The 141,680-nt window shown below is 47.8% G+C and overlaps 4 protein-coding genes across 7 annotated transcripts; 3 read left to right on the top strand and 1 right to left on the bottom strand.

Moving 5' to 3' along the window:
* The first annotated feature begins 3,375 nt into the window (after positions 1–3,375).
* Positions 3,376–26,186, top strand: LOXL1 (lysyl oxidase like 1). Of its 2 annotated transcripts, XM_087824381.1 has the most exons (7): positions 3,376–4,811; positions 17,611–17,719; positions 20,862–20,999; positions 21,647–21,803; positions 22,402–22,497; positions 24,095–24,210; positions 25,847–26,186. In XM_087824381.1, exons 1-7 carry the CDS (start codon positions 3,689–3,691, stop codon positions 25,851–25,853), a joined length of 1,746 nt encoding a protein of 581 aa, XP_087680507.1. In that variant the 5' UTR covers positions 3,376–3,688; the 3' UTR covers positions 25,854–26,186. The 2 variants fall into 2 exon arrangements, with proteins under 2 accessions (XP_087680507.1, XP_087680510.1); XM_087824384.1 differs by lacking the exon at positions 25,847–26,186 and having other exon boundaries at positions 24,095–24,214.
* An 18,298-nt stretch (positions 26,187–44,484) lies between these two features.
* Positions 44,485–77,472, bottom strand: STOML1 (stomatin like 1). Its single transcript, XM_087815599.1, is given in 11 exon segments — positions 44,485–44,678; positions 45,205–45,327; positions 45,330–45,413; positions 45,897–45,915; positions 45,917–45,984; positions 45,987–46,092; positions 75,460–75,482; positions 75,485–75,622; positions 75,625–75,661; positions 75,977–76,126; positions 77,362–77,472. Coding segments are annotated over 10 exon segments (921 nt in total). The 5' UTR covers positions 76,106–76,126; positions 77,362–77,472.
* Positions 77,473–82,228: 4,756 nt separating this feature from the next.
* PML (PML nuclear body scaffold) lies at positions 82,229–124,285 on the top strand. Of its 2 annotated transcripts, XM_016201687.2 has the most exons (10): positions 82,229–82,450; positions 84,072–84,538; positions 101,719–102,299; positions 103,800–103,870; positions 109,498–109,635; positions 109,992–110,250; positions 111,284–111,336; positions 119,387–119,540; positions 120,562–121,803; positions 123,309–124,285. In XM_016201687.2, exons 1-9 carry the CDS (start codon positions 82,304–82,306, stop codon positions 121,338–121,340), a joined length of 2,649 nt encoding a protein of 882 aa, XP_016057173.2. In that variant the 5' UTR covers positions 82,229–82,303; the 3' UTR covers positions 121,341–121,803; positions 123,309–124,285. The 2 variants fall into 2 exon arrangements, with proteins under 2 accessions (XP_016057173.2, XP_016057196.2); XM_016201710.2 differs by lacking the exons at positions 119,387–119,540; positions 120,562–121,803; positions 123,309–124,285 and adding an exon at positions 111,957–113,135 and having other exon boundaries at positions 82,230–82,450.
* Positions 124,286–135,962: 11,677 nt separating this feature from the next.
* Positions 135,963–141,306, top strand: ISLR2 (immunoglobulin superfamily containing leucine rich repeat 2). Of its 2 annotated transcripts, XM_016201896.2 has the most exons (3): positions 135,963–136,133; positions 136,673–136,783; positions 138,166–141,306. In XM_016201896.2, the coding sequence occupies exon 3, from the start codon at positions 138,174–138,176 to the stop codon at positions 140,394–140,396; it is 2,223 nt and encodes a 740-aa protein (XP_016057382.2). In that variant the 5' UTR covers positions 135,963–136,133; positions 136,673–136,783; positions 138,166–138,173; the 3' UTR covers positions 140,397–141,306. The 2 variants fall into 2 exon arrangements, with proteins under 2 accessions (XP_016057382.2, XP_016057390.2); XM_016201904.2 differs by lacking the exon at positions 135,963–136,133 and having other exon boundaries at positions 136,632–136,783.
* Positions 141,307–141,680: the final 374 nt, after the last annotated feature.

Here is a 141,680-nt window from a genome sequence, read left to right as displayed (position 1 = left end):
CGCACCTCCCCCACTTCCTGGCTTCTCCTAAGTTCCAACCCTAAAGAGAGACATTTCCAAGCCATGGGGCCCCAACCCCCTCTACGGCCCCTCCAGTCTGCCTGGGCTCCAGGGAGACAGAAGCCCCCCTGCCTCCTCCACCATTGCGCCAGATGTGGCTGCAAGGGAGGGGTGGGCACAGGGCCCAGCTGGCAGTGGTCACTTGGTGGTCCTTTTGCTGCCGAGTCAGCAGATTCTGTTCCAGCTGCCAGGCCTTCTCACTCAGCACTTCCTCCAGCCCACTTTCCAGAGTGGCTGGGGCTTCCAGTCCCAATTCAGCACAAAAACTATCCACGACCTTTCCTGGGCTTCCCACCCAGATGCCAGGGCCTGGGCTCAGCAGTCAGTGATCATGGGAGGAGGAAGATGCCCAGCCCTGCCCAGTGTGAGAGACACAGGGCAGGGGCACCAGAGCCTGCCTCACCCCTTCCCAAGCACAGAAGCATTCTGACCCACAGTGGGTCTCCTTGTCCTTTGCAAAGCAGTGAGGCATGCCATGGGCTCCTATCCCTTCTCTGCTCCCCAAAGTCTCTGCTGATCAGGCCTAATGCCTCCTTGCTCCCCACAGATTTTCCATCACAGGGGCAAGAGACACTGGCCACTCCATGGGAGCCCCAGCAACAACAGAGCAGCCCAGTCCAGAATTAAAAACACAGCAGGTGCTTAAAAGTCATGCACACTCAACAAGCTCTTTCAGCCCCGTATCACTGTCCCTCCAAGGTCCCTTGGGACTGATTCCTAATTCCAGGAACTGACAACAAGCCTTAACCCCATGGCTGGGTCTTAAAAATGTGGGTATGAATCCTGGCCTGTAGGGACAAGGCCTCCAGACAGCTCAGGCCCAGCCCAGCCTGGGGGCTTGAAGCCCTCATTTGACCCAAGCTCTGTACCCTATACAGCCTACCCGGGTCTCTCTCGGTTCCCCACGCTGCAAGCCTCAGTGAAACGATGCCAGGACATCTCCAGCCACTGAAGCAGGGTGTTGCCCTTTGTGGAGAGGTGGAATTACAAAGGCTCCCCTGAGCTCATAGAGCTGCTGAGCTGCCACACCACCCCTACAGTGGGAGACCCAGCCTGAATGAAGAAGGGAGTCAGAGGGAGGGAATGGAGAGGAGGGAAGAGGACAGTCCTCAAGGGAGGTGCCTGCCTTGCACAAGTTTCACACTGGGCAAGACAGAGTGCTGAAGACAGGTAAAAACAGGAAAGAGACAGGGAAAATTGGGGGGGGGGGGGCTTGAGAAATGATCCCCTCCCTTCTCTCACAGTCCAAGGGAAAGAGAGAAAATAGTGGCCATATGCCTGGTACTATGCTGGGTACTTCTCATAATCTTCTCGTTTATTCTCCCAGATAAACCATAAAAATGGTATTACCCTCAGGCTATAAATGAAGATTCTGAAGCTCTGACAGCTTAATTGGCTTCCCAGGGCAGAGGCCTGGCCAAGCCAGGACCCCAGCTCCGTTATACTGGGGACCCCAGGTCTCCAGGCTTGGCAGGGGCCTGGCAGAGCTGCAGCCCTGGCCCTGGGAGCCTGTGCAGAGGCCCAAGCTGTGTTCAGAGCAGTTTATTCAAACAGAGCCTAACAGGAAATTTGGCTTCTCTGACTCACTCTGATTTGACCTTATTAAGAAAAAACAAAGAGGCGCAGGAGCCAGCATAGGATAGGGTTTCATGCCAAGAGCTGGCTCAGAGTTAGAGGCCTGCAGAGCACAATGGCCCATGCCCTGATCTCCCCACTGCTGGAAAGCTTGAGGCAGCCCCTGCCTCCTGCCTGACTTGCAAAGAGGGGTTCTGCCTTCTCCACTCTAGGCCTGTGAGGCTTCTCTATCTATGTGCTCCCTCCATTCCTCCTCTTCCCTTCCCCGCCTGCCTGGGGGTACCCTGAGGCCTGTTTCCACTTCACCTCCTCCTCTCCTGGCGTTGCTGCCCATCTGGCTGGCAGGAGGGCCCTATAGGACCCCAGGGATTCCAAGCAGCTGAGGCCAGCACTGCAGGGGGCAGGCAGGAGGGAGGGAAGGCTTAACCCTCCAGGTCCCGGTGATCCACTGTAAGATGGTTTTGCCTTTGGCTTGATGTCCTGAGCCAAACCAGTTGCTCCTTGCAGGAGTCCTGTCTGGAGTCTAAAACCAAACTCCACACTACGAAGCTGAGGGACCAGTACTGAATGGTTGCTGGCTAGGTTAAAGGATTTAAAGGATAGACAGATACCCCGAGTCACCTGAACCAGGCCTCATCCTAAAGTATAGTGTGATAGGTAAACAAGTGCTGGCTGGGGGACAAAGGTTCAGGATTCCTAAGGAATGTCCATTCTGGCTGTATCCTCCAACGGTGGACCCCAGGAGCTCCCAAAGTAGAAGGACAATCTGCAGGGGCCAGGTTAAAGGCAGGGTCTTCCTACCTGGTTTATAAGCACCAGAATGGGATTTCTACTCTCCAGTTCCCAGGAGCAAGGTTGGAAGGCAGAAGGCAGCCCAGAGGAGACATTCAGAATGTGATTTCTTGGACACCAAAATGTTCAAACGGGACTAGGCCCATTCTCCTGAATTGTCCATTCTGCTGTTGTATTGTTATAGCATACAATGCTCTGAATGATCCCCATCCCATATCAGACAGCCCTGGGTTTCATTTTATGCACTCGGGATATTTCTAGGCTATTTAACTCAAGAGATACAGAACAGAAACCACATATAATGTGTAGGAAGTTGATCTCTCTTATGATTTCACAAGTTCTATTCAAAACAGGGGCATATGTCCTTTCTATAGACCAGGAGGGTAAGAGAGAAAAAAGCTGAAGCTCCAGCCCCTTTGTATTCAGGCCCAAGGAACTGAGGTGTATGTGGGGTCCAGCATTAGAGGGTGGTTCAGCTAGGGATTAGCATCTCCCCAAGAAGGCCCATCAACAAGGAGGGTGTATCTTAGCTTTGGGGAATGGGAGCCCAGGGATCCTGGTGAGAAGCTGGAGTGGACAGGAGTCAGGGGCTCATTCAAGCCCACACAAGAAGCAGTAAGTATGGTGGAGACCAGGGAGTCTGGGTCCAAAGCAGAGAGAAATGGCCAGGGTGCTGCTGACCCCTCCAGCCCTGTTCTGCTTGCCTGGGCGCCCCTTGCCAGGCCTGAGTCCCCATAGGCCCCCTCCTACTCCAGGCTTCATTCCCTTTCTCAGAGGCAGGTCTGTGGCTTGGCTGGGAGATCCAGGAACTGAGGGAGCACAGCAGCTGTGGGACAAGCCGCATAGCTAAAACCCGGCGGGCCATAGGGCCCTGCGGAGGAGACCCCAGCAGGCGGACTAGGCTGTCCAAAACCTCCTAACACTCCCAGCCTGTTGCTTATTCATTCAGAGTGGGAAAGCGCCAGCCCCAAGACCAGTCTGTGCAGGGCTGCCCAAGTGAGGCCCCCAGGCGGTCTTGCCCGGTGCCCGGCAGAGAGCCTCGTGCAACCCTGGGCACCGCCCCTGCCCTGCCCTGACCCCTTGGCCTCAAAATGCTGTCATCGGAGGAGCCGTCCCGCTCGGACCAAGGCCAGGATGGACAAAGCTAGAGCTGAGGCAGGCAAGGAGCCATCCTGTCCTCGAGGCCGTGGGAAGAGAAGCACGCATAGGGGGCCACTCCTGACAGCCTCTCCGTCCACCAGGCCTCTGCAGAGGGGCCACCATGGCTCTGGCCTCAGCCGGCTGGGAGGTGGGGGCGCTGGTGTGGGGCGCCTGCCTCTGCGTCCTGGTGCGCGGGCAACAGGCCCAGCCAGGGCAGGGCGCAGACCCCGGGCGCTGGCGGCAGCTGATTCAGTGGGAGAACAACGGGCAGGTGTACAGCCTGCTCAACTCGGGCTCCGAGTACGTTCCCGCCCGAGCTCAGCGCGCCGAGAGTAGCTCCCGGGTGCTGCTGGCTGGCGCTCCTCAGATCCCGCAGCGGCGCAGCCCAGGAGGCCCCCGGCGACGGCAGGCCCCGTCCCTGCCCCTGCCCGGGCGCGTGGGCTCGGACACTGTGCGCGGCCAAGCGCGGCACCCATTCGGCTTCGGCCAGGTGCCCGACAACTGGCGCGAGGTGGCCGTCGGGGACAGCACGGGCGTGGCGCGGGCTCGCACCTCGGTCTCCCAGCACAGGGGCTCCGCCTCCTCGGTCTCAGCCTCGGCCTTCGCCACCACGTACCGCCAGCAGCCCTCCTTCCCGCAGCAGTTCCCCTACCCGCAGGCGCCCTTCGTCAGCCAGTACGAGGCCTACGACCCGGTGGCGCGGACCTACGACCAGGGCTACGTGTACTACCGCGGCGCGGGTGGCGCCGGCGCAGCGGCCATGGCCTCGGCGGGGGTCGTCTACCCCTTCCAGCCGCCCGCGCGCTACGAGGAGTACGGCGGCGGCGGCGAGGAGCAGCCCGAGTACTCGCCGCAGGGCTTCTACCCCCCGGAGAGGCCCTACGCGCAGCCGCCCGCGCCCGCCGACGGCCTAGACCGCCGCTACTCGCACAGCCTGTACCACGAGGGCGCCGCGGGCTCGGAGCAGGGCCCCCCTGACCCCGGCCCCGACGCGGCGCAGGCCACGGGCGGCGCCTACGGCGGCGACCCCCGCCTCGGCTGGTACCCGACCTATGCCAACGTTCCTCCCGAGGCCTACGTCCCGCCGAGGGCCGTGGAGCCGCAGCCCCCGTTCCGCGCGCCCGAGCCGCCCTACCTGCCCGTGCGCAGCTCCGACGCGCCCCCGCCGGTGGCCGAGCGCGGCGGCTCCCAGCAAGGCCGCCTCAGCGTGGGCAGCGTGTACCGGCCCACCCAAAACGGCCGCGGTGAGTATGGTCCCCGTTTCCCAGCCCTGCGCTTTGTCCTCCTGGTCTCTGGTGCGCTGCTCCGTGTGCCTAGACCCTCCTCCGTCCGTTACCAAAGGCCCTCCCTGAGCAGCTAAGTAAGGGCCCCCCAACCCCCAATCAACAGCCCCAGTGCGCCCCACCTCCCGGCTTCCGCATCCATACATCATCAGTGCCAGCATTAGGCCGGCGGGGCTGGGCTCAGACCCTGGCTGGAGGGGCAGGGGGTGGAGGAGGAGGCACCTCTCAGACCTGGCTTGGGTCATTTGGGGACAAAGGGCAGGAGCCCTTCTCGGTGCCTCTTCCTCATTCTAATCAGGGCAAGTCCTCCACCCTTGAAGATGCCCCTATGTCAGCCTCACCGGGTGAAGTAGGGAACAAAGGGTCAGGAAGACCTCTGGAGGTGTGGCAAGTTCACAGTCACTGGACTATGTGAGCTTGGCCCCAGTGAGCAGGAGGTTAGAGGGGAAGCTCTTGTCCCAATCAGGAATCCAGTCTATATGACAAGAGTTCCCGCAGGGACACTAGAGAGGCACAAAATTGAAGGGACTGCCAAAAACTCAGTAATTGAGATAAGTAATATTTAATGCATTTTTTATATCAAAACAGTGCAAAAATTTCACGATGAACAAAATATCCCGATTTTATACAGTACCTATAATGGTATCATGCCAAGCCATATAGGAGCCTAAGGCAAACTGAAAAATCAGGAATCCTTATACTGTCTTTATTTGAAATTTTTATATTTTGTTCATCACACAGATTTTTTGCATTGATTTTGATTTTTTTAAATATTGCATCAAATATTACTTCTCTTGATTACTGAGTTTCGTACTCCAGCCCAGCCCATCCTAGTCCTGGCCCTGAGGGAGAGTCTTAGGAGGCCACTGTGGATGGGCTTCCCTCTGTCTTTTTGGGGGTGGAGGGATGAAGATATGACTTGGGAAGGCCCAAGCCATCTGCACACAAGGACACAGTGCAGGGGGCAGCCTTCCTTCTTCAGATGGACAACTCCTCATGTGCTATTAGCATGTGGGCTACTGTGCCAAGGACCTGCTAGTAGTCTGGCCAGGGCTAGCCAGCTATTGGTCCATCCTCTACTGTCTTAGAATTCCACTTCCTGCTTCTGTCTTGGTCAAGGTTTTCCATTCAGTCTCCAATGCATATGTGGTCCACTCCTGCCATGCCTCTTTCAGGCTACAATCAGTGCCCTGCTTCTCTGCTGCACACTGAGGTTGGTGTGCCAGCCTGCCAGACGAGGGCTAAAGCCTTTGGGCCCAGAGGCTCAGTTGCTGCTCCCCCAGCCTTTGCTCTGCTGCCTCTGTCAGCACAGGGACTGCTGCTGTGTCTTCAGCCATACTGACCTTGGGTGAGAGGCTGCTGCTGAGGCAGGGGTTGGGGTGAGGGTGGTGCTCTTGTCTCCCTAGGGGCTACTGGAACCCAAGGCTAGGTCTCTCGAGAAGAGTGTCCCCACTGGTAGCACATCCAAGGCATAGAACTCAAGTTGGGTGCTGATTCCCAGCGTGAGAATCTGCAGGAGCTAGGAAAGGACCGAGATGGAGGGCCCTCTGTGATGTGATGAAGGGTGCATCTTTGTGATCCTCACTGTGACTTGTAGCACCTGAGCATCAGCTGTTCCTAGAGTTCCTTGGAGAAGAGGATGTTTTGCTATAAGGTGCTAAGTTTTTGTGGTGGCTTTCCTTAGAATGCAAGACCACAGAGTGGGGCTCAGCCAAAAAGCACCCCACCTCTGGGCAGAGGAGAAAACTGAGACCTCAAATTCCATAGCACTGCTGATAGAGCCAAGCATGGGACTGGATGTATGTACTCCAAACCAGTGAGTGTTCTAGGGCCCCTTTTTGGCCTGTCAGTTTTTAAGGTTCAGAAGGGGACCTGCGAGGATAAGGCCATGTCTGGAGTGGAGGTGCTTGCTACTTAACAGGGCCTCTGGCCATTGCCCCTGAGCCCCACTGTTCATTTGGATTAAAGACATTTCTCCTCTAAAGGTAGCATGCTAGAGGCCAGGCAGAGTGTGCTGGTATGCACCAAATTTAGGCCTTGCTCTGGGAGGCACAGCAAAGAGGGCATCTCAGTACTGTGATTGGGCAGGCATTGGTAGATGGACTAGGGGAGGTCAGAGGAGGAGTCTGACCTGCACTGTTGCAAGGAATGGCCATCAGCACCCTCCCCTGGTCATGAAGGGGATGGTGTGTGGGGTGGGACTGTGGGGAGCGCAGGGTAGTTTGGGGCTCAGAGAGGGAGCACTACCTTCTCTCCCATCATTGGTTCTTCCTTCTTACCCTGCTAGGCCAGGACCATGGAAAATCCCAGTTCAGGGAAGGCCAAGTCTTGTTCTTTAACTCAGACCCCCAGGCTTGGTGTGGGAGTCCAGGGCAGATTCTCCAAAGCTGACCTCATTCCTCCTGGCCACACACCCAGGGGTCTGAGGCCCGGTGCTGGCAGCCTGAGTGTGTGGGCGTGGATGTGTCCTCACAACACTAAACACATGTGCACACCACCCTCGTCCCTCTGTGTCTGGGTGGTTTCCAAATGCCTGTCCAGAACCCAGTTTCTTCCTGGTGTGCCTTGACCCTCTCCCTCCCACCCAGGGCAGGGGTGCCCAAGGACATCCGACTCTGAAATGTGTAACTGGATGGAAGACTAGGAAACAGAGGCTCAGAGAGGGTGACATACTTTTTCTGGCTCTCCACAAATCCATGCAGAGTTCTGGAGGGTGGCCACCTGCTTCCCAGGCCCAGTTGCGTCCCCTTCACTGTGTCTCTCTCCCACTGCCAGGGCCTCCTCTCCCAGCCTCCTTGCCCCCACTTCTGCCTCCCCACAGCCTCAGCTTCTCTGAGCTGGTGGTCTTAGTGCTGACTCCAGAAGACCACAGCTCTTCTCCTAGGCCCCCCCTCCACACACACCCTTTGCCTGATTCATCAGCTCTGACAATCCTATGAAAGTAACATGGAGCAGGCTGCCCAGGCCGTCCTCCCAGGACATCTCTCAGGACCTCACCAGCCTAACCTGACATAGGTCTTTCAGCCCTGTCTTCACACAGCCAGTCAGAGGTTAGGAGAGAGTTGTGGTTGCCTCCTCCCTGGTCCCCTGATCCCCGCCTCTCTCTCACCAGTCCATCCTACACATGGGACAGATAAATCTTTGCATTGCTAACCATGCTACTCTCCTGCTCAACAAGGCCCTTTGGCTCCCAAAGCCTTCAGGACAAAATCTAATGCCTTGGTCTGTGGCTCCAGAACCTTGAGGTACCTCCTTCCTCTCCCCTCCTCCTCCTCCCTCTCTCAGGCCTCTGAAGCCCCCATGGGGACTCTGCTACAACTAGGCCTAGAGGTTTCCTCTCCCTCCACACCTGGGTGTTTCTGGGGTACTCACCTCTCCATCCAGTGCCCTGCACTCAAGAGGCCATACAGGGTTCCTTAGTCCCTAAGAGCAGCCCTAGCTCCCTGCCCACACACCTACTGTCTGCCCCTCCAGGTCACCTGCCCACCTCCTCAGGACTTGAAGTAGATGCAGGGAAGGACAGAAGCAGTCTCCCCAGGCAAGCATCCAGAGTTAGAGTCCCAAGGCAGAGATGACGGTAATAACGTGGCCATTTGCTGAAGAACACCTACTGAACTTAGTGGTTTCAATGTTTAATTTTCATTCACCCTCACAGCCTCCCAGAGAGGTGGAGATGATGGTCCTCTGGTACAGATGAGAAAACTGAGATTTAGGGAGGTCTCACTGCTAGATGCAGCTGAGCCAGAGTTCAAACTGAGCCTGTCACCTCTGCATTGCACAGAGATGAGCCAGGAAGAGCCCCCCCCCCCCCCCCGCAAACCAGGCAGGCAATGAGAGAGCCTGGGCCTCCACCACCAACCTCCCCTCTCTGGGCCTCAGTTCCCCCAGCTGCAGCAGGGGAGGGGGATATTAGCATCTGTTCGGTACTTTACATAGCACCCTTTTTAATTCCTGCAGCAATAATGAGTCAGGTACTGTCATTCATCCTATTTCACAGATAAGATGATAGACTCACTTGCTGATTTTCACACAGCCTCTTAGTAGTGAAACCAGGATTCGAGTCTGTGTGACTTCAAATATCATACATTATTGTTTAATTTTTGTGTATTCTTGCTTACCCTGCACACTTTATCTATTTGCTCATTTATTTGGTCATTCAACAGATATTTGATTGTCAACTGTGTTCCAGGCAGTGGTTGTGGCAGGATGAGATGGGTCAGTGAGTGCACAAGGCTTTGGAAGTGAAGAGTCCCTCAGCAGTGTGGTGCTAGAGCCTTGTCATCCTCACTCCAGACTCTAGACCTTGATTTAACAAACACTTATCTAGTGCTTCCTTAGTGCCTAAACTGTTCTGGGAGCTTTACAATTAGAGCCGCTTAACTCTCATAACAACCCAAGGTACTATTATTATTATCCCCGTTTTGCAAATGAGGAAACGGAGGCCCTCAGAGATTGACTTGCCCAAGATCATATAACTGGCGACTAGTAGAGCCAGAATCGCAGTTCAGCACTCCTTCCTCCTTCCCTGAAGTTGTCTCAGTGCTCCTTCAGAAAGAAATGGAGTCTTCAGGCCAGGAAGCTGTCATAAAGGGTCAGATGGGCTGTGGAGACAGGGACCTGGGTCCTCCTTCTAATTACTTTTGACAGTTAAATGCCACTAGTGTGGGAACAAACAAGTGGTGTCCTGGCAGCCTCATCTTAGGCAGACTTCCTGTCTCTCTTCTCATCCATTTGAGGGGTCACATCGTCTCTCCCCTGGTATCAAAATGGACCATCCCTGCAAGAAGAAACAGCTTCTATTTTAAATAATAATAATAGCAGCTGATCTTTACTGAACACTTACCATGTACCAGACACTATGCCAAGTAGTTTATTTTTATTTTCTCATTTAATTCCCCCAGCAACCTTGTGACATAGATAGTTTTATCACCCCCATTTTACAGACCAGAAAAGAGACTAGAAGTTCAGTAACTCATCCAAGGTCTCAGAGCTCATCAGTGGCCAAGCTTGGACCCAGGCTGACTCTACCCCACTGAACTCCCCATATGGGAAGGATATGTCTTCGTGTTCATTGTTTCTCTCAGGTCTAGATTCCCTGAAAAACCAACTTTTGGATTTTTACCTTGAATCCACAGGTGCCACAGAGCCTTTTTGGGGTGATGGCCAAGCAGGGTGGAGAGTCGTTAGGACCTACAGGCACCAGGCTACTGCCGCACTTGACCTGGGAGCTCTGGCCTTTTGTCCCCCTCCTCCCTCTCTCCTAACCCTAGAGGCCCCTATTTCAATGTCCTCTCAGCTCTGAAGGGGCACCTCTCCCCAGCAGTCCCAGCCTGATCCCACCCTACTCCTGTCCAAGCCAAGAACACACGGAAAGCTCTTCAGGGCAGTGGCTGGAATGGCAGGAGAGGAAGAGCTGGGATAGCTGGAGATGAGTGGTCGGCCCAGGCAGCCCACACCTGCTTTCAATTCCCATACAAGCATTCTTGCTAAGCAGCTGTCAGAAGGGCTACGGAGGGAGCCTGGAAGGAGAGGTTAGGTCTTGTCCCGTCCTCTGCCCTGACCTAATGGCCTCCTTGCTGCAGGCAGCTGGACCTAGAGGGCCTTTATTTCTGGATTTAGAATTATAGGGCCAGGATTGGGCCGGGGTTCCTCTTCCCCTTGCTGATGGCACTTAGAAATCAGACATTTCAGTATCACCTGGAAATGGGTGATACTGGTGTCAGAACTCCAGAGCAGAAGGGACTCGGGTGGAGAAGACATGGCTGGAGAGGCCTGTGCCATCAGGAGACAACCCACCCTTCTTCCTGCTTGTGAGCCAACTAGTACCATGACCTTTTGCCAAAGAAAGGACTTTTGGAGTCAGTCCCAGCCTTTGCTTGATAATGAAGTCTGTGCTTCCACTGGCAGGTGCCACCAGACCCTTTGTGGGGGGCAGGTGTTTGTGCACATGCTCACCAAGGGTGTATGGCTACCAGGCCCTGAGCTGAGTACAGGGAACCCATCCCTATCCTCACCGAGGTCTCAGCCCAGCAGCAAGAAACCAGGCACACAGGATGCAGTGACCCAAGGCCACCTCCATCTTGCCTGTCTCTCTAGTTCCCAGACCTGCTGTGCACTGAGACCTGGGCCCACAGCTGGGCTGCAGGCAAAGCAGAGCCCCACCCACTCCCAGGTGCTCTGTCTGGCTGATCATTTCATGAGGACATTCAGCCATTCAACAATATTATTAGCACCTTACTATGTTCTGGGCAGTGGTCTAGAGCTCGGTATTCATTAGAGCAAAGAAAGATAAAATTTTTGTCCTTGTGGATCTTATATTTTCATGCGTAAGCATAATAAATAGGTAAATAATAGAAAGTGGTAAGTACTGTGGAAAAAATATAGATACATAAGGGACATCTGGAGCTTGGGGGAGTAGGTTGCAAAGGTGGTAAGAGTAGGTCTCATGAGGTGACATATGAGCAGAGACTTTGACGGGAATGAGCGAGCTATGCAGCTCTCTGTGGGAAGAATATTCTAGATAGAGGAAACAGCCAGTGCAGAGGCCCTGAGGCAGGAGTTCCCTGGGGTTTTCAAGTATGTGCCAATGGGGTTAGAGCAGAGTGAAATGGGAGTGGGGGCATAATAGGAGACAGGCCAAAGAGGTATCAGGCCCAGACCATGGAGGGATTTGTAGGCCATTGTTAGAACTTTGGCTTTTATTCTTCATGCATGGGGGAGCTACTGCAGGGTTTGAGCTGAGCAGTGACATTGAAACAGAGCCCTGACTGCTATGCTGGGAATGGACAGTGGGAAGGTAGGCAGGAGACTGAGAGGAGGCTGGTACTGAGATCCAAGCAGAGATGATGGCAACTGGGCAGGGTGGCAGCAATAGAGATTATAGGAAGTCAGATTCGGGATGTATTCTGGAGATAGAGCTGATGGGATTTCCTGATGGACTAGATGTGTGGTGTAAGAGAAAGAGAGGAGTCAGGTATAACATGAAGGTTTATGGCCTGTGCAGCTGGAAGGATGGAGTTGTTAGAAGCTGAGATGGTAAGGCTATGGGCTGAGTGGGTTTTGTAAGAAAGGTAAAAAGTTCAGGTCACTGTGAAGCATCCCAGGGGCAGAGAGGGAACTCAGGGGACTGCAGCATCCAGGAAGACTTCTGGAGGTGTGGCCAGGGGCACTGAGCAGGGCCTGCAAAGGTGGGAGGGTGGGAGGGCAATGAGGTGTGCAAGGAGGAGGCTAAAGGTTTGGCCAGAGGGGTAGGTAGCTGACCTCCCTAAGGTTAGCCTCCTCCCAGCTCAGCCCCATCTGCTTCCTGGGCAGTTTGCTCAATTAAACAAACACTCACAGATCCCCTTCTCTGAGTCGGGCCTGCCACACAGAGGAGTGAGGTTGTCACTGCTACTGGACTGTGTCTCCCAGTTGGGAGGGGGCAGCAGACATGTGCTGGAAAGGGGGCACAGGGTGATGGCAGAGGGGTGGTCAAAACTGACAAGGCAGGCTTTGGCCTAAAGACTGTGAGGTCATAGCTGGCCTGTGCATGTCTGTATGTGTGTGTGTGTGTGTGTGTGTGTGTGTGTGTGTGTGTGTGTGTGTGTGTGTGTGTGTGTAGTAGAGAATTCCAAGACAAGGCACCGTGGTGTCAGAGGCCAGGGCAGAAAAGGTCAGCTGTGCTAAGTAGATGTCTACGGGTCCTTAGGGTTAAGAGATCTGAAAGGTTGGGTTAAGTAAGGCTAGAGCAACAGAGGCCTTAGCTGCCACTTTGAGAAGTTTGGGCTTGATTCCGTAGGCAGTGCGGAGCCATTGAAAGTTCTGGGCTTGATTTTATGGCTATCATAGCTCCTTTGCCTGGGCTGCAATTGACCCTTCATGGTGGGGCACAGTGGACCCTGCAGCTACCTTGCCTGGTGTGGCACTGCCAGGCCGGTGATGACAATTTAATGTTCTCATTTTTAGATGATAATTTCATAGGGCACAGAGCTGTCAGCTCCCACCCTGGAGGCCCTCTTGGCTCATCTTTATTCAAGGCTGTGCTTTGTGAGCATTCTGCTTTCCTTTAGGGGCTCCTCTGGAGCCTAGCTGCATGAGCCAGTACATCCCACTGCACACATATTTCAGAGCCCACTGCCCCATTCCTGCTGGACATTGTCTATCCTCCAGCCTGGGCTCAGGAGATTAGAGCTATTTGGCATTCCAGTCTCTCTCATCTGTTTCTCATGAGCAGGAGGCCTGGGGAGGAAAGATTTCCAAGGAGGTGGGTTTATGGAACCCATAGAAAAGGGAAGTCACCAGGGAAACAGGTGAGGTGTGGGGAAGCAGCAGGAATGTAATCACAGGCCCTCTGCTCTGGGCAGCCTTCAGGAACCACTGAGCAGGAGGGAACAGATCTCTCATGAAGCAGGAAGGATTTAGGTCAGACGTGGGCGAATTTCTTGGCTGCTAAATAATCGCCTGTAGAGGTTGTGAGAGGTCTTAGGCTCTTGCCCAAGGCTGGGGAGTAGACTGAATAGATCCTGAAAAGTATTTTAGTCTCCAAATATTTATGGAATTATCAAATTATGTCAAGGACTGGTTAGTCCAATCTCCCCGTCGTCCACATGGGGAAACTGAGCCTATGAAAAGGGAAGGGACTTGGACAATAGGGGATTGGGGCAGACTGGTCCTGAGCACATTGTGAAGGGGCTTTGGCTCCCCCCACAGAGGAGGCTCTGGGGACAGAGCCAGAATGCAAAAGCTGGTCCTTGTCCTTGGCTCTGTCTTTGCTGCCCTGGAGGGTCTGACGGGCCCTCCTAGGCTGAATGACTTCCCAGACCAGCAGCTGCCTATGGAATGGCCTTGTTACCCAATTCAGTTACACCCAGCCCCTGCCTAGCCAAGCAGCCTGGCTCATCCCACAGGCCTTTGCTACCCTTTGACTCAGTGTTCCCCACCCTGGCCCAGGCTCTAAGCAGCCTGAATCCCTAAGTGCAAGACCCCATGGTCAGCATGGAAGAGTGTCCATGGCTCCAGGCCATGAGTAGAATAGAGGACAATTAGATCTGAAGAAATGGTTAGGCCTGGAGAGGGCCCAGGCCTGCCCAGGGTCACACAGAATGTCTGTGACAGAGTAGAGTAGAATCCAGGCTCTTGTCTGCCTTGTGGGAGCAGAAGGCCGGAAGCTGATGGTGACCAGGGCCTCCCTGGGTAGCCTGAGCAAGACCATCCTTCAGGTGGTTAGCCCCACCCCTGGGGGTCTATCCCAGGAGACCATATAGACTGGCCATGGGTCAGAGGGTGCACACTATTTAACAGTGACAAGCAATGAACTAAATAGATCTTAAAAGTTTACATTGACTGAAAACTCAAGAATCAGAATGATATTATAAGACAATATCAATTATATACTTCAAAATGCATAAGCACTGCAGATTTTATAGAGACACAAATGGTCAAGGGCCTATCTAAGGGTCAGGGGTGAGGATGAAGGTTAAAAAATTTTATTACAAGAGAGGAGCCTTGCATCGGCCAGTGATAATGGTTAATTTGCTCTGAAATGGGAATTATGATTAATTCCATTTTCCGCATTCATAAAAACGAGAGTCTCCAGGAAAAGTTCTCATTGGAACCCACTTAATATAGTGTCCAGTGCCACATCCAAGGGCTGGATTACTCCATACATTCTGAATAAGAGATCCCAGCCCCTCTTCAAATCCATAGCTTGACTGTGGTGATATACACTTGTTAAAACTTGTCAGGCTGTACACCTAAAATCTGTACATTTGAATGTGTGTAGATTAAATTTCAAAAGCGTTCATTTTTATTAAAAAAAGAATGGCCCTAGCTGATTTGGCTCAGTGGTTAGGCCTGCAGACTGAAGTGTCTCGGGTTTGGTTCTGGCCAAGGGCACTTACCTCCTCAGTTGCAGGCTCAGTCTGGGTGCATTTGGGAGGCAACCAATCGATGTGTCTCTCTCACATTGATGTTTCTCTCTCCTCTCTCTCTCCTCTCTCTCTCTCCCCCCCACCCCCCACACACTCTCTCTGAAAAAAATATCCTCGGGTAAGGATTTAAAAAAAATTTTTTTTAAAAGAATGACAAGAGGAGTTCTGGGAGGGGTTCAGGACCTGGGATCTCCTGGAGCTGCCCCAACTCCCTGTGTGACTATGGTAAATTCATTGCCTTTTTAGAGCCTCAGTTCCCTCTAGCACCTCCATGTGCCCTAGTGTCCTGTGGGGTACAGGGTGAGGAACATGCTTGTGGATGATGGAACAGTAAAGTATAGTGGGCCCTCCATATCCAGAGATGGGGCTGGCAGATAAAGAGGGCTGACTAAGGGACCTGAGCATCTGTAGATTTTGGTATCCTTGTGGGGTGGTCCTGGAACCAATCCTCCTTGGATACTGAGGGATGACTATATTACTCTGCTAATCATTAAAGAAGCTTACCTGACAGAGTCCCTTGGGATTGGCAGTCCGTCAACCCCTGCAACATGGGGATGGGAGATGGGGGGGCCTTCTCTGCCAATGGAAGTGAGGGCACCTGCCTGGACCTGAGATTTCTCAACAATAAGAGGAAGAAGACCACCTGTGGCCAGGGTCAGGGCTCATTGTAACCAGCAGCTCAGAGGTGTCTGCACACATGTAGTACTCCACAACCACCACCACCACCCACCACCCCGCCATGGCTCTGGGGTTATTTAAAAAACTGACCACACTCAGTTACAATAAAAAAGGATTGATGATATCAAAGCAACTCCTTTTAAGGTGTTTTTTTTCTCTTAAGTACCACATTTTAGTCTATAATCTGGGGACAAACTGTAATGAGTCTGGGGTTCAGAGCTGTTGATAGGTGTTAGACCTCAGTGTGTGGCTAGGATTAGGGCTTAGTATAGGACCAGGGTCACAGATCAGTGAGAGGTCTGGAGTGGCATTAACCCTCGCTGGCCCTGAATACCCCTGGCCTCTTACCCAGCAGGCTCTTCTACTTCCCCAGACTGCACAGTTAGCTCATGAACTGGCCTAGAGAGGAAGGGTCAGGCCAGAAAAGCTTTGTGGAGCCATCTGTTCAGTGTTTATTAAAACCAGGCCTGGGATGGGGGTGGCAGCTTCTAGGGCCAAATGCTGGGTCTCATGAGGCTTCAAGCCCAACTGACCCACCCTCACATGTTGCTGAAGGACGGGGGATGATTCCTGTCTTCCTCACCTCTCCCCCAGAAGCTTTTAGGAACCAGTGGGTGAGAACCAGCTGGACACCAAGGTGGCCTCTTGCTTCGAGGGCATGAGGATCCCTGGAAAATGACTGCAGGCATTCCTGGGGGCTTGAGTAATGGGACCTAGGCTGGCCAAGATGGCCCCACCAGCCAGGAGCCGCTTCATCCTCACCCACCCTTGTGCTCCAAGCTTCCTCTTCATTCCAAGGCCATGAGGTCACACTGGCTGCCTGGACCCAGTCCCCACATAAGGCTGGGGCCCCAGGGTGAGCCGAGGTACAGTCTGGAAGCCCAAGGGATGTGTGCAAGGGATGGTATGCAGGCAGACACCTCTGTGAACGGCTTAGAAGCCAGAGTCCCCCTCCTCTGCCTCATCTTCTGGACCTAAAAGCTGACAAGAGGGTTTTGGCAGCCAGAAGGGGGAGCTGGAAGCCTGTACACATGACAGAAGTCCCCCTGCCTTGCTTATCCCCCGAGAATAGACGGCTTAAAAGAAGCTAAGAGGAACTTATGGCCTTGTTTCATCTTTATCTGTCAGAATCCCTGAAGCCTGAGAGGGGAGGGGATATGGAGGACCCAGCCTTGCTCCCCTTTAAGTCAGTGGCCCAGCAGGACCCCATGCAGAGGGGTCTGGACACCTGAACTCGGTTTCTGCTAATTCCTGAAAGCTTCAATGGGAATAACTTATGTCTGAGGAGAGGGGAGAGGAGGAAGGAAGGTAGGATGGACTTGGCTCTAGCATATCCTGGGAACAAGTGATCACAGGGGCTGGAGCAGACTCCATACTTCCCCTGGGCCCTGCAGGGGAAGGAGCCAGGTGCCCTCAGGTTGGAAGCCAGAAGCTGCAGACAGGGGAGGGCGTGGTTCTGTCTGGGGGCAGATGACAGGAAGAAAGGAATAGGGCTAGGTGCCCAGGCTGAGAATCCTGCCTAGTCAGCAGCCTGCTCTGGGGACGTGTTTTCCTTCTAGCCCATCCCTTCCTGCCCACCCCCACTTCTGCCTGCCAACATTCACCTGGCTCTTCCCACGAGCCTGCTGGGACCCAATTAGGGGCAGAAGCCCAGCACTGTCTTGGTGGTTTATGAGAAATGCTGGGTGAGGGGTGCAGAGGGTATCTGGAGGCTAACGCAGAGGCCTGGGGAATAGGACATGGAGGAAAGCGTCTCTGTCGAGAAATTACTTGGTTCATTCAGTGTTGCCTCCAGGCCCTTGTCCATGCTGTTTCCCCTATCAAGAATACCCTTCCCTCTTTGGCTTTCCACATTCTGCCCTGTCTCCCAGCTCTTATTCATGTTCCAGCTCTGCCAGGAGGTCTCAGCACTCCCACAGCACGGAGTTTGAGAGGTGAACTCCTGCTCCCTGACCTCCCTGACCCCACACCTGAACCTAGGGAGAGGGGATCACATCCCACACCTGGCTCCAGCTGGGAAGCTTCCTGAAGGAGATGACAGCCTGTGTAAAGGAAGGAGAATGGCAAAGGGTGTTTGGGGCTGGGGAGGTCTCTGGGTATTAACCATAGCCAACCTGACTCTCCTCAATGTCACACTTCCTCCCTCCTCCCTTTCTCCCACTGCCCATTCCCAGGTCTCCCTGACTTAGTCCCAGACCCCAACTATGTGCAAGCATCCACCTATGTCCAGAGAGCTCACCTGTACTCCCTGCGCTGTGCAGCAGAGGAGAAGTGCCTGGCCAGGTAAGGAGCTGAGGATGAAGCTTGGCGCATTGGGACAGTCTCTAGGAGTCACTCAGAACCTACTGGCATGCCAGCCAGGCGGCCAGGATGCCTGCAAGCCATTCGACCCTGGCCAAGTGTTTGAGCCTCTCAGGTCCTGGCCTTCCTCATCTATGAGCCTTGCCTGCCCCGAGGAAGTTGGGAGGGAAAGGGAGCAAGCTGTTATCCAACATTTGTCACTACACAAAAAAGCTGACTTTTACTGTGGCTTTTAATCTTCACATCAGCCCTGAAGGTACGTGGTGCCAGCAGGGCAGGAAACAGAGGTGCAGTGACAGGAACTAAAACTTTTCCTCTCCGAGCTGCCTATGAGAAGGTTCTTTGCCCAGCTGGCGTGGTTCAGTGGTTGAGCATCAACCTAGGATCCAGGTTTGATTCCTGGTCAGGGCACATGCCCGGGTTGAGGGCTTCATCCCCAGTCAGGGGCATGCAGGAAGCAGCCGATCAATGACTCTCTCATCATTGATGTTTCTATCTCTCTCTCCTCCCTTCCTCTCTCTGAAGTCAATAAAGACATATTTTTTAAAAAGAAGAAAAAAAAAGGTTCCTTGTGGAGGGCCCAGGTTCCCAGTGGAGGGCCCAGGTTCCCAGTGTTCCTACGAGGACCACAGAGTACAGGTGTGGCTGTGGCTGGCCCAGGCTGTCTGCCTGGATCACAGCAGGGACAGTGGGCATGGGTGACAAAGAGGCCTCAGTTATGTGTGGCACCAGAGAGGGAAAAGAGACTATTTACATGACCCCAAAGGTGAGTACAGCCAACTCTCCATTATTCCTGGGCGATTCTGCCTCCTGCAGAGCTGGCTTCTAACTTTATTAACAGTGAATATCCTGTTCAAATGTGTATGCTTTGGGAACATCTCCCTGTGCTAAAGAATTAGTTAAATATTACATTGACCTACTTCTTTTGTTGACATTTCTCTATGCTGGAAACACCTGGTTTTCTTAATTACTTGCTTTTTTTGACATTTGAACTCTTTATTTATTTTTATTTTTTTAGTATCTGGAAAGCCCTTTGGAATATAAATATTTTCTCACTTAAGGAATTTCTAGTCCACTGCCACTCAGAGGAGCTGACCACAACTGTTATCTCTCTGTAACAAGATAAGGAGCTTGCACCAAGATGTAGCTCAACTCACTGCTTCCTTCATCAAGAAAATCTGGCTTTAAAAAATGAAGTGTCACACTCAATAGTGTGATTAGTAATGCAGTTGATTTACATGCTGATGCAAGTTCCTTATCTCATTATAGACTGGCAACAAAAAGTGTGTGAACTGGCAACAGTCCTGGGACCACACCTTGAGTCCGCTCAGTTGTTCATGGAAAGAGAACACAGTGATAATGCTCCTGCTGATTCCTCCAACAGTAAGGAACTCGCAGCCTCCATGGCAATCCATTAAGGCTGAGTTTTGAAGAGTTTGAGTCAAAACCCAACTATCTCTCCATCTTCATGGAGCATTCCTTGTGTCCAGACCTGAGCTCCTGGATGGGCTGAGGAGGAGACAACCAGGCACTGTCCTGAGGGGATGTCCTGGTCCTGTCAGAGGGACCAAGTAACTGAGAGTGGGAGGAGAGCTAGCATGAACAATTTGCAGGCTAGAGCTAACTTTGTGAGTTCAGAGAAGGAGAGGTCGGCAAGGGTTGAGGCATCAGAGGAGGCTGGATGCAGAGTACAGACCTAGAAAACCCAGCAAAACTGAAGCGCTGGAGCACAAGGGCCCTTAGGAATCATCGGAGGTGTTGGTTGCAGGCTGGTGCCAAAGCACAAATGGCCAGCAGGACCTAGACAAGGGAAGGGACTTATTCCAAGTCTCATCATGAGTTTGTGGCCAAGCTGGGCCTAGAATCTTGATGGTTTCCCACAGAAGGGCAGCATTAAACTCACGGGGAAGGAGGACATTTGTTCCAACCTAGACACAGATGGATTCCAAGTCTCTTCCAGACAAGGCCAAGGGTCTTATGTCCTGGCAGAGAGGAGTCTGCAGTGCCTATTGTCCAGACATCTTCTCAGAGCAAGCTAATTCCCACAAATGGCCACCTTCTGCCTCTGGCTTTAGGACCCAGACCTTAATGAGTTTCAGGGACGTGCCCCTGAGGCCAGCCAGGACAGCCCATCTCAGTTGGGAATTGGGGGTCAGTAAGTGAATTGGGAACAGGCAGTCTGCACCAGACCCATACCTCCTGAACAGAAAAGGGCAGGACGCTGGCCCTGAAGCCAGGTAATCAGGTAGAGGTGACCTAGTGACATGGACCCAGCTTGGGGAGTATGTGGAATCACTGTTAGAGCTCACAAGCAGTCAAGATTTCTTTAAGTAGAGCAATCAGGTCAGACTTCCTTAAGGAGGGGACCTGAGTTGGCATAGGAGGCTATGAGTTCTGGGTCAAGCAATCAGCATGGACAAAAGTATCGATTAGCAAAAGAATTAAGTCTGTTTGAGAAACAGAGTTTGAAGCCGGAACCCAGAGAGTGTGGGGAGTGGAAGACAGGACCAGGAAAGTGACGAGGCTTTGACACTGAAAAGCCTGAACCTGTTTCTTAGGCCCACACCTGAGACATGACATACTTTAGTCACCAATTAGGGCTTTGTCTGGAGGAGGGAAGACTCAGCAGAATCTCCTGGATAGGCACATATTTATTGTGTGTGTTTTTAAAATATGTTTTTATTGATTTCAGAGAGAGGAAGGGAGAGGGAGAGAAACATCGATTGGCTGGCTCTTGCACGCCCCCTACTGGGGATGGAGCCTGCATGTGCCCTGACCAGGAATCAAACTGGTGACCCACTGGTGCATGGGATGATGCTCAACCAACTGAGCCACACTGGCAGCGCAAGATAGGTCCATTTTTAAAAAAGATCTCTAAAGATTTTTATATGACCCCACCCCCAGCGGTTTTCCCCAGCTAAGAGTCTCCTGCAGGCACCAGGAACCCTCAGAGGCTCACTGTCAGACGCGATGCTGCCAGCCTTATGGAGGGAGGGGGAGAGGCCTGAGCCTTCACCGAAGCACAGGGGTCAGATGTCAGGGTCTTCAGGGACAAGTTGGCCCATTCTGGGTTTCGATATCATGGTTCCCAGTCCCACTCCGGTCTTCCCACCTGTCCCTGCAGCACAGCCTATGCCCCGGAGGCCACCGACTATGACGTGCGGGTGTTGCTGCGCTTCCCCCAGCGGGTGAAGAACCAAGGCACCGCCGACTTCCTCCCAAACCGTCCTCGGCACACCTGGGAGTGGCACAGCTGCCACCAGTGAGTGGAGCCAGTGGCCTCTCCCACCCTTCCTCTGGGCTGGAGGACTTGTGCCCCAGCTCCCCTCCCCCATTAGTGCTCCTGGTGGGGGCAGGTGCTGGTGGGAGGGCCCTATGAGGTGTTTTCTGCCAAGGATCCATCACTGGGGCAAGAGTTTCTCAGAGGAGCCTTAGTAAAAGCAGGGCTGGGAGAGGGGACATGGAAGAATCAATCTTTAAGGGATGGAAATGTCTAGAATAAAGGGCACTGCCCAAGGGAGGCCAGTGCAAGTAGTTGCCCAAAAGGAAGTGAGGAGTCCTGAGGGGGTGCTCTCCTCGGGTGAACTGGCTGGTTGGGGACAGGAAAAATGCTGCCCTGTGGGACACAGGAGACCCAGGAGCCCAGACTGGTCAGGAGGCTGTGTCACAGCAGGGTCACAGGGGCCCATATCAGAAGGAGGATGGCATGGGATGGGATGGGATGGGATGGGATGGGGTGGGGTGGGGTGGGGTGGGGTGGGGTGGGGTGGGGTGGGATGGGATGGGATGGGATGGGGTGGGATGGGATGGGATGGGATGGGATGGGATGGGATGGGATGGGATGGGATGGGATGGGAAGCCCTAGGGTGACCAGGCCTTCTTCTCTCTCCTCCTGCCTTATGCCTCCAGACATTATCACAGCATGGACGAGTTCAGCCACTACGACCTGTTGGATGCAGCCACAGGCATGAAGGTAGCTGAGGGCCACAAGGCCAGCTTCTGCCTGGAGGACAGCACCTGCGACTTCGGCAACCTCAAGCGCTACGCATGCACCTCACACACACAGGTTGGGCTAGAGAAGCAGGGCAGGGGCATAGGGTGCAGGATGCTGCCCACCCTGGGAGCTGGAGGAGCAGACAGCAATGTAGTCTGGGCCAAGCTGAAGGGCCAGTGCCAAGACCCATGGCCACTCAGCTCAACCAGAATGGTAGTCTTCTTGCCAGTCCTCGGGCCACCACAGGGCCCCTTTGGACTCTCCCCTCCAACCAGGCCCCTTCCTACGTCATTCCCAAGGTGTTTGCTCATGGAAAGAAAGAAACATTCCAACAGAGTTGAATGGCATGATGTTCCAATCGACTATTTTTCTATCCAGATCTTTCTGTCCATCTGTCTAAGCATCATAGAGTGGCCATCTATCCTCTGTCCATTTCTCCCAGGCATGCCCCTTCTTCATTTGATCCCCCTAATCTGGAAATTATATCTATCATCTCTCTGGTCCATTCCCCCTGTGGGTTTAGGGAGGGGCAGTCCCACTCTGAGCAGCTGCCCTAGACCAGGGTCAGGGCAAAGCACAGAGGAAGGAGGGCCCTTGGCTGCTGGACTAAGCATGAGGGGTGCTGAGGAGTATGTAGCACCCTACCCTCTACTCTTGTCCCTGTTCTCAGGGCCTGAGCCCAGGCTGCTATGACACTTACAACGCGGACATCGACTGCCAGTGGATTGACATAACTGATGTGCAGCCCGGGAACTACATCCTCAAGGTGGGCCTCCCAGTCTGGGGCACCCCCTCCAGCCTGATGCTCACATCAGTGTCCCCACCTCTGAGATATGCTTCAGCTCCTGGGCACGTTCCCCTCTTCCCAGCAGCTGAGCAGAGGCAGCACCTTCGGGTATCTTGCAGAGGGCTGCACTTCCCACCTGAAGGTCCTTAGCCTAGGGCAGACACAGCCTCGTTCCATAAAGACACCAAGGAACCCTGGGCCAGGTGTGGTGGGGTTAGAAGAGGGGATGAATCAGCCATGTGGTCCATCCTCCTGTCTGTGGGCAGTGAAGGGTATCTAGGAGAGGACACCACCCTCTGAGAGAGACCTTCAGCTCTTCACAGTGACCCCTGCAAAGCCAGGGGCTCCTGTGACCAAAAGTCCCTTCCAGCCTAAACTCCACGTCCAATGCTCGCTTGCTTAAATGCCCCTTCCCTTGGTGGGGGGCAAGTAGAAAAGCATATTAAGGACCCACTACCCAGTGTGATATATCCCTGCACAGGCTGGGCAGGGCTGAGTTGTCATGACCTCAGCTGGGGAAGGCAAATCTCAGCCTCCTCCACACAGGTGTGAAGTGAAGGCGGGGTCATTGTGCCAGGTCCCCCGGACCCACTGTTCCACACAGAAGTTCAGAGGAAGAGCAGTGAAGACAGGCTTGGGAGGCGGCTTTAACCTGCATGAAGACGGCTACTAGGGCGCTGCGGTCAGAACATAGCAACCTATCCTGAGTGCCTCTCGGCAGGCTCCATGGGCCTCTCTTCACCTCACCCAAGAGCAAGGGTTGTCAAGGGTATTCTGTCCTTCCTTCCTTCATCCACTCACCAAACATGTACAAAGGATCCTCTGAATTCTGGGTGCTGGGGATTCAACTCACATTAGCTATACACAGTTCCCACCCTTAAGGAATGTACGAGGACTTAAAAGTAATATCCTTCCATCTGATCCTAAATGCTCTGCTGTATTTGCTGGATGCAGTCTACCCCAGTGAACCACCCCACCCGCACAATAATTCAATATTTGAAAGGCTTCCTTGTGTCTGGACAGCTCTCCTTCAGACAAAAAGTACAGGTTATGCTTGGGCCATCATCTCAGTGAGTGTTGGGCACCCTGGGCTCCAGGGCAGGGGATGCCACCTGGCATCAGACAAGCCTTCAACAGGTCATATAGATGGGCATGGTGGTGAAAGGGTGTGAGCCTCAGAGTCCAGAGACCAGGCGTAGGATCTCTGCTTGGCCCCTCATCCCTGCTGTGTTCCCGGTGGCAGTCACTCAGCCTCTGTGACCCCCAATGCCCCGTGCTGAGGGGCCCATCTGCCTGGGCTCTGGCTCTGGGGAAGTTCACATCTTCTAATAAGGGTGATCTGATGTGTTCTTTGACTGTCTCTTCTCTCCTCCCTCTGTCTCTCTGCATCTCCCCATGTCTCTCCATCAGTGTATCTTTGTCTCTGTGTCTCTTCGTCTCATGTGGTCTTTCTCCAACTCCCTGTCTTCCTCTCCTTGTCTCTTCTGTGTCTATCTGTCTGCCTCTCCACCATCTTCCCTGGTGACCAAGTGAAGCACAGCCCCCTGACCAGACCTTTACTCTGCCCCCACTTCAGGTGCACGTGAACCCTAAGTACATTGTTTTGGAGTCTGACTTCACCAACAACGTGGTGAGATGCAACATCCACTATACAGGTCGCTATGTTTCTACGACAAACTGCAAAATTGTCCAGTAAGTGCTCCCCCGCCGCCTCCCTGCCCCAGCCCCTTTCCTACATGGGGAGCAGGCTGGCCACACGAAACATAAGATACCTGCACTTTGGGTCACATCAATCACCAAACTCGGTTGCGATTGGGCCCAGCCCACAGGCTGAGATGGAGGAGCCTTGTCTGTGCCAGCCCCAAGCTGAGTTCCCACGGTGGGGCTCAGGCTGCACTGCTGATCTGTGATGCAGCTCCCTACGATTTCTCAAGTGGGAACCAGCAGGAGGCAGCATTGTTGGATGGATGTGCACAGGCTCTGCAATCCTACTTCTGTGACTTCCTCGCTCTGTGACACTGAACAGTTCACCTCACTTCTCTGAGCTACTTTTCTCAACTGGGAAATATAAAATAGGCATTTTTTATATTCCAGTAGGCTTCTGAGGAAATTTAAAGGCCTTATGTCTGAATATTCGGGAACCTTTCACAGTAGCACTCAGTGAATGGTATCTATGATGATCAGTGTCCTTATCAAGTAGATTGAATTAAACAGTCCCAGATTAGAAGTGATTGTGGTTGGAACGAGCCATCGTCAATCCCCTGGCCCCACCGTTGAGTTGATAAACTCTGAGCTCAGGCCTTTGGCACATGGCTCTTGGGCAGGGTCCTCAGCTGTTGCTGCCCGACGCTGGCTGTCCTCAGCCTCTCTCCTGATTCCCCACATGAAGTACTTTGCAGAGGAGGCCTTTACTTACAAGTTTGCAAAGAAACCTCACCCCCCTCCATGTGAATTTAAAATATTTGATCAGGTCAAAGCAACTCTTTTCCATTAAAAGGGTGAGAGAGAGAGAGCAATCCCAGAGTTTTCATCCGTCACCTGGGGGATGAATGGGAGTGAGTCCAAGGCCCAGAGAGGCCTCTTTACCCAAAAGTGAATGCTTATTAATACTTGACAGGTATGAGAGGTGGAACCTGGAACCAGGATCAGGGCTCAGTGTGTGAGCAGAGTCAGGGCTCATTTAGAGAAAGCTTTCATCCTTGGCTGCTACCACTAGACTAACTGTTTAGAGACTAACCACCCCCCCACACACACACACAATAATACCATGTGCAGTGATTAAGTTCCTCATAAGCAGAATTAGATCAGAATTATCCAGGTCACAGAGTGTGTTTGAAACAACTGAGTCTTGCCCCATCCCTAGCAACGTGGCTCTTTGGCAGGCCTGGATTTCCAGCACTTTTTCACTCCTCAGGGCCTGTCTCAGCCATTTATACTGAGGGGTCACCTAAATGGCAGAGGTTTTCTGGGAAGCAATTCTATGAAAGGAAAAGGAGGAAGGAAGAAAGGAAGGAAGGGAAGGAGGAGGAGGAGGAGGAGGGGAGGGAGGGAGGGAGGGAGGAAGAGAGGGAGGGAGGAAGAGAGGGAGGGAGGGAGGGAAAGAAAACAGGCTGGGGTATGGGGAAGGGGTGGTGCTGAGACCCTGCCCTGGGTTGGAGTCCATGAAACGCCTCTTCTTGGACCTGGGCTTAGGGGGCCCTTTCCCCAAACCCTCCCATGTGGGATCTGGCCTGTGGAGGGGAAGCCCTCAGCAGGGGAGGCAGTGGGGACCTTGCCAACAGTGGAATGAGGGGCCTACCCAGAAGCCTACCTCTCTTTCTTCCCTTAGATCCTGATCTCCAAGAAGGTGGACAGACGGCCAACCGCCCCGCTTCCCAAAGCAGGTCCTGCTTACCAGGCAGTGTCCCACCAGGACAAACCTGGTCCAAGGGGTGCAACCTCTTACCCACAGGCAGGGGCAGCTGAACACAGGGGCATCCCTCTCTGCCGGCCTCAGGGAGTGAACCTGGACCAAAACCACAGGGATTCCGGGTGCCAGGCCCAATTTCATACTTAAGTTTTCTCTACAACATTATTTTGTTGGTTGTTGGTTATTATTTTTTATATTTTGACTATACCACAGAGCAAGATTGCCCAGACCTGAGCTGAATAAAACAAGGTTTTTCTACTCTCTGGCTCTGCATATGGCCTGCCTGATGGGCCTGCCAGAGCTAGGTTGGGCTCTGGGGACAACATGGGACTTCTTTCTCCCAGCAGAACTCAGAAAGAGCAGCCACAGCCCCATCAGGACTACAGCTTGATCAAGAGGGCATCGAGCCCACTGTGGAAACCCTGAGAAGTTTACCCCCAAGCCAAGCCCTCTGTGTGGGAAGAGGATCCCCCCGGGGTGAGGGTCTCTGGTCAGTCTCCCACCCCTTCACCATTTGCCTCCTGCAGCCTCACTCTCCCACCCTCCTCACTCTCATATGAAGGCACTCACTCTACCAGCCACTTATCCGCATATTGAACACACACTAAAGAATCAGACAGTCCCTACTCTCAGAGCTCACAGGGAACGAAGTCAGGTGCACGCCACACCTAGTGAGACAACCCCTGGGGGGACATGGAGTCTTCACATAGGAGGTGGTGTGAAGGGAAGGGATGGGGGTATACTTGGCAGAGGCTGATGGAGGTGGGAGTTGGAGGTGGAGGGAAGCCCTTGGCTGCCGTAGCCCTCACTCTCCAGCCCTGGCTGTGGTGTCCTTGAGGTCCTAGATACTGGGTCATGGCAGGAAGAAGCGGAATGGTGTGCCTCCCCTCTTCCATCCCCTCCCATGAGCCCTCAGGATACCTCTGCACCTACCTGCCCCCTGCCAGCTCCCTGCCTCCCCAGGGGAGTAACACTAGTGGAAAAGGGCAAGAGATGTCCAAAAACCAGGGCTTGGCTCCAGGGCCCGTTCTCCTGCTCACTGGCTGTGTGACTTTGGACAAGTCATGCTACACCTTGGGGCCTTGGTTTCCTCAGCATCAAGTGGGAATGCTCCCCCGCCAGGCTTGCACGCAGAAATGGAGAGCCAGCATGCTCCGGCTACAGGGACAGGCACTGTGTGAGCTGCAGGGGCTTGGACCTACCCTCCAGATCACTGTGGACCCCCGCTTGTTTGCACCCAGAGTTCCCAAAGGAGAAAGGAGCCCCCCTTTTGGCTCTCATGCAATTTATACCTCAGGGTCCTTGGTAGCAACTAAGTCTTCTGGCAGGGTGGGGAGGGAGGGCTTCTAGGAGCCATGCTGTGCTTCCAGAGGGCCCTGGCCCCAGCCCCCTGAGCCTTGGGCCACTCCCAGCCAAGGCAGCAGGATGGAGTGGAGCTTGCTAGGATCAGCTCTTTCCTGGCACAGAGAGTGCGCTTCAGCCCTTCCACCCTCCCTCCAGGCTGGGCCATGAGGCCCGAAGAGAGTAGACAAAAGCCTGTCGTCCAAGGGCTGTCCTGCTGCACTCACGCCCTCCTGTGCCTCCGAGATGCTGTCTTGATTCCAGCCCCACCCCTCCATTCTAAGCACCCCCAAGACTGAGCAAGGGAGGGCTCAGACACGGTCACCCTATTCTGGACTATCAGAGGGCCCTTGAGGTGGAGTCAAAAGTCCCCAATTCCCGTATCAGAAAGGAAGCCCAGAATGGGAGCCTGTCTGAGGCCACAGGCTCAGCCAGTGCTCAAGGGAGGCTCCTGGGGATTCATGGTGCTCCTGGAGGGAGGGGTAGCCTGCCTGGCTCTGGGCAGACTAGAGGGCTGGGGGAGGAGGAGAGGAGGAGCAGGACCAGCTTCCCTGGCTGAACCAAGAAAGGGTTATTTCTTTTTTCTTTTTAATATATCTTTATTGATTTCCAGAGAGAGAGGAAGGGGGGGGAGAGAGAGAGAGAGAGAGAAAGAGAGAGAGAGAGAGAGAGAGAGAGAGAGAGAGAGAGAGAAAGAGAGAGAGAGAGAGAGAAACATCAATGATGAGAGAGTCGTCATTGATCAGCTGCCTCCTGCACGCCCCCGACTGGGGATCAAGCGGGGTTATTTCTTGAAAGTGGATTTCTAAGAAAGCCAGTTGGTGAGGGCCTTGGCACCAACCAGGGTCCCCCTTGGTCCCTGGCAGTACCTGTGTGCCCACCTGAGCTTGGCACTCAGCACCACACAGGGCCTTCCAGGAAAAGGAGGAAGGCATGGTAGGGGGGTCATCTCCATTCCTGACCCCCCAGCTAAGGGGAGTCCTGCTTGCCTTGCTGGTTCCAGACTAACTGAGGTAACAACGCCTGCCCCTCTAGGTGGGGGGCTACTTCCCAGATCCGCCTGGCATCTCCTCCCCTCATGGTCAAGACAAGAAGCCAAGGCACCTTGGCTACCCATGCACAGCCCCTGAGGCCTGCTGGTCATGCACAAGACGGCTCCTCACTATGGCTGCATCCGAGCACACACCACAGCCACAGCTCCTATTGGAAATCTGCACAGCTCTCTGCAACCCCCACAGGCATCCCCCAGGTTGAGTCATGCAGGAGGTGCCTGTGGGTGGGCCTGGCCAGGGCCAATGAGAAGCGCTGCCCACACCCCAGGAGCCTCACTGAAGCCTGTGTGGATACAGCTGTGGAGAACAGCCACAACCTGGGGCCCAAGGGTGCACATGACACATGTATATTCTGGAATTTGCAGAACTTTCTGAGAATGAGAAGTTCTCAAAAAACCTTTAATGCTGAAACTCAAAATACAGAAGGCAAGGGAGCAGCTGGGGCCTTTGCACTTGCGTGTCCTGACTGCATGAAACCATCTCTTCTTTTTTCCTTTTTCAAAACCAAATGTAACCTGCTTTGAGTCCCTGGCTACCAAGTGGAAAATTCAATGTCCTGAATCATTTTACTCCCACCTGAGAAGCTTTAAAAGCCCGGAACATCAGCGAGGGGTCTTCAGTTCCCTCTAGTTATCTCACATAGGCTTGTTGACCTCCGAGAGCAGGCCTCTCCAATTTCTGCATAGCTTGGGCACAAGACACCAGTTAGCCTTACATCCCTCAAGGTTCACCACAGCCCCAGGGTGATGTCAGGTGAAGACACAGCCCTTGCTACCTAGCAGAGCCTCAGCTCCCAGTCCCCAGCTTTCCCAGCCTCTTTCCTCTGCCTGCTTCCACCACGTCCCCCTTAACTCCTCACTCTGTTTGCGGCAGCCCTCCACCACCCCGCAGTGCGCCTCGATTCACAGAAGCTGCTTTAGCTATGTGCCAGGCTCTGCCCTAAACGCTCTACAAAGGTTAGCCCATTTAATACTCATAATGACGCTGAGAAGGACACACTGTCAGTGTAGCCATTCTGCAGATGGGGAAGCAGAGGCATAAAGAGGTCATGTGATTTGCTTCGGTTTCCTCAGCTTAATATATGGGAGAGCTGGGATTCAAACCAAAGCACATTCTGGAAACAGGGTGTGGTTTCCACCAGATCCTCAAAGGCAGTCTGGAAGCAGACAAAAAGCCATATGCCTGTGCTTTGAAGTTTAGCCAGAGTGCCGTTCAAACCTTTATCTCTTTCCTCCACAGCTCTCTGGGATCATGACTCCTGGAAACAGCAGCTCAAACACAGGCTGGGGGAGGAGAAGCAGAATTCCTCCTAGAAGCAGTGTGATTCATACTTAGATTCTTCTTTATGGACAAAGGAAGGGAGGAGCAAATTAAAACTGACCGGCCAGTCAATGAAAAATACAGCCCTGGCCGGGTGGCTCAGTTGGTTTGAGTGTCCTCCCATACACCAAAAGGTTGCAGGTTCAATTCCAATCAGGGCACATGGCCAGGTTGCAGGTTTCATCCCCAGTCTGGGCACATGCGGAAGGAGACCGATCAATGTTTCTCTCTCACATCAATGTTTCTCTCTCTCTCAAATAAATAAACATATTCTTGGGTGAGGATAAAAAAGATCAGATGAGAAAGGAAATACTAACATAACCATGGAGATGACTTTTGAAATTTTAGAGAATAGTATATACAACTCCATGTTTATGAATCAGTGTTTCAGCATTAAATAATAATATTCTAGGCATATATTTGTAAATTGCTAAAACTGACTTGATGAGTGAAAGACCAATAACTATGGAAGAAAGTTTAAAAGTTGTCATCTCTAAAAAAGACACCAGGTGTAGAGTTTGAGTGTGAGTTCCTTTAAACAGGAGGAACAGGTCATTTCCATGTTATTTAAATTCTTCCAGAGCATATGGGGGAAAGGATGGATTGATTTCATGCTCCTGAGTGAATCTGAAGCCAACATCACCCTGATACCCAAATCTGACAAAGATAGCCATCCTACCCCACCCACCTTCCTGATGATAACCACAGACCAATTTTACTCTTGGCAATGGAGACAAAAACCTCAGGTGAAAGGTTCCCAAAGGAATCTATTATTGCATTGTCTAACGCAGTCAGCAGTCAGCATTGCCCACAACTGTCCAACCTCTGGTTTGGCATGCTTTCCTGTACCCTAGATCATGCTGGGGCAAAAATGGAACCCAATATCTGGCCCAGGCAATTTGGGCAAAATATTCACTCTGTAGGGTCCTAAGTGTTCTTCCCAGGAAGCAGAGACAATAAATTGGAGTGGGAGTGCAAAGCTTGCAAAAACACAAAAGGCAACAGCTCGAATTTCTGTTGGAAACTTGTGGTCAGCTAGAATACCCTGTTGAGTTGATAATTTGTCATTTCTTTTCCTTTTTGAGAAGTCCTTAAGTGTTTGTTTCTTTGTTTTTAAATAAGTTATATTCTCTGCATCTCCCTGCTGGGCTTGGTAGTATCTGACTAAATAATCAAGTCTTGATGGAATTCCCTCTTTTGCTGTATCAATGTGCATATCCCCAAAACTTTGGAACAGTGCTTGCCTGCGGTCACCTGGGCAACTGAATGCTGGGCCCAAGGGACTTGATCCGGCTAGCAGAGCACTTATGTCAGACAAGAGATGGGGCCTTGACCTCTGTTTGGGGTCCCAGGGGCCTGGGAGCTCCTCAGCCAGGAAGCAGACTGTCATTGCACCTGGAGGACACCATAGGGTGCAGGACTCTATGTCCAGAATATGTGACATCAAAGTCCATCTCATTTCTGACTCACAGCTATTGTCTCTTTCATTTTTTAAATATAATTCAAATATATTAAGGAATAATTTGAATACAGTGAGATTCACCCATTTTAGGTATACAGTTTGATGAGTTTTGACAGTTATGTGCAGTTGTAGACTAAAACCCACAATCAAGATGTAAAATATCTTCATCACCCTGAAAAGTTCTCTAATGCTTCTTTATAGTAGATTTTCTACCCCTACCCCTAGCCTCTGGCAACCACTAATCTGCTTTCTGTCCCTAGTTTTCTCCAGAATCTCATATAAATGGCCTTTTGTATCTGTCTTCTTTCACTTAGCATAATGCTTTTCTTCTGAAATTCATCTATGTTGTCATGTGTATCAATAGCTTGCCTTTGTATTGCTAAGTAGTATTCCATTGTGTGGCCCACAATTTATTTTTCCATATACCAAAGAAGAAATATTTGGGTGTTTCCAGTTTGGGGCCATTATGAAAAAAAAAAATGCTATAAACATCCACCTACAGGCCTTTGAATGGGCCTGTGTTTTAATTTTTCTTAGTTATATACCTAGGAATCAGGTTACTGGGTCACATGAGAGTATGTTCAACTGTACAAGAAACTGCCAAACTGTTTTCCAAAGTGGTTATTGCTCCACGAAGTGGCTATTGTCACTTTGTATTGTCTTTTTTTTTTTTTTTAAGCCATTCTAGGAGGTATATAGTGGTGTTTCATTGTGGGGGTTTTTGTTTTGTTGGTTGGATTTTTTTGTGGTGTTTTTTTTCCTCACCCAAGGATATTTTTTCCATTGCTTTTCAGAGAGAGTGAAAGGGGGAGAGAGAGAGAAACACTGATGTGAGAGAGACAGATCGACTGGTTGCCTCCCACATGAGCCCCAACCGGGGTCAGAGCCTACAACCGAGGTACGTGCCCTTGGCCATAATGGAACCCGGGACCCTTCAGTCCAAGGGCCAATGCTCTAACCACTAAACAAACTTGCTAGGGCTCATTGTGGTTTTAATTTTCATTTCCCTGGTGACTAATAATGTCAAGCATCTGTTCATGTATATATTTTCCACCATATCTCATCTTTGAGGATGTTTCTGTTTAAATCCTTTGCCCATTTTCAATTGGCCTGTCTGTCTTATTACTGAGTTGGAAAGGTTCCTTATCTATTCTGGATTCAAGTCCTTTATCGGTTATGTGTTTTGCAAATATTTTCTAGCAACCTGTAGTTTGTATTCTCCTTTTCTTTTTAAATTTGGTGAAAGCCAATATAATTATGTTTTCTTTTGTATGGATTGTACTGTTTGTCTTATCTAAGAAATCTCTACCTAAACTAGGTGACAAAGATCTCCTATATTTTTGAATATAAACATGTAATACTATAATTTCCATTTAAATCGTGCCCTATAAATTTTGACATGTTGTGTTTTCATTTTCATTTAATTAAAAATATTTCTAGTTATTCTAATGGTTTCTCCTTTCAATCATGAGTTATTTTAAAGTGTGTTGTTTAATTTCCAAATATTTGGGGATTTTCCAGATACCTTTCAGTTATTGATTTATAGTTTAATTTCATTATGATGCGAGAATATATTTGTATGATTTTAATTCTTTTTAAATTTATTTGAAATTTGTTTTATGGCTCAGAATATGGTCTATCTTGGTGCTGTTCCATATGCCTTGAAAAGAAGCTATATATAGCTGCAGTTGGGTGGAGTGTCCTATAAATGTCAATCAGGTCAAGTTGGTTAGTACTGTTGTTTAAGCCATATGGACTGATTTTCTGTCTACTCAAGTATTGAGAGAGAAGTGGATTTGTCTATTTCTCCTTTCAGTTCCATCAATTGTAACTGTATGTATCCTGAGGGTCTGTTCCCAGTGCATACACATTGAGGATGAATTTGACCTCTTTATCACTATGTATTGTCCCTCTTTATTACTGGAAATACTCTGTACTCTGAAGTCTACTTTGCCTCATGTTCCTATAGACACTCCAGCTTTCTTTGGATTAGCGTCGGCATGGCATGTCTTTTTGTCATTCTTTTACTATTAACCTACGTAGGTCTTCACGTTCAGGCTTCTCATAGACAGCCTGGGTGGGGCTGCAGAGGGCTTTTCTCACTGTTGCTGTTCCCCCCTCAACTTCAGAGGCCCTTGGGCCGCCACCAGAGGCGGGCCCTCCGCTGCTCTTGCCCTCCCCCTAGTGGTGGACTGCTGCTCCTGTCTCTCGGTTCCCCGGGCTCAGCTTCCCCGAGCCCGCGAGCCTTAGCAGTGTTCCTGACCTTGTATCTCTGGTGGGATTTGGACCCGCCAGCCTCTCCTGCCCGTCCCATAGGGGTTGGCTTTTATCCTTTCCCCCAGAAGCAGAGGGTCTTAATTTCTGCTTCTCATCAACCCCAATGGCTTTATTTGAAAGTCCCTCCTCCCAAAGCAGATGAAGTTGCATGCCTGTACTCCAGCAGCAGCAGATGGCTTCTTGTATGTCTGTGCCACCAAGTGTGTGAAGGGGCTTCTCCCCTCTGCTGTTCCTGCTGATCCCCCTCCAATCCTCCTCTTGGGAAATGGTGGGGAGAGACAAACTCCCTCCTGCCTCCCGCATGTTCTCTCAAGGCAAAGCCGTTTGTCCCATCTTTCCTCAGAGGAGCCTGTCACTCTTTGGGAGTCAGGTCTCCAGGTTACCTATGACAACCTCAGCTCTCTGATAGGTTTTAAATTCATACTTTTTGCAGATTATCTGGCTTTTTCTTGTTGTTAGATTGAGAGTGACATTCTCTGTGGCTTTCTACATCCTAACAGGAAGTGGAAATCAAAGGAGTTTCTGTACACCAAGTGCCTTCTGAGTGACTCTTACTGCCTCTGAGGCGACATGCACGATGTACAGTGTCTCATGGATTTTTCCATTGCCCCATAGTTTGGGTTGTGTTAGCTGTCACTTGTGTAGCTGACATTCACTGAGCACCTATTCTGTTCCAGCTCTGTTCTGAGTGTATTAGTTCATTACAAGCCATCCCTAACTCCTCTCTTTCCTCTCACACCCACATCCAGTCTCCAGGTGACCCTTGGCTTTATCTTCAAAATATAACCAGTTCCTTTCAAAGCAAAACAATGGACTCACGAAGGGCCCCACAAACACATTTATCCCAGAGAAATTAAGACGTATTTTCATAGAGGAACTTGTACACAAACATTCACACCAGCTTTATTGGTAATAGCCTAAGCCTGAAAACTATCCAGATGTCTTCCAAGGGTGGATGGTTAAGCAAACTGATACATCCATACCATAGAACACTGCTCAGCAATGAAAAGGAATGAACTACTGATACAAGCAACAGCTTGTACGACTCTCCAGAGAATTATGCTGAATGAAAAAGCCAGCCTCAAAAGGATGCATCCTGCACGATTTCACTCATAGATGAGTGGTTGTCGGGGACTAGGAATGAAAGGGGTGGGGTGTGGCTAAAAAGGGGTGACATGAGGGATCTCATGATGATGGTACACAACATCCTTATTGTTGTGGTGGTTACTCCAGGCTATAGATGTGACAGGATTTCATAGACACACACACACACACACACATGAGTGCACACACAGCTGGTGAAATCTGAATAAACTGTGGAGTGTGCCAATGTCGGTGTCTTTGTTTTGATACTGTGCTCTGGTTATAGATGTTGAAGGAACATGGCTGGGGGAGGGGTACATGGGACTTCTCTGTACATTTCTTTGTAACTGCTTGTGAATCTTTAATAAAAATAGGAAAATTAAAATATGTGTAACTAGAATCCAACCCCTTCTGATCACCTGCCTGGTACCACCCTGGTCTAAGTCACTCTCGTATATTACCTGGATTATTGCAACAGCCCCTTAATGGGTCTCCTTACTTACCATTTGTGGAAATAAAGACCAGCCAAATGAGAAAAGCAAAGGCTATTTATTCAGAGCTGGTTCCAGCAAGGGAGGCAGCCTCATCACTTTGTGTTGGCAGAGACTCAGAGGAGGAAGAGAAGTGGGAAAGCTTTATAGTGGAAAAAAGGAAGGCTGGTGGCTTGGGGAAGCTGTTGTTGGGCTCACTAGAAGCAGGGCAACCTCTGTGATTGGTTAGGGTGCATGTTTGGCTTTTTCTAGCTGGTTCTAAGTTGGAAACAGGGACAAAAGTTAGGGAAGCTGTCAGTTCTGAACCGAGTGCTGATCACTTGGGAACTATTGTTACAGAGGTCACTGTTTAGTTTTCTGGATTGTCACTAGAGATAGCTGTCTGACCTCCAACAGGTGGCTTCCTGGGCTGGTTATTGTATGAGAGGCTGATTTCCTGGGCAGGTTGCAGTTTCGGGTCAGAGTTCTATTTTTATACATGATCTGGCCATTGGCCATTTGTATATTTGGACTCTTGCACTCCTCTGCTAAGACTCTCCAGTGGTGTCCCATTAATGGCCTACAAGGCCCTCCATGAACTGGCCCCATCTTCACTGCTAGCCCCATCTCCTCCCACTCGTCCCCATTTCCACTCCAGCCACATTGGCCCCCTTGCTGTTTTAGAACATGCCAGGCCCTCTCCCAAGGTACTAATGGCCTTCTAACACAGTGTACAACTTTCTTATTTTTAATGCTTATTGTTTAAGTCTAACTCCCAACTAGAATGCAAATTCCACAAGGAGTCTTAGTTGATTTGTTCACTACTACGCCAGCACCTAGAACACTGCCTTGTCTAGCTCAGTACAATTTTTGAATGAATATGTGAGTATGTGTGTGTGCAGATAGAACACTACTACTTTTTATTGGATTCTTGGACTGTGCTGGGCACTGTGCTAAGTGCTTTCATATATTATCCAATTTTTATTCTTAATAGCTTTTCTATAGGGTAGGTATTATTAGAGCTACTTATTTTTCAGGTAAGATAATCCTTTGTCTCTCCTTGTTCACAGTGCCTGGAGTCCTAGAGCTTCTCAGGGACCTACATAAATGTTTAAAAATGAAAAAACACTGGCTGCAAAATGCAGAATAACCCAAATAAATCAAATATCTACAAAATGTCATCAGTTGTTAACTTATGTCACTAGTTCTGTGTCAATTATTTAATTATTAAATGTAGTGTTCATAAGAATTTCATTATGTTTGGAAATAATTTTTAAATTGGATTTTTTAAAACTCTGCAAGTCCTTCAAAAATGCAAATGAATGCTGGGGCACTGAGGACTTGCAGATAATTATGTTGTAAGTGAATTGCTCTTAGCCAAATAATTTCCAAGGTAAGCTTACAAAAAATCACTTCATATCATTTTACAGTAATATGTTATATTTAATGTAGCAATTCTGTGTGTTTCAATAATTGATTTGGGGAAGAACCTCCAAAAGTAATAGCACCTCATCCTAGGAAAGTCTTAAAATGTCCTTTGATATAATTAGCCCCAATTTATAGATTTAACTCCATGAGCTGCAGTTTCCGGGTCACACTAGTCAACCTTCCCGTTTCTTCTAGCTAAACCCTCCCAAGGTCCTATTCCCCAATTCTCTCCCTAACCCCCATCACCACCAAGTTCAGCCTGGGCCTGGATACACATAGGGAGATGTTTGTGTGAATGTATATGGGAAGGGTCAGGCAAGGTAACATTTCCTCTCTTCACTTTCTCTCCACTGCCTGCTTCACTTCTTCAGATCCATGACAGCTTCATCTGGAATAAGAAAACCCGCTATCCCCCAAATCACCACAAGATGGCGCCACAAGCCCATAACTGACACCCCCTCCTCCCCTTTGGCTTCAAGGAGACCAGATTCAGAAGCTGAGCCCAGGGGACCTGCCCTATCAGGTGACTCTAGCCCCTCCAAGTGACCAACATGGCTCTTTTTGCACCACTGTGGCAGACACAGGGGTTTGGTTCCTACTCCCTTTCTCTGTTCCTGCCTCCCTGTGGTTTTGTCTCTCCTTGTTCACCTTCTAGTCTCCCTCGGTCTCTATTTCTCTCTCTCCCTATCCCTATCCCTCTTTCCCTGTCTGCCTGCCTCTACCTCCATCTTCCTCAACAAACCTAATATTCCCTCTATTCACCAAGTTAGTTTTAGTAACCAGTTGCTAATGTCTAGTGTATGGCAGACACTGCCAGGCTCTGGAAAGTCAATGAAAGCAAGCTGGAGTCCCAGTCCAGGAGAGCTAGCTCCCAGCAGAAGGCCCTTTTATCTTCAACTCCTCCTTGTCTCCTCCCCTCCCCTCACTTTCCTCAGTCTCTCCTGGCTGAGTGGCAGATAATCTAGAGCAGCAGGGATGGCAGCTGTGTCCCCTTGTCCCACCCCCATACAGTGGAGTCAGGCTTGGCAGAGCAACAGGAAGCCCCAGGATCCTGAGAACCTCTTTATTCTAAGCCAATCCCTCTACCTCATGATCTGCACTGATGCAGTGAACATTGGTTCTGGCCCAGCTCTGTCCCAAATCCCTCTGGGAAGGTTGTCTCTGGGCCTGTGGGCCTGGGTCTTCCCACCTGTGACATGAGATGGGTGGGTCAATCATTTTCTCCCTTCCAGCTAGGGACCCTGAGGTTCTCCAGGAACACCCCCCCCACCCCCCCCAAAACACACACCTGGCCTTGGCTTCGCAGGCTCACCTGGCATTCCTAGCTTCTCATCAGTATTGAAGCATTGGCCTCAGTTAAAGATTCGCTGTCCTTGCTGGTCAGATGGATGCCACTTAGCTTAGGATGGGAATCAAGAATCATTCACCAGAAAAAGCCAGAAATGTTTCCCAGCCTGCAATACATAAACAAATCTTCCAGAAGCCCCACCTCCTTATCACTCTCAGCTCATGGTTTTCAGTTTAGAGGCCACTGAGGTTTAGAGGCCACTGAGGGGCTAACCAGGAAGGCCTGTGTGAGTGACCCAGTGACTAAGATTTTATCACCAGCTCTTTTTTCCCTTGACTTTGTTACAGTTAGTAAACATCCCAGAGCCACATCCCACCCTGTCCCACACCTTATGCTAGGCTTTGTGTGGGGGGGTGCATGTTTACCCCTTATTCCCTCCCTTCTTTCTCCAGCCTCTCCCTCCCCCAACTCTCTCTTTCTTTTTCTCACTTAAATTCCAAATGGGTCAAAATTTTACATTAAAAAATAGAATTACAAGAGTACTTTATGATCTCAGAATTAAGGATTTTTAAACTTGATTCAAAATCTAAGATCCATAAAATATCTATCAATTAAAATACATTTTTTAAATTTCATGGGAAAATATCATAAGTAAAGTCAAAATACAAACAAATTGGGTTTTAAAAAAGAACTTTATAACTCATAGCAAAAAAAGCTCACCTTCTATGTATTTAAGGAGCTCCTAGATGAAAAAAACAAAAATAGAAACAACTAATGCTAGAAAAATGGACAAAGTCAATGAAATGACAGTTCACAGAAAGGAAACACAATGATTCTTAAATATAATACAAAATGTTCAACTTCACACAAAATAAGGAGAAACAATTGAAAGGCTTCAAGGTAATTCAATGAGGAAAAGATATCTTTTCAACAAAAAAAAAAATGCTGGAATAATTGGATATCTATGTGGGGAGGAAAAGAACCTCAATCTTTTATCTCACACCTTACACAAAAAGTAACTCAAAATGGACCTAATAGCTAAATCTATAAACTTTTATAAGAAAACATAGGAGAAAATCTTTTAGACCTTGGAATGAGCAAAGACTTTGAAGACAGGACACAGATCAGAGACAAAAAGATGGTGGCGTAGGTAACCGCAGGTCCGCCCCCCCAACCTCCCACAACCACATCAAAATTACAACTAAAATACAGAACCACCATCACTCAGAGCCTCCTGAAATCTGGCTGAACAGAAGCCCTGCAGCCAGGAAGCTGAAGAAGCTATGAAACCGGTAGGAGGGGTGGAGATGCGGGCGGATTGGGGCTGAATCCCAGAGACACAGCCACAGGTCCACACCGGGTGCTGCGCTTTAAACCCGGGAGGGATATCTTGGGGGTGGAGGTTTCCTGGAGGGTTGAGGGGTCCCAGTGCCACAACAGGCCCCCAGCTCAGGGCTACAGGGCTGGGAAGAGAAATCCCCACAACTTCAGGCTGTAAAAACCAGTGGGGATTTTTGCAGAGGCTGCAGGAGCCCCAGGCAGCTCCTCTTAAAGGACCCGCACATGGACTCACCAAGACACGCTCCCTTTGAGCTCCAGGGCTGGGTAGCAGCTTGAAAGGAACCTGGGACATTTGCGGAGGAACTAACTTGCTTGGATTCAGGGTGAGAGCTGGAGGGGCAGCTTTCTCCCAGACAGAAGAGCTGGCAGAGGCCACTGCTCCTGTGGCGAGTCCTCCCCACCCCCCACCCTCCCGGCAGGCAGGCACTGTATTTGAATCTCCAGCACCTGACTCACACCTTTGGCCCTGCCCCTTCCTACTTGCAGGCTCATCCAAGCCCTTTCCAGTGGCTTTTCTATGCAAGTGGCCTCTCTAGCCTCAGGCTTAGGAATTTCCTAAAATCTCTCAAACAAGCAGCAGCATGCCCCATACCTCTTGATAAATAGCCCAAGGCCTGGTGCTAGCAGCAGCCTGCATTGGTTCATAGCTTGGCCTCTCCTGGACACCTCCAAGCCCAGCACAAGTAGCAGCCAACTGCCGTTTGCTATGTAGCTCATGCTCAGTGGCCCTGGGCAGAGGCTGACTTTGCACCTCCCAGAAGGCCCCAGAGACAGTGCACCTAGTGGTCAGAGTGGACCACGCTGGATTACAACCCTACCACATCCACGAGTGGCACACTGAAGGGGTGCACTTAGTGACCACCAAAGCTCCACTGAAGTAGATTCTGCTCCATAGGGGTGTCTCCAGCACAGCAACTCTTTTAGCTGTAATTGCAGCTGGTCTTCACAGTCAATTTGCCTGGGGGTCAGTTCCTCCCAGTAACACCAATAGCAACCAAGGCTTGACCACAACAGGACAGAGCACACAGCCTACACAGGGGAGCACCTAGAAGGCCCAGCTCAGGTGACTGGGGAGGCTGAGCCACTGGACCATGCAGGACACCTACTACACAAAGCGACTCTACAAATTCCAAGAGACATAGCAGCTCTAGTTAATACATAGAAACAAACACCTGGAAGCCGCCAAAATGTAGAGGCAAAGAAACATGTCACAAAGGAAAGAACAGAAGAAATCTCCAGTAAAGGAACTATATGAAATGGAGCCAAGCAAGCTACTAGATACAGAGTTCAGAATAGTGGTTATAAGGATGCTCAAGGATCTTAGTAAGACTATGAAGGAAACTAGTGAGATCATCAATGACATAATAAAGAACCAGTCAGAAATGAAGGCTACAGGAGCTGAAATGAAGAAGAATTTACAGGGAATCAACAGTAGAGTAGAGGACACTGAGAATCAAATCAGCAATTTGGAACATGAGGAAACAAAAAACACGCAACCAGAAGAGCAAAAAGAAAAAAGAATCCAGAAATATGAAGATAGTATAAGGAGCCTCTGGGACAACTTCAAGAGGCCCCACATTCATATTATTGGGGAAGAAAGAGACCAAGAAATTGAAAACCTATTTGAAAAAATAACTACAGAAAAGTTCCCCTACCTGGGGAAAGAAACAGACTTACCAGTCCAGGAAAAACAGAGGGTCCTAAACAAAAGGAACCCAAAGAGGCCCACAGCAAGACACATCATAATTAAAATGCCAAAGGTTAAAGACAAAGAGAGAATCTTAAAAGCAGCAAGAGAAAAACAGTTAGTTACCTACAAGGGAGCACCCATACGACTGTCAGCTGATTTCTCAAAAGAAACCTTGCAGGCCAGAAGGGAGTGGCAAGACATATTCAAAGTGATGAAAAGCAAGAACCTGCAACCAAGATTACTCTACCCAACAAAACTATCATTTAGAACTGAAGGTCAGATAAAGAGCTTCACAGACAAGGAAAAGCTAGGCCAGTACCACCAGACCAGTACTACATGAAATGTTGAAGGATCTTCTTTAAGAAGAAGCTAATGAACAAAAGAAACTGACAAACTAAATAGACCCAGAGACACTGACGCATGTAACAGAGGGTTGTATCTCAGAGGGAAGAGGGAAAGGGGGTGGAGGGTGGGAAGAGATTAACCAAAGAACTTATATTCATATATGTATAACCCATGGACACAGACAATAATGGGGTGAAGGCCTGGAGATGGGGTAGTAGCGAGGTGGAGGGGGTCAATGGGGGGGGGGGGAAATGGGATACCTGTAATACTTTCAACAATAAAGATAAATTTTTTTAAAAAAATTTGGGCAACATTTATTAAATTACAAATGCTTTGACCTAGTAATTTCCCTTTTAGGATTTTATCCTACTCATAAACTCAACCACAGTTTGAATAGCATATTTAAAAGTTATTACTGCAATATTGTTTGAAATAGCAAAATTCAAAACATAATCTAAATGCAAGACAGGTTAAATAAATAGTGATACATCCATACAATGGAATCATATGTAACTACAAAAAGGACCGGGGAAGGTCTGTGTGTGCTAATATGGAAAAAAGGGGCAAGGTTTAGTGTGAACAAAGCAACATGCGTTCGTTATGTTGTAGTAACTTGTGTAAAAAAACCCAGAGGATACATATTTGGATTTTCTTGCATATACATTAAAAAATAACAAACTTCTGGAAGAATAACCAAGAAGCTAATACTAGGGGATACCTATTAGGAGGAAGATGTAGGAAAAATGGATGGAGTCAGGAGTATGAAAGACGATATTCATAGTGTGCCTTTCTAATCTTTTAAAATTTTTTAACCATGTGACTATACTAGCTATCCAAAGTTTAAATATTTAAAAAGTAACATCAAAATAATACATTATATATTAATATATAAATACAGCATAACTGTTGTAATATATAGGCAGTGTCTAGTCCACTACAGGGATATTCTTGGCACACAGTGACAGCTACCGTATTTATCCGCACTCAGACTTCAGGTTTCAGTCCCCCAAATCGAAGGTGCCCAGCTGCTTTTTGCATCCATGCCCTCACAGGGGCTTTCCCTTCTGCCCAGTGTTTCTCCCCCATTTCTCCTCTTCTCACCCACGTAGTTGCAAGTCTCAGGCATCACCTCCTCAGGAACCCTTCTCTGATTGATACCCCCTCTCTCCCCACATCCTGACCCTGTTAGGAGCTCCTCACCCTCTGTGGGGACTGCCAGGTCTGTTCAGTCCTCTGAAAGCCAGGGACTCTCAAGCCTGTGGGCTCCCTTTCCTGGAGTGCTGGCCTCACCAGGGTGGCAAATAGTTCCAAGATGGGGTATTACTGGCTGGCAGAGCACTTGCTCTCTACCACACAGACATTCACAACTTTCAATTTCCCCTAAATGATATGTTGATCCTCCCACGCCCAGAGACTCTGAGGAGTTTCGGTTTCCTTTAAGCTTTCACAGGAAAGTGCCTGGGCTGCCCCATTTAACACTTGGTGAGCCATGTGCTGTAGCTAGGAAGGGGACAGAGGCCAATCCCTCACACAGGAAGCTCGTGGTTCTACCAGGAGGGCAGGCACTTGTGCAAGAAACAGTGACTCAGACCACGGGGAATGGGCATAATGACAGCCCCAAAGTGAAGGGGGAACCCAGGCGAGAGTGAGGACAATGGCCCAGTAGGTCTCAGAGTGGCGGAAGTACAGTGGGTTAGGATGAGTGAGAAGGCTTCTGAGTAGACAGCCTGGCTGGCAGCCTCCAAGTGAATGGAGAGTGGCAGAGCTGGGGCAGCAGGCTGAGGCTCTGGCCTCTGGGGCAGGGCCCCGGAGCTGCAGCCTGAGCCCGGTGGGTGTGCAGTCTGTGCTGGAAGGACATACAGCAAGGACAAAGCCTGATGCCAAGGAGGCTGGAGAGGGTCCTGAGGGAGCTCTGGTGCCAGAGGCTGATCCTCAAAGGGAGGGCTCAGATTTCTGTGGAGGTTTTTACCCACACCTCTTCAGGAAATGAGATTCATTTCTTTCCTTTCTCTCTCTCTCTCTCTCTCTCTCTCTCTCTCTCTCTCTCTCTCTCTCTCTCTCCTTTCTTTGTTCTTTCTTTCCCTTTCTTTCTTCTTTCTTTCCCTTCCTTCCTTCCTCCCTCTCTCCCTCCCTCCCTCTTTCTTTCTTTCTTTCTTTCTTTCTTTCTTTCTTTCTTTCTTTCTTTCTTTCTTTCTTTCTTTCTTTCTTTCTTTCTTTCTTTCTTTCTTTCTTTCTTTCTTCTTTCCTTCCTTCCTTCCTTCTTTCTTCTTTCCTCTCTCTTGAGATTCATTTCTGAGGAATGGAGAAGTCAAAGGCCCCTCCTCTGGGGTCCCTGGGGTTTGGCCTGGAACATTGAAGCAGAAAGCCAGGCCAGGCCTCAGCCCATGGAAAAAGTGACCCTAGGTGTAGCTGGAGGGGAAGCTGAGAGCAGCCCCCAACTCCTCTCCTGAATGTGGTGCCTTGCATTAGGTTTGTTTCGGGACAAGCTCTTTCAGAGGCATACTCCTCTTTCCTGGCATACCTCCTGACTCTCAAGAGGAACAAAGTGCCCGCTTCTGCCCTAGGGGCCTGGAGATCCCTTGGCAGAACGGGGATCTCTGGGTGATTCAAGAGCATCCTGAGGGGTTGTGTCAGCCTTCAGGGCCTGGAGCCCTGGTTGCAGACACTGGGACATAGCCTGGGGACCATCCACCCCCACACCCCACTGCTCTGCAGTACATTGTAAACACATTTAGTTGAGTTTTCAACTTCTGGTAAGAAGCACAGGAAGGTCAGGGCTCCCCTTCATGTTGCCGTAGACTCCAGCCTGGCCCATCAGGCATGCAAGACGGAGTTGTTGGACAAGTCAAGAGGCCTTCATGCCTGGCTGGCCAGGGAAGAACAGGCCCCACTCTTTCCCACCCCCCCACCCCTAACCTGGATCTAACTTGAAATCTGGAAGGTGGGCCCTACCTAATCCCCAGATCCCTCTGGCAATGACATCTCTTTGATGGTCACCTCCCTCTACATCCCCCAACCTCTCTAATCCCCACACCCAGCCCCAAACACACATATACACACTCTGGAGCTGGGAGCCTGAGCCACATGCTTTGTTCCCTCATACTAGGACCAAACCAGATATTGTCAGGCTGTTTCTTTAGGCTCTGCCTCTCCAGCCAACTAGCCAGCATCACAGAGCAGGCATGGGTCTGCTATCACGGTGCTCTGTACCCACTTTAGGGGATTGGGATGGGCAAAGGTTTGTCCAGAGAACCACTGTAGGTCAGAAGGGCAGGGCAGACTGACTCAGCCTGGCCCAGCCTCCAGTGTCGCCCAGACTCTATTCACTGGCTGCTGGCTGGGCCTGAAACTTCTCAGGGCCTCAATAATATAAGGTGTAGCACCAATGCTTCTTCCTCCAAGATGACCTCCTGGCTTGGTGCCAGGCTTGGGCTGGGCTGTGGATGGTCAGCCAAGACTACTACTTCAGGGCCCTGAGGACAGCCTCCAGCTTCATGGCCATTGCTAGGTTGCCCATCACCTTCATCTGCCCGCTCATGTAGGTTCCCAGGGGCTGCAGTTCCTTGCACAACAGGGCCTGTAGGTCTGCCTCGGTCATCTCCACCACCAAGTCAGGGATGCCATCAGACACCCCACGTCCCGCCCTCCCCTGCCCTGTGAGGAGAAAGAAAACCAAGCATGAGTAGGGGGATAACTATGCGGTGGGGGAAAAGGGGATTAGCATGTTCCACTGGGAGGAGTAGAGTAGTGGTTAAGCATTCAGACTCTAATATCCTGGGCTGAAGTCGTATTGGCTATGTAACTTCTCAGAGCCTCAGTTTCCAAACTGGGGAAATGGGGATGTGATATTCCCTAAATCATAGATTCATGGTGAAAAGTAGGTGAGATAATGCCTGAAAAGTGCTCAGCACAGAGCCTGGCACACAGTAAGCCTGCAGTGTGTGCAGGGTTCTTGGTACAGGAAGCTTGGCTATCTGAGTCATCCTGGTGATGAGGACAGGACAAGAAGACAAAGGCTTAGATAATCACTCTCTGCAAATGGTATATGAGTCCCCGACTGCTATGGATTCACTCTAAACTCTTGGCAGGAGCAGGGGTAGTCTAAAAGAGGACCTGGGGTGGGGGGCAGGAGCTACAAGCAACCTTGGTGGGAAAGAGAGGGCAAGGAGGGCAGTTGCGCCTGTAGTGAGGTCCTAGAAGTAGATGCTCTGGGTGTCACTGGGCAGGACGACTCTGAACTGGTAGCAGACCCCTACTTGGCTGACCAGGGTCTCAGACAGGTAGAGCTGCAGAGCAGTCAGCACCCCTCTGCCACAGGCTGCTTCAAGCTGGGCCCATCACCAACATGAGGGGCAGGCAGCTTGACTTTGCTCACCATCTCCAAGGTGTCTGATGGTGGGGTGGAGGTAGCCCACAGGGTTGGGGAGGGAGGCAGAGAGGGAAGGTCAATATGCTGCCAAGGTCAGGGTCACTGTGGCCTCCATACCTTGGCAGCAATTCCATCTTACATCCCATTCAGGTCTGTGTTCAACTTCCTACTCTGCTAAGAAGCTACTCTTGAGTTTTCATCCTTAACTCCCAAACCCCATTTCTAAGCTACTCCAGCCTTGAATGTAAATCTCTTTTCTGGATGCTGTTGCTTCCCACCATGGAGGTTCCCAAAGCCTCCCTGCACTTAGAGACACCTGGGCTCTTCCCACTAGCTTAGTTCTAATCAGCTTTGGAATCAGAGTGACCTGAAAGACGGGCAGGGTATGGACTGCACAAAGGTGCTTTGGTTAAGGGAGCAAGTAGCAAAGCTCAGCCTGTGCTGGACACCAAGCTGAGTGCTCTGCTGAGCCTTCCCCCCACTATTTTCTGGAAGTTCCTCACCTAGCCCTGGGGGCAGGGTTACCTTCTGCCATTGAGGACATGCCCCTCCCCAGGAAGTGGAGAACCAGCTGCTGGAGGGGACTGTCCTGGCCGGGCCCGCGGGGCTGTTCTGGGGTGGCTGCAGCATGGACTCCACTGCCAGCTCCACACAGTCCACCTTGAGCCCCCAGAGCCTGGTCACATCATTGATCTCCAGCTGGAGGAGTGTGGGGAGAAATGAAACTCATTCAGCACACCTTCTTGGAGCGCCTTCTTTGGGTAGGCTGGTATAGCCACACATAAACATGGTGGCACAGGAGGCACCATACCCACCCTTGACAAGTTTCCCCCTGGGAATGTGGGCATTGGACAATACAACAATGCTGTGGGCTGCTGGCAGTAAGCAACCAGGAGAGAACCAGGGAGGACATGGGGCATTGAATTATCCAGGTTAAGAGGCATCAAGGAAAGGAGCACCCTTCCAGGAAATGGGAACAGCATGTGCACAAGCCCAGACAGAACCTGAAATGTTCTGGAATTGCAAGTAACCACAGTTCCCTTTAGTTAGACACCAAGTATGGCCTGGGAGACTAGAGACAGCTGAGGGTCAGAGGTGGTTGCTCCTGCTCACCTGGATTTATTCTGAGGCACAAGGAGCCCCAGAGAGGAGTTTAGCAGGGATTTGACAGCAGACTTGCTTGTTGGAAAGAGTCTCTTGGCTGCCATATGGACAGTGGGGGGGGGGGGGGGGGGCTGAGGGTGGAGGCACAGAGACCAAGTAGGATGTTGTTTCAAATTGCCAACAGAAATTATGTGGATCTGGTGTCAGGCAGACAGGCGGCCATGGAGCCAAGTGAGAATCACAATTCTGTAAACTATATGAAGCTACAGCAAGACACTAGAGAAAGAGAACCACTAGGCTAGTCAGCTGCTCAGATGTGTGATGACAGAGAAGGCAGTGAGGAGAAGTCAGATAGCCAGGTTTCTGGTGTGGATCATGGGTGTGGGTGTTCACCTAGAAGGGCACACAGCAGACAATGCAGAATTGGGGGTGATAGGGGAGAGATGATAACTTCTTTTTAATACATTAAGATTGAGGTGTGTATGGTACAGCCAAATGTCCAATATGCAGTTGGATAAATGGGTCCAGGGTGCAGGAGAGAGTGGGGCTGGAGTAGAGTGGTGTAAATAATTAGTGTCCAGAGGTAGCAAAAGCCCCAGGTAAATGAGCTCTACCAAGGAGTTCATAGATGAAAAGAGGCCATTGACAGAAACCTGGAAACTGAAGTGCAGTACAATAAGGGGTAACAAGGGTGACAAGGAAGGAAAAAAGAAAGCCGGAGTGCAGAGTAATGGAATCCCAGGGAAGCAACGATTGATCTAGAGTAGGAGAAAGATGTGTGCACAAAGTCAAAAGCTGCCACCAGGTGAAGTAGGGGAAGGACTGAAAAGTAGCCTCTGCATTAGCAAGAGGGATTTCACTGTGATGTCTTAGGAGCCTGTGGGAAACCTAGACTAAGGACAGGAGGAAAGGAAGGAAAGGGGAGAGAGGCAGAAAGGCAAGAAGAGAGGATGGCCCGGCCAGGCGTGGCTCAGCGGTTGAGCGTTGACCTAGGATCCAGGCAATCGAGGTTCGATTCCTGGTCAGGGCACATGCCCAGGTTGCGGGTTCAATCGATGGCTTTCTCATCATTGATGTTTCTATCTCTCTCTCTCTCTCCTTTCCTCTCTCTGAAATCAATAAAGATATTAAAAAAAAAAAAAAGATCTAAGAAGAGAGGATGGTTGGATAAAGGGAGCCAGGTCCTGGGCCCAGAGCACTGTTGGTACAAGAATGGGTCTCAGACAGAGGAAGGGGATGCTTCCAATGAGGCAGGAAAAATAGCATAGCCCAGGCCAGTATGGCTCAGCTTGGTTGGAGCATCATCCCATACACCGAAATCGAATCGTGGGTTTGATTCCCAGTCAGGAAACATACCAAGATTTCAGGTTCGATCCCCAGTCGTGATGTGTACGGGAGGCAACTGATCAATGTTTCTCTCACACATCTCTCTCCTCTCTCTCTCTTTCTCCTTTCCTCCCTCCCACCCTCTCTCTTCCTCTCTCTAAAATCAATGGAAACATCCTCAAGTGAGGATTTAAATAAAAAATAGCAAAGATGTTAATGAATTTGAAGGGTGATGCTGGAGGAAGATGAAAGAGGTCTTGTCCTAGAGTTTTTTCTCCTGAGGCTTAGGAGGCAAGGCCTGCTGCAGAGTAATGGGTGAGGGTGCGAGGCTGGATCAAGGCAGTGAGGGGTAAAGTTTCTGGCCTGGAGCAGCTAAGGAGAGTCTGGCAAGTAAGAGGTGGGGAGTGTTCATTCCCTCCAGATGAAATGTAGGCAAAAAGGGGATTGAGAATGAAAAATGTATGCCTGAACCAGGGCTTAGGGAGTTGTGCTACCTTTCCTGAGATTTCATTTTAACTAGAGGCACTGACCCCACTTTACCAGTGGCCAACTCAGTCTGGGCAATGGGCCCTAATTGGCTCTAACAACCTGGTATGAAACTGACTCCTCCCAAACTTTGTGCACCAAAGTCCAGTGCAACAGGTTGAGAACAATTTTCTCTTAATAAACATAAATTAAAATGGAATGTGGTTCCATGAATAAAAATTATCAACTTGTTATCTGAGTTGTGTAAGACTGAGCACTGGAAATGAACTTAGGGAAGAATAGGCAAACTCAGTGAGAACTTACAGAAAGAGATAGAAACGAAAAAAAAAGAGTACCAGTCAGAAATGAAGAATATATTAAAATCAATAGCAGATTAGATAAAGCAGAGGATGGAACCAACGATTTGGAAGACAAGGTACTTGAAAACACCAAATTGGAACAGCAAAAAGAAAAAAAATTTTTTTAATGAATATAGTTTAAAGGACCTCTGGGACAACAACAAGCATAAAAACATTTGCATCATAGGGGTACCAGAAAGAAAAGAGAAAGAGTAAGGCATTGAAAACCTATTTGAAGAAATAATAACTGAAAATTTTCCTAACCTGGCAAAGGAAATAGACACACATATCCAAACAAGATGATCACAAACAGGCCCACACCAAGACAAATCTAATTAAAATGCCAAAGGTAAAAGACAGAGAATCATCAAAGCAGCAAGAGAAAGGTTCCTACAAGGGAGCACCCATAAGATTGTCAGCTGATTTCTCAACAGAAACTTTGTAGGCCAGAAGGGATTAACAAAATAGACAAAGTGAATAACAGCAAGTGAATACAACCAAGATTATTCTACCCAGCAAGACTATCATTTAGAATCAAAGGAGAGCCAAAGAGCTTCCAAGACAAGAAAAAGCTAAAGGATTTCATCACCACTAAACCAGTAGTATTATAAGAAAGGTTAAAAGGAATTCTTTAAGAAGAAAAAAGAGATAAAAGGTATGAATAATAAAATGGCAATAACTACATACCTATCAATAATTACTTTAAATGTAAATTGATTAAATGATCCAATCAAAAGACATAGGTGGCTGAATGGATAAGAAAATAAGACCCATGCATATGCTGCCTATAAGAGATCCACTTCAGATAGAAAGACACACACAGACTGAAAGTAAAGGGATGAAAAGAGATATTTCATGCAAATGGTAACAACAACCAAAAAAGTTGTGGTGGATATAGTTATAGTTGACAAAATAGACTTTAAAACAAAGGCTATATCAAGAGACTAAGAAAGACATTTCATAATGATAACGGGATCAGTCCAACAGAGGATATAACCTTTGTAAACACCCAATGTGGGAGCATCTAAATATATAAAGCAAATACTGACCGGCATAAAGAGAAAGATCTACAGTAGTATAGTCATCATAGGGGAATTTAATACTTCATTGACATCAGTGGATAGATCTTCCAGACAGAAAACCAACAAGGAAATAGCAGCCTTATATGATACATTAGACCAAATGTACTTAATAGATATTTTAAGAACATTCCACCCCAAAGCAACAGATATACACTTTTTTCCAGCACACATGAAACATTTTCAAGGACAAACCACATGCTGGGCAACAAGACAACTCTCAATAAATTCAATAAGACTTAAATCATATCAAGCATTTTCTCCAAACACAATGGTATGAAACTAGAAAATCAATTAGAAGAAGAAAGCTAAAAAATACACAAACAGATGAAGGCTAAATAACATGATACTATACAATAAATGCACTAACAAGATCAAGGAATAAATCAAAAGATATCTTGAGACAAATAAAAATGAAAACACAATAACCCCAAATCTATGGGATGCAGCCAAAGCAGTTCTAAGAGGAAAATGGATAGCAATACAGGCCTACTTCAAGAAACAAGAAAAACCTCAAGAAACAAGAAAAATCTAACCATCCACCTAAAGAAACTAGAGAAAGATTAAAGATGGCGGCAAATTGAGTGGAAGCTACACTGACATTCTCACAAGACCAAACTAGAATTATACCTAAAATATACAAAAACCATCCTGAATAATCAATTGCAACTGAAAACGAGCTGGAGAGCACCCTCCTAACCAAGTGGGGGAAATGAGGGCCACATAGAGACTGGTAGAAAGTGTGGAGGCAAGAGAGGGCTGGCTGGGCTCCCATAGGCAGCATCTGAAGGTCTGGAAGGATATCTCAGCTGTGGGGGGTTCCTAATGAGGACTCTGGGGCCTAAACTCCAGGCTAGGTTTCCCAGCCCAGATCACCAGAACTGAAAAAGGTGCCCACATAACATCTGGCTGTGAAAAGCCAGGTTTCTGTCAGCCAAGGAGCGACAGGCCAAAGAGAAATGGCTGGAAATTAAGGCACCCTCTTAAAGAGACAATGCATATAGTTTCCTGTGCAGCCACTTACTTTGGGCTCCAGCAGAGGGAGGGCAGAGTGGACTTGAGCTGTGTGAGGAGAATCTAGAATTGTGTGCTTTGGAGATTGAGATCAGAAGGCACCCATCTGGATTCCTGTGCAGTCATTACCCCATACTGCAGAGGACATCTTTCTCAGGAGACAATATGATGCTTTTGCCTGAAGGGAGGATGCAATTGCCCCAACCTGCTGGAAAACCTCGCCCCCTACCCAGAGGAGTTTGTATAGCCTCAGGATCATTAAGAAACAGATAACAATCAGCAACCCCACCCTGTAGAGTTTCTACAGCCTGAGACTCATTAAAAGAATCAGATTAATCAGCCTGCAGGAGAGGCAGGCCTCAGAGTGCTTTGAGCCTCTGCTTAATCTGTTTCGGGACCCAGGCCTTGAAAATGCAGACTTTGGTGTGCATCTTGGTCCTGTCCAAATGAACCCAGCCCCAGCAGAAGAGACCTCAAGCTGAGGGTTGTTGATAGCTCCAAACAGGGTACTTAGGGCTAGTCACAAACTGTGTCTGACGTTGGCAAGCACCAGAGACCCTCCAAAAAGGATAAGAGTCCTAGGAGGCCTACATAATACATAAAAACAAATCCAAAAAGGTAGCCAAAATGGGGACACAAAAAGACAAGCCCCAAGTGAAAGAACAAGAGAAGTCTCCTGAAAAAGAGCTACATGAAATGGAGATAAGCAATCTCTCAGATATAGAGTTCAGAATACTGATTGTAAGGATGCTCAACAGCATGACAAAATATATGGAAACTATGAAGGAAATTAAGAATGACATAGCAGAAATAAAAAATACATTGAAAGGGATAAACAGCAGATTAGAGGAAGCTGAGAATTGGATCAGTGAATTAGAAAACAGGGTTAAAAAAATTACTCAATCAGAGATCCAAAAAGAAAAAACAATTAAAAAACAGGGAGACAGTTTAAGGGAGCTGTGAGACAACATGAAACATAACAATATTTGCATTATAGGGGTACCAGAAGGTGTTGAAAGTAAGCAAGGATTAGAAAACCTGTTTGAAGAAATAAAGGCAGAAAAGTTCCCTAACCTGATGAAGGAAACAGTCACACAAGTTCAGGATGTGCAGGGAATCCCAAGCAAGAAGAATCCAAAGAGGACCATGCACAGACACATCATCACTAAAATGCCAAGAACTCACAACAAAGAGAGAATCTTAAAGGCAGCAAGAGAAAAGCAATCTGTTACCTTTAAAGGAGCTCTCATAATGTTGTCAGCTGACCTCTCATCAGAAACTCTACAGGCCAGAAGGGAATGGCAGGAAGTATTCAAGGTAGTACAAAGCAAGGATCTGAAACCAAGACTATTCGATCCAGCAAAACTTTCATTCAAAATAAGTGGTGAAATAAAGAGTTTACCAGACCAAAAAAAGGCCAAAGGAGCATTGCAGGAAATGTTAATAGAACTGCTGTAATTAGAAGTAGAGAGAGAGAGAGAGAGAGGGAGAGAGAGAGAGAGAGAGAGAGAGAGAGAGAGAGAGAGAAACATAGGCATAAAGAATTAAAATGGCAATAGATAAGTATCTATCAATAATAACCTTAAATGTAAATGGATTAAATGATCCAATAAAAGGACATAAAGTGGCTGAATGGATAAGAAAACATGACTCAAATATATGCTGTCTACAAGAGGCCCATCTCAAAACAAAAGACTCACAATGGATGAAAGTGAAGGGATAGAAAAAAATTTTCCATGCAAAAGGAAATGAAAAAAGACTGGGGTAGCAATACTCATAATGGACAAAACAGGCTTCAAAATGAAGACCATAACAAGAGGCAAGAAAGGTCACTATATAATATTAAAGGGATCAATCCAAAAAGAGGATAACCCTGATAAACATATATGCACCCAATATAGGAGCACCTAAATTTACTTTTAAAAACTTCTAGAAGACTTTAAGGGAGAGATCAATAGCAATACAGTAATAGCAGGGGATTTTAACACCCCACTGACTTCACCGGATAGGTATTCTAGACAAAAAATCAACAACGAAACAGTGACCCTAAATGACACAGTAGATCAGATTAATTTAATTGACATTTACAGAACATTCTACCACAAATCTAAGAATATACATTCTTCTCAAGTGCACAGGAGACATTCTCAAAGATAGATGACGTGTTAGGGCACAAAACAAGTCTCTTCAAGTTCAAGAAGATTGAAATCATATCAAGCATCTTCTCAGAGCACAATGGTATGAAATTAGAAATCAACTACAATAAAAACACTAAAAAACATTCACACACATGGAGGCTAAATAGCATGTTTCTAAACAATGAATAGGTCAACAAAGATATGAAGAAAGAAATCAAAAACTTCCAGGAAAGAAATGACACAACAACTCCAAATCTATGAGACACAATGAAAACAATCCTGAGAGTAAAGTTCATAGGACTACAAGCCTACCTCAAAAAAACAAGAAAAACTTCTAATAGACTCTCTACCCATATAACTAAAAAAACTGAGAAAGAGAACAAGAAAAGCCCAGAGTAAGTAGAAGAAAGGAAATAATAAAGATCAGAAAAGAAATAAATGACACAAAGACTAAAATAACAAAAGATCAAGGAAACCAAGAGCTTGTTCTTTGATAAGATAAAGATTGATGAACCTTTAGCCAGACTTATCAGGAAACAGAGAGGACCCAAATAAAGAAAATTAGAAGCGAAAGAGGTGAATTAACAACTGACCCAACAGAAATGCAAAGGATTGTAAGAAAATACTGTGAAAAACTATATGCCACCAAGCTGGACAACCTGGATGAAATGCACAAATTCCTAAAAAAATACAACCTTCCAAAACTCAATCAGGAAGAGTCAGAAAATCTAAAAAGGCCAATAACTGCAGATGAAGTTGAAGTAGTGATCAAAAAAAAAAAAAAAAAAAAAACAGCTCACAAAAAGCCCTGGTGCAGACGGCTTCACAGGGGAGTTTTACCAAACATTCAAAGAACAACTAACACCTATTCTCCTCACACTGTTCCAAAAAATCCAAGAGGGAGGAACACTTCCAAGCTTTTTTGATGAGGTCAGCGTTATTCTAATTCCAAAACCAGATAAAGACACTACAAAGAAAGAGAATTACAGGGCAATATCCCTGATGAACATAGATGCTAAAATCCTCAACAAAATATTAGCAAACCAGATCCAGCAGTATATTAAAAAGATCATACATCATGACCAAGTGAGATTTATTTCAGGGATGCAAAGCTGGTACAATATTTGCAAACCAATAAATGTGATACATCATATAAACAAATGGGAAGACAAAACTCACATGATCATATCAATAGATGAAGAAAAAGCATTTGACAAAATCCAGCATCCATTTTTGCTAAAAACTCTCAGCAAAGTGGGGACAGAAGGAGCATAACTCAACATAATAAAGGCCATATATGACAATCTTACAGTCAACATAAATGGAATAAACTAAAATCATTTTCCTTAAAAACAAGAACAAGATAGGGTTGTCCACTTTCACCACGCTTATTTAAGATAGTACTGGAAGTCCTTGCAACAGCCATCAGACAGGAAGAAAACATAGAAGGTATCCAAATTGGAAAGTAGGAAGTAAAACTGTCATTATTTGCAGATGACATGATATAGTACATAGAAAACCCTAAGGACTCCACCAAAGTAGTACTAGATTTCATAAGTGATTCGGCAAGGCAGCTGGATACAAAATTAACATCTGAAAATCGACAGCATTTTTATACACCAACAATGAAGTCTCAGAGAGAGAAACTAAAAAGCAATAACATTTACCATTGCAACTAAATAAATAAGGTACCTAGGAATAAATTTAACCCAGGATGTAAAAGACCTGGACTTGGAAAACTACAGGACACTGAAAAAAGAAATAGAGAAAGATAAAAACAAGTGGAAGCATACACCACGCTCATGGATTGGAAGAATTAATATCATTAAAATGTCCATACTACCCAAAGGGATTTATAGATTCATTGCTATTTCTATTAAAATACCAACAGCATATTTCACAGATCTACAACAAATATTCCAAAAATTTATATGGAACCAAAAAAGACCCTGAATAGCTGCAGCCACCTTGAGAAAGAAGAACAGAGTTGGAGGGATCACTTACTGGATATCAAACTATACTACAAAGCCATTGTAATCAAAACAGCCTGGTATTGGTACAACAACAGACATATAGACCAATGGAACAGAACAGAGACCCCAGAAATAGACCCAAGCCATTATGGTCAGTTAATATTTGACAAAGGAGGCAAGAGCATACAATGGAGAAAAGACAGCCTCACTCAATAAATGGTGCTGGGAAAATTGGACAGGTACATGCAAAAAAAATGAAACTAGACCACCAACTTTCACCATACACAAAAATAAACTCAAAATGGATAAAAGACTTAAATGTAAGTTGTGAAACTGTAAAAATCCTGGTAGAAAACATAGGCAGTAACGTCACAAACATCCCACATAGTGGAATTTTTACTGATACATCTCCTAGGGCAAGAGAAACAAAGGAAAAAATAAACAAATGGGACTACATCAAACTAAGAAGCTTCTGCACAGCAAAAGAAAACAGCCTCAAAATACAAAGGAACCCCATGGTCTGGGAAAACATATTTGCCAAGGATGTACCTGATAAGGGGCTAATTTCCAAAGTGTACAAAGAACTCATACTACTCAACAAGAGGAAGACAAACAATTCAATTAAAAAATGGGCAAAGGACCTGAATAGACACTTCTCCAAAGAGGACATACAGATGCCAAGAGACATATGAGAAAATGCTCAACGTTACTAATCATCAGAGAGATGCAAATTAAAACCACAATGAGGTATCACTTCACACCTGTCAGAACGTCTACCATCAACAAATCAACAAAGGACATGTGCTGGCGAGGATGTGGAGAAAGGAGAACCCTAGTGCACTGCTGGTGGGAATGCAGACTGGTGCAGCCACTATGGAAAACAGTATGGAGGTTCCTCAAGAAATTAAAAATGGAGCTGCCTTTTGACCCAGTGACCCCACTTCTAGAAATATATCCTAAGAATCCTGAAACACTAATCAGAAAGAATATATGCACCCCTATGTTCATAGCAGTGCAATTTACAATATTTAAGATCTGGAAACAGCCCAAGCGCCCATCAGTAGATGAGTGGATAAAAAAGCTGTGAGACATTTACACCATGGAATACTATGCAGCTGTAAAAAAGAAGGATCTCATACCCTTTGGGACAGTATGGATGGACCTGGAGAATATTATGCTAAGCAAAATAAGCCAGGCAGAGAAAGTGAAACATCATATGATCTCACTTATATGTGGAATCTAAAGACCTTAATAAACTGATGAACAGAAATGATTCAATGACATGGAAGCATGGATCGGACTGACAAATCTCAGAGGGATGGAGGAGGGCAGGTGGGTGGAGGGGAGAGATTTACCAAGGAATTTATATGCATATATCCATAACCCAAGGACAATACAATGGTGTGGTGAAAGATTGGGGAGGGGAGTGGAAGGGGAGGAAGAGCTCAATGGGGAGAAAAAGGGACATCTGTAACATTTTGAAGAAAAATAAAATAAAATAATAAAATAAAATAAATGACACAATTACGGATTTGATTATAATGCAATTGACATGGAATTCTGTCCTTTCTGCAAAACACAATATTCCAGAATAACAAAGTTATAAATGATAGTATATCAGAATTTAAAGACTCCTGGAGATTTTTATATCTATTTTAATAACATGTATAAATAGAATATAGTTATTATTTCTTTACATGACAAAGCTTCCCATGTATCTTAAGCTTTTCCTTCATAAAGAGGGAAAACAATGTCCTTTAGGTATTCCAAGGCCTATTGGTATGACCTAAACCAATTCTAGGTCAAGAAAAAGTTTATTAAATTCAAACCTTGGGAAGGTTGTCAAACTTATGTGACCAAAAGTTCATATATCATTATTATTATTATTATTATTATGAAACAGCATTAGAGTATTTATTCATTCAAAGTGACAAGAGATATTAAATACAAACCTAGGCTAGCAAAACTTCAGTGTCCCAACCCTTCTACAACTTTCACAAAACTTCTTACCCGTTCAGAGTAACCAGCTTTAGAGCAAGTAACTTTTTTTCCTTCAAAATGCATCTCCATGCCTCATGCCTTCTTTTACCAAAACCATTTAATTTCTTTCCAATTAGTTAGAATTTTTAACTCTTAGAAACCTTAATTTTTATGTGACAAGTAAGTAATTAATATTCCTCAGGTTAGCAATACATTCACATTTTTAAAAAAGATATTTCAAATGAAATGCAACACATATTTATTTACAGATTCAAATCTATCCTCTAGATTCTCTGTAATAAGAAGCCAAAATAAGTAAACTCAGACCAATTAATATTTTAGTATCATGTTATTTCAAAATACCTAGATATTTAATAATTGTTACTATTTTACTCAGAAAAACTCCAGTCTTAAGTTACCAAAGACCTTGGGAAACTGTTTATATATATAAAATTATTACTCAAAAGCCTTATAAAAACCCTTTATTTTAGGTATATCTAATTTTTATGTCTGAAAAACCTTATGAGATTTTAAAACCAATTATTATTTCCTAAGGCATTTTCTTTGCAAACTTGTAACAGGGATAATATGACCTTGACAAGTTTTAGGAGGCTGGAAAACAGGTGGGGGGAGAAGGGAGATAATAGGCCCCTCAGCTTGTTCCCAGGACTGTAGCAACTCTCAGGCCTCTAGCAGCTTTAGTGGAAAAGTACCCTCCCCCCCCCCCATAAGGGGAGTGCCCCTTCCTCTACCTGAGTGCAGCTCTGGTCCTTCTGGGAGAAAATAGTTGGGAAGTTTAAAATATTTATTTCCCATATTTTCTTTCTCAGTAGAATTATGCAGAGACAAAGGCTTGAACATAGTGCACCTCCCCCCATTTCCCCAACCATTGACAGAATAGTTCAAGCTGCAGAATAGTAAAATATTAAGAGATCCACTGGCCACCAATCACCAAATTCTAAAACATACATGGGCCAAACAGTATTGCAATAAAAGATCATTTTCTCTATAGTCATAGAATCATAAGCATAAGTCAACCAATCAGCCAGAATGAGGCCCACAAATACCAGAAACAGAAGGTACCTTAAATATGCCACTTCTGGTTTATAGTGCCTGGGACTTTCAGACCAGAACAGGTGCTCAACCAGAACACTGAAGGTGACTGGGAAAGTTTGTGGGCACCAGGGAAAGTCCCCAAGTTAAATAACTCGACAACTGCTAGTTTCTACAAGTGCTTTCATGGAGTTCCCCACATCTAGAGAGCCACTCAGAGTTCGTTGGCACTTCCTGAAGGAACTTATCTAAGGCTCAGAGGGGAGTCCCAGCAGAGTCGCCAAATTTATGTTACCAGGAAACCAAGTTAGGTTCGGGCTGCCAATCGCTGTGTCTAATTCAACAGAGACAGGGCTGAATCATATAAGGCATTTATTGAGAAGGCTAGCCAACCAAGAAGACAGGGAGCATACGAGCATCCAAAACCTGTCTTACAGCATGGTGGAAGGGATGGGATTATAAAGGGGAATGGGGTAAGTTGAGGCTGGGAACAGAATGAAGTTATGTGTAGCCATGGAGGTCCACAGACGTCATTTATTGTTTTTGATCAATCTGGTGATTCAAGGACAAAACAGTGTCTGAGTCTTGTGGTCAGCACACATCTCTGTTCTCTAGATTTATGATTTTATTCTTTTTATTTTTTAAAAAATATATCTTTTTTGATTTTGGAGAGAGGAAGGGAAAGGGAGAGAGAGAGGTAGGAACATCAATGATGAGAGAGTTGTCATTGATCCACTGCCTCCTGCACAACCATGACTGGGGATCAAGCCCACAACCCAGGCATGTGCCCTGATTGGGAATCAAACTGCAATCTCCTGGATGCTAGGTGGATGCGCTGAGCCATGCCTGGCTGGACTACGACTTTATTCTTTTTTTAAATTTTTTTTAAAAAATTTATTATTATTATTTTTTATTTTTGTTTAAAATATTACAGATGTCCCTTTTTCTCCCCATTGAGCTCTTCCTCCCCTTCCACTCCCCTCCCCAATCCTTCACCACACCATTGTATTGTCCTTGGGTTATGGATATATGCATATAAATTCCTTGGTAAATCTCTCCCCTCCACCCACCTGCCCTCCTCCATCCCTCTGAGATTTGTCAGTCCGATCCATGCTTCCATGTCATTGAATCATTTCTGTTCATCAGTTTATTAAGGTCTTTAGATTCCACATATAAGTGAGATCATATGATGTTTCACTTTCTCTGCCTGGCTTATTTTGCTTAGCATAATATTCTCCAGGTCCATCCATACTGTCCCAAAGGGTATGAGATCCTTCTTTTTTACAGCTGCATAGTATTCCATGGTGTAAATGTCTCACAGCTTTTTTATCCACTCATCTACTGATGGGCGCTTGGGCTGTTTCCAGATCTTAAATATTGTAAATTGCACTGCTATGAACATAGGGGTGCATATATTCTTTCTGATTAGTGTTTCAGGATTCTTAGGATATATTTCTAGAAGTGGGGTCACTGGGTCAAAAGGCAGCTCCATTTTTAATTTCTTGAGGAACCTCCATACTGTTTTCCATAGTGGCTGCACCAGTCTGCATTCCCACCAGCAGTGCACTAGGGTTCTCCTTTCTCCACATCCTCGCCAGCACATGTCCTTTGTTGATTTGTTGATGGTAGACGTTCTGACAGGTGTGAAGTGATACCTCATTGTGGTTTTAATTTGCATCTCTCTGATGATTAGTAACGTTGAGCATTTTCTCATATGTCTCTTGGCATCTGTATGTCCTCTTTGGAGAAGTGTCTATTCAGGTCCTTTGCCCATTTTTTAATTGAATTGTTTGTCTTCCTCTTGTTGAGTAGTATGAGTTCTTTGTACACTTTGGAAATTAGCCCCTTATCAGGTACATCCTTGGCAAATATGTTTTCCCAGACCATGGGGTTCCTTTGTATTTTGAGGCTGTTTTCTTTTGCTGTGCAGAAGCTTCTTAGTTTGATGTAGTCCCATTTGTTTATTTTTTCCTTTGTTTCTCTTGCCCTAGGAGATGTATCAGTAAAAATTCCACTATGTGGGATGTTTGTGATGTTACTGCCTATGTTTTCTACCAGGATTTTTACAGTTTCACAACTTACATTTAAGTCTTTTATCCATTTTGAGTTTATTTTTGTGTATGGTGAAAGTTGGTGGTCTAGTTTCATTTTTTTTGCATGTACCTGTCCAATTTTCCCAGCACCATTTATTGAGTGAGGCTGTCTTTTCTCCATTGTATGCTCTTGCCTCCTTTGTCAAATATTAACTGACCATAATGGCTTGGGTCTATTTCTGGGGTCTCTGTTCTGTTCCATTGGTCTATATGTCTGTTGTTGTACCAATACCAGGCTGTTTTGATTACAATGGCTTTGTAGTATAGTTTGATATCCAGTAAGTGATCCCTCCAACTCTGTTCTTCTTTCTCAAGGTGGCTGCAGCTATTCAGGGTCTTTTTTGGTTCCATATAAATTTTTGGAATATTTGTTGTAGATCTGTGAAATATGCTGTTGGTATTTTAATAGAAATAGCAATGAATCTATAAATCCCTTTGGGTAGTATGGACATTTTAATGATATTAATTCTTCCAATCCATGAGCGTGGTGTATGCTTCCACTTGTTTATATCTTTCTCTATTTCTTTTTTCAGTGTCCTGTAGTTTTCCAAGTCCAGGTCTTTTACATCCTGGGTTAAATTTATTCCTAGGTACCTTATTTATTTAGTTGCAATGGTAAATGTTATTGCTTTTTAGTTTCTCTCTCTGAGACTTCATTGTTGGTGTATAAAAATGCTGTCGATTTTCAGATGTTAATTTTGTATCCAGCTGCCTTGCCGAATCACTTATGAAATCTAGTACTACTTTGGTGGAGTCCTTAGGGTTTTCTATGTACTATATCATGTCATCTGCAAATAATGACAGTTTTACTTCCTACTTTCCAATTTGGATACCTTCTATGTTTTCTTCCTGTCTGATGGCTGTTGCAAGGACTTCCAGTACTATCTTAAATAAGCGTGGTGAAAGTGGACAACCCTATCTTGTTCTTGTTTTTAAGGAAAATGATTTTAGTTTATTCCATTTATGTTGACTGTAAGATTGTCATATATGGCCTTTATTATGTTGAGTTATGCTCCTTCTGTCCCCACTTTGCTGAGAGTTTTTAGCAAAAATGGATGCTGGATTTTGTCAAATGCTTTTTCTTCATCTATTGATATGATCATGTGAGTTTTTTTCTTCATTTTGTTTATGTGGTGTACCACATTTATTGATTTGTGAATATTGTACCAGCCTTGCATCCCTGAAATAAATCTCACTTGATCATGATGTATGATCTTTTTAATGTACTGCTGGATCTGGCTTGCTAATATTTTGTTGAGGATTTTAGCATCTATGTTCATCAGGGATATTAGCCTGTAATTCTCTTTTTTTGTAGTGTCTTTATCTGGTTTGGGGATTAAGATGATGCTGGCCTCATAAAAAAAGTTTGAGAGTTTTCTCTCCTCTTGAATTTTCTGTAATAGTTTGAGAGGACAGGTGTTAATTCTCTTTGAGTGTTTGTTAAAACTTGCCTGTATATCTCTCTGATCCTGGACTTTTGTTTGCTGGGAGTTTTTGATTACTGCTTCAATTTCATTAGTTGTTATCAGTCTATTCAGGTTTTTTTATTCTTCCTGACTCAGCTTTGAAGATTGTATGTTTCTAGGAATTAGTCCATTTCATCCAGGTAGTAGAGTTTGTTGGCATATAGTTGTTCATAGTATTTTCTTATAATCCCTTGTACTTCTTTAGGGTCAGTTGTTATATCTCCTGTTTCATTTCTGATTTTATTTATTTAGGTCCTCTCTCTTTGTTTCTTGATGAGTCTCGCTAAAGGTGCATTAATCTTACTTATCTTTTCAAAGAACCAGCTCTTGGTTTCATTGATTCTTTTGGGTTTTTTTTGTTGTTGTTTTTTTTAGTTTCTATGTCATTAATTTCTGCTCTGATCTTTATTATTTCCTTCCTTCTACTTCCCCAGGGCTTTTCTTGCTGTTCTCTTTCTAATACATTTAGTTGTTCTGTTAGATTATTTATTAGAGCTCTTTCTTGTTTCTTAAGGTATGCCTGTAATGTTATGAACTTTCCTCTCAGGACTGCTTTTGCTGTGTCCCATAGATTTTGGGTTGCTGTCTGTATATTTTCGTATTTTTCCAGTAAGTTTTTGATTTCTTCCTTGATCTCATTGGTAACCCATGCTTTATTTAATAACACGCTATTTAGCTTCCATATGTTTGAATATTTTTGAGGTTTTTTTATAGTGGTTGATTTCTAGTTTCATGCCTTTGTGATATGAGAAGATGCTTGATCTGATTTCAATCTTCTCGAACTTGTAGAGATTTGTTTTGTGTCCTAACACGTGCTCTATTTTTGAGAATGTTCCATGTGTACTTGGGAAGAATGTGTATTTTGCTGCTTTGTGATGATATGTTTTGTAAATGTCAAATCCATTAGAACTAGTGTGTCACTTAAGGTCTCTGTTTCCCTGTTGATTTTTTGTTTTGGTGATCTGCCCAATGATGACAGTGGGGTGTTAAAGTCCCCCCTATAACTGTGTTGCTGTCAATGTCCTCCTTAAAGTCTACCAAGAAATTTTTTTTAAAAATATATCTTTATTGATTTCAGAGAGAGGAAAGGAGAGGGAGAGAGAGAGATACAAACATCAATGATGAGTCATTGATCGAGCCCGAAATCTGGGCATGTACCCTGACCAGGAATTGAACCCCGATCACCTGGGTCCTAGGTCGATGCTCAACCGCTGAGCCATGCCTGGCCGGGCACCAAGAAATTTTTTATATATTTAGGTGCGCCTGTATTGGGTGCATTTATATTTATAAGGGTTATTTCCTCTTGTTGGATCAATCCTCTCAGTGTTATGTAGTGACCTTCTTTGTCTTTTGTTATGGTTTTTATTTTGTAGTCTACTTTGTCAGAAATATGTATTGCTACTCCAGCTTTTTTTTCATTTCCATTTGCTTGGAATATTTTTTTTCATCCCTTCACTTTCAGCCTGTGTGAATCTTTTGCTCTCAGGTTTGTCTCTTGTAGACAGCAGATATTTGGGTACTGTTTTCTTATCCATTCAGCTACTCTATGTCTCTTGCTTGGACCATTTATTCTGTTTACATTTAAGGTTACTATTGATATAAACTTATTTAAGGCCATTTTCCCTCTTTATGCTGATGTACCTTCCTCTAACTATTCCTTCATTTTCTTAGAGCAGTCCTTTTTGCATTTCTTGCCATGCTGGTTTGGTGGTACTGAACTCCTTTAACCTTCTTTTGTCTGAGAAGCTGTTTATTTCACCTTCAATTTTATTTTATATTTTATATTTTATATTTTATTTTATTATTTTATATTTTATTTTATTTTATTTTATTTTATTTTATTATTTTATTTTATTTTATTTTATTTTATTTTATTTTATTTTATTTTATTTTATTTTATATTTATTTTTGTTGAGAGTATTACAGGTATCCCATTTTCCCGCCAATTTAACCCCTCCACTTTGCTCCCACCTCCTCCCCAGGCCTTCACCCCATTATTGACTGTGTCCATGGGTTATGCATACATGCATATAACTTCTTTGGTTAATCTCTTCCCACCCTCCACCCCCCTTCTCTCTTTCCTCTGAAATATGATCACCTGTTGCCTGTGTCAATGACTTTGGATCTATTTAGTTTGTCAGATTCTTTTGTTCATTAGCTTCTTCTTAAAGAAGACCCTTCAACTTTCCTGTAGTGCTGGTCTGGTGGTGATGAACTCCTTTACCTTTTTCTTATCTGTGAAGCTCTTTATTTGACCTTCAATTCTAAATGACAGCTTTGCTGGGTAAAGCAATCTTGGTTGTAGTTCCATGTTTTTCATCACTTTGAATATTTCTTGCCACTCCCTTCTGGCCTGCAAAGTTTCTGTTGAGAAATCAGCTGACCGTCGTATGGGTACTTCCTTGTAGGTACCTAACTGCTTTTCTCTTGCTGCTTTTAAGATTCTCTTTGTCTTTAACCTTTGGCATTTTAATTATGATGTGTCTTGCTGTAGGCTTCTTTGGGTTCCTCTTGTTTGGGACCCTCTGTGCTTCCTGGACTTGTTAGTCAATTTCTTTCCCCAGGTAGGGGAAGTTTTCTGTAATTACTTTTTCAAATAGGTTTTCAATATCTTGGTCTGTTTCTTCCTCTTCTGGCACCCCAAATTACGAATGTTGGGCCTCTTGAAGTTGTCCCAGAGACTCCTTATACTATTTTCATATTTCTGGATTCTTTTTTCCTTTTGCTCTTCTGGTTGGGTGTTTTTTGTTTCCTCATGTTCCAAATTGTTGATTTGATTCTCAGCATCCTCAACTCTACTGTTGATTCCATGTAAATTATTCTTCATTTCATTTCATGTAGTCTTCATTTCAAATTTGTACTTTATTATGTTATCAATTTTCTCAGTTATTTCCCTAATAGTCTGCTTAAACATCCTTATAAACAAAATTCTGAATTCTGTATCTGTTAGCTTGCTTGGATCTATTTCATTTGGTTCATCTTCTAGAGATTTCTTCTGTTCTTTCCTTTGTTACATGTTTCTTTGCCTCCACATTTTGGCTGCTTCCAGGTGTTTGTTTCTATGTATTAGGTAGAGCTGCTACATAATTCTCCTGGAATTTGTAGAGTGGCTTTGTGTAGTAGGTGTCCTGTAGGGTCCACTGGCTCAGCCTCTCCAGTCACCTGAGTTGGGCCTTCTAGGTGCTCCCCTAGAAGGTCTCCCCTAGTGTGGTCTGTGTGCACTGTTCTATTGTAGTTGAGCCTTGGTTGCTATTGGCGTCCCTGGGAGGAATTGGCCCCCAGGACAATCAGCTGTGAGGACCAGCTGCTGCTATAGCCAAAGAGCTGTTGTGCTAGAGACACCCCTATGGAGCAGGATTTACTTCAGTGGAGCTTTGGTGTTCACCAAGTGTGCCCCTTGAGTGTGTCACTTGTGGCTGTGGTAGGGTTGTAATCCAGAGTGGTCGACTCTGACCACCAGGTGCACTATCTCTGGGACCTCCTGGGAGGTGCAAAGTCAGCCTGTGCCAGTGCCTTGCCCAGGGCCACCCAGCATGAACTACCCAGCAAACCATAGTTGGCTGCTACTTGTGCTGGGATTGGCAGTGTCCAGGAGAGGCCTAGCTATGAGCCAATGCAGGCTGCCACTAGTGTTAGGCCTAGGGCCACTTATGAAGCTGTGTGGGGCCCACTACTGCTTGTTTGAGAGATTTTAGGAAAGTCCTAAGCATGAGGCTTGAGAGGCCACTTGCATAGAAAAGCCACTGGAAATGGCTTGGATGAGCTTGCAGGTAGGGAGGGGTGGGGCCTCCAGGAATCACAAGGTGGGGCGGAAGGTGTGACTCACTTGCTGGGGATTCAAATATGGTGCCTGCCTGCCAGCTGCGTGTGGGGAGGACTTGCTAAAGGAGCAATGGCCTCTGCCAGCTCTTCTGCCTGGGAGAAAGCCACCTCTCCACCTCTCGCCCCAATTTCAGGCAGGTTAGTTTCCTCCCCAAATGTCCCAAGTTCCTTTCAAGCTGCTGCCTGGTGCTGGGGCTCAGAGGGAGTGCATCTGAGTGAATTCGTGCCCCAGTCCTTTAAGAGGAAAGCCTGGGACTCCTGCAGCCTCCTTGACCCTTAGCCACAGTCCCCGCTGGTTTCACAGCCCGGAGTTGTGGGGACATCTCTTCCTGGCCCTGGAGCCCTGGGCTGGGGGCCTGATGTGGGACTGGGACCCCTCGATCCTCTGGGAAATCTCCACCCCCAAGATATCCCTCCTGGGTTTAAAGCGTGGCACCTGGTGTGGGCCCACGGTGCGTCTCAGATTCAGTCCAGATCTGCCCACGTCTCCACCCCTCCTACCAGTTTTGGTGCTTCTTCAGTTCCCTGGTTATAGGGCTTCTGTTCAGCCAGATTTCAGGAGGTTCTGAGTTTTGGTTGTTCTGTATTTTAGTTGTAATTTTGATGTGGTTGTGGGAGGTGGCAGGTGCAGCTGTTACCTACGCTGCCACCTTGTTTCTCTGAGAGTACTGTTTTTGAAAAGGCCAAGTAACTGGGGAGAAGATGGCAAAAGTGCAGCCCGCCTGTGTTTCACGTGGCCAGCTTCCTCACCTTCAATTTTAAATCGTAGCCTTGCTGGATAAAGCAGTCTTGGTTGCAGGTTCTTGCTTTTCATTACTCTAAGAACTTCATGCCAATCTCTTCTGGCCTGAAGTGTTTCTGTTGAGAAATCTGCTGTCAGCCTTATAGGGGCTTCCTTGTAGGTCACTACCTGTCTCTCTCTTGCATCCCTTTATGATTTCTCTTTGTTCTTAACTTTTGCCATTTTAATTATGCTATGTCTTGGAGTGGGCCTCTTTGGGTTCTTATTTTTTGGAATACTCTGTGCTTCCTGAACTTGTCTGTCTTTCTCCTTCACCAGGTTAGGGAAATTATCTGTCATTATTTCTTCCATCAAGTTCTCTATCCCTTGCCGACTTTCCTCCCCCTCTGGGATCCCTATGTTGTGAATGTTGTGTCTCTTCATGTTGTCCCAAAGTTCCCTTAAACTATCCTCAGGCTTTTAAGTGTTTTTTCTTTTTGCTGCTCTGATTGAGTAGTTTTTCCTACCTTATCTTCTACGTCACTAATTCTATCCTCTGCTTCTTTGAGCCAGCTTCCAATACCTTCCAGCGTGTTCTTGATATCAGATATAGTATTTTTCATTTCTGCCTGGTTCTTATTTATCATAGCTATATCTTTTTTTTTTTTTCATGCTGATGAAGCTTTCACCAAGTTCCTGGACCTTCCTATTAAGTGTCTTGTGGTTCTCATTAATTTCCTTGCGCATCTTTATAACCGTTACTCTGAATTCTATATCTGATTACTTCCTTAACTCCATCTCATCAAGGTCATTTTCTGGTGATTTTTCCTTTTCTTTAGTTTGGGGGTTATTTCTTTGTCTCCCCATTTTAGTGACTCAGTGTTTGTATCTATATGAGATATATTTGCTGTCCCCAGTCTTGTGGAGTAGGATTTTGTAGTGTATGTCTAGTGGTGCCCATAGGTGCATTGTCCTTATACTTCTGAGCTATATTCTCTAGGCATGTCCCTTTTACAGGTGTCCCTTTTGTGGGTTCTTTGGCCTCCTCTTTGTGATTGGGTCTAGCTGGTTGTTGACCCATTCATGGGAGGATCCTCCTCTCAGGTTGGCTAACTGTGAGGCTCAGCCACAACCACGTGTGTGGGCTTTTGTACAGGTGCTCACAGGGCAAAACAAAACATAACTAAACTGCCAAGAAACAAACAGGAACTTACAAAATATCTTGACAATCACAATGAAAACAACTCAAGAGAAAGTAGAACTGGGAGAGTGAAGCAAGAACACAAATGCCAAAACCAGAGGGGGGGGGAGATTATTGCTAATAGTAAAATATAAAAATAATAAAATAAGATAAAAAGTAAAAAATAGATAAGCTACTGGGAGATTAAAAAAAAAGGGGGGGGGCAGAGAAAAGATTTGAAAGGGAACAAGAGCAAGGAAAAAATTAAGGGTAGATGGTAGGAACAGGAAAATGATTGAAAAATTAAAAATAAAAATAAAATAGACAAACACAAATAAACAAACAAAAAGACAAAAGACAGAGAATAATAGGGGATTAAAAGAAAACAAAGTCATGCTAATGAAACAAGAAGAGAGAGAGGTAGGGCAGGGAAGGAGTCCAATAAGAGATATGGGAGAAACAATAGAGAAAAGGAATAAACTCATTGGTTATAATGATAATATCCCAGCAAGTAAGTACAGAATATCAAGAAAATCTTGATAATAGAACAAAAAAAAAAAAAAACAAATCAAAAAAGCAAGCAAAGCAAGACAAAAGAAATTTGAACAAAATTAATTTAAAAATTAAAAACAGTTTAAAATTTTAAAAAGAAAATTTTTTTCTTTTTTCTCTTTTTTTCTAAAAAAATAGAAGAGTCAATCAAGTGAGTTTTTTCTGGGCTGATTATGTGTCTGAGGCTCACTCTTTTGTGTGCTGATTTCAGGTGGCCTGGGAGGTACTTGTGTGTCAACCAGTGTCAGGAGCTCTCTAGGTTTGGTTCTGGTGTCCTTAGGTAGTTGGCTGGTCTGCAGCTCTCTGTGGACCACCTCCTCCTGTCAACTATTTTGCCTCCCCCTTGTGGTTGCCTGGTCTTTCTCCAGAGTTTCTGAAGAGTCTTTAGGGTACAGGCTGGCTAGTGTAGCTCAGAATATTGCTCCCCTTACTTAGAGGTTTTGCTGTCAGGCACTCCCTGTGGGGAAGTTAGTCTCCACTTCAAAGCCAACTCTTCAGTCTCTACCCTATCCTCCAGTTTCCCCATACAGTGGCCTGCTGCAGGTTGAGATTGAATTAAGTCTGTTGCCTTTTCTGTATGGGCAATTTCAGCAGCCTGGGCTTAATGGGTTTGATCAAAATAGGCTCCAGTGAGCACACTTCCTGCCCAGTCCCTAGAAGGGGTTTTAAGCTTTTCCTCCAGTTCCCAAACAATAGTCCCTGAGAGTCTTACTCTTCTCCTGTTGTCCTGTGAGCTGTTCTCCCTTCCCCCTCAGGACTGTCCCCTGCAGGGAATATCTGGGGCCTCAGTGAGCTGAACCAGCCCCCTTCTTTTTGGGGGTGGTGCTCCTACCCTGTGGGAGTGGTAGGCGGTGCTCTGCCCTACCTTACCCAGGTCTACTTTGGTGATCTCACAGAGCATTTAGTTCAAACTCTCCACAATGCAGATGCAAATCCCAGCTTTTGCTGATCTGTCTCTCCAATGCAAGCCAGGAAGGTGAACACCCTTTCAGCAACCAAAAGCTCAAAAACACACAAAGCAACAGTAAGAGAACCTGCCCTGCGAGCCCCGCCCCCCCAGAACCAAGCAGAAGGGGTCACAAACTCAGCCCCACATAGGTCCCCTGCACAGCTGATCTCAGTAAAGCTGGAGCAGCTACTTGCACACTATCCCTGCTCCCTTCAGGGCAGGTCCAAAATCTCTGATTCACCCCACTGGCAGCTCTGGAGGCTGGAGTCCCAATCCACCCTGCTGGCAGCTCTGGTCCTCTCCCTGGAAGCAGGAGGGCTCTCTTCCCCTTCCCCTCACCTCACAGTTCAAATGCTTTCTGGGATTCTACATAATGCCTTACAGGAAAGCAGAGGGTCCCTGTAGGTGGCTGCTGAGTGCAGTCCTTGGGCCCCCTTCTATTCAGAAGCCACACCCTGAGGGACAGCCTTTCCTGTGGTCAGCACCCAGGATGAAAGTCTCCTGTCCTGGCTGCTGTAATTAGGCCTATTCCTCCATTGAGAAGGTGCTGTCCCCTCCTCACAAGCACACTGTTCCTCTGGCTCCCTCTGCCTGCTGTGCACAGGCTCTCCTTTCCTTCTCCTCTGCTCTGGGTTTGAGATCCCAGCTTTTGGATGCCAGTCCACACTCCCAAGGGGAAGGAGCTTTGCAGCCTCTAACCTTTGGGCCTCACAGCCCAGCACTGGCTTCAGGGGGGACTCCCCCTTTCTATGCACCCCCTCTCTTATCAGACTCTATGGTGTTTCTTCAGTGTTCCTTACTTAAAATATGCCCACTCAGGTATATTTCTCTTGTTTTTCCAAGCTGGTTATGCAGTATTTTAACTGTAAATGCAGTCCATGGCTGGGAGCAAGGGTGCTCTGCTTCTTGTCAGAGTGCCACCATCTTCCCTTCCAGAAACAATGTTAATCAACCAGTCTGGAATTTTCTGGTCAACACCAATGCACTCTCCATAACCTTGTCATTTTAAATTTCTTCTTATATATAGAAATTGCTGTTTTGTTGTAATGCATTTGCAGAAATGGCACATCTTCTGAGGGATCCATAGAAAGGTCTCTGACTTATTTTAAATTACATATCTCTGAGAATAAATTTTCAGATTATCCTCTTTGAACTAGATGAGAATTGTTAGAACTCTATTGAGTATCCAGATTTATAGAAGTATTGGCAAGAAAAATCAGGAGAAATAATTATAAAATAATTATAGTTTTTATAACTTTTGTTAAAAGCATTTCTGATTTCTAATCTTCCGGTTTTTCAGACATAAGGAAACATATTTCTTTTCTTAAAGCAATTAGGTAAATTATTTTTTTCTCCCTACCTGATCCCTCCAGAATTTGGCAATTCTTAATGAGTAAATTTTGGCAATATGTTTCTATGCATAAACTCAATAAAACCAGTTTCCAATTGTAGTTTTATTAACCAAGACTTGGACTGGAATGTCTTGTCTGAGAGAGACATGCCTGGACTCTGGATGTCACCAGAAAGCCTCAAGAAAATGAAGACTGAACTTTGAAGCAAATAAGAGCACCTTAGAGAAATAGTCTGGTAACTTGCTTGGTCATAGGGTTCATGGCAGTCTTTCCAGGTAAGAGAAGAAGGTTGCTTTCCTGGGAGATGGCAAGGAAAGAACTTCAAGACATTTTGGGGATCTCAAGAACTTGAGGAATTCACCCAAGTCTACAGGTATTGCAGGCAAGCCTGATGGCAACTAGGTAGTTCAGCTTTTTTGCCTTGAGGGGCTAATTAAAGCTCAACCATGAGATTCTAGCAAATCAGATTTTTAAAAGCCTATATATAGTCAAGTGCTTTTCTTAATGGGTTCATAGAAACAATAAGGCCAAATTGAAACTGAATAGTACAGTAAAGAGATTGGTCTTAATCTGGATCTTTAATAAAATTAGGGTGATTTTAGGGGGGAAAATTGTTTCAATAGGGAAATATTAGAACTGAAATTTTGTTTTGTGTTGTTTTTCCTTCCACCAGACCATTTGTCACTCTTATTGTTCTAGCTTTGCCCCAATACTACTAAAATTTATAACACACACACAGTTTGTCTCCACCAGGTTACAAGCCCTACTCATACTCAGGGAAAACCACCTCTAGATACCACAGCCACATCCTTTTGTGCCCAGGCCTCATTGTCCCTCTGACAGAAAGCAAGGGTCTCTAGGCTCTGAAGAGAAACGTCACCCCCTTTCAGCAGGAAGTAGCTATAAGAAGATACTCTGTGCCCCTCTTCTCTGAAATATTTCAGAGCCAAGATCCTTGAGGGGGATGTGGCAGGCAGTTTGACAGGCATGAGCAGAGCAAGGACAAGGGGCCAGGTACAGAAGGTCATCAGGGTAGAAAGCCTCAGGTGCCTAGTAGGTGTTGGAACCCCTCTAGAGACTTTAAAGAATTATACTCTGTTTTAAAATATACTGAAAAGAATTACTTATGATGGCCCTGTTACTGTTGAAAGGGATCATACTACGTTTTCTATTAAAGTAGCAGGGATGCCTTCCATAGGAGAGTGTATATATTTTACAGGATGTCCAGAAAATTATCTGTCTTTGAAAAATCAACAGCAATTGAACTGTTCAAAAGAAAATTCCTCTATATCTTAGGGAAATTGGCATGTTCGCCTTCCCCTGGTCATTTCTTGCTCTATGGTTTAACAGTATATTCTTATGTACCTATGAATAGTGCTGGAGGCCCTTACACAATTGGATACGTACTGTAATGTTGCCATAGAAGCCTCATCCTCAGTGAGTGCGCCATGAGCTCACACTAAATGAAAACTGTGATAGTAAAGTACATTTGTTTAGCCAAGCTGAATATATTTCTACAACCATATTTGTCAAGCCAGTAATGGTAGGATTGCTAAATGCTGAAGTAACCAATCTTGCTTATATTATGGTAAAGGCCTCTAACTCCACTTCTCAAGCTATAGCAGCCATGGGTCAGGAATTAGGGTAAGTAAGGGAGGCTGTATTAGAGAACTGTGCTGCCATAGATTATTTATTATTGAGACATAATCACGGGTGTGAGGACTTCAAAGGTATGTGCTGCTTTAACTTAACAGACAACTCAGAACTCATTGAGCACAAACTACAAAAAGTGAGACACTCTCCAAAGTCACCCAAAGGGAAGGCTTCTTTACCAAGGAATTTACTGCTCTTACTTTTTGGTTACCCAGCTGGGCTGGCATAAAGGAAGCCTTCCTCATTTTTTTGTTCTTTATTGTAATTTGTCTAATATCTTGTTGCTGTATTCAGTGTATGCCTCTTTTTTCTAGTGCATGTAAATTCATAAGACCTAGAAGAGGTAATCACCATATGGCAGAAGTAAAAATATTGGCACTACAACAATATGATTGCTTTAAGAACAAGTTATAGAGATTAGTGAGACTGACAGATATCAGATCATTTATATAATCAGAGGGGAGAAATGATGAGATGCGATAGCCTGAATATTATGATTTATAGTTTGATTGTATAACTAGTTGTGCTTATTTCATAGTATGATGGATGATATATTATTACAAGTTTGTCCTTTCCACACCCTTGGTGTTCCCTTTGAATTCAGCAGATCAGTTTATAGTTGGATGCAAACCCACAGGGCAATAAGAATAAAGTCATAAATCTAGAGGCGCAGAACAGTCAGAGATGTGTGCTGACGACAAGACTCAGATACTGTTTTGTCCATGCATCGCCAGATTGGTCAAGAACAATAACTGACGTCTGTGGACCTCCAGGACTGCACATAGCTGCATTCTGTTCCCAGCCTCAACTTTATAATCCCATCCCTTCCACCACGCTGCAAGACAGGTTTTGGATGCTCGCATGCTTCCTGTCTTCTTGGTTGGCTAGCCTTCTCAATAAATGCCTTATATGATTCAACCCTGCCTCTGTTGAATTAGACACAGCAATAGGCAGCTGGAACCCAACTGGGGCTTCCCAGTAACAAGTAGATATATGAAAAGATGCTCAAAGTCACTAATCATCAGAGAAATGCAAATTAAAACCACAATAAGATATCACCTCATACCTGTCAGAATGGCTATCATCAATAAATCAACAAATAAGTGTTGGTGAGGATGTGTTGCTGGGAATGCAGCTGTTACCTAACTTTAGGGGTTCACCACTTGGTGGGTATTGATTGTCCTAAGGTAGTTTTATTTACTTGCAGCAAGAAAATGAGAGAGGATTCACATCCAAAACTCTGTCTTAATCCAGTCAGGTTCCTGTCAAGCTCATTCTGTTTATGGCTACATTTTAACACTTAGCAAGAATGGCATTTAGTAAGAAACAACCAAACCTTGAGACCCTTGTCCTATCTAATACAGTCAGTATGGAAAACAGTATGGAAGTTCCTCAAAAAATGAAAAATAGGACTACTCTATAACTCAGCAATCCCACTTCTGGGTATTTATCCAAAGAAATCCAAAACTCTAATTCAAACTTTTATATACAGTACATCTCTATATTCATTGCTGCATTATTTACAATAGCCACAATATGGAAGCATCTTAAGTATCCATCAGCAGACAAGTAGATAATGAAGTGCTACATACATACAATGGAATATTACTTGGCCATAAAAAAGAATGAAATCTTACCATTTGAGACAACATGGATGAACTAAGAGGGTATTATGCTAAGTGAAGTAAGTCAGACAGAGAAAGACAAATACCATGTGATTTCATTGATATGTGGAATCTGAAACATGAAATGAATGGAATCAACAAAACAGAAATAGACTCATAGATACAGAGAACTGATGGTTTCCAGATGGGAAGAAGGTTGGGGGGGCTGGGTGAAAAAGGTGAAGGGATTAGGAAGTACAAATTGGCAGTTATAAAATAGTCATGAGGCATGTAAAGTACAGCATAGGGAATATAGTCAATAATATTGTGATAACTATGTATGGTACCAGGTGGGTACTAGACCTATTGGGGGGATCACTTTGTAAGTTATATAAATGTTTAACCACTATGCTGTACACCTGAAACTAATATAATATTGAACATCAACTATAATTGGAAAACAATAAAAAAAAATTTAAGATTGAGCTCTGGGTTGGGAAGTGGGGGGAGCAGTTGATCTAGCTCTGGTTCAGTTCTGCCCTTAACCGTGGCTCTCAGAGGCATGGAAAATAGTTTCTGAGGTTTAGTTTCCTCCCTCCAAAATAAAACAATGATACCAGCCCTCTTGCAGCAAAATATAAATCTGAGATACACTGGGGTGGGCAAAAGGACTTTGTATACTATAAAATGCTCTGCTTGTGAGAGGCACTGCTACTGTTACAAGTAGTGGTTTCTTGGGAATTTCACCCAGTTGGTTGATTTACTTTCTGAAAGAACTGGGACCTCCAGGACTGGCAATGCCCCACTACTCCTTCCTTTCCACCCACCCCAGTTCCCTGGGGAAAGAAGAGTTGAGAGGAATGAGGGACAACTTCACCTGCATTTCCAGGTTAGGATATGGGAGCAGGGGACACACTGCCACCTGTGTATTCATTTTTACCCTATCTTGTCACAGGATTTGAGGTGAATTCCAGTGTAGATAATTGCTCACACATGGAGAAGCAGGAAAAAGGTCCATATGTTTTTGTTTCTCTTTCTTCTGTGAGAACTTAGAGCACAAAACACAGAAGTGCACATGCAGCACTGTGGAGCACAGAACTCCCCAGAAGGTGACTGGGCCAGGCAGCCCCTGCTCCCTTCATCCACTTGCCTGCCTCAGGTCCACTGAGGGCCCCTGAGGCCCAGTGTTGTCATGCCAATGCCAACCAAGTAGTGAAGGACAAAGCCTCAGCAATCAGAGGCAGACACCAAGAATTCCCATCAAGCTGTAACAGTACAGAGAGGAGCTAGGAAAATCCTGGGGCAAGTGGAATGGAGAAACTGAGAAAGGAAAGTTAAAATAGTGCCAAAAAGTGTGTGCAAGTTGCAGCCTGCTTGTAAATAACAAGCCATTATCTTCCCCAGCCAAGGATACTTCAGAGCAAAAGGTTAAAAGCCTCCCTAACAAAAGAATGCAGGAAAGGATGGGGGAAGGGGAAAGAAAAAAGGGCAGTTTTACTCCCTAAGCAGAAAAACCAGCAGTCTCAAAGCTTGGCAAGATAAAATTGCCAGGTGCCTTTCATGAATTCTGGGAAGGCCACAACAAAGTAAAAAAGTACAAATTAATCTGTACCAAAATATTCAGCAGAGGAATTTTGAGACCTATAGACAGGGGGGCATATAATGTCTCAGATCCCAACCCAACTGGCTCTTCAGATTAGCTCAGAGCCCATCTGTACCTCATAAGCCAGATGCATAGATCTGATGGCCTTGCTTCTTTAATAAAGGTGCATGCTTTAAATGCTTTAATAAATTGGCTTTTTCACAATGCAATCAAGGTCTTGCATATAAATTCATTTATATGATAAGACAAGGATCAAGGTTGGGCACAGCTCTCTCCTGCTGACTCAGGGGGCTGTCCGATAACACCTCTCTGGTGTCCGTGAGAGGTGCCTATAACAAAGCCACGGCCCTGTCAGAGCCCCTTCACTTCTCAGGGACTGGTTTCCTCCAGATTGCTATGATCTGTGCCCATCTTCCATTCCTCAACTCATAGTGGTACCCACACCACTGGTTCTTCAAAGGTTGTCACACTCTTCAGGCACATGGTAGACTGAGACCCAAAGTGATCTGTTGCTTTACTCAAAGTGTCCTGCAGGCCCAGGTGCCAGCCATCGAACTCTGCCCTGTGAAGAGCTGTCTACCAGGAGCTGGTCACTGATTTGGGCTTCTCCATCTGGATATCCCACAGAGGCCTTTTGAGCAGGGATTTAGTCATGGCATTCTGGGCTGTCATGCATGTGGCTGTGTTTAGGTCCTTCACAGTCATCACTGACAATACTAGGTTCCTGATGCAAAACTGGACATTGCTCCCAAGGACAGCACAGCCCCATCCTTAGAGGCCAACTGTTGGAGGAGGCCATGAAAGAGGTGACACTCAAGGGCTGAAGCTGCAGGGAGGTCAGACCCACTGAGACCACCTGGCTTGATCCACCCACCTGGTCACTAGAACCTCATGGACAAAATGGTGTCCCCAAGTACATGGGGTTAGGTATTTGGAGCAAGGATGGGCTCCCAACCTTCAGCCTTGATTTTCTGGTCTCCTCCCTACTCCCCTCCCCCTGCCCCGATGGCTACTTACAGGCCAAGGTACTGGCACCCAGGATAAACTCTGCACAAGCACCCACTCCCTCTGTCCAGGAGAGCTGAGAAGCCCCTCACTTTGCAGGGAGCGACACTGAAAGCTCGTGTCCTCAGATCCACCCTCTTAAAGGAGCCAATGAAGAGCACGAGCAGAACCATGCCAGGCCCTTGAAGGGAAAGAATCCAGCCCAGTGGAAACACTATCATCTGCTCATAGGCGGGCACAATCTGTTCACAATGGCAAAGGAAGGGGTGAGTCTGGTGAGCCCAGGCTGGTAGCCCAGGGCCCTCCCTCACCACTCTCCCCCTTGCCCTGGGCAGTGTCAGGTATCCTTAAACTCTGTTGTCACATGAGAAAACCAAGGCTCCAAGGGGTTAAGTGACTTGCTCAAGAATCACACAGTCCCTAAGTGAAATAGGCAAAATCTGAATGCAGTTCTGAATAACTCCAGAGGCCATGCTCTCAACTACCACACTGTATTGACTTGATCCTCAGAGAAACTTTTTTTTTTTTTTAAATATATCTTTATTGATTTCAGAGAGAGGAAAGGAGAGGGAGAGAGAGAGACAGAAACATCAATGATGAGAGAGTCATTGATCGAGCCCACAGCCCGGGCATGTGCCCTGACCGGGAACCGAACCCCGATGGCCTGGATCCTAGGTCGACGCCCAACCACTGAGCCACGCCCGGCCGGGCCTCAGAGAAACTTTTCATATCTGTGGTCTAAAGCTAGATGTGACTTAAATCAGAAAACTGTCTGCCCTTGAATTAGTTAGGGCCAAATTCTGGGCTGCTCTACCAGCAACCCCAAACAAAGGACTTTGCCAGCTTCAGGTGCTGAATTTTCAAAGAAGTAAAATTTGGATAAATTGAGAAATAAAGACTCAGAGATGCACAGTGACTTGCCCAAGGTCACAGTATTTGTTTCAGTGGCAGTTTTAGGACTAGGATTTAGGACTTTCTAAGGACTTCCTTCTAGACCACACCAAACCCAAAGGCTTTCTAGGAACATTGACCATGGTCTAGGGCTGCACAAAGGGCAAAGCCTGCCTGGCTTCCACTTCGCTGCCACCTTCAGGTGTGACCCTCAACTGTAATTCATCCTTTTCCCATCTGCACCACCTTCTATGGAAACAAGGCCTCAATTCCTTTCATTCAGTATCTGCTGGGCCAACTTTAGTGTTTTCCATTTCTAATTTAGCCTAACCTAAGGCGGGAAGATTTGACAAAAATATCTGTCCAGAGATATTTGGACTTGGGAGTTTGGTTCCTGTATGACTTTGGTAAGTCTGAGCCTCAATTTCCTCAATTGAAAGATGGGAATGAACAATCCTGGCCCAGCCCATTTCAAAGAAGTGTGATAATACTTAAGGGAAGGAGACAGAGGATGAAAAATTCATCCATCAGTGCCAAGGCTCTCAGTATGGCCCAACCACCCTGGGGCTGTCCCAGTTAGCCTTGCCTTCAGGGTGAACCAGCCAGAAATGGGGAAGGTGATCAGCAGCAGCAAGAAACCCAGGAAACTGATGAGGCCATGGCAGAAGCAGGAAAGCCAGGTCTGAGGTGCATCTGGGACAAGCGAACAAAGGCAGTCAAGGGACACCAACTGGCTGGCAGGACAGCTGCAGGCAGAGTGAATGTGGTCAAGTGAAACTTTTGTCCACCTACCTTTCTTCTCAGAGCTCTCAGTCTGCCTCCTTGCAGCTCTCAATACTCCCATATATTTGGGTAGGTGTTAGTTAAGGACTGTTCCCTCCTCCCACACAGCAAAACTAATCTGTCTCAAGTTCAGTCCTCACAAGGCTATTCTCTGCCGGATAACGACAATTGGATCTGAGAAGCAAAACCATGTGATGCACTGCTTATTGGGCTGAGCAGGTGTCAATCTTCTTGTCTGAGTTATATTAACTTGGCACAGAGTAGGACTACGTGGGAATCTGTAAACACAGGTTGGGTTGAACTGAATGCTGCTGGCATAAACACATCCCTCCTTGACCAAAAGCCCCAGAAGTGTGCTTTCAAGGAGTCCTTTAGCCTAAAGGGATAAAGAATTAATAGCTCACCAATAGGAGCCATAGGTAAGGACTAAGATGCTCTTTCCTAGCTCACTATTCTTTACCCCACTTTATTTATTTACTCACCTGAGGATATTTTTTCCATTGTTTTTCAGAGAGAGTGGAGGTGGGGGGGGGAGAAAGAAAGAGAGAGAGAGAGAGAAACAGCAATGTGAGAGAGACACATTGATTGACTTTCCACACACCCCCGACCAGGGTTCCAGGGATGGAGCCTGCAACCGAGGTATGTGCCCTTGGCCGACTTCAAACCCTGGACCTTTGAGTCCGTGGGCTGACGCTCCAACCACTGAGCGAAACCAGCCAGGGCTTTGCCCCATTTTAATGCCCTAAGGACCCTCAAATGCATGCTTCAGTTGAGGAGCTTCAGGTAGGAGGTGGGGGAGAGGGGAATTAGTAAGATGAAGCTCATCTGAAAGAGGTCCTGGCTCTGATCCACATGGCCCCTATAGAAAAGGAACCCTTGGATGGGGCCGCTGTCATTACAGGAGGGTTAGGAAGGGACAAAATCCTCCAGGGTTTGTTTGTCAGGCTGAAGAAAGTGGGATCTGGAATGTGAAACTCAAGGCTTTGGAGCAAGACAGTCAGAGCAGACACACAGGCAGCTGAGGGCCTTTTTTGCCTGCACATCACCAGGAAATAGGGAATCTAGAGGTGTGTGTGGGGGGTGGGAGATTCTGCAAATTCTCTGCAGCCAAGTGCCCTTGGAGTGCTGATGACCTTGTATACCTAGACCTTGGTTTCTTTCTAGTCAAAACGGGAACTTAAAATCTCTGCCCAGGCCTAAAGGGCTGATAATAGTCAAGGAGAAACGAGGTGGGCCGAGGCTCCTTGGAAGATAAGAACTCTGGAGCTGCAGCCCCGAAGCCCTAGAAAGGGGGGGTTGGTGCTAGCATCTCAGAGTGCAGTACAGGTCCCACTCCACATTGTGTTTTCTCTCGTTCCCTCTGCTTAGAATGCGACTATGCCAGACTAGCTGACTTATGTTATTGTAAGAAACATTCAAACCTGTGAAGAATTTTTATGAGATTATTTGAACCAAATTGTCAACACATCCAGGAAGCAGAATCTCAATGGATTGAGATAAGGCTCTGGAGAATGGGACTTTTGCAGTTTTATACATTACAATCAAAAGAGGAGACATAAGTGGGTTACATGAAATCCATTGGTGATAGCTTAGGGAGGCTGGAGAAAGCAAAGGGAGGGGATCTCTGGAATTGGATAAAAAGTAAAATGATAGACATACACTTCTACTTAGGTGGGTGCAGGATAACAGTCCACAATTAACCTTATAACAATGATAGAGGGGATTTGTGGTCTGTGTAGAGTTGTGCGTATGCTTTGAGGGGGTCTGGAAAAAGGAAAATTACTTGGTTTTTACAAAGGCATGTTAATCAGGTATGTTATAGCAGATGCAAAAAGACAGACAGGCTTAGTTAAGGTGAAGATTAACCTTTGTTAGGAAAAAATATTGCTTTAGGGCATGACTACCCCCCATAGACTTCTTCTAGTTTAAAAAGTTTTAATTTCAAACCATCCTTTGTGGTTACTTTAGGTCTCTGAGTTTGCAAGGCCTTCTCTAAGCTTATCAGGTTTAGCATGTGGCCCTGTTTTGTCCACACTTCTGAGAGGCAGAGAGTTCAGGCCTGGGGAACGCCACAGAGTCCCTCCGGTTCCCTCCGCGCTGGGCGGCCACTCACCAGCCCGCCTCCCCCGGGGCCGCTCTGGGAACAGCCAGCCCCTGTGCGAAGCCAGGAAGCTGCTGGCCTGGGGAAAGCAAAGTCCCCGAGGGGAGCGCCCCATACACACACCTGCATGACAAGGACGTAAACAGACGGAGCCCGCGGTGCTCCGCCTGCGCGGGAACTGACCGCCGGCCCCGCCGGCCCTCCCCCGGCTTCCGGTTTCCCCAGAGCGCCCCGCGGCGGCCTGGGCTAGGGGCGGAGGCAGGCGCGGGGGATCCAGCAATCGGACACCGCCACCTGCGCTAGGAGGACTGAACTGCGGCCACGGAGCTGGGAGGGAGTGGGGTCTTCCTTCCTTGGAGTCCACGGGGGTCCTCGCCTCCTCCCGCGTGCTCCCTTTCCGCCTTAGAAAAGAATCAGAAGGCGAAGTTGGCTTTGAGAGGGATTTTTCAGGAACCAAATCTTACCCAGAGGCAAGGAAATTGTACCATTCCCTCTCCAAACTCAAATACTGGGGGGGTGTATGCCGGAAAGGGAGTGGAGGCTTATCTAGAATTACGGTTTCTCTAGGGCATGTTCAGCAAATTATTCCACTTTGTGTGCCCACAGCCCAGCAAGCAGGGCCTGGCACAGAGTGGATACTCCGTATTTATTTGTTGACTAGGTCACTATGGTCAAGGTGGGGCAGGAGGGCCTGAACTTTGGCACAAAACGAGAAAAATTTCATGTGCAGACCTCAGGGAGCACAGCAGAGTGAGGAATGAGGGGTTAGCACAGAGCTATCATGGGCAGACCCTCCAGAGCAGCCAGAGATGATATTCTCAGTCCTTAGGTCCAGAAACAGCACACCTCTTTTTTTTTTTTTTTTTTAATCCTCACCCAAGGATATTTTTTCCATTGCTTTTCAGAAAGTGGAATGGAAGGGAGAGAGAGAAACATCATGTGAGAGAGACACAACTGATTGGTTGCCTCCCCCTTGAGCCCCAACCAGGGCCTGGGATTGCGCCTGCAACCAAGGTAGGTGCCCTTGGCCCAAATTGAACCCAGGACCCTTTAGTCTGCAGGCCAATGCTCTAACCACTGAGCCAAACCGGCTAGGGCCAGAAACAGCACACCTCTTTATCCAGTTACCCAGAGGTAACTTGTCTCTCCATGGCTTGAGAAAACCCAAATGCAAACAGGGAGCTTACTCTGAGAAGTTCCAATAGGGCACTGAGGCAAGCTGTCTTCCAAATGAGCAAAGAGATTAATAAATCTTTCCTTGTCACAGCCACAAGCCAGTCCGCCTTCTCAGGCCCCTCAGCCCCTAGCAATAGACCTTCTGCAGATGGCTGCTCACCATCTTTGGCTTTTTCTAGTTTGATGGCCTAATTCTAAAGCTGTAGGGGTACTGATCAGGCTGGTAGGTAGAGCAGGCTCCTGAGGCCTCCCCCACTTCCTCTCCATACACACCCTCAGACTAAAAGCCTTTACAAGAGCAAAGCCCTGTAACCACCCCTTCTAGTCAGTTCCAAGCTGGAATAGCACAGAATGGGTACAAAGTGGTCAGCATAGTGGCTGGGATGGTTTGAAGTTTGAAACCAGGGGTGCTGGCACAGTGAAACCACCTGGAATTGTACTTTCTCCCCTCACCAACTAGGGGTCTGGCATGCTTCTCAGCTGGCCAAGAGGTAACTTGCTCTCTCTCCTCACACTTCATACCCTGTCACTAGCTCTCCCCCTTCCTCCTCCATCCCCCATTGCCTAAAATTCACCAGCCTTTCCAACTGTCACCCAAAGCATCATCCTGTTCTCCTCATCTGCACTCAGTCTTGTCCTATTGTCTAACTCGGGTCCTCCTTGCATTTCACAGCCACTGTCCTAGACCAGGCCACCTGCCTCTAGGTTGTCAGAGTGAGCTTCCTAACATGCACAGCAAATCACATTGTTCCTAGGTTCCAAACCGGCTCTATAGTCCACAAAACTGGTCCATCTCCTTAGTTAGGATCTTGCCCCAGTCCACTCATGGGCTGACATTGTTCATGGGTCCCCTCTTAAATCAGAAAATAACCAGAACTAGTTTCTAAACAAGCTCTCTTGTTTCAAACTCCATGCCTTTCTACGGACTATTCTCTCTGTTTAAAGTGTCTTCCCAATCTTTGAATCCCTGGTGAATTCCCACTGTTCCAAATCCTAGCGGAGGGACCTCCTTTCCAGCCAGTCTCAATGCTGTATGAAAATCTCTGTTTGGGGGCCTGTCCTTCCACTAGATCTGGGATTCTTCCAGAGCGAGGGCCATAAATGGCTCATCTCTGTGCCCCCAGCTCCCAGCTTGGGGCTGGTACAAAGCCGCGCGACTGCGTGCCAATGAACAGCTCACAGCCCTTGGCGAGTGCGCCCTCCTTGGTGTCAGTTCTGACACTTTCCCATTACCCCAGGTCAGATGGGCGTCTACTGTTCTCCCTCTGCCTCCTCCCTGCTCTGGGCGTGTCTTCAAAATCCACAGTCCCCCTCTCCGCCCCTAGAACCGCCCCAGCGCCTGTTTCACTTCCTCTGGGAAGGCTGGCCCTGAGCTGGCACTCCCCTTTCCGACCGAGCTCCGGAAACTCTGCCGTCTGGCGCAGGGTTCCAGTTGAGCTCCTCCCGCCCCGCAAGATAAAAACTGAGAATGGAAACTGCGCTGGGGTCCATGCAGCAGGGGCCTGCACCCGCTCCGTCTTCGGGGGACTCTGCACTGCCCCACGTGCCCACCATGCCTCCCCCGGAGTCTCTCTCCGAAAGCCAGGAGCCCAGCCCGGACCACAGCCCCACAGAGGTACCACTGAGTTTGGGGAGATGGGGTTTAGGCTTTGTTAATTTGCTGCGATGGGAGGAGAGGTGAGAAAGGAGAGGGAACTTGGCCAAGCACACAAAGGGAAGACCAGACCCTAGGGTCCTGACCCTCTTGGCTCGAGTAGGAGTAGGGGAGAGTAGAAAAGATGAAAAAGATGACCAGGGTGAGTTAGGGGGAGACTTCCTGGGCTGCTGTTTCCCACGCAGCAGTGAACCGGACTCTCCAAACCGCGCCCTGGCGACATGCCTCCTTGCCCCTGCTCTGACGAAGACCCCAGAGTAGTAGCCCAGTTGCCCCTGCCTAGAGCACGACTTGCGGGGAGAGGCTCACGTTGGAAAAAACAAAACCCAACTACCAGATCCGAATGGGAAACTGGCCCGGACGAGAGAGGTGAATCAGCAGCTCCTGTGGTTTCTTCTCCCGGAAGTCTTCCAGATACTTCTCCTGGGACACCCTGCCCGCCCAACCCCCAGTCCCAAGGCGGGTTATTAGGTTTTCCACCCAGAAGCTTTGCCTCGGTCTTCTGAACAAATCCCTAACCTCCCACCCCCAAAAGGAGCTACTTAGATCACTTGCTCTATGTTCCTTGAGGCCCTTTTGAAAGCACAAGTAACACCAGTTGCAGTAATTTGTATTATTTGCATAATTACAACTAGGAATAATATTGCTTAACAGTAGTTAACATTTATGAGCACTTCTCATGTGCCATGTACTGTATTAAGCACTTTTTTGTATTTTTAAAAATTGTGGTAAAATATACACAAGATTTGCCATTATAGCCATTTCTAAGTGTACTATTTAGTGGCATTAAGTACATTCACAATGTTGTGTAACCCTCACCACCATCTAGTTCCAGAATTTTTTCATCACCTCAAAAAGAAACTCTGTACCTTTCAAGCAATAGCTCCTTCTTCCAGCCCCTGGTAATCTCTTATCTATTTTGTCCCTGTGCATTTGCCTGCTGTAGATATTTCATATAAGTGGGATCATACATTTGACCTTTTATGTCTGGCTTAGTCCATTTAGCAGAATGTCCTTCCACTTAAAGGCTGAACAATATTTCATTGTATATACCACATTTTGTTAATCCTTTAATGGTCACTTGGGCTGGTTCCACCTTTGGCTGTTGTGAATAGTGTACTGCTATGAATGTGGGTATATACTTATCTGTTTGGGTCAGTGGTTTCAGTTCTTTTGGATATTTATCTAGGAGTGGAATTGCCAGATCTTACGGTAGTTCTATGCTTACCTTTTTGAGAAACCACTAAACTTTATATAAGGTTGATACCTAATGTATCTCCTTTCTAAACTGGGTTCAGTGATAGTAGGGATGGATGTATCCTATATATCCTTGTATCTCAGGGCCCAGTACTGTGTCTAATGGGAGGTAGATGCTCAGTAAATTGTGGAGTTACAGTGGGAAGGCCTGAGAAAATGGGAAACTGGAATACTGATAAGCCTGGGTTTGCATCGTCCAGTGACTGCCTGGAATGTCCTATGAAGTTGCATTCCAGCCTCCAGCTATTGGGACAGGTGACCTATGGGGGTGGGCAGGGGTGACTCCTGGAACTTAAGATCTCACTCCTCTCTTCTGGTCCCCCAGCAAGCCACAGAGGAGGAGTTCCAGTTCCTGCGCTGCCAGGGCTGCCAGGCAGAAGCCAAGTGCCCCAAGCTGCTGCTCTGCCTGCACACGCTGTGCTCAGGATGCCTGGAGGCCCCAGACATGCTGTGCCGCATCTGCCAGGCGCCCCTTTCCCCTGGCGTTAACGCTGGGGTCCTGGATAACGTCTTCTTCGAGAGTCTGCAGCGGCGCCTGTCGGTGTACCGGCAGATCGTGGACTCGCAGGCCGCTTGCACCCGCTGCAAAGAGCCGGCAGACTTCTGGTGCTTCGAGTGCGAGCAGCTCCTCTGCGCCAAGTGCTTCGAGGCGCACCAGTGGTTCCTCAAGCACGAGGCCCGGCCCCTGGCAGAGCTCCGTAACCAGTCGATGTGTCAGTTCCTAGAGGGCACGCGCAAGACCAACAACATCTTCTGCTCCAACCCCAACCACCGCAACCCTACACTGACTAGGTGAGCCAGCGGGTGGGGTGGCGCATCCAAGAGCCAGGTAGGGGGTGACTGGGGAGCAGAGTCACAAAGCTGAGAAAGTGGACAGGGAGCTTCTAGGGTCTTGCAACTCCAGGTGTGATCAGACAAGCAGCATCTGTAGCAGCGACCACAGTTTGTGCTGTGCCATGCTAGTGGACGGTAATAGTTTCCAGTTTCCCCCTGTAGTAAATAATACTGCAGAATCGACTTTGCACCCTATAGCTGGTTCTAGGATGAGACAGATGCAGGCAGTTTCTATATGAAAAGTCAAAACCTAACACTGCTCTCTGGGAATGTATGTGTGGAAAAAACAATCAATTCCAGTTATCATTATTTTTATTAAACAGCACAAGATTTTAATTCTTCTTTTCTTCTTTTTATAAATAATACATTTATGATTCAAAAATTACAAACAAAACTTATAGAGAGAGGGCAAAGTCTCTGTTTCTCTTTATAATCTTCCTAATTCCCACCACTTCTTCCTCCCCCATCCAGGTAATCATTGTCACTAGTTTTAAATGTTTCCAGAGTTTCTTTGTGAATACATACATAGATAGGGAGTATATAGTCTTTTGAGGTCTTATTTTTATCCCTTTTGGCCGAAAAGGTAGCATACCTGTGTGAATTTTGGGACACCCTCCCCCAGTAGATTGCTTGTGTATTGTGTGCTTGTCTTGGGGACATAATTTTAAAGTGAAGGATAGGGGACCCACTGAGAACTGCATTCCTGCTGAACTGAGTGTGGCTCGCTTCCTGCTAGAAGGCTTACCACCTGCACTTCCCACTGCCTCCCTCCCTCCCCCTGCTCCCCGGCCCTCAACAGTGGATATTATCATTTGAATTTGGATTTCTTTGCTTATTTTTAAGCAGCTTTTCATATGTTTACCATTTTTTCTTCATTTGTGAACTGCCTATTTGGGTCCTTTGCCTTTTTTTCCCCTTAGAGGAATTAATCTCTTTAATTGTAAGAGCCTGTTACAGTGCAAACACAGTACTTCATACAACATGAGGTATCGGTGTTTAAGTTTTTAGTTTTATGTAATCCAACCCATCAATCTCCCTCTATAGTTTCTGGCTTGACCACCCTAGGAAAGATTTTTTTTCCCATGCCAATGTTAAAAATATTTTCTTATATTCTATTTTAATAATTTCATGGTTTTGTTTATATAATTAAATCTTTAATTCAAATGGCATTTGTTTTCGTGTGTGGTATATATAAGGTAGAAACCTTTCACTTTTTTCTCTCCATATGGAAAGCCAGTTCTCTTAACTTTCATTGAATGATTTTAATAGTCTGCTCTTGCCCCAATCTGAAATGCCCTTTTTATCATGTACTAAATGCCTATGTAGTTATGGGTATGTTTGTAAATCTCTGTTCTGTGCCATAGATTTCACTATTCCTATGCTAATCCTTACTGTTATAAGCAGCTCTGAAGCTTTATGTTTTATAGGGAAAGTTCCCATATTTCAAAAATAATTTGCTTTCTTTTGCTCTTACACAGTTTCAGAACTTACATATTCATTGGGATTTTGATTGAAATTGCAGTAAATCTGGGGAGAATTGGCCTCCTCATCTCTGGTTATATCTTTTGGGTTTTATAGTTTTATTTACGTATGTCTTGAACTTTTCAATTGTAGTTAAATTTAGAATATTTAATAATATTGAGAATGGAACTTTTTCCATTATAATTTCTAATTGGTTATCATTAGCATTCACTAATGCTCTTAATTTATGTGTATTAATTATGTCTAGCCAATTATATCAAACTCTTTTATTCTTATAAGTTTTTAAATTTATTCTTTTGGATTTTCTAGGTTAACAATCATATCTGCAAATAATAAAAACTTTTTTCTTTCAGTATTTACACACATTACTTTATGGCTTTGTTTCATTGGCCAGAACAGTACTGAATAATAGTAGTTAGAAAAAGCAACTGTGCCTTTTTCCTATCATTCATGAAAAGTTTTCTTTTTTAGTATTGACTTCCTTAGGTAGCTTTCCAAAACTCACGTTGAGAAAGTTGCTTTCCCATTTCTTGTTTACCAAGAATTTTGTTATCTTGTTTTATTTTTAACAAATAAAAATATTTGTTAAACACTCAGGACTGAGTGTTCTTTTGGACTTTATTAAACTTTCCTTTTACCTTTTAGTATGATAAATTATATTAATAGGTTTCTTAATGTTGAACCATTTTTTAGTTCCCAGGAGGAAATCTCTATTTGGTCATGATATACTATTTTAATTCATAACTAGGTTCCATTTATAACATTTTATTTAGGCTATTACCTATACTTATAGATGTGATCAATTTTTATGAATATGTGTGATTTCTTTGTCAAGTTTTCTTACCTATTTTATACTAATCTCTTTCATTGAATTTGTAAGCTTTCCTCTTTTGAATGTGATAATGTATATAAATTACTTAGCATAATGCTTGGCACATGTTAACAATAAATGTTAAAACCTTACTATTTTTATCCTTTTCTGCTCTATAACAATTTAAAGGATATAAGCAATTGAGGCTTATCGAAGTTTCTTGAAAAACTGAGACTGGTGCCTTTTCTGAAGGGATTATTTCTCTATGATATTGATCTGCTTTGGATCTTGACAGATCTTCTGGAACATTTTCCAGTTCATACTGAGTTATCTTTCACAATTTGAAAATCTCTTCTATACCTTTAACTACATCTCCTTTCTTATTTCTAATATATATTTGTGATTACTTCAGTGATCTTTTCAAAGTACTAGCTTTTGGTCTTATATTCCATATTGATATTAATGTTTCCTTTTCAAGTGACTTGTAATGTTTGCTTTCTACCTTTGATGTTAATTTCTACAGTCCAATCACTTAATACCTGAGACTATAGGAGGTTTTCTTTGGGGCCTAGCATATTCCTTGAACTATTATATTCCTAGTACTTAAAAAATGTGTATCCTTTATACAGCACACACACATCTGTATATATACATATATTATATCTCATGCATATCTTTTTACTCATTTAAATTCTTAGCAAACATATTAGAACATGTTTGTGTGTGTGTCTGTACATTTTTCATGAGTAGATCATCACTATTCTTCCAGATTAAAGATAAAGCTTTTAGCATACTTTTTCTTCTCCCCTCTTTTTTTCTCTATACCCAGATTTAGTTGCAATAACATGAAATTTTAGTTCTAGATTATTACCAAAATTTTAATGCTTCTTTTCTAAGCATCTTTTCTTAACAGTTATTGTCATAATCACATTATACCGTGCTTGTTATCCATATCTTAGATTTCAATTGCTTTCATTGCTCGCAGTAATTTTTTCTACAGCATGTCTTTCCCTTTCTTGAATTACTTAATGTGATTAATTTCCCATTTGGCTGGACTACTTCAAGTAATTTTATGTTTGTTTGTTTTTCAAAAAATTTACTTTCTGAGGCCTTAAGGGTCTTAACTTGCATATTCTTTTGCTGTCACATAAAGGAAAGTTTAGCTGGTGTAAAACTCTGGGGTCACCATCACAGTCCCTTCATCTTGGACTATATAAACATCGCTTTTCTGGCTCCTAGTGTTGCAAATGAGAAATTCAGTTATTGTCTAATTATTTTTTCTTTGTGGTTAATCAATTTTTGTTTGCGAAGGATTTCACATAATTATTTTCTTTCTTAAAATGATTGATCAAGCTATATAAGATAGAGTTTTGTGTGTTTTTTCCAATGCTCCTCTATGACATTGTTCACCGGAAAATTCAAGTCTTTCTTCAGCTCAAAGATGTTGTCTTCTGCTTTTTTATATATTGATTTCCCTTCATTTGCTTATTTTTTTCTTTTTCAACTATGATACTGGAACTCCAAATCCATCTCTTACATCTTTTATCCTTTTTTTTCATTAATTGTGTTACTTTGCTTTTTTTCTTCCAGATTTTCAGAGAGTCCTTGAATTGATTTTCTAATTTACCAACTGTTGTTGTTTTTTGGTTTTTTTTAGGAGCCCACTTTCTACTATTTACTACCTATGATGAGTTTTGTTTTGTGTTTTTCTTAACAGTCATATTTTTTTATTGCCAAAAAGGTTCATGTTCTCAGTATGCTTTTTCTTGTCAGCCTGTTCTATGCAGTATGTTCTTTAATCTCCCTGAAAAACAAACTTAGGCCCTGGCCAGTGTGGCGCAGTGGTTAGAGCGCTGGCCTGCAGACCCAGTGCAGGTTTGATTCCTGGTCAAGGGCATGTACCTGGATTGTCAAGGGCACATATCTGGATTGCAGGTTTGATCCCCTCCCCAATTGGGGCTTGGGCAGGAGGCAACCAATCCATGTGTCTCTCCACATCAATATGTTTCTCACCCTTTCTCCCTCCCCCATTTCCTCTAAAAATCAATGGAAAAAAATAGCCTCAGGGGAGGATTTAAAAAAAAGAAAAACTGTCCAGCCCGACATGGCTCAGCGGTTAACCTAGGATCCAGGAGATCAAGGTTCAATTCCTGGTCAGGGCACATGCCCGGGTTGTGGGCTTCATCCCCAGTCGGGGGTGTGCAGGAGGCAGCCAGTCAATGACTCTCATCATTGATGTTTCTATCTCTCTCTCTCTTCCTCTCTCTGATGTCAATAAAGATATATTTAAAAAAAACAAAAACAAAAACAAAAAACCAATTTTTAGATGTTTTATGTTTCCTGTATTACCCTTTTTTTAAGTTTGGGCCAAGAATCAATTTGGTCCCCATTTTGGCTGCTGATTCTCTTTATCGGTTCTGTGGTTCTGTGTCATCTGCTCACATGTAAATGTTGACATCTAGATTATGTAGTTTTAGTAACTGATGTGGGCTGGCAACAGTTGTATAAACCACAGTTTCCACCTCCCACTCCTGCAGTGAGGATGGGGCCTCTCTCCTAAATGGAGGTAGCTTACAAGTGGCTCCAGCTCTAGTGTGGGAGGCAGGGGTGGATTTCTCCCCAGGTACAATGGGTTAGGCTGGTTCAGCTAGCAAGAGGGCAGGATTCTGGACCCATGAGTATGACAGATGGCTTAAAAAATTTAACCCTATTGCTTAAAAATCATACATAGTTCAACTGTTTCACAATTTACCAGTGGTTACTGGAAAAACTCAGCTTCTTAACTTGTTTTTTCTGTACAAAGCCTCAGTTCTAGAAATAACCCACAACTTTTTCCAGTAATAAATCACTCTACCCTTGGACACTGAGCTGATTAGGATACACATTAGAGGGCAGCACCAGAGTTGGTCTTAAAGTGGGGCCATTGGCATTGATCACCATGCCTGTGGAATCCATTCTTTCAGCCCACCTTCCTACTGTGTGGCAGGCCCTCTGCTATATAATAGGGTATAAATATGAACAGATACAGCCCTCGTCCTCTGTGAGGTCACAGCCTGGTGAAGGAACCAGATCTGCTCTTAACAGTCAGGGCTGCAGAATGCCATGAGGAAACCGGCTCACTGTCATCAGTCACTTTGTGCTTTGATAGCTTCCCTTATCACACTGCCCTCTAGTTTACCTTATCCCTTGCCAGTATCTCTGTCTGGAGTTGTGCTTAGTCAATTTAGGGGCAAAAGGAAGAAGACAGGCACAAAGGTGAGTGATCTCAGAAAAGGCGACCTGCCCAGCCTGCATCTGCTGGGGAAGGCAGCTTCCAAAAGGGTGTCAGCATAGCCTGACATATAAGGAAGGAGAAGCGCATGGAGGCGGGAGGAGCAGGCAGAGGCTGTGTGGAGCCCACTGCGTTTCAGAAACTGTAAGTAAAGGTGTGCACGACGCAGTGTACAGATGTTTTATTGAGTTGTACGCTTGAAACCTGTATGGTTTTGTGAACCAATGTCACTCCAATAAATTCAATTAAAAAAAAAAAAAGAAACAAAGTGAGAGGCTGCTGAATTTAGACCTTCATGAGAATCTAATTAACGAACACGTACTGTTACTTCCTTTTGCACATGCTCTTCATCCTTGAGTAAACCAGGTTATGAATTGGTACAGGCAAAGAGAAGTCTCTCATGAACTTTGTTTGAGACTCAAATTTACAAGGAGGAGGATGCAGAATATTAATAAAATACACAATGCTTATAATATAGATATGCAAATACAAAGAATTCTTTAGATAAGGGAAAGAAGGTGTGCATGAAAGCAGGGGTTGGGATCAGACAAGATGAGCTGGAGGAATTAGGGCTCTATCCTACAATTTCCAGGACATAAGAATGCTCTCAGCTTGCTCCTTTCTCGTGCAGTTTACTCTGGTTTTACCAGTGAATGTCCCATAGAACATAGTGTGCCTGGCCCCCTATGGGGCTCTGTTGGGAATCCACTGATGGGGGTGAAGGCAGAGAGTGGAAAGATCAGGTCCTCTCTGCACTGTGCTACTGTGACCGAAGTGGTGAGTTTGGGAGCAGGAAGACCAGTATTTGCTTCTTTGACTGCATGCTTATTTATATTTCACTTCATTCCATAAAGAATTTGAAGAGATTTACCACGATGCTGTTGGGTATGTGTGCCCAACAGAAACTGAAGCAAAAAGGCTGGACCAGGGAAAAGTGAGCCCCATTAGGAGACTGAGGCCATGGTGCAGGTGGGGGTGAGGCCTGCAAGAGTACAGAGATGAAGGGATTGGGAGGAGGCCAGGGCCTGTCTGACCTAGAGGTCAAGGTGACTGCCACCCCTTCCATCATGTGTGATGGGGATCCTGAGGAATGCCTTCCCACTGAAGAGTAATATGGGTCTCGGGTGCAGGTGGAGCTGAGATCCATGTCTGGGTGTCATATCCTGAAGCTTGACTAGATAGGGTGGGGGAATTAATCCAGGTCCTTCAAGCTTGTAGCCAGAAAAAACTTGGATTATAGTTGAGTGGAGAAAACAAAAGACTGATTAATAAAGTTTGGGAGGTGTGATGAGATCATAAACAGAAAAGAGTTCCCAAGACCAGAAGTTGGAATCATTGGCAGCAGGTTGGGGAGAGGCATGCTGGGCAGACCAGGGGAGGGTTCCAGGACAGAGGTGGATATCACGCAGTGGCAAAGCTTATGGCAAGGAAGAGGAGGGCTGCTGGTTGAAGAGGAAATAGAAAAGACAGACCTTGGTGGGCCCACTTAGGGCCAGGGCTTGGGGAGGAAAGCCAGGTGCCAAGGGTACAAACTCTAAGGAGCTCCCTTGCCCTCCTGAAAGACTGCACTCCAGATGTCTGGCTGGCTCCTCATCCCTTCCCTGCCTGGTACCCTCCTGGTGCCCTCTGTGAAGTTATCAGTAAATTTGCATCTTATTGGTGATTGGAGATCTTCCTGGGATTGAATGCTGGTCTACAAGGAGCATCACATGGGCAGAAGAAAGGCTGCTGCCGGGAGTTAGGGCACAAATGACCCACTTTCAAGTTTTCCTGTGAATTCATCCAGGAGACTTGGTTTCAAAGCCAGGAACAACTGCTTTTCCTTTCGTGAATAATATGAGTGAAAGGGATTTTTACCTCCTGGTGTCCTTTTATGTTTTGGAGAAAGAAGCAAGGAATTTACAGTAACTCAAGCCAAGATCAGGGTTAGAGTTAGTGTCCCTGTCTCAATTCTCCTGAAGCCCGATCTCTGCTGTAAAGAGGAGGCTTTGCTGCTCAGGGATGGAGGCCATAGACACTTTAGAGGAATTTTTAACAATAAGACAAAATTAACAGGCTTTTGTCATTGATTCCTAACTCATAAGATTAAACTATCTGGAATCACATCCATCCATCTGTCCAACCAACCACTGAAAAATCTTTTATTGAGCATTAATTTCGTGCCCCGCACTGTGGTAATTGTTCCTGGGAGAATAAGAATCCTTGTCTTTGAAGCCTGGATGTGTGGAGGGTTTCTGTCTCCAGTAAGTTGCAGGTACACACAGCCCTGTGCTCTGTGGCAGGGACCATCATGTATCAGAAGACACGGTCAGGTAAATTATGGACGCAGTTTTGAGGAGGGGAAAGTTGTGTTTAATTGGGAGGATCAGGGAAACCCAGATGAAAGAGTTGACATTTGAGCTGTACCTTGACCTTAGAGGTTTGTGTGTATTAGTTTCAACTAAAACAAATGTATAATTTAATGACAAAGTTTTAGTTAGTGGCTTAAGCGAAAAATGAGTGAATGACTTAAGGGAATAGGTGTGGAGCTGGCCTTTTGCCTAACCTTATTAGATATTAAAACTGTCACCAAGACCTATTTTCTTTGTATTTCTTGTGACCTGGATTTTCTCCAGCTCAGCTCCACTCATAGAAGGACTTCTCCTTCTTGGCTGCCAAGTGATTGCAGCAGCTCCAAAGGTTACACACCCTCATCCTCAAATCCACTGTCAGAGAATGAGAATGTTTTCCCTCCCAGGCTGAGAATGGGGAGTATGGAGCCCCCTAAAGAGGAAGTCCAGTTCTGCATGGTACAAAAAGAAGGAGGAGTGTGTCTTTCATGTGTCTTGGAAAAATGTCCAGCAACTACCACAAATTAAAGCAAAGAGGAAAGATTCCAGGTGTGTGGAATGCAGTGCAGCAGAAACCAAAGTGCAGGAACAGGTCTACCACCATCCGTTAGTGAAGCTCCCTGACCCTTTGGTGCCTGGTCAGCCCCTTTCCAATGGGAAGCTTCCCTTTTCCAGTGTGGTCAGAGAATGAGTTGTCTGATTAGATTCAACCTCTTGTTAACACAATAGAGCGCTTTCCTGTCTTTTGAGATGTTTTTCCTGTGCTGTTACCTTAAGTTCCACACCCTCCTATAAGATTTTTGAGGAAGAGAGAACTGTTCTTGCAAAAATGAGGCTGTTCCCTTTGTATAAATGAGGGAAGAGGCCAGAGCGTTCATGGGAGCTAACCCAAACAGGAGAGCTTGTACAAGTTGGGGCCACACAGAATGCTGAGTCATCTGATTGCAGGTGGTGCTCGTTTCCTGCTACTGCTGGCCTCTGCGTTCAGGCACTCTTCAACTAACACTGGGCTGAGTTGCAATAAAGGATATAAGTTACTTGTTTAGAACTCAGAATGTGCTTCCCTTAGAATTAGGTTGTTAAGAGGAAACATGCTAGTTAAGCAGTATTAAAATTTAATTTTCCTTTACTTTAATGGAAAGAAAAGGAACTGAAGTAAAATTGGACCTGCTAAGCTTCAAAGAAATATTTCTTCATCCTAAAATATTTTCCTAAAAGATCGAAGATTAAGCAAAACAATTACTAAGACACTGAGAAGTGGCAGTCATTATAGTTTGCTTTTAATGAAATGCTTCCATTTCAGACAGTAGTGACTGAGCCTCTGCTGTAAAAGGTCGAGATGATCACCTGCCATGTATCCAGTCTTGGTTCCATGTCACAGTGGCTCCAGTGGACAGCACTGGTGCTTTTACTTTGACATCACTTTTCATGGATTTTTAATTTTGATTCAGCTCTTGGTTGGATGGATGTTGTCAATCAGCAGGTTTTTTTCCAAAAGGACATCTGTGTTCTGAATTCCTAGAGTCTTTTGGCATTGAGAATATCTATTGGTTGCTCTTATACTTGAATGACATCTTGGATGAGTATAATGCTATCACTGGGTCATATTTTTTCTTTTAGAACTTTATAGACTTGCCTGCATTGTCTTCCAACATTAAAACGTTCATTAGGAGACGTCTGAGGCCCAATATATTTGCTTTTTCTATCTTGATGCCAAAAGATATTTTTCATTCTTGAAGCTGTCTTGGTGTCGAGCATTCTGTATCAAACTATTCTGGAATCTGGCATGCTCCTTCAATCTAAAAAAGCTGTTTGTTTCAGTGAAATTTTCTTACATTACTCCTCATTCCTCTTCCTCCTAATTTTCCTCTTCTTGCTCTATTACCATTAGTATTACAATTTTTAATTTATTATTTTTAGTTTTTTTCAGATAGCTAATCTTAACAGTATTACTACAGTTGGGGGGAAATTATTTAATGACTATTGGATGAGTGATGAAGAGCAGAACCACAGTAAACATTCAAAGTTTCATAAAATCATTGTATACACAGTTTTATAAAGGTATAGGAGAATAGCAAAGTTGTTTGTGTTATATAGGATTCACTGCCTGTTTCTATGTCACCAGATTCCATTAACATTTAATTATTAACTTTAGCCATTTAATTTTCTAACAGATTCCTGCTTTGGCATATTTTATATTTGGATTTATCCTGCCAAAGCTGTTAGAATTGGTGGGGTATTTTGAGATTGGCATGACTGAAGAGAACTGCCTGTTTATACCATGTTACTTAACTCATATAGTATGAAATTATTGTTACCTTAATTATCAAATATTTTTCCTATTCATGGCTTTAATTGATTGTTTTAGCTATTTTCTTGCCATTTCATTTCCTGAAATTAATTAGATCAGATTTAAATATCTTGATAATCACTGTACTTATCTATGTGATAAACTTTGTCTTACTGTCTTGTAACATTTACTGGCACATAAATTCATGTCGCATTAATGTTCACTAATATTCAATACTGTATAATTGTAGTGCATTATTATAAAACTCAATAAATTCTCCCAAGTGACCTAACTGTTCCAAAAATTGAATCTCTTTTATGAACATATAACTTACACGGTGCTTTAAAAATGTCTTGCATTTGAAACTCTTCCAACTGTACTTCTGAGGAGCATCATTGCAGTTTCCTCAGCATATGACAGTGATCGTATTTTAGAAATAGCATCTTGGTGGCACTGGGAAGGGTGGAGTGGAGAGACCAGAGACGGGGAGGGCTATTAGGGAACAGTGCCAAAGGAGATAGCCATGGCTGGAGCAACAGCAAAGGCTGTGGCAACGAGAACTGGTTTAGGAACCAGGATTCTTCCTCAGTCATCTTTATATCCTAGCCCCATGCCTGCACACAGTTGGTACTCAGTAATTTTTTTTAAGTAAATGAAGGTAGAATCAACAAGGCAATGATGAGTTATTGTCGAAGCAGCAGAGGACAGGGAGGAATCTGGAATTTCCCTTGATCTCTGGCTTGAGTGGCCTTGGAGTTGTAGATAGTGCCATTCACTGCTATAAAAAGGGCAGGAGGGGCAGGGGTCCCACCCAGCAGTGCACCTGCTACCTACTGAATGAATGATGTGGCCCCACAGAACATTGTAGACCGTGGATATACCAGCCCCACGTCTTGGGAGCAGGGGCCACATAGAAGAGTGGGGAAGAAAAAGCACCAACTTTCTCATTCCCATTCACAGGCGTGAGGCCAGCAGAAGACAAGAGTGTGAAGCAGACAAGGTTTCTTTCACTCACCTTTTCTTGCTGCTTCTCTTAACTAGTATGTTAACTAGTATCTCTAGTATCTTCCTCTCTGAGTCCTCAGGTTCTCCCATCTCAGCCACCTTCTTCTCAACCAATTAATAGCTGGAAGAGGGAGGGCCACAGGAATAATGCTTTCACTCCCTACAAGTATCCCAGGCTCTGTAATTACCTGTCTCTTCTCCTAGCTTCAGAAATCTTGTCTTCCCCACTGTGTCACCCAAGGCATAGCAGGAAACCAGTCTGAATAAATGCATTCCATACTACTGTGCAAATGACTGGTGGGTCCCTTTAAATGCCCTCTAGCTAATTATTTGAGTTTCCAAGGGAGACTGCTCCTTTTGCTACTCCACCAAAGTGAAAGCTACCAGTCCGCTCTTGTGAGGGTGGGGGTAGGGGTGGTGGAGTGGGGAGTTTTTCAGTTGCTGTGCAGGCAAGCCAGGCCCTGCCCTGGATTCCTGCTCTGGGGCTGGCTATCCTCCACTTATCCTGCTTTCATAGGATTTGTGCTTCCTGCATTTGAGACACCCTATTTCCTAGAACAACATTAGTATCATGCTGCTTTGGTCCCAGCAGGAGGTATGGCTGGACTGGGGTGGCTTGTCCATACTGGGAAGGGGACAGCCCAGAAACCACACTTATTGGTGACATTTCCTTACTGTCTGAGGTTGAGAGGTTTACCCACCACAGTGGGGCTACCCATGTGTAGTTAATGACCCCTCTTTTTTAATGGCTTCAGAATGTCCGATGTGTAACTGGCACTGTGCTGGTCATTTCACATACACCAGTCCATCTTTGTCCTCGCAGCAGTCTGTGAGAAAGGCATCCTTATCCTCAATTTATAGATGGGCAAAGTAAGGCTCAGAGACAGACAGTAATTTATTCACAGCCTCATAGCTAGGAATCGGAAGAGTTCAGATTCAGGTCCGAGTCTGTCCTCCACCAGAACTCATACTCTTTCTGCTGTCAGGTGGCCTCTGGCATGACAGTTTAGGATGGGAAGATTGAGAACCCAGGAAACATGTTGGGGCTTGAAGTAAAATATTAACAACATAGTCAGTTCACTGTACAGTCATAAAGGGGTAGAGCTTTGTGATAATTCCTAGATTGGATGTTCTTCGAAGGTTCTCCATTGACTCCTATTTAAAATCCAGATTCCTTTGCTTGAAATGGATTATGGAAACTTGGAAAATCTAAATAGGTGAAAAGAGAAAGAGGTAACTCCTATCAACATAAACTTTTTCCTTTCCTTCCTGCTATCTCTATAATCATCTGAAACTAAATAGACAACACTTATGTCCCTTAACTTGCTTTTCTTATTATAGGATGTTGTGAATGTCTTTCCAAAAAATATACAGTTTTGAATAGTTCTTAGGTAGTTGCATCTGTTGATTGTGTGATTTCTTCCATTTCTTTTGTGGTTATAAGGTCTTTACCATTATGAGAGTAGATGGGGGTATTTTCGCATCTAACTCTGTGAGCCATCAGAAATGTATCTTAGGGTGTGTGTGAAGCAAAGCTCTAACTGGACCCCTCCCTCCCACGCCAGCCAGTTTCTCCAGATTCCAATTGTTGAAAATCCCTTTAATGTCCATTAGTTTGGGATGCTTTCTTTATTATATGAAATATACATTCTTGTAGATGCCAGGGCCTACTCCAGGACTGTCTGGTCTGTTCTGCTGATCTTTCTCTTGAGTTTTAGACTAGTTCCACACTTTTAATAATGGGAGTTCTATAATGTGTTATCTGGCAGAGAAAGTTCCCCTTCCTTACACAAGTATTTCAGAAATTTCTTAACCTGTTTGCTCTGTTTATTCCATCATGTGAAATTAAGAATCAGTTGATTAAGCTTCAAAATCTCATTTGTAATTTGAATAATTGCTTTAAACCTTTATATGAACTTGAGGAGAATTAATATTAAAATATTTAGTCTCTCCAATCGGTACCTTTCTGTTTTTTAGACTTTCTTTCTCAGTGGGTGTTTTTGTCCTTTACTCCGTATAGTCCTCCATATTTCTTTTTTTAAAATTATTTTTATTTTGTGTAATTTAAATTTTTTTTTTCATATTTCTTAGAATTATATCTAGGGGTTTTTTTGTTTGTTGTGGTTTTTTTTTTAACATTTTAAAAATTGCTGTTGTGAATGGGAGCATGGAGTGTTTTTTTTCCCATATTTTCACTTGCTTTGCTGGGATAGAATTTAGCTATTTTCTTCTCTTAATTCTGGGATAATCTAGGCACTTTGCTGAGCAACTGCTTATTAACTCTGTGGTGTTTTAGTTCATTCTTTTGAGTATTTCAGAAACAAATGACTGTCATTGTGCTTTCCAGAGCTACTCTTCTTTGTCTGGTTAAGCCTGGGTTCCTGCCCTGGAGCTCCTTGTGGGCTGGTGTCTGCGTTACCTCTGGCTCCCCCCAAATGCTAAGAACACAGTAGGTGCTCAGTGAGTGTCCCGTGAATGAGGGTGAAGGAATCCTAGGCCAAGGAGGTTATTCCTAGTCCTGGGACAGCACCTCAATGGGCTATTCCGGTGCAGGGTCTACACCTCAGTCTTACCAGAAGGCTGGGGGCTTTTGTCCACTTCCATACAGAGGGGGAGCAGTGACCACTTTCCCCAAGGAAGCCCCATTCCGGGCAGAGGGGGGCTGGAAATAGAACCCAGTAGGGACTGTGGTTGACCCAGAAAGTCTTGCCTCCCTCCAGCCAGGCCACCTGAGGTGTGCCCCTTCCAGGCTTGGAACCCTCTTTCTGAGGAAGGGAAGCCAACTTCAGACTCAGCCCCCTTTTTATGGGTCCAAAGCAGGGAAAATTAAAACTGGCTCTAGTTCTTCTTCATTTCTATATCCTGTAAAGTTGCCCAAATTATTAGTATTCTGTTCTTTAATTTAAAAAATAGGTAATATACTCACAAGGTTCAAACATGAAAGCAATCTAAAAGGCATACACTGAAACATCTCCCTCCATGTCTACCCTGCCCCATCCATAATTACTTTTATTAATTATGTGTCTTTCAAAGATTTCTTCATTCAAATATAATCAAATATGAATATATGCTTATTTTTCTCCACTCCTAACACAGAAGGTAGCATCCTATACATACACATCTACACCTTGATTTTTTTACTTGAAATGTACATCACTTATTATATGCTAGTCGTTGTTCTCATTATTGAATGTGTGTTGAACACTCATATGCTAGTCACTGTTCTAACCTTTTATATATATTATCTCATTTAATCCTCCTAATACTCCTATTATTATCCTCATTTTGCCATGGAAATTTTTTCATATAAAGAGCTTCCTTAATTTTTTACAGCTTCCTAGTATTCCATTGTATGGGTGCATCATAATTGATGTAACTCATTACCTAGTGATAGACACTTAAGTTATGTGGGGTTTTTTGCCATTATGGGCTGTGTTGGATTGTACAGATGTCAGGTCCTACATGTGGAGATATAGCTGCAGAATAGATACCTAGAAGGGGGATTGCTGGGTCAAAGGATAAATACATTTGTGAATTTGATGAATATTGCCTAATTGCCCTCTGTTGTAGAGTTATTAGTTCTTTTCATAATTGCCTAGCATTTCTCATTAATAGTGACATTGGTGAACACTAATATTTAACTCAATTATAATAATCATTGTCTTTGTTAAGAACATTTATATAGGACTTATCTGATATGACCCTTTACAGCACTCCCATATGTGATGGGAATTATCCCAGTTTTACAGATAAGAAAACTGAGGTGCATAGAGGTTAAGTGACCTGCCAAAGGGCACAGCTGAGGTCAGATCCACACCTACCAGGCTCTTTTCTCTGTTCCAGCTGCCACTTAACCTCAGTCACTGGCCCTGTTGCTAGGTGATGGGTCTCTTACTTAGATCAGGTGTCTCAAGGCTGGAGTAGCTGAATGTTCATGACCCACTGGCAACCCCCAGTCCCTTTTCCCACTCTCTGGACTCTCTAGGAAATCTCTGCTAGCCTGGAAGAAGTCTCTCCTGTGTTTGATCAGGAGGATCAAGCCCTGAGACCTTACCCTCTTGGGTGACTTGGGAAGGTTGAGAGCCAGCAAAGCTGAGGACCAGTGCCTAGTGCCCTAATTTTGGATTCAGGTTGGCTACCAGGCTTTTTGTTGGCAGTTCCAGGACAAGTTAATCTCAGTAATTGAGGCCAAAATGGCCCCAGCTAAGAGCCTTTCTCCTGGCCTTAGGAGGACTGGTATGTTATCATTGCTGGTTAGAGTAACAGTATTTCTGGGAAAGTAACTAACAGTATTTTTCCTGGTAACATATAAAGCAACATTGCAATGGTTAAGAGTATGGACTTTGAGTCAGACTGTGTTTTTATATTAGTTTGCTGTTGCTGCTGTAACAAATTACCACAAATTTAGGGGGCTTAAAACAATACAAATTTATTATGTGTAGCTCTGGAGATCAGAAGTCTGAATTGGGTCTCATTGAGATAAGATCAAGATGTCAGCGAGGTTGTCTTCCTTCTAAAGGCTCTTGCAGAGATCTGTTTTCTTGCGTTTTCCAGCTTCTAGAGGCTGCCTGCATTCCTTGGTTCATGACCCCCTTCCATTTTCAAAACCAGCAGGATAATATCACTCTGACCCCTGCTTCCATGATCATGTCTCCCTTCTTTCACTCTCTTGCTTCCTCCCCTTTCCTTTATAAGGCCTCTGTGATCACATTGGGGCCATCCAGATAATCCAGGATGATCTCCCCATCTCAAGATCCTTAATGTAATCACTCCTGCAGAGCCCTTTATGTCATGTAAGTTACCATCGTCACAGGTTCTAGGAATTGGTACAGGAATGGGGGCCATTATTCTGCCTACTACAGGTTGCATTAGACTCTTACCACTTACTAATTGTGTGACCTTGGACAAGTTGTTTTACCTCTTGTTCAGTTTCCCCATCCTTAAAATGGGCATAATAGTTCCTTCCCCATAGGATTTTGGGAGGATTAAATGAGTTAATATTTATCATGTTTATGATTGTTTCTGACATATAGTAAGTGCTATGGAATTATCTGCTAGCTGAAATCTATGAAATAAATAAAAATATACACATTCTTTGATCTAGCAGTACTTTTTTTTGCCATCTATTTCACAGAAGCAAAAGCATCCATGCATTAGGCTACATAAAGCATTGTCCATATTGGCCAAAAAGAAAAGAAAAAATGCATAAACAGGAAATCATTGTATGTCTATTAACAAGAGTGACTCAATCAGTTGCGGTACATCTGGAATATTAAAGAAAATACAATTAGATCTATACTTAAAAGACGGAGAATATCCTGAATGAAAGTTAAATTAGAGGAGGAAATTACAAAGTAATGATATAGCATGATCTCATTTTTAAAAGTACAATGTTCAACCCCCTTCCCCCCAATTGCTGTATTTACTTGAGCCAACTTTTAAACCTCTGAATGTCTCTGTTTCTTCATCTGTGAAATGAGGATAACAGTCATTCTCCCCTGGCCAAATCTAGCCAGGATGAAATGGGATGAAATGTATCAAGTCCTTAGAATCCTGCAGGCAGCTGCATAGCCTGGATATTTGTGTAAAGTGGTTTGAGTGGAGAGAGGTGTGGAAGGATGTACCCAGGATGGTCACCTGGTTACCTCGGATGTGGGGAAAGGAAATTCAAAAGTGGTGGGAAGAGATGATTGCTTTTAAAAAAATATGTCTTTGCATTGTTTCCTGGATGGAGCCTAGCCATTGTTACTTTAGTAACTTTTTCATATTCCAATGTTTTATTGGTAGTTTGGATACTATCACGATAACCACAAACACTGAACTGGGGAAAGCACAAACCTGGAAACATACTATGGTTCAAAGTTTTGTAATTTTTTAAGAATTTAATAAAAACTTAAAGGGGAAAAAAGCAGGAGAGCCCTAACTCAGGCCTCCCTTGTATGTCCTCAGCATCTACTGCCGAGGCTGCTCCAAGCCTCTGTGCTGCACTTGTGCGCTCCTGGACAGCGGCCACACCGACCTCAAGTGCGACATCACGGCGGAGATCCAGCAGCGGCAGGAGGAGCTGGAGGCCATGACGCGGGCGCTGCGGGAGCAGGACTGCGCCTTCAGAGGCGCGCAGGCGCAGATGCAGTCGGCCGTCAGCCAGCTGGGGCGCATGCGCACCGGCACGGAGGAGCTGATCCGCTCAAGCGTGAGGCAGCTAGTAGCACACGTGCTGGCGCAGGAAAGCGAGCTGCTGGAGGCAGTGAACACACGGTACCAGTGCGAGTACAAGAAGATCGCCGGCCAGCTGGGCCACCTGGACGCTGTGCTGCAGCGCATCCACACGGGCAGCCTGCTGGTGCAGAGGATGAAGCGCTACGCCTCCGACCAGGAGGTGCTGGACATGCACGGCTTCCTGCGGGAGGCGCTCCTCCTTTTGAGGCGGGAGGAGCCCCAGAGCCTGCAAGCTGCTGTGCACACTGACAGCTTCAATGAATTCAGGGAGCGCCTGCAGGACCTCGTCTCTTGCATCACCCAGAGGACTGGTAAGCACGAGAGCCACCTTCGAGGCTGTCCTGTTTACCATTTAGTGGCTTGTGCCTTACTCTGCTCCCTGGGGAAGGTGGGGCAGAAAAGATCCTTTCCTTGTGACAGAAAAAGAAACTGGATTTTTTTTTTTTTATTGTCTCTTGGGTTTGAGCACATCATAGGTTCCAGGACTCAGGATAAAGGAGAAAGTAGCCCCTGACATGGGGCTGCAACCACCCAGAGGGGTCGTGTTTTACCCCTGTGGATTAGCTGTGATCTTGTGATCCTTGGGGAAGTTAAGAAACTACAAAGCTGAGAACTAGACCCAATATCATTGTATCCCCAGAGGGACCAACCACTCCAGGAGGTCCTCTTAAGCCACCTGTGTTCAGCAACATAGAAGTCAGCTGGAATATGAGGTTAAGGCAGAAGTGGGCTGAGAAACCCCCCTGGGGTAGCTGAGTGCTTACCCATAAGCACGCTATGACTCAGTGGAAAAGATCATTTGCCCCCAGAGTGGCCTGCCATCTCGACCAACTGCCACTTTGTGGGCCCTGCCTGGTATTGGGCATTTGGGAGGTCGGAAACATCAGATCAGTTCCTCACCTCAAGTTGTCCAGTCCAACTGGGAGAGCATATCACATGGCTAGAGAAAGAGACAGTGCTTGGCTCTGCAGTACAAATTCAGGAGCTGTAGTAGCTCCACAGAGCTGGATACTCCAGGGGGACTTTCAAGGGGTGGGGGTGTGCAAGACGGCTTCCAGGGTGAGGAGACTTTAATGGCTTTTTGACCAAATCTCTGGGGTGGAACCTGAGCTCTGGACAGCTTGTGTGAAAAAGTGGAGGGAGGCTAAGAATCCGAAGGCCCCAGGGGAGGTTCCAGTGATAGAGGGCTCACTCCCTTCTGGCCTTGGAGCTGATGGACATGGGCTCATAAAAGTAAAGTCCTAGAGTGGGCATGGACTTGTGCCTTCTCAGCCTAGGCAGTGAATGTTAACCCATATACAGGAAACGATCCCACAGACTTTTAAACAGCTTGCCCTGGGGGCTGTAACTGGGCAGTGACAAAGGAGTTACATATTATATTCTAAAGGATGAGAGATTTATATTAAATTTAATAAAAACCAGGCTGCAGATCAGAAGAGTATCATGGAGCTCTCCCTGTATGCAGAGAAGTCAGTGAGCAGTAGCACACCTTTAGCATCATTCACACTTTGCTTTGGTGTTGGCTCAGAGTTGGAGAGAGGTGCACTTGTTTGGAGCCAAAGGCAAGTGCCCACTACTGCCACCCCTTTCTCCCTTCTGGCTGGATTCATTCCCACTGTGGTCAGTGAGCTTTCCTTCCAACTGTTAATCCCTCCACGAAGCTGCTGCAGTGTTGTGAGAGGCCCTGGAGAATAGATCTTCAAGAAAAGCAATAAGCACATTCCCTCTTTCCCTCTGTCATTGTCCCAAGTCAGGATATCTCTCACCAGGGTTGTCTCTGACCTGCTTATGACCTTCTCTGTATTCTGCAGATGCAGCTCCACCCAGGAGAGCCAGCCCTGAGGCTACCAGCACTCCCAGGGAGCCTTCTGATATTGACCTGGTGAGATGGGTTTGAGGGCTGACAGGGGTACAGTCCAGCAGGTCAGGCAGGTTGAGAGTTCCCCTGTGTCAGAAAGGAAACTGAGTCTTACTGTCCCTGTGTCTGCAGGTAATAGAGTAGGGAGAGAGCCGGAAAAATGGAGCTGAACTGGAGCTTTCAGTGGGAGAGAGGAATGATGGGGGTGGCTTTCTCTGGGTTCCTAAATGCCACAGTAGCTCTTGATGGGATATGAGTTCTTGATGGATTCAGGAGCACTTAAACCTAGGGGTGGAGAGGAGGTAGTCACTGGTAGGCGCCCCTGATGATCTCTCCCTTCCCTGCACACCACCCCAGATATTTGAGCCTTTTCCTGGGGTCAATGTGTGGACTTTTCCCTCTCTTCCCTCCTTTCCCAGCAGCCTAGGTTCTATCAGTGTGATTTCAGGGTTAGCATATATCCAAGAACCATAGTTTCTCAGGGTTGGAAGGTGCCCATACCCCCCCTAATGTTGGCATTCCCTCTGCAGTGCCCCTGACCTGCACCGTTCAGCTTTCATGCATATACTTTCAAGGACAGGAAGCTCGCTCATTCTTGAAGGCTGTCACTCCCGTCTCTGGACTGCTCTGACTTAAAGTGTTTCCCTGGGTAGAAATGCAATGGCACCCCTTTGACTTGCCCTCTTGGATGCTTGCATGCATGGCACTCTCCACTAGGACCAGCTTCCTCAGTTCCTTCCAGGACCAGGTATCTGGTCTCTTTCCCACCCTGTTCATTCAGGTTTGCATGTGCCTGCCTGTCCGGGATCTGATCAGTCATCCATGGAAAGCAGGTCTTCTGGTGGGGAGTAGTCAAGGTGGCAAGCCTTCTTAGCTTTGCTATGGCATGGCCCGTAGGAGAGGGAGATTGCTGAAGGCTGAAGCAATCAGAAAAGGATTCCTGGAGGAGGCAGGACTTTTAGATCTGAGCATTTTAGAGCTAGGAGAGAACATGAAGTCTAACCCCCTCTTTTACAGAAGATAAAGCTAAGGTCCAGAGAGAGGGTGTGGCTTAATCTGAGTCTACATGGTGAGCTGGGATGGGACTAGAAGGCAGCTCCTGCCTTGGTTATTGGATCCCCATATACATAGCTTCAAAAGTAAAAAAATGACATTGTAATTTTTTGGATAGGAATATAATCATATGGTCAGAAATAAAAATGTAGAGAGAAATGTCTCACTCCCCCCCCATATGCTCATATAACTATCTTTATTAACATTACATATCCTTCCAGAATTCCTTTATGCAGTTACAAGTAAATACAATTATAGGTTGCTTTTTTTTTTTTCACATAGGTAGCAGAGCACCATGTTTTGTGCCCCAGGCTTTTTCAGCCAATGAAGTATTCCTTCCTGGTGCCTTTTGTATCTGTGTAGTGGTCCATTGAATATAGCATGCTCTATTTAGCTAAGTCTCAATCAATGCGTATTTAGGTTGTTTCGTATTACATACAGTGCTAGAATAATGTCCCCAAAGAGATCATTGAATAATAGCAGAAAGTGCCCAGAGTCCACAGATCTCAGCTGTCTTCCAGGTGCCAGTTGCTGGCGGATGAACAAACAGCAAGAGAGCCCATACTGTCCGTGTAAGGCCGAGGCATTTCCCTGTGTCTTTTTCTTCAGGTGACTTCTCACTACCCACTACTAAGTAGTTTGAACTTGGAGCATCAGAAGAATGCTCTTTTTGGAGAGCCTCTTGTGGCCTTTAAGTAATAGGCTGGAGGAGGGGGTGGGCAGGAGGACGGGCCTGGGGGAAAGGAAGTAACACTGTGAGTGCAAAAGGCAGGTGAGGCCCCTTGAGTGAAGCAAGCAGGGCTGGCTGTCCCAGGAGAGTCAGGTCCATCAGCCAAGAGGAAGGCAACTCCTGGATCCACGTCCCTGCCTTAGCCTCTGGTGCCAGCACTCATCCCTCTTGAAACTGTTGGTTAGCTTTCAGTACAGCCTAGGCAGAGATGACAGAACGCGCCCACAGGCTTAACTAGGACTGCTGGGGGGGGGGGGGGGGCGCGGGCATTTCCCTCCTTTGTTTCTCATAGGCTCTTTTTGCAATGATGTTACAATACTTTAATGAAAAAAAATAAAAAATTTTAAAGCTATAAAACAACTATAAATCAGTCATCATGATAATTTTTTTCCTTTACTGAGCCTTCATGTGTCCCCTGCTTCATTAACCTTGTGGATGGGTGTCAGGGAGGGTAGAACAGAAGCAAAGAGGAACCAAGGCCTGCCTTTGGGGAGTTCATGGTCCACAGGGAAAGGTCTTTTACATACTAGCAGCCTGTAGAGCCAGACATGAAAGGATAGAGCAGGATCTTTTCAACTTAAAAACAAATTTTTTAATGGTAACAAAATACACATAACATAAAATTTACCTATAAGTGGAATTGCTGGATTGATTATATGGTAATTCTATTTTTAACTTGTTGAGGAACTGCCCTGCAATTTTCCATAGTGGCTTAACCATTCATTCTACATTTCTACCAAAAGTACACAGGGGTTCCAATTTTTCCACATTCTCACCCATATATATTTTTTAATGTCCTCATTGATTTTTGTTTAGAGAAAGAGGAAGGGAGAGGGGGAGAGAGAGAGAGAGAGAGAGAGAGAGAGAGAGAAATATCAATGGGAGAGAGAAGGAAGGGAGAGGGGGAGAGAGAGAGAGAGAGAGAGAGAAATATCAGTGGGAGAGAGAAACATTGATCAATTGCCTCCTGCACGCACCCTGACCAGCGATTGAGCTCTCAACCCAGGCATGGGCCCCAACTGGGAATCGAACTGGCAACCTTTTGGTGCACAGGACAGTGCTTGACTAACTGAGCCACATAGGCCAGGGGTACTTTTTTAAAAATATTTTTATAATAGATGGTTTAAACTTTTTTGACCGTCACTCAGTGTAAAAAATATATTTTACATCTAGCTTACACTTTATAGACATACACACATACGTCTAGCTAAAACAGAAGCTTTGCAAAACAAATTACACTTAATACACAGGATTGCTCTATTTCCTATTCTATTGTAATATAAAAAATGCGGGTCATGACCCGCTCAATTGCTTTCATGATCTACTAATGGGTCACAGTGTATGTAGTTTGAAAAACACTGGCGTAGAGCACTCACTGGAGACTGCACTTTTCTGGAGTCAGAGATTGTCTGTTTTCTCCCCTTCTCCCCTACAGGCTTCATTCTCTGATTCCCTTTTTGTAAAGATGTTGAGCAAAAGAAATGCAGGAATGAGGGAAAAAAGGAAGTCAGTCCATTATAGCAGACTGTGGAGGAGACCACAGCCCACATCCGAGCACTAATACCAAAAAGAACCCTGCCTGGCTACAGTCCCATACCCGGCACACGGCCCCATGTGCTGGGCCTTCTCTGCCTCTCCCAGCCCAGGCTTGGCCAGGTCATCTCTGGTGTCCCCCTCTGAGAGTGGACCTGACCATGTCTTTCCCTACACAGAAGGGGCAGAGCTTGTCCCAATTAGGAAAGTGTATCCCTGGCCTTGTAATCTCACAGTCTGTCACCTGGCTTTTCCAGTGCAGCTCTACTTGATGAAGGGCCCCTCGGCTGTGTTGGAATGCCTTTCCTTCACTGGACAGACTGCAGGCGCCTGAGCGATTATCATCCGCTGAGCTCACACAGAATTTGAGGCACCAAGTGGTCAGATTAGGGACAGAAGTGTGGACCTTTCCTTTAAAAGCAGCGCTTCCCACATTACTCATTTTCAACAGTCTGTTCAGTTTCACACAATAAGGAAGGATAGAGGGAGGGACGTGAAGGAGACAGTGACTGAAGAAAAGCAAGCTGTGCAGGCACCGGAAGGGAACTTGCATTTCAGAACACTGAGTTCAAACCCTAGTCCAGGCCCTTAGGTATGTGACCTTAGGAAATAACTTCCCCTCTCTTGTGCTTCAGTTTCCTTCTCTGTAGATTGGTGATAATCATAGGATGGTACCTACCTCTTTTTTTAAAACTATAATTTCTTTTTATTGTGGTAAAATTCACATAAGAAAACTATTTTTACCATTTTAAAGTGTAAAATTCAGTGACATTTAGCACACTCACAATCTTTTTGTTGTTGTTAATCCTTACCCAAGGATATTTTGTCCATTGATTTTTATTTTTTATTTATTTCATTTTTAAATTTTTAATTTTTAATCCTCACCCAAAGATATTTTTCCATTGCTTTTCAGAGAGAGTAGAAGGGAGAGACAGACAGATGTTGATGTGAGAGAGACACATCGATTGGTTGCTTCCTGCATGCAACTGAGGGACGTGCCCTTGGCCGAAATCCACCTTGGGACCTTTCAGTCCACAGGCCGACGATCTAACCACTGAGCCAGATCAGCTAGGGCTCCATTGAGTTGTATAGAGAGTGGGGGGAGGGAGGCAGGGGGGGAGGGAGGAGGAGGAGGAGGAGAGAGAAAGAGAGAGAGAAACATGGATATGAGAGAGACACATCAATTGGTTGCCTCCCGCTCCTGCCTGACCAGGGCTGGGGATTGACCTGCAACCCAGGTACATGCCCTGTCTAGTTCCAGAATATCTCCATTACCCCAAAAAGGAAACCTGGAAGCCATGAAGCAGTCACTCCCCATCGTGCCCGCCCCCACCTCCTGGCAACCACCAAGCTGTTTTCTGCCTCTGTGCATTTAGCTATTCTGGACATTTCACATAAATGGAAACATACAATATGTATCCTTTTGTGGCTGGCTTCACTTCACTCAGCGTAATGTGTTCAGGGTTCATTCATGTGTGTGAATCAGAATGTTATTCCTTTTTATGGCTGAATAGTATTCTACTGTATGGGTGTGCTACATTTTGTTGATAGACATTTTTTGGCCATTGTGAATAGTGCTGCTGTGAACATTTATATGCAAGTTTTTATTGGAACATCTGTTTTCCGTTCCTTTGGATACATACTTTGGAGTAGAAGTGTTGAATCATTGAAAATTCTATGTCTGACTTTTTGAGAAGCTCTACTCCATTTTGGGATGGGTACACTCAGCACTGAACCTGGCACACAGTAGTAATAAAAACACAGTCATCACCATCAGGTACTAAGTGCCAGGTACTCTTCCTAGCATTTTACTTAGTAACTTACTTCATCCACATTACCCTGTGAGGTAGAAAGCACAATCATTCCCATTTACTGAGAGGGACTGAGGCCCCATAGTTTTAAGTGCTCTGTCTAAGGTGCTTGATGGCTGTTCTGATCCAGGCAGAGTTGGGGCTCCTCGGGCAGAGTGAAGGCCACAGGGAGGCCAGTTTCAGCTCAGTGGAAGGGTTTCCTTCCTATTACAACTTGGCTGCTGTAGAGGAGCTGCTTCCTGCAGCAGCGAGCACTTTGTCCCTAGAGCTGTGTAGGCTAGATGTGGAACAAGCCTTGAGGAGTTGTTGGGCAGTGATTCCTGGATGCCAGCACCTCAGGGTCACAAGGTGAAGCCATGGAGGGCGTGGGAAGACTCCTGTTCCCTAGGGTCTCTGGGTTTTGGACTGGGCAGCCTGTACCTGTGGCTGGGTGAGGCCTTGGGGATTGGGCTGACCCCAGGCCTGGGTTCCCAGCCCTTGTCCTGCTGCGAGTCATTTCTGATTCTCCTTTTCTGACTTTGCAGCCAGCGGGGGCACAGATAGCTCAGGCGCAGGCCCTGGGGCTGGCTGAGGCTCAGCCTGTGGCCATGGTACAGTCGGTGCCTGGGACACACCCTGTGCCCATGTACGCCTACTCCATCAAAGACCCCTCCTGCAGAGAGGTAAGTTCTTGACAGTCCACCATCCCTCCTGAGAGCCCAGATCCCAGCAAGCAGCAAGAATTGGAGCAGAGTCAGAATCAAGACCTTAGTCAGCACCTGCTCTGTGCCCTTCCTTGCCCTTGGCTGCCCTGTCAGGAATTCCCCTCTACACTGAGCACATGAGTCACTCCCAGGGCAGGCCGAGGCTCGCGGTTAGCAGGCAGGGCCAGTATGCATGGCAACCTGGGAGGACTTTCTGTGTGGAGAGAGGCAGGCTCTGCCTGGTAGAGAGCAGAGGGGATGGCCACAGTCCCCTGCCACCCAGGTCTGGGTCTCTGGAGGCTCCTGACCTGGCACTATGACTCCCCGTTGCACAGGAGGTCTCCAACACAGCCATGCCACAGAAGAGGAAGTCCTGCCAGACCGAGTGCCCCAGGAAGGTTATCAAGATGGAGTCTGAGGAAGAGAAGGAGGCCAGGTTGTCCCTGAGTTCCTCTGAGCAGCCTAGGCCCAGCACCTCCAAGGCAGTCTCACTACCGCCCCTGGAGGAATCCCACAGCCCCAAGAGCCACACCATAGGAAATGAGGAATTACTGCTCAACAGCAACCAGGAGACTGGCGACTCTGGGGAGGCAGGTAGGGAGGTAAGGGGCAGCAGAGGCTGAGGCCTGCATGCTGTCCTCCAGGGGCTCGGTGGGGCCCTATTCTGTAACCTGATCCTCCCACCCAGGGAGCCCAAAGCCAACAGCATTCCCTGTGTCCTGCCCTCAACTGCCACCAAACAGGGCAAGTAGAGCCCACAGTTTGCCTGGGAGGTGAGAGTACATGCCATTTATTTTACCATATGCTTTGCTAGGATTCCAGTGTGGGGAGCACGAGGGACTGAAACCCACAGTTCCTTATCTCCTTCACCCAACACACTCTTGCAGAACCAGCACCATGCCTCTGCACAGTGTGGGTCTCCCCATGAAATGTTTGTTTGGTGGGTGTCTAGTATGTTCCCAGAGAGGACTTAAACCAAGTCCACACCCATCAGTTCCCAAGTTTTTCTGCAAAGCCTACCGCCTGAGGGCCTTCATTTGGCCTAGATATCTTTTATGGTCACTGCCAGATAGAGAGTCCTTGGGCAAGACTTGAGGTTGACTCATAGAATTCTGGAATGTTCAAGACAGTCCAGCTTTGTTCTCATTCTAGGTCCCAGTCTGAGCCCTGACTCTGCTCACACACCCAGCCCTAACTAATATTCCTTGCTCACAAATACTATTGGTAAATCAAAAGTTTTTAACTAGATATAGGGTATCTTTTCACTGAACATCTCAACTTATGGGTCTGAGAATTGGAATACAGCAATGGGCTTCTTTAGGATTGCAAAAGGTTCCAAACCAGTTGGTGCTTGTCAAGCCTCCACAAGGAGCAAATTCTGCTGTCAGGGCCAGCAGCTGGATTAGGTACTCACAGATAGGGCCCAACAGGCAGTCTTGGAAAGCCACTGTGAATAAACAGATCCACACAAGCACACACAGTGAATGTTGACATCCCCTCTTGCAGGCCACACATCACTCACCCAGTCCACTGGCCTGCAAGGGTTCCCGTGGGAGAACTGGGGGCTGAGGGAAAGGAGTAGGCATTCCCAGCAGGGCCTAATGCTGCCTCCCCTGCCTCATTTCAGAGGAGCCCATTGTGGTGATCAGCAGCTCAGAGGACTCAGATGCCGAAAACTCGGTGAGTGGCCCAGAAGTTTGGCCCGGGGTTCCTGCCTCCCCCATTCCAGGTCCCAGGGGACACAGCTCCAGCAGGTGACTCTCAGATCTACCTTGTCCCTGGGGCATTTTCCAGCAAGGCAGTAAGTCCTGAGCTGTCCTGAGGACAGTCTCCAAATGCCAGCTGTGGGCCTGGACCACCCCAGCCCTCCATCCAAATGAGGGGCCTTCAGTAACCATATGTTCTCTTCTGAACTGCTGATAGAGTGCTTCCTTCCAGAGCTGTCTCTTTTCTGGACTAGCCATTGCCTTTGTTGGGAGCTTCCTTATGTATTTCTGTCCCCTCCTCAACAAGGAGTGTAGACACCAGTGAGGGTGAATTTGAGGGGTTGTAAGAGCACGGGGCAGTACTACATAGGGGCCAAACAAGCAAGTTTCACTTTAGGTAAGAAAGAACTACTTTAAAGCCATCTATAATGAAACAGTGGCTTGTGGGTTGTGAGCCTTCTGCCCCTGAGGTTTGTCAATGGGGCTGGGCAGTCACCTGTCCAGGGGAAAAGAGGATCTAAGCAGAGTGAAAGGTTGGACTGGGTGGCCTCTAAGTCCCTTCCAGCCCTCAATCTGAGGTTCTGTATTGGAAAGTGCTTGGAGCCCATGGAGACCGTTGCAACGTACTGCAGACCAGCCCACCCCCTGCTGAGAGCACTAGGAACATCCCAGACCTGCCGGGCCTCTCGTCTGTCCCGTCTATCCCGAGGCATATCCCACTGCCTGGCTTGGCCTCCCTACAGTCCCACCAAGCAAGCTGTCATCCCTGATGCAAAGTCTCCCAGCCAGCCTGCCGAGTACCAGGAGCACACTGCCATCCACCGTGGGATCAGCTGCCTGCCTCGCAGAATACAAAGAGCCACCCGCCTTCGCCATAACCACTTGCCATTCAAAGCATATTGTACCCCCACATCGACTTGTCCTTCCCCCATGGTTCAGACCACCACCTTTGCCATTACAGGTCCTCCCAACCATCCTGCCACCCCCCAGGAGGGTCTTGCTTCCCTCCAAAAGGCGACCAGCCAACCCCGACCGGCTCAAAGGGCAGGGCGGTCTCTTGGCCACTCCCTCCGGGGGTCCCCCCAGGTAGTTCAGTGGCTCAACAATTTCTTTGCTCTTCCTCTCTCCTCTGTGGCTCCTCAGCTTGATGCCTCTCTCAAGGAGGGCAGGGCAGGGGGCCAGTCACCCCAGACTCTCGGGGCAGGACTCTCCCCCCAGGATTCTGACAGGACCCCTGTGGAGAATCCCCAAATCCAGGTCCCTCCAAATGCATCGCTACCACTCCCCTCCTCAGAGAGGCCCCATACCAGCCTGGGTGCCCCTCAGACAAACCTCTGAGAGCCCCAAGTGCCTCCCTCTACAGCTGCTGGTCACCATCCTCTTGTAACCTTGTGGCCAGCACCCACATCCTGCTCCATCCTGCTGCCCAGCCTAGCCCACACACCTAAAGGCCCTACACACAGTAGGCATTCATACATCTTGGTCAAGGAGTGAACCAAGGAAGGAATGGCTGCATGGACTCTGGGCACAGAGACTCTAGTCCTCTTTAGCCGAGAGGGCATGACAGATTCAGCCCACCACTCCTCACATGCCTGGGCCTCTGCTCAAGAAAAGGAAGCTTCTCTTGACCTTTGTACCTCCCACTGCCCCATCCCCCTACCCCATGCCTATCCACTGGGCTTCTGCCAGGAACTAAGCCCCTGAGGGCAGGGACTGTGTCGATCATAGGACCTGGCCGATGTGGCTGCTCAATAAATGTTTGTTGAAAGATCACCCTTGCAAACCCTTCCTCATGACCAACAGATTCCCTGCTGGACTTAGCTCTTCTCTACAGATGGCTTTTGTCACCTCCCTGCACTGAAATTTGGTTTCCTATCGGGTTACTCTGTCCCTCTTTCTGCCATACTCTATGAGTGTCAGAGATAGGAGGTGGGGTCAAGGCCCTCTGTGCCTCCTGGGCTGTTTCAGTCCCACCATCTGATAAGACCACCTGTGCTTTTGAGGTTCCAGGTCTTGAGGTGAACCCCCCTTCCCCCACATAGGGAAGACTCTGGCACCTGCTTCCTAAGATTCTTCTCCCTTCTTCCTGGAGACTACAGCCTCCTCCACCCCGCCTCGGCTCCTTGACCTCTCAGGGGTCTTCACTGCAAGGCCACCCCTGGAACCTCACCATCACTGAACTGCCCATCTCTAAACTGACCCACTCAAGACTGACCACAGCCACCTGTCCCATCAGTAATTTCCAGGACCTCCACTCTCTCCCACCCAGCTCCTCCTGGCCTCCAGTTAGGCCTGCCCTCCAAAAACAACTCTGGAGAGATTCAGTAGCTTGCCTCTGCATTGCCACCTGGAGCCAAATCCTGTTGGAGAAAATCAACAGGAGGAAAACCACAAGTAATAGTCTAAGGCACTCTCCTGCCTTCCACCGCAGCTCACTGCACCCCAGCCTGAGCTCCTGCAGGTGACTGTACCCTCTGCCCTGGAAGACAACAGGAACTCTCAGGTGCTAAGGGAGCCGTGGACATCTTGCTATCCAATATCCAGTCACATTGACTCGGCCCCATCACATTCTCCCTGTCCTGTTAGGGTGGAGGGACATCGACCTCCCTATGGGATTCCTCTTTCCTGGCCCAGCACCCCTGCCTCCTTGAGAGCCTACCCCATCTCCCTGTTGTCATATGCATCTTCAAATACTTCCACTTCCTTCTGTGCTGTAACTAAGCATGCTGAAGGAAGATTTCCCATCTCAGAACCTCTCTTTCCTTACCGCCTGTGTTTCCAGCCCCTGGGAACTCCTTGCTCACCTCCCTTCCATGCTCTCCCTCGTTGTACCAGTGGAGCCTTCCCACCAGCACCAGAGAAACCTCCCTGCCTCCAAGTCCAATGTTCACCTTTAGTCGTTACTCTTGACCAGCATTGGATCCTCCTGAGAGACTAATTCCCCTTGGTTCAGGAGGGCTCCCTCCTGCAGCCTGGCTGCCATTCCTCTCCTTCAAGGCCTCTGTTCCTTTAAATGTTCTAGCTTTGGTTCTGAGCCCTCTTCTCTTTTGGTCTGTATATTCTCCGATAATCTCAGCCAGGCCTGTGTCTTCACTTACAGCTCAGGGGTTGATACCAGACCAGTACAGCCAGAGGCCCTCCCACAGCTGCACTCGGATATCTCATAAAGACCTCAAACTCGTCTCTTGCTCTGCTTGGTGAATTGCACCATCTGCCCAGTTACACAAGCTGAGACCTTGGAGCTGCCCAGGACCTCCCCTTTCTATTCCTCACAGCCAATCCATTTTTGAGTCTTGTCTTTCCACGTTCTGAAATCTGGGCACTTTTTTCCATCTCATAACCTTGATAAATTTAAAACAAAATTGAGCCTGGGTGGAGGTGGAAGCCTAAGAAGGAAAGACACAGAAAGGGATTGGATGCCACTGGTCTCACCAGATTTCCTGAGAGTCAAGCAGAGGAACTGACACCAGCTATATTTGGGTGGTGGGGGTGTCAGGCTAATCCTCAGCCATCAGCAGGGAGCTAGGTGGTGCCTAAGGTTGATCAAGGAAGGAGGGAGAAGCACATTGCAGGTGATGAAGAATTAGCTTCTCACCTTTGAGACTAGCTTTGGAGACGTGGAGAGAGCCAGAGGACCACTGCTTTTGTGTAGGTATCCTTCAGACACAGTTTTTAAATTAACCATTACAGGAGTCCCAAACTTTTTGAAAAAAATGTAAAAGAAAACAAATTAGGCCCCTCTGGTGCAATTCTTACCCACCTTTCATGCCCCTTCCAGACCCCTGGTGCTCCTAGAGTATTCGAAGCAGCTTAGAGGGAGGGGGCAGGGTGACATTCCCTGGGTGCTCTGGGCTCCTGCATTCCCATGTCCTTCCCTCTCCGTGGCCTTTCTCCAACGTTCCAGTGACAGTTGTAGAATACCAGCCTGCTAGCATGCCACATTTTCGAAGTGTAATGGCATGTAAACACCTCCGCCCCCCATTCGGGCTGTAGGCGTGTCAATTGCTGCAATGTACACGTGTCTGGAGGCTCTGGTGCAAGCCTGCTTGGCCGAGGAGAGACTGCGTGAGTGGGAGGGGCACTGTGAAAGAGACTTCACCCTGTCGGATGAGGCAGTGGGGCCATAGTTGTAGTTGAGTGGAGGGGCAAGACCTAGGCCTGGTGGTAGACACCTGGGGTCAGTAGTACCTCTGCCATGGCCCCTGTGTTAGGACCCAAGGCAGAAAAAAATAGGTGTTCTCACCACTCTTGTGACAGATGATTGACCCCAGGGCCTGGCATTGGGAAGACCAAGTGGAAGTAGGAGGGAGCCTAGCCGAGGGGCTGTGTCAGATGTGGCAGAGGAAGGGAGGCCTGTGGGGAGCAGCTGCTCCAGGGGAGGAACAGTGATGCTGGTGAGTGTGTCAGAAAAGTAGGTGTCCCACTGGGAAGACAGGAGCCATGTCCCCTAAGGGGCAACAGCAGCCTGTAGAGGAGCTGGGGCAGTGGGCAAGGAGGCCACAGGCAAGCTAACGAGATGGGCCTGTTCCCAAATACAGGTGAGGTATCTCTGGGGCTTTCCAGATTTTGCAAGAAAGAGCTGGGGTTTTGTATCTGCAAAAACTAGCAATGCATGTGTCTTGTCAAACTGATCCCAGCTGTTGCTTAAGCTTGGATGCTGAGAAAGTCCCTTAGGAGTTGGGGACTCTTAGTAAGCAGTAATATCAGGTACTAACTAGGTAGATATCTTCTGGTGACTAGATGCTGAATCGCAAAAGGTTTTGCTTCTATCTGACTGGTTGATGACGAAACATGGACTAAATCAGTAATTAGGACAGTCCTCAAACCTGCCTGACACTGATCACTTGTGATTTTGCAAATGACAGATTCCTAGGTCCCATCCACAGAGACCCTAACCAAATTGGTCTGGGGTGGAGGCAGGGCATCAAGAGTTTTTTAGCTGCTAATACATAGCCAGAAGAGAGAGCCCTGAAAGAACTGGGGCATTCCGTTGCACAGCCATGTTAAGAGAAGTGCTGCTAAGATGTGTATGTATCAGCCTTTAATGGAGGTGACACATACCTCCTGGGATATTACCCAGAAGGGGAGAAGAGAACTGGATCTTCCCAGATAAACCACCTAGACCTCTGGAAGGTGATTAAAAAGTCAACCCAGCTGCTTCCTATGAGCAAACTTTGGTATAACCATTAGACTTGCTGGGTTGAGTTGGAGTGTGGTTGACCTGCTAAGTTGACCTGTGATGAAAATAAGTGAACTATAACGCATGAACCAGACTGCATGTGTATCCTGAATAAAATCCTGGATCCGTCGTGGCTCAGTCTGAGAAACACATCAAAGAAACACAGTCCACTAGTCAAGTATAATAAAAAAATAAATTCCAATATTTACTTGCATCTTTCAAAGGGATCTAACTCATAACACACAGTAGCACTTTTAAAATTCCTCTTCCACTTTGAGCTACCATCACCTTCCCATTCCCTAGGTCCTCAAAGCGTTTCCCTATGGCTCACTTTCCAGTCCTCACACAGGGACTCTCATCTGTCCCCACTTCATTTCCAACCCCATCCCTTTCCCAGCCAAGCAAACTTCAGCTTTTTCCAAGGCAAGGCCCTTCCCTGGCTTCTTCGGTTCTGTTTTCTCGCACTGTCCCTTTCTCTATTGCACCTTCTACTCAACCATCCTGATAATGGAGTAAGTCGAGGTGTGAGGGGTGGAACATGAGGGTTTTCCTAGTGAGTTGGGCGGGGCGGGGGCGGGGGGCAGAAAGGTGTTTTGCGCCAGGGCCTCTATGTGCTGCTTGTCCTTTAGAAAAGTCTTTTCTAAATGTGCCAGTACTTCCCAGGGTGGGGGAATTGTTTACAGATGGCTAGAGTTCAGTGGAAGGTGTTCCCGTGAATACCCGCCCCACAGAGAAGCCATACTTTATGGAAGTCCCCGAGGAATCTGGAAGCAAGAGGAATCTGGGCTAGGAGATCCAGCTTCCCGCCATTGACAAGCTCAACGGAAAGGAAGTGGTGCCCTTTCATTAAGGGAGTGTGCAGGGTCTTCAGTAAATAGGACAGAGAACGTTTCCATGACTATAAAAGAAAATGACCTCAGGACAATGGCAGGCTCTACAAATGAAGTTCTGATGGCCATCATAAATGACCCCCCTATAAAGGTGGGGGAGTTGGCCCAAAGATACAGTTGTGCCGCTCTCCAGGGAGCTTAACTTGGAAGAGAACATCCTGAAAGAAGATTCTGGCTCTAAGGCCTGAAGGGACACCGTTGAAGGAAGGAGACAGGGAAAGCCCTCAGGGCCACTGCAAAGGCTTTTGCACTTACGTTTGGACCAAAAAGAAGAAGGAAGAATAGAAAGCCCAGTGTACTATATCAGTGGGTGGCAGGGAGGATTCAGCCAAGGGAATGAATCTTCAGCCACTGGTGAGAGAGAGCTGAGGCCCAGGCGAGGACATAGCAAGGGGAGTCCAGATCTCCACCAGCCCAAGTGAGAGAGCGCCGCTGCCTTGTGAATGAACAGACTCTGGAAGGCTGAAGAGAAAGGTACTGGGTTCCCCCATGGGGGCAGAAGGTGGAGTCTCTGGTGCACCAGTTATCAACTTCAAGGAAGATGCTGTAGAAGACTCCTTACAAGGGAGGGAAGGAAGCCAGGACCCTGAGACAGAGTCAGAGCCAGTTTTGCAAAATTAACCTTGGATGCATGGCCGATTCAAGGATACTGATACGCAAGGCATTTGACAAAGTCTCTTATTAGGGCCTTCTGTCTAAAGTCCCAGAAGTCAGGCTTCTCTGATAAAACCAGCTTTGGATGGATTTCTAGTGAATGTTTCTATCAATGACTGGGAGGAAGTTGATGAGCCTGGGGTAGGGCCTGAAAAAACAAAGTAAAAACCAGCCACTCCAAGGAATGTCCAGCACATGTTAGCTGTGGTTAGTAATGACTTAGCTCTTGGTTGAATTTTTGTTCATTAAATGTTTCACCTGGAGAGTAGAAGGGCCTAGGAGAATTAGCTAATTATCTCCTAGGCCAGGGACATTAATCAGAAGCTAGGGTTCATGGAGGCCTCAAATGATCCCAAAGTGAGGCCAACTCCATCAACCAGCCAGAGGCAGTCCATAGGTGGTAAGACTGAGCCCTGCTCTGAACTGTGTCCCAGCAGTTCCCCCAGCCAGCCCTGGGACTCTTGCCATGTCCCTCCCAGTCTCTGGCTAATGTCCACAGGTGGCATTCACAGGACATTCTGAGCAGGCCACCAAAGACAACATCTGGGTTTGGCAGCTGTGCAGATAATGAACTATTAAACTCTATAATATGAGAGGCTGCCTCTTCCTCTGTAGCCCCAGCCCCTTGGGAGCTGGAGTCCTTCCCCCACATCAGAGACCTTCCAAACTGTTCTTGCCTTGTGCTCAGCCCAGAGGAGCCTCAGGCTCCCTAAGCAGCTGGCTCCTGGTTGCTAATATCTGGGGTTCAAGATGAGGCTCTTTCCTCCTGTTCCCAGTTCATGTTTCTTGAGTGTGCTCAGAGATCAAGTGAGGAGCAGGCACCTCCAGCCCTCCCCACCATAGCACTGGCCCCTCCCTCAAGCCTCCACACCCACCACTACTCACCCCTGCGCACACTCACTCATATGTTCACAATTTCACACACATTTGTCTCAACACAGGTTCACAAATTCACACCTCCTGTGCACAACCAGGTGCACACACTTGCCCATATGATTTCATCCTCAGTCCTCCTCACTAATGCACGTGCACTGGCTGAAACACGGCCGGGCGAATGCACGTGTGTCCATGTCCTATCAGGCACACACATTCCCATGCACGAGCACTAACCTAGACACTCACCTTCCCTTCCCCAATAACATCCCCTTGGCCGTGTGCATGCAGATGCCCAGTCTATACCAACTTGTTCATATTCCCACACACAGGACTACACACACCTGCTTACTAGCACATCCTCGCACAACCAATATGCTCCCTCTCTCCCTCCGGACCCTTGACCTGTTGGTTTTTCTGTGTTGCAGTCCCGAGAGCTGGATGACAGCAGCAGCGAGTCCAGTGACCTTCAGCTGGAGGGCCCTAACTCCCTCAGGTTTGAGAGCCTGGATGAGAGCCTCACAGACCTCCAATCAGAAGTCAGGCCCCTGGTTTTCTTTGACCTGAAGCTTGACAATGAAAGTGGGTTCTCTGATGACCATCCCCACTCCTTTCTAACTTAGTCTCTAAGTCCCCAAGATAAGTACAGGCAGAGCCATGTGCAAGGTCCAGGAGAGCCCTGAGCTCTGGCCAGTGACCGGAGCCAGAGAGGGGAGAGGAAGTGTGCATTGCATCTCCCCTGAGACTCCCAGGTGTGCCACTTGGTTGTTTGAATAAGGACAACTGCCTTGACCAGTGCCTGAAAGCATGAGGCAAGTGCCTCCATGAGCATGGAGGAACACTCTGAGGAGTGCTTCTCTTACATGGAGAACCCTGGGAAGACACCTCTAAACAGAAACCAGGAAATCACTGCTATGAGAACAGCAGCTCAAGCCAGGCATTGGGCTGTGTGATTGCACATTTCTGGGTACAAGACCTATTCCACAGGGGGCTGCACACGGAAGCCAACAGAGCTGAGGTCACAGAGAGATAAGACCCCTCTCCCAGAAGTCGCTCAACTCCCATAGTGTTTGCTAGGGCCCTGCCTTGTGGCATAGACTCAGCCTGGGGCTAGCCCAGCCAGCCAGAAGCAGCAGGTGTTCCTGAAGGACAGGGGAGCCACAGACCTCACAGGAGGCTCTGGGCCACTCTTAGTGCAGTAGATTGCACAGGTGTGCTGTCTCTCCCAGGGCTCCAGCTGGCTGGGAGCCTTAGCTAAGTGACTGATGACTGGAGGCCAAGGGTAGGAAGTGGAGGGCTAGGTAGAAACTGTGAGGGGTCTGGAGGGTAGGTGGGTAAGGCTGACAGAAGAGAGACAGGAGGGACCTGGATCTAAAGGATTTGGTGAACTTGGAGGCAGGTGGCAGGGGAGGGGGAAGCTAGACTCCCAGCCAGTGAGCAAGGGGTGGTTGAGGGCAGCAGATGAAGGCTGACGTTTGGTTCCTGACAGCAGTCCCCAAGGCGGGGCCTCTGGATAGTGGGTCAGCAGCCCTGGAGGTCCCCCAATCCCGCCCAGTGCCTCCCATGTCCCTGAGGCCTCACCCTGCCCTTCTCTCCTGCCCAGCCCAGAAGATTAGGCAGCTGGCAGCAGTGAACCAGGAGAGCAAGTTCCGGGTGCTCATCCAGCCCGAGTCCTTCAGCACCTACTCCAAGGCCGTCTCCCTGGAGGTGGGGCTACAGCACTTCCTCCGCTTTCTGAGCTCCATGTGCCGTCCCACCCTGGCCTGCTATAAGCTGTGGGGGCCCAACCTCCCCAATTTCTTCCAGGCCCTGGAAGACATGAACAGGCTATGGGAGTTCCGGGAGGCCATCTCCGGCTTTCTGGCCACCCTACCCCTCATCCAGGAGCGTGTGCCCCAGGCCAGCAGCTTCAAACTCAAGAGTCTGGCTAAGACCTATCTGGCAAGAAACATGAGCGAACACAGTGCCCTGGCCACTGTGCTGACCATGCGTGACCTGTGCCGCCTCCTCGAGGTCTCCCCAGGCCCCCAGCTGACCCAGCACTTCTACTCCTTCAGCAGCTTGCAGTGCTTCGGGTCCCTGCAGCCCCTGGTGCAGGCAGCTGTCCTGTCCCGGGCCGAGGCCCGCCTCCTGGCCCTCCACAATGTGAGCTTCGTGGAGCTGCTGACCGCATACCGCCGAGACCCACAGGGGGGCTTAAAGAAGTACAGCCGCTATCTGCAGGCCACCTCATCGCCCCCTGCACAGCCTGCTCTCAACTTGCAAGCTATGAGCACCTACTTCAAAAGCCTGTCGGAGAGACCAGCTTTGGCAGTGGCAGAAGGCATCTCTACCCCTCTTGTTAGCCACAGCTTGGCCCAAAGGGCCTCCCAGCAGAGCTGAGATGGGGGGATGACTGGCTTGGAATCTCTGGGGACAGAGAGGGATGGTGTCCCTCAGCTAGGCCCTGCCCATCACAGCATTCCCAGATCCTGGCCCCCAATACTCAGCTGACATTTGGTCCAGAATTAGTTCTCGTTCTCTGGGATCAAATATTCCTTGTCTAAAAATCCCACAGAGAAGGTTCCAAGGCCAAGCATCCACCCCCTGGAGCCACCAGATCCCTGGTGCACCATTGAGTTAGCTCACTAGGCCCTCGGCGCCTCCCTTCCGGGAGCCAGAACAGGAGATCCTTGGTGAAGAAGGCCTGGCCTCTGGGCTCTCTAAGTTGCCCCCACCGTGCCCCAGCCACCCGGCCTGCCACTTCCATGGGTGTATTGCAGCTCCTTCCTTATCCCCGGCCACTGCCCAGGGGACCTGCTAGCAGCTCCCATGGATACCACCTGCAATATCAGTGGCCCCACAGGTACCCAAAGTGCCCTTCAAACTAACTGCCCCTCATTAGCTTGGGTTCTCCCAGCCTCTGCCTGTCTGGAGGCCAGCTCCCTGTTCACTTCCCTCATATCTGCAGACAAGCTGCTGTGCCATGCCTATCCTCGTTTCCCCCCACATTTGCTTCCTTCCTCTTGGCCACAGGAACACCTCCCCTTAGTCAAGGCTTTGCTCTTTGGTCCTCAGGCCACTAACCCCTCTCAGCATGGCCCTTGGCTATGTCTGCCTGCCTGCCTCAGCCCTGCCAAGAAATGTCCTCTAACTCAGTGCGGCTGTCTGTGTGGCCCAGGGACCCACACCTTGGTTTCCCCCAATAGCCTCCTCCCCAGACCTCTGGAATTGGCCTGGAATCTAGGGTGGGACCCAGCTCGCTGCTTAGTTTAACAGGTTGTCCAGGTGTTGCTGATGCCCGCTGAGTTCCAGAACCATTGCTGTGTAGACTGCTCCTCGAAGGAGAGGCAGTGTGAGAAAGTCCTGGCCTGACCCCAACCGTGCATCAATGTGACCTAAGAAAAGGCCCCTTCCTGGGCTCCCTTGTCCCCACCTGTGAAAAATGGCTGGTTGGCCAGGATGATCCCAGAGTCCTATTCAACTCTGCCATTCTGGGGTTTTAAGAATGGACAACAGGCCACTGAGGCAGTGGACAAATGGTTTAATTTTTTTTTTTTTAACATATCTTTATTGATTTCAGAGAGAGGAAAGGAGGGAGAGAGAGATAGAGAGATAGAAACATCAATGATGAGTCATTGATCGGCTGCCTCCTGCACGCCCCTGACTGGGGATTGAGCCTGCAACCCAGGCATATGCCCTGACCAGGAATCGAACCCCAATCGCCTGGATCCTAGGTCAATGCTCAACCGCTGAGCCACACCTGGAAGGGCATGGTTTCATTCTTGAACCCTAGCCCCCAGCCCTAAGCTAAGTTCCCCAACCTGTGGTCATACCAGCGGTCAGCAGCAGAGCACTAGCAGGTCAGACCTGTCCCTTCTGACTGGCAGAACCACTGTTCCCTCCCCCTTCCCATCCCTGTTCCTTGGTTGTTGATATTGGGATGCAACCCAGACCCCCAGCCTCTATGGGCTCAGCTTTTACAAGGGTGAAGTCTGTGTGCCCACACCTCAACCTCCATCCATTGGGTGCCCTGAAAACCCACTAAGGAATGACGTAGAATCTTGCTACCACAGCAAGGGCGCTGGCTCTAACAGTGAACTTGGATGCATTTAAAATAGGATTCCAATTTAAAGCAGGTGCTGCCTCTGAAGCTTGGCAGTAACAGGCTGATGCGGAGAGGGGAAGAGGGTCTGGGGCCCTGGCCTGGCTATGATGGCCATTGTCTTGGCAGCTGCAAGCCTGGCCTTAGATTAAGAGGTGCTCAACAATCCTAGCTCAAGCCCAGCCCCACAATGCCTTTTACCTTCAGATGTAGTTCATCACAGCTTTTATAACAAAGTCTGTTCTGCCCTCTCTTCACTTTCACAGCCTTTAATAAAGACGTGAATCTTCAAAGCCTGATGCTGCCCACCCTGGAGCCACTGAGCAGCCTCCTGCCTGGTGAGGGGGTACTTCCAGGCCTTGGAGAGCTGTTCTTTGTGGGGACCTTTCAGGACTTTGCAGATCAGAAAGCCCCTTGTTGCTCACTGCTGAGGGCCTCATGGATGTGAACCCCCTGTTCCATGTGGGAAAATGAGGGTGGGCCTGTCCAGGATTATCTCCAAAGGGGAGAGCCATGAGGAGGGAATGAAGCGCCAGCTTCAAGGATTACCCCTAGAGGAGGTCAGGAGCCAGATACCAAGGTCTGTTGGAACTTCACCTCTGATCCCTGCTGGGTAATCTTGTCCCTTGTCTGTGTCCCCAGAGCCGCAGGTGGTAAAACCCTTGGCAGGTAGGGGAGGCCCAGGATCTTAGTAATGTGTGACCAGTGTGTTGTTGTCTTGTATGTCACAGATGAAATTCACATTAGTACCTGCAGGGATTCCTGTGGCACAGGCAGTGTAGATGGTAGCCTTCTCTTGGCCGGGGTGAGCAGCCAGGTAACAAGATTTGGTCACTGTCACCACCCTTAACCCCATCTTCTTGTCTCAGGTGCCCAGATTCCAGTCCTGAAGTTTAATCTCTAAAAGCAAGTCCAAATATGTCACCTGTGCCTCATCTTTGAATTCTGTGTTACGTTTATCCATGTCAGCTACCCACGAGTCTGCTGGGCTAGAGGTTAGGACACTGAGTTTCAATCCTCACTAGCCTAGGACTGGTCTGGTACATCAGGCTCAGGCTCTGACTGTAAACCGAGGTGGGTGTCATTTTTACCTCATAGGATATTATGTGAATCAGTGAGAAAATGCTTGTGAAAATAGCACTTTAATATGTGAAGAACCACACAAATGTAAGATCTTATTTTACAGACAGATGACAGTGTTATTGCTTTATAAGTTATAGAAAAATAAAGATATTAGAGCTTAGCAATGAAAGTCCATGGGCTTGTCTTCAGGGGAATGAAGAACAATATCTGGGACAGAACAGTTATCTGTCAGACCCTGGGTCTGAGCGAGCCAGGAAGGAGAGCAGGGGAGTCCACCTCGGAGTGGCTAAAAAGTAGCTGGCCCTGTTTCCCCACTACACCCAGATGGGAGAATACAGCTAAAAGCAGATTTCCTGTGACAGCTCAGCCCTGCTCTAGTGCCTCCTCCTGAGGCCCAAGGGCTCACTCCCACCCCAGGAAGTTCACTTAAAAATCTGCTTTAATCCCAACCTTGGTCTCCAACCTGCATAACACCTATCTGCTACCTGGTGCCTAGCTGTGCTGTACTCCTGCCCTGCACCCTCCCCTCATCCAGCACTGGTCTGCCTTACTCCCATTCCTGTTCTTACCCTAGACTCACTCTGAGCCCTTGTCCCAACCTTGACAATACTTCATACCTCAGAGTTTATCCTGCACCCTAAACCTCCCAGCAGGCCCAGCCCCTGCCCTGCTCCTGTCTTCTCCTCTGACTTCAGACTTGTCTCTGCCACAACCCCTATGCCTAGAGTAAGGGGATCCTTTATCACCTTTCTTCACTCACAATTAAAGGAACCCCACAGCTAGTAATATCAAATGTCAAGTCAAAGAGTACATTCCGCCCAGAGGGAAGCAGAACTGAGCTAGAGCTGTTCCCAGACTCCGCCAGCAGAGGGCGCACAGCCCCATCTGGCCTGATGTGGAGGCCGCCGCTCTCGTGGGTGGGAATTAGTGGTGCCTGGGAGATAGAGTGCCACTCATACTTCTGGTGGTATGGGAGATACTATTAGGTAGATAGTGCGTGGAGAAACATTTTTAAAATATTAATAGTTTCTGGGATATACTTGCTCAGAATGCCTCTACAGTGGGGTTCTTTAAAAGTCTAACTTAAAGACAAATATTAAGTAGCTACAAGCTCAGAAAGAACAAAGGTATAGGAAAACTTGTGACTGTGGGAGTGAGTGACTTAATTTTGGAAAGCCCTGGGTTACTGTTGGAATTATAATGAGGTTTTTATGAATGAGGGTTAGAGCAAAGGTGAAAGCCCAGGTTAGAATTGGGGTAAGGATGGGGTGGGTTAGGAGTTGGGGTGAGGCCTAAAGTTAGGATTTGAGGTTATATCAAATTTAAGGTCATATTTGGTGATTAAGGTTAGGAATGAAGTTAGGAATTTAATTAGGAATGGAGTTAGAGTCACTTTGGGGGCCACAGGTATTTGTCACTTTAGCAACTGAAAAGTCCATGAAACTGTAGATAGATGGGGAGGAGCTTCTGAGGAAGATCCCCTAACTTGGCACCCCAAGGGCAGTGACCCCCTCTAGCATCCTCTACTAGAAGCACCCAGCAGGGGTTCTGCCTGAACTCACAGAATGGGGAAGAGGCAAAAGTCCAGGAGTGAGAGCCCTAGAGTCTAGGGCAGCCAGGTGACTAATGCTCCCAACTGACAAGACTAAAAGAGAATTAGGCACTAGACACTAGGTGTCTTCTTGTTTAGCACAAGTAACCTCATTTAGTCTCCCCAACAACCCTGTGCTGTTACACCCTCACCCTCACATTACAGATGAACATAGGATGGAAGATTGAGTACCTTGCTCAAGGTCATTAAGCTTGTATGTGGCAGAGTTGGGATTTTCCCCACAGGGAACCTGTGTCTAGACTGGAGCCATCTGAGGCGCACACTGCCGGGTGTATTGCTGTGTGTTGGGGGAGCCAATTTTCTGTTCTCTCCTTCCTGTGTCCTCCTGGTCTGCTGGTTTCATAAGACGCAAAATTCAGGCCCCAGAAAGCTCACACCCCATCCTTCCATTCCCAGCATGTAAACTTACCTTATTTCTAATTTTTTCTTTTAGAATACTGTTTCTCAAACCTTTTATTCCATTATTGCCCCCATAAGTAGACTTTTTAGACATTTTTTCCTAGTCATGACTCCCTGCAATGAAATTTTAATACCATAGATACACTATAGATTCTTTAGGATTTTCTACATACAAGATTATGTCACCTGCAAATAAAGAACATTTGCCTTCTTCCTTACACAAATGTACTGTATATCTGTCATGTACGCTGGTCCTTTGGAGAGTCAAAAACCACTGGGATTTCTGAGATTGTTAGTGGTCCCCCCCAACCAGTCTTTATTCTCTGTAACATTGCCCCTGTTGAGAACGCATGATTTTGGGGAAGGCCATATCCCCAGTCACGATGCAAGTCAGCAGTGTCAGGGTACCAACCTCTCCATTTGGCTTAGCTCATAGGAGGAGAGAAGGTGGGACCAGGTTGCAGCGAGGTGGAAGGGAACATGGGCAAAGGTCTCTGAGGACACGCTTCCCTGGAGTGGAGCATGAGGCTGGGGGAGGGAGCAGGGCAGCATCATCATTTATTTTTGTGTCCGAATCCAGGTGTCAGCTCCAGACCCTTTGGATTTGAATAAAGGAGATGCCGTGGTAACTCTATTGAGAGAAGGGCCTAGAATTCTAACGGACTCCCTGCCTCAAAAAAAAATGAAACAAAACAAAAAGTTTGGAAGTCTCTACCCACCCTTACAAAATACATTTGCTGACAAATGAGGGGGAAATTCTTTCATTCTTGGCTCAAGGGACTTCCTTAAACTCAGCTCAGAGGAATTCTTTAAAGACTGGGCTATGCTAAAGCCAGTTTATAAATATAAATATCCCAAACTTGATAGCCAAGCAGATTGCAAAAGCTAACCACAGATATTTTCCTCAAAGCTAGCCAGCCAAACAAGTGTGATCGGGAGTATTGTGAAATTCAGTGTCGCTTGTCTGATTGTCTAAACTGTGTGTTTCCCAGGCTGAGTGCAGAGGGCCTGGGGGCAGAATTTACCCAAGGGCTGACTCTCTCCTGGAGTTCTACAGCCATAAAGCCTTGGCTGATACCAGGGTGGACCAATCCTCCTGGAAACCCGACCAACCAAGGAGGAAGTGCCCATGGTGATGCCCTTTTCTTGTCTGCTTGGGAGCGGGGAAGGGTGCCATGTGGTATTTAGAACATGGGCTTTGCAGGGCACCTGGTTCTAATGCCAGCTCTGATATGTGGACTTGGAGAAACAGCTTAGCCTCTTTGGTCTCATGCAAACTGGGGGTGATAATACAGACTTGGAAAATTGTGAGGATTAAATGAAAAAACACATAAAGCACTAAGCTTTGTGAATTGGCAATGTTCAATAAAACATAACTACATCCATCACCCTAGAGGAGAAGCCATTGTGTGTTGGGGGAGCCTGTTTTCCCTCCCTTTCCCCTCCCCATCCCCCTCCCCTCCACTTCCTTCCTTTCCCTGTTCCTTCTTCCCTTCTCTCTCTCTCCTCTCCTTGTTCTGGTTGATTTAGAATCTGGGTGACTCTGTCCCCAACTACTTCTCCTGGTTCCTCTGTTCCCATCTCTCTAAGCTTCCTGCACTGTCTCCTCTACCCTGATGGGGTCACCCTGCAGGCTGGAAGGATTTACAGCCCCCACCTGGCTGTCAGCCATCTGCAGGAAGGTCACTGTCTTTCAGTACCACCAGAGATGTGGTTTGGACAGAGGACGTCCTGGCAGAAGCTAATAAATACATCAAGTTTCCAGCTGGGTCTGGAGATAAGGCCTCAGGGAGAGGAGACTGAAGCACTCACAGGCACTACATGGGTTCACCCTCCCTGACCTGTCCACACTGGCTTTCCCAGTAAAATCTATTTGGGTTCACTTCCAATAGGTTGCAGAGAGTTATGCCTGGGGGTTGTCCCTCTGGGAAGGTCCTGCATGTAGGGACCCTTCCTCATTTTAGATTGGGTAGGGACAGGTCTGAGGAGCTACTGTCCCATCTGAGCAGGTGGGTGGGGAGGGACATTTAGCCCCACAGCACAGGAGAAACTGAGGCCAAGAAAGGAAAGAGACTTTTCCAAAGTCTCACAGAAAGTCAATGGAAAAGCAGGTACAACCCCCTAACCACTGATTTCCTGCTCCTGGCTCCCTTACACCAAATTGTACCTGGTTGTCCCCAAGACTTGGCCATCAGAACTGGCCTTACCTGGGTGTAAAATTAGAGGCACCTCTGCAATGTGCCAGCTCAGGAAGGGCTCTCCTTCCTGCAGATCTTGGCTCCAACCAGCTGCCTGGCTGGAGGTACTCTCTCTGTGGGGCCTGGATATGGGGCAGTGTGCTGTTACTAGAGATGCTCCAATCGAGGCACAACCCCAGTCTCTCTTAGGGGGCTGCTCCAATAGAGGCACAACCCCAGTTTCTCCTAGGGGGGGAAGAGGGGTATAGAGGGCTAACACAGACCTGAAGTGGACCACCTGTCCCATCCAGAAACAACCGTCAGAGAGGCCTCATCAGAGAGTCTCAAGGGCCTTCTAACCAAGGTCAGTGATGGCAACCAAGATTGGCCTGTTGTGGACCAGAGCAGCTGTACACTGGGGGCATTTCACAGTCCCACCTACCCTGTGACCTCCCTCTTGACCTGTCTTCCCTCCAATAAAGTGAAGGAATAGGGATAGAGGACCTCCAGGCTCGAAGCTCTGCTGCTCTGTGACTCTGGACAGCTCCCTGTCCATTAAGGGGGGCGCAGGCTATCTTTCCAGGTGATCTGTTGGAGCACATGGAGCAGATGGAGATGCTAGACTTCCAGAAGCCCTAAAGTTCACACACAGGAGACCTGAAGGTGCTGAGAGGTGCAGGAGCCTGTAAGGTCTCTTAGGGCAGAGATGCTGTCTACCTGGTTCACAACTGTACCCATGCCTGGGGAGACTCAATTACTATTTGTGGAATGGATGACAAAGCAGAACCATTTCTGCATGCCCATCCTTTGGCTTCACATGCTTTGCTTCTGACGTCTCACACCTGCAACTTTCTTCCCAGGCCTGCCCTTGGGCTACTGGAGCTGATTGCCTATATGTACAGAGAGGGAGATGCCCAGAAGTTTCCGTTCACAGGGCAGCCCCTGGCCAGTGTCTGACTGCTGTGGGTTCATTGAAGCCACTTCCCTGCCTAAATCAGGATAAACTTTGAGGTATGATTTCTGCATAGGGCACCCTGGGACAAGATAGGCAGAGACTTCCTGAACTTGTACCCTGCCGTGGGTGAGTCTCAAAATCTGTCTTTATTGTGGCCCCTTTCCATGTCCTCTGATGGCACCAGGCAACAGAGAACTGAGGGTCATGGAGCAGAAAGCAGTGGCCAGAACTGTGAGTGTGTCTCCCTTCTGCATGCCCCCACCAGCCAGGGAGCTCCTGGCAGACTTGATCTTTCTTCCTGGGCCCATATACCTATTCAATGATCAGATTTTATCTCTAATGATGTCCCTCTTCTACCCCCTAAATCCAGCTATGTGAAGGACCTTCAGGAAGTGTTTTGTAGCAGAAGGACACCCCTGCCCCCAGAGCAATGAGCAGCAGTTTTAGGGGGAGGGTTAGCTCCTGGGCCCAGGTGTGCTGATGACCGCAAGAGATGAGGCAGATGCAGTGTGATGGGATGGAAAGCAAAGAAACTGCCCAGAGGCATGAGGAGGAGGGTCAGCAACAGTCCTCAGACTTTCTGAAGACATCCTCCTGCAGGAAGCCCACATGGAGGCCCCCTACTTGTCCTCAAACTGGCTTCTCCTAAAGCCACAGCACCCAAGGACCAGGGTCTCAGGGAACAGCAGCACTGGAAGGGCCTCAGAGCCCATCTAACTTATTCTTCTTAGAAGGAGATGCTGAAGATCACACAGTGAGTGTGTGAAGCTGGTAGCCTTGTGCTGACTCCCCATTCATCATAAGACCAGGGTAGAATTCTTCGTTCCGTTTTCCACCTGGACAGTAAAGTGCTTCTCTTCTCTGCCATGGGACCAAGTGACACGTTCAGGGTGTGAAGTCATGTAGGAGCATCTCTGAGTTCATAAATGTCTCCTTCACATAAATACCCAACTACAGACTGAAGTTTCATTGCTCTGAATATAGCTTTGGTTCCCATCATGGGCATTTCTAAGAACATATTTTTATCCTTTCAAGAATTCTGTGAAAGCAGAGAACCCTCTAGTTTGTATGTATTTCAGAGAGTTCTCTGACCCTGCTCACACACTGAGCCCTGACCCTGCTCACTCACTGAGCCCCGACCCTGCTCACACACTGAGCACCAACCCTGGTTATACACTGAGCCCTGACCCTGCCCACACACTGAGCCCTGACCCTGCTCACACACTGAGCCCTGACCCTGCTCACACACTGAGCCCTGACCCTGCTCACACACTGAGCCCTGACCCTGCTCACACACTGAGCGCTGACCCTGCCCACACACTGAGCCCTGACCCTGCCCACACACTGAGCCCTGACCCTGCTCACACACTGTGGACCCAGACTGGTCTAATCTCCAGGTAAGGAGATGTCTAATATGATTCATTATAATTATGGTCAGACTCATTCCAATTCATTTTGACACAATATTAGATTACTCTGATCATGCAATTTCCCAACACTTCTGTTTAAAGGGGATTTCTTTCTTGTAGTGAATCTTGGGATTGACTACTCAACATCCATTTCAGGACAAGGTGATCATTACTCTAAACCAATAAATTCCATCCTCTCTGCCAGTGATTGGCTCAGAGATGGGGAGTCATAAGTCAATATGTGTTGATAAGACCAAGGAGAGGCTGTGCCTTCTGGAAAAATCTATTCTCTCTATCCACTAGTCTTACCAAGAAGCATGTGACACCAGCTGCTGCTGAGCCCTCCAATGGCACCAAAGAACACAAGGATCAGGCTGCAACCCTGTTAAGAGTGGCAGAGGAGAGAGACAGAGAGAACCTGGGCCTACCTATATCATTTAGTCAACCAGCCCTGAAGCCAGTCCTGCTTTTCGCTTGTGAAATTTACACCTAATCATTTAAAACACTTTGAGATGGGAATTTCGTTATATGCAGATGAAGCATCTGAAGTGATTCCCTGCCCTCCCTGCCCTGCTTCACCCTGCTGTGGAAGGGCTGGCTGCCCAGGACTCCCCTCTGGGGAGAGCCAGTCTTGCCTGCAACCGGGTAGAACAGCTAAGTGTGTTGCCCCTCACAGGCAGGGGTACTGCCTTTTCCAGGCAGAGGTTCCCCATCTTTATTGAGACAAGCACAGACCCAGATAATTACACAAGATGCCACTGGAGGAGCTGTCGTCGTGATGACAATAAAGGGCCTTGCCAGCATGTTAAGCTAATTTCAGGAAAGCACCAGGAGGAAGGTCACAGACTGGATCCCAGATTATTAATAATGTCAGGCCTCATTTGAACCGTTCAGGAAATTTCTCTCAGTCGCCTCCAGCAAACTGCCACAGGTTGTTACTTTCCTCTGAATCAACAGTCTTCCCATATGCAAATGTGGGTATTTTTTTTGTTTGTTTTTCCCTAGAAAATAATTAAAATCACAGAACCCAATAAATACTTAAACAGATTGTGGCTTTAATGAAAAACCTTCCACCAAGGCTGTAGCTTCAAGCCTCTCTTCACAAACAGGGGCACTGGAGACAGCCACAGCATCAGAATCTGGGTTGAAGTATCTCAGCCTAGAAACCTTTATAAATACTAATTGCAATTCCGATTGCTACCTGTACATGGTGGGGGGGGGGCGCTGAGGAGTGTGCCAAGGTCCTTACCCTGGGGGGGAGCCAGGATAGAAGAAGCACATGGGGGCATGTGCAGCAGAACATCTCATCCTACCTGGACTCAACTCTGCAAGGCATTAATAATGGCTAATTTTAGCTATTGTTGAAAAAATAACAACTCATTTCTGAGCACTGAGTGCTAGGTACTAGGAGCTTTGCATGCACTGACTCATTTATTCCTCACAGCAACCCAATAAAATTGTTATTCTTATGTACACCCTTTTTTCTAAGGCACAGAGAGGTTAAGTACCTTGGTCAAGGTCACACAGCTAGTACATGGTGGCGTCTGATGCTAGAACTTTTCCTCATAACCACTATGTAGTGTGTATAAGGGGAAGGAGAGATGGAAGGCAGGAAGGGGTTTATAAACCGAGACTGGCTTCCCAGAAGAGTGGGCTTTCTGCTGAAGTTAGAAAAGGAAAGCAGCTTTTGAAAATGATGGGAACATTGTGTGGATGTGTGTGTATGGGGGGGGGGGGGGCAGAACTACAGAAGGTGGGAAGCACTGAGTGTTTAGGAGATTCTGGTTGTAGGGCAGCTGTGGGGAGGGTCTCCTGAGCAGGCTGCCATGCTGGGCATATTTGATGTCTTCTTGGGCCCTGGCTCTCCTACTTTTAGAGCCACTCCCCCATCCCCCCACCCCCCCACCCCCACCCATCTATTAAATCACCCACATGCCACGTTAAACACAAGGCATATACAACTCTGCATTCAATGGTTGCAGCTGAACCTTAATCAAACATCCATTACTTCCAACTGCAGTTTTCTTTTCCTCCCTTAGAGCCCAAAGACTTTCTTTTTCAGATCTCAGACATTTTATAGGTCCCTGACAAAGTCATGAGACTTAAGGACAGTCTTCTAGGGCTCCAAACAGGGCTCAAAGAGAAAGGGCTCACGCAAGGGGGAGGATGGGGAAGGTGTACAGGAAAGTTTTGTCCCAGGAGGACTACGCTCATTGGTTTGTGTCAGGGACTATTCCTTCATGGAGCATCTGGAAGGTGTCTATATTGTGTTCTGGGCTCTGGAAACACAATAGGGTGCACAGCAGGGGCTGTATCTGTGTTAGACAGGTAAGGATGTTACAGATTCCTAGGATGGAAGCTGGGTGGACATGGGAAGGAAAGCTTTCGTGCCTTGGTTAAGAGTCTCCCACCTCGGATCGTTGCCCCGCCGGTGGGGGGCGGGGGGCGAGCGGGTTGGCGTAGGCCATGGCGCAGGGGTTCCAGCCAAAGCGCTCCTGGCCCAGTCCCCCCAGCATTGTCCCGGGCCTTGGCGCCCCGCAGGCAGTGTCCAGCAGGGGGCGGGCGCGAACCAGGCCTAGGCCAAACACCTTGGTTGGACAGACCGAGGGAAGCCAGTGCCGGGATATACTGGGTTTCGACCCGCCCCACCCTTGGGACCGTCAGGGTCGAAACGTGGAAGTTGGAGGTCGTTCTGCAAAAAGCTGCCCGGAGCTCCAACTCGGCCTCCGGGTCTGTCTAGGGTCCATACCCCATCCTGACCAAAAAGCCTGAACCCGGATTCTACAGATTCTGAATCTGGGGCCCCCGAGCTGACGGCTCGGAACCTTATCTCCTCCCCACACCAACTTCTACCCGCCTGATTGGGGGCCTGTTTCTTTAATGATCAAAGACGTGGGCGGGGGGGGTATCTTGGTTCCCGTTCCCCCAGTCCCTCAGTAACTGTACCATTATTAACATTATACTCAGCAGACTGCTCCTGCGCGCCTGGCGGCGCAAGACCACAAGCGCTCAATCTTCAGGCTGAGCTCGGAGGCTGAACCGGAGTCGTGGCTCCCACCCCAGTTCTCCGCGGACACTGCCAGGGGCAACTCGGGCTTCAGACTGCCGGGTCAGGCACTGGGCTCTCGGTGGAAGGCTGGGGTAAGGGCTGTCTACCCCGAAGGCACGCTCGGGGAACAAAAGCGCTCGCTGGAGAGTGGGCGGGAACCACGGGGCGGGCGGGAGCCCGCGCCCACTCCGGGTGGCCACCGCGCCCTTAGCTGCGGTCCTGGCGCCTGGAGCCCTATCTCCCTGCTGAATTCCCCGGCTTCTGCAGCACCGGCAAGAAAGCAAGGGAAAAGGCTCTTTCCTTGGCCCGTGGGACCCGGAGTTTCCCGGGACACTGGCGGGATGGGCCACTGCGGTCCAGGGTAACACCCCGCGGAGAGTGAGCGAAACCATTTTCACTTCCACTCCTCAGCCTCTCTTACAGTCCCTCTACCCTTCCAAGATGTCCCCTGTTCGCCCGCCTCTCCGTCCGCCTCCTCGCAAAAGAACCAGAAGACAGGTGGAAACTGGGTGGAGGGTCCACAAGCGGTGCGTCTACGCGCCGGCGCCTCGGTCCCTACCTCGCGGCCAGGCGCCTGCCCCCACACGGGAAAGGCTCCAGAACCCGCCATCTAGTGCCGACCCCCCATCTCCGATGCTGGGCCTCTGCCTCGCCCAGACCCCTCTTCCGCGGCCAAGGCTTTCTGAAGCGCCTCCTCAGGGTTCCCAGGGCGCAGACAACACTCCCAGGAAGACCTCCTTGCTCCGCAGACAAAGAGGCTTTGCCAGGTCCGCCGGCTGCGCCACTCCCCACCCCAGCCTGGCCCGAACCGCTGGGCCCCACTTCTGAACTCTGGACCCCTTCCCCAGTCCCACCCCAGGGTCGGGGTGCTCTCACCCCTCCCTCTGGATCGGCTGTGGGGACTACAGTAGTAGATGGAATGAGGTTCTGGGTTCTGAATTCTGGGCTGAGCGAGAAGCGCTGGTCCCAGCCTGCTAGGCCTCCTGTAGCGGCTGTAGGAGGTGGAGAAAGGGAGGGACACGGGCGTGTGTGCGCTAGTCTGTTCATATTTAATTTACAAAGGATCCTCGGAACCCGGGTCGGGTGATCTCTTTAGATGCAGCACTCGTCGCCCGTCTCTCTCCCCACCTCCCTACCTCATTAAAATGCTCCACATTTAAACCTGGAGATCGAGGTTTTCTGAGGGCCCTAACCTGCGCTAATGACCCACCGCAAGAGACCACCCCGTACACGCAGCCCGCGGTGAAGGCTGGGGAGCCTAGAGCTACCCGAAAGCTCAGTGTCTAAAAAAGGACTGGGGAACTTTGTGTGTGCCCGGGAGCCTGTACCCATTTCCTAATTCTGTCCAGCAACTGTGTCTCCAGGGCTGCAGTGGGCAGCGCAGGGGGAAAGGAATTGACTTTTAGCCAAATGCCTGACCTTCCCGCGCCTCTGCTTCCTGGTCGCTAAAAAAAATGTCGGGATTTCTCCAGAGACTAGGAATGAGAGTCCGGAACGAGTTTTGTAGTGTGTGGAGACTGGCTGTTGTGTGAACGCGTGAAACACTGGGAGAGTGGCGAGCGACACAGACTGTGGAAACCCTGTGTGGGGTTGGCGGTGTGTTTGCTTGTGAGTCTGTAAAGATATCTGTGTTTCCAGCCCACTGTGCTTAAGGGGAGCAGGCGCTTTGTAACCATCCCTTTTGGGGCTGCCGTCTGCTGCAGCCCCGATTCCCCGTTCGCTTCTAGCTGTCAAGACCTGAGGGTGAGGCGTTGGGTGTGCTCAGGCAGGCTTCCTGGGAGCGGGATCTGACACCCACTCGCTCCGCCTGGCCCCTTCTTGGCGGTGCGCACGAGCTCTAGAGTTGAGCAGTGGGCTTCAGCGCTAGTTTAGCCACAAAAGACCAGACGTAACGAGTTGGGCTTAAAAGGCTGGGCAGGGTAGGCAGTGGGCTGGGGAGGGGGCGTTGCTTCCCGCATTGGTCCTGCTGGGCCCAGCGTTTGGGTCTTCCGGTTGGACAGGCGGGAGGGGGGCGGGGTTGGGGGGCGGGAGAGAGACCTGGGCTTGTATCTGCCCAGATCCAGGCAAAAATGGTAGGGAGGGTGAGTTGCTCTGCTAACACTATCAATTATGCATGGTGTTGAACGTGGCTTCGGGGAGGAGGCGGCTAGCGCGGGTGGTGGTGGCGGGGAGGTGGGGGTAGGGGAAGGAAGGGTGCACTCGAGCCTGTCCCACTCGAGGTCTATCTGCCCCACTACCTGCATTTGCAATAAGAGTTTAAATGCAAAACACAACCCCCTTTAGTTATGCTCCTTCTCTTCCCCCAAATTCCTCCAGGATGGTTTGTCTCACGAGTTGCGGGGTGTAAAAGCGGCTCGCATTCAATTAGCAGCGAAGCTCGCGGGTCCTGGCGGACCCGCTCGTAGGGGTGAGTACCCTGACTGAGTGTGCGTGAGGGAGGGGCAGGCTGGCGAGTGTCCTGGGTGAAGGTGTGTGCCTTTGAAAATATTGAACGTAGTGAGAGCTCAACACATCGACGCAATTATTACATGGTGGATAATTCTAACATGTGAAGCGGTGAGGGTCTGTGCTAATGTGTTTGAACTTGGGGGGGGGGCGATGTGATAAAGAATAGCGGTAATGTCTGCAGATGTGTAAATGTGGAGGGACATGGGTTATGGGGTGCGGTGAGCTGGAAAGAGCCTAGGCGAGGGCGGTGGGTGTGGGGGCCAAAAAGTGTCTCCGCCAGGGGTAGAGCCTTTATGGCATTAACGAATGTTGAGGATGCGGGAGGTGGGAGAGGCTGTGCGCGTCCCTGACCAGCCGGGAGCGCGCGTGGACTGTCTTCAATCTGCAGCCAGCTAGAGGTGGAGGGAACAGACACGAAAGGAAAAACTGAAGTGGGAACTCGGGGCCAGGAGAGAACCCAAATTTACCCGTCCCTTTCCCCTCCCACCTTCCCCACAGTCGCAGCAACAGATGTGGGAAGCGCCCTTGGGCTGTCGTCCTCTCTGAAACATCAAGTCTAGAGAAGGGGTTGAAGCCCAAGGCGGTGCTCGGAGAGTCCACAAAGAGCAGGTAAGCCTTCCACCTCCCCACAACCTAGATCTAGGTGGGGGTAGACCCAGCCTCAGGTGCTGGACCCCCCTCCCCCCCACAGGGAAGAGATGGGGAGGAGCCCTCCCCTGGGAGCAAAGGTGGAGTGAGGGACAAGGGTTCCCAAAGAGGGGTGTGGGAGTGCCTCTGCCAACCCTGCCTGGAGCCCTAGGCAGGAATGGGCAGTCCGTGTGTAAGTGTGTTTGTGTGGCTGGGGATGAGAAGGTTTTATTGGAGACGGGGCTCTAGGGCATCCTAGAGCTGCAGAAAAGGAGCAGAATCTTCAACCCTTTCCCACTTAGCTAGTGACAGCCCCCATGGCCCATCAGCTAGGGACCCCTCTGCTCCCTTGAGAGGCACCTGGGCTCTGCTCTATGGGCACGGGGACCTTTAGTAACATTCCTACAATGCTCCTGGTCCATGCAGAGGACCTCCTTCCTCAGAGGGAAGGCTGACTGAGCACCCTGGGTTCTCCCCTGGAAGGAACTGCAACCCAGAGCAGCAGGAGGCTTAGGTCACAGTGGCTGAGGGGCCTGCGAACAGGCTTTCGTGGGTCCCAGGCTCTTGCCACTGGCGGCAAGTTCTCCGAATTGCTGATCCGCTGGAATTTTGGTCTCAGTGGAGGGCTGTGTGCACGCTCCAGTGCGCGCTTGTGTCCCAGTGTGTAGGTCCGTTCCTGTGAGGGCTTGTGTCCTTGTGTCTGTCAATTCCAGCAATGAATAGGAAAAGCGCCTTGCACCGTTATGGAGAACGCTGTACAAATGCTGGGTTCGGCTGTAAGAATGAGGCCTCCAGTGTATATTGTGTCTGTGTCTGGGTGCCTTTGTGTTTGTGTGTCTACAAAATGTGTTGTGAACCTCTAAATCCCTGTAGAAGTTAGCGGTTTGATGGCTGTGCCCGAGCGTGTTTGTATTGTTGATGTATGGGCGTGTGTGAGATTGCTGTAGATGGGACAAAGAGTTCCAGAGAGGGCACCGATCACGGACAAAAATACCCTTTCTGTGTATGCCTTTCACGGATTAAACAAAGGCTTAGAAATACAGACAGGGGTCAGTGCAGAGCCCAAGGCAGGCCAGCGATCAGCCGAGCAAAGGGGCCAGCGAGGGGGGGAGGGGGGGAGGAGTAGATAGAGAAAAAAGAGCATGGTAGAAGGCCGCAGGGAAAGGAAGGGCTCCAAGAGGGAGCAAGCATTGAATCCCGAGGTGTTTACTGAGCTCCACACATGCCCAAGACAGGCTCCTGGGCATAAAGGGGGTTACCTGGGCCTACTCAAGACTGGGTCTTGGAGGCAGAGCTTGATAGGGGAAGGAAGGTGGGGCTCGGTGAGTCACATTCTCCCCCTCTCTCCCCACTTCCACGTGCAGGATCCGCAATGGTGCCCTTGCTAGCAGTGTGGCTAGCCTGGGCGCTGCTGGGAGTGGCAGGAGCTTGCCCAGAGCCGTGCGCTTGCGTAGACAAGTACGCGCACCAGTTCGCCGACTGCGCCTACAAGGACCTTCGCGAGGTGCCCGAAGGACTGCCGACCAACGTGACCACGCTTAGTCTGTCAGCCAACAAGATCACCGTGCTGCGGCGTGGGGCCTTCGCCAACGTCACGCAGGTCACGTCGCTGTGGCTGGCGCACAATGAGGTGCGCACTGTGGAGCGGGGCGCATTGGCGGTGCTGAGCCAGCTCAAGAACCTCGACTTGAGCCACAACCTTATATCCAGCTTTCCATGGAGCGACCTGCGTAACCTGAGCGCGCTGCAGCTTCTCAAAATGAACCATAACCGCTTGGGCTCGCTTCCCCGGGACGCGCTCCGTGCGCTGCCGGACTTGCGCTCCCTGCGCATCAACAACAACCGGCTGCGTACACTGGCTCCCGGCACCTTCGATGCGCTAAGTGCACTGTCACATCTGCAACTGTATCACAACCCCTTCCATTGCGGTTGCAGCCTAGTGTGGCTGCAGGCCTGGGCCGAGAGCACCCGAGTCTCCCTACCAGAGATCGACTCCATCGCGTGCGCGACGCCAACCGCGCTGCAGGGGGTTCCTGTGCGCCGCTTGCCGGTCCTGTCCTGTGCACCACCCAGTGTGCATCTGAGTGCCGAGCCGCCCATCGAGGCGCCCGGCAGCGCCCTGCGCGCTGGCATGGCGCTCAAGCTACACTGCGCCGCCGAAGGACACCCCACGCCCCGCCTACAGTGGCAACTTCAGATCCCGGGTGGCACCGTAGTCTTAGAACAGCGGGTTTCGAGTGAGGAGGACTACGGGGGCGGGATGGAAGACGGAGAGGAGGAATTAGATGGGGATGGGCTGACGCGGACGGAGGCCCCAACCCCGTCTCCAGCACCGGCTTGGCCCGCGCCTCCAGCCACCCCACGCTTCCTGGCGCTCACAAACGGCTCCCTGTTGGTGCCCCTCCTGAGTGCCAAGGAGGCAGGCGTCTATACGTGCCATGCCCACAACGAGCTGGGAACCAACTCCACGTCAGTACGCGTGGTGGTGGCGGCTGCCGGGCCCCCAAAGCATGTTCCTGGCGCCGGGGGAGACCCGGATGTGCAGGCCCCGACCTCTGAGCGCAAGTCCACAGCTAAAGCTCGGGGCAACAGCGTCCTACCCTCCAAGCCTGAGGGCAAAATCAAAGGTCAGGGCCCAGCCCGGGGTAGCGTCTTTGGGGAGACGGAGGCGGGGCCGGAGGAGGAGGTCAGGGAGGGAGAGGAGGCGGAAGACCAGGTGGAGGAGCAGCGCTGTGGTCACGGGGACCCCTCGCGGTATGTGTCCAATCACGCGTTCAACCAGAGCGCCGACCTCAAGCCCCACGTCTTTGAGCTGGGCATTATCGCGCTCGACGTGGCGGAGCGAGAAGCGCGGGTGCAGCTGACGCCGCTGGCGGCGCGCTGGGGCCCAAGGCCTGGCGGGGCTGGGGAAGTTGGGTGGTCTGGGCAGCGGCCCCTGCGCCGGCTCTATCTGTGCCCGGCGGGGGGCGGTGCAGCAGTTCAGTGGTCGCGCGTGGAGGAGGGCATCAACGCCTACTGGTTCCGCGGCCTGCGGCCTGGCACCAACTACTCCGTGTGCCTGGCGCAGGCCGGCCAGGCCTGCCATGTGCAAGTGGTGTTCGCTACCAAGAAGGAGTTGCCCTCCCTGCTGGTTATCGTGGCGGTGAGCGTGTTCCTCTTGGTACTGGCCACCGTGCCCCTGCTGGGCGCTGCCTGCTGCCATCTGCTGGCCAAACACCCGGGGAAGCCCTACCGTCTGATCCTGCGGCCGCAGGTCCCCGACCCCATGGAGAAGCGCATCGCCGCCGACTTCGACCCGCGTGCCTCCTACCTCGAGTCGGAGAAAAGCTACGCAGCAGGCGGCGAGGCGGGCGGTGTAGAGCCGGAGGAGGCTCCCCGGGAGGGCCTTGATGAAGACGCGGAGCCGGGGGACTCAGGTGGGGGCTTGCAGAGGGAGGAGAGCCTGGCCGCCTGCTCGTTGGTGGAGTCCCAGTCCAAAGCCAACCAAGAGGAGTTCGAGGTGGGCTCTGAATACAGTGACCGGCTGCCACTGGGTGCTGAGGCAGTCAGCATCGCCCAGGAAATTAACGGAAACTACAGGCAGACGGCGGGCTGAACCCCGGCCCGCGCTGCCCTCCCAGTCTCATCCCCCACCTTGGGTGCCTGGGAGCAGGCACCTAGGGCTGGCAGTATTTATCGCCCCCCCCCTTACTCCGCCCTTTACTCCCCTCCCCCAGCCTTGACTCCTGGAGATTTCTAGTGGGGAGTGGGCCGATTTCACCAGTCCCCGGCCACACCCACAGCCATCATCGTCCTCGTGGGCTGAATCCCCCCGGCAAGCACAGGTCCCTCCTAGCGTAAGACCGCCGCTGACCGTGAGGCGAAATCCACACCTCTCCGCTCCCGCTCATTTATCTTTGAAATCAGCCCCGCAACCCGCCCCACCGTGGGCCGTGGAGCCAGAGTAAATGGGAGAAGACGTAGGAAAGATCTGGCGGCAACACTGTGGTGCGGGATTTGGCTCCGGACTCTCAACAGACGTCCCCAGCTAGTGTGAGCGCTGCGAGGTCCCTCCTCAGCCCCTACTCTGCCCTTTCTGGGGTGCATGTCCTAGAAGCCAGGGTTCGGTGACAACTCCTTAGTTTTTAGTTTCAAAGTCCCTTTCCCGCTGGGAACCAGACCCTTCTGCTCCCCGCCCCTCACCCCGCCCCACTCGGCTGCCGACGAGCTGGGGCCGAGCCTGGTGCCTTGGGCGCCGTTCAGCTCCGCGCTCAGAATTTCACATTCTCGTTTTCAAAGACAGCGGGACTCTGGGTCTGGTGCTAACACTTTTCCACTTCTCCCAGCCTCTGAGAAAATTGTGTGTGTGCGTGTGTGTGTGTTGGGGGACGTGGGGCCCTTTTCTCTCGCCCTCTCACTTAACTAAAAGCTCCTGGGAACCGCGCACCCTTTTTCCGCGGAGGCTGTGGTCTTGGTCCTGAGCCAATTTCGTTGCGGGTGAGTTGGGTTTTCCGGAGATCAGTGCCCTCGACAGCTGCGCCTCGGCTGCCCGGACCTCAGCTCCTTCAGAAGCGGTGCCATAGGAAGCAACCCGCGTCGGCGCCGGGTCCGGCTGAGGGCGTGCGTGGCCTCCGGCGGGATGCGGACCGGGAAGAGCCCCTTGGGCCTCCCCCGCCCCGCCCCTCCTTCCACGACAATAGTATTTGCCTGGCGTGTAGTCCTAGATGAGCGTGCTCAGTAGGAGAAAAGTCTGTGTCGTGTAATGTGTGACCGCGTAGTATAGGGGGCGGGCGGGCGGGCGCGACAGAAGAGGAGCGCGGACGCGCGGCGGCGGCTCCGGCTGGGCTCCTGTTCTCGCTCTTGCAGGAAAGCGTCGGGGATGGGGTGGGGGGTTAGGGCG

The sequence above is a fragment of the Miniopterus natalensis genome, chromosome 1 (assembly GCF_054644295.1).
Source record: "Miniopterus natalensis isolate mMinNat1 chromosome 1, mMinNat1.hap1, whole genome shotgun sequence".
Lineage (NCBI taxonomy): Eukaryota > Metazoa > Chordata > Mammalia > Chiroptera > Miniopteridae > Miniopterus > Miniopterus natalensis.
The sequence above is the reverse complement of the archived record's forward strand: the minus strand, read 5'-3'. Positions and strand labels throughout refer to the sequence as shown.

Bases quoted from the DNA above. Each gene is read 5' to 3' on its own strand.
- LOXL1 (XM_087824381.1), top strand. From the start codon at position 3,689: ATGGCTCTGGCCTCAGCCGGCTGGGAGGTGGGGGCGCTGGTGTGGGGC. The intron at 21,000-21,646 runs GTGAGTGGAGCC...TTATGCCTCCAG, and splicing joins GAGTGGCACAGCTGCCACCA to ACATTATCACAGCATGGACG. The intron at 21,804-22,401 runs GTTGGGCTAGAG...CCCTGTTCTCAG, and splicing joins CATGCACCTCACACACACAG to GGCCTGAGCCCAGGCTGCTA.
- ISLR2 (XM_016201896.2), top strand. From the start codon at position 138,174: ATGGTGCCCTTGCTAGCAGTGTGGCTAGCCTGGGCGCTGCTGGGAGTG.
- PML (XM_016201687.2), top strand. From the start codon at position 82,304: ATGGAAACTGCGCTGGGGTCCATGCAGCAGGGGCCTGCACCCGCTCCG. The intron at 84,539-101,718 runs GTGAGCCAGCGG...GTATGTCCTCAG, and splicing joins CGCAACCCTACACTGACTAG to CATCTACTGCCGAGGCTGCT. The intron at 110,251-111,283 runs GTAGGGAGGTAA...GCCTCATTTCAG, and splicing joins TGGCGACTCTGGGGAGGCAG to AGGAGCCCATTGTGGTGATC.